The sequence below is a fragment of the Phyllobates terribilis genome, unplaced genomic scaffold (assembly GCF_046119375.1).
Source record: "Phyllobates terribilis strain yellow unplaced genomic scaffold, ASM4611937v1 Scaffold_217__1_contigs__length_3308461, whole genome shotgun sequence".
NCBI lineage: Eukaryota > Metazoa > Chordata > Amphibia > Anura > Dendrobatidae > Phyllobates > Phyllobates terribilis.
Genome location: NW_027362977.1, coordinates 447,436 through 591,614, shown reverse-complemented (window position 1 = coordinate 591,614; position 144,179 = coordinate 447,436). Strand labels below are relative to the sequence as shown.

General features: G+C 46.0%; 1 protein-coding gene and 1 pseudogene across 1 annotated transcript; one reads left to right on the top strand and one right to left on the bottom strand.

Annotated features, from left to right (window-relative positions):
- Positions 1-23,800: 23,800 nt before the first annotated feature.
- On the bottom strand, positions 23,801-54,070 carry LOC141214187 (uncharacterized). The gene is made up of 7 exons (XM_073665413.1): positions 53,986-54,070; positions 37,129-37,212; positions 36,820-36,999; positions 36,622-36,745; positions 36,442-36,539; positions 36,153-36,243; positions 23,801-25,622 (listed from the first exon to the last, which is right to left on the bottom strand). Exons 2-7 carry the CDS (start codon positions 37,204-37,206, stop codon positions 24,439-24,441), a joined length of 1,755 nt encoding a protein of 584 aa, XP_073521514.1. The 5' UTR covers positions 37,207-37,212; positions 53,986-54,070; the 3' UTR covers positions 23,801-24,438.
- Positions 54,071-69,399: 15,329 nt separating this feature from the next.
- Positions 69,400-132,591, top strand: LOC141214188 (uncharacterized; annotated as a pseudogene).
- Positions 132,592-144,179: the final 11,588 nt, after the last annotated feature.

Below are 144,179 nucleotides of genomic sequence, written 5' to 3'. Positions count from 1 at the left end.
GCTCGTGCTGTCACGCGCTCCTTGTGATGTCGCGGCTGTGCTCGCGATGGGTGAGCGGGCATCGCGGCAGGATGCAATCATGCACCCAATAGGAAGCATCTGTAGCAAAGGATCATATGATCCTTACAAGGTATATAAGGGACTACACATGTCAGTGCTTAATATCACTCCCTGAAGAAGCGTAAGAGTGAAACGCGCGTTGGAGTGTGGGTTACCATTGCACTTGGTGTTTGCAGCATGAATCCAGGTATATCATATGATGTTTGAGATATAATCTCTCTGATTATGGGCTATCGTTCTATCTTGTCACTTTATGTGCACTGCACTTTATATTTATAGGTGAATTTATGTTGGGATCCTATAGCTCTCCATTGAGATTTTTTAACCTGGTAAGCGGACAATAGCATTATACCACTTTGGATATGGCTATTTGCTTATTTTTTTGTCTGGCCAGAGACTCATTACCTGTCTAAACACTGAGTCACTTTGATCTGAATAGACCTTGTATTTGCATTTTTCCCACTCTGTTTGGCCAGAGACCTAATATTTATTTAACCACTGAGTCACTTAATTAGATCTTGAATTTGCGTTTTGCACTTTATGGTGACATCTAAATTTCATTATTGTGCTCATTGGAATCCCTTAAAGAGGTCCAGTGCTTTGTACCTATAATTAAAATGATTTACTTGAAATGTTCTACCTGTGTCCTGCATACTGTCTACATCCTATGCTGCATACACCTTGTTGCAACTTTTAAATTGTCTTATCTTTGTGTGCGTACGTACATGCCTTTTTTATTTGTGTTTTTTGGTATCTTGATTGCTCAATAAAATGTAATGATTTCACTGTATGATTTGAATTCATCTTGTCTGAGCATTTTTTAGATTTAGAATCTGTTGTTCTTATGCTTGGATTTTGCCCTATATGGCAGTATAAAATATGAGATGATGGTTTGGGCTTGCAATCCTTCTATATGTTTGGTAATAAGTATGGTACCCAGGTATGGATGAGAGTCTCCTCTTCTCCAAACCCGGGTACCATCCGCACATTGAATCGCTTAACCCCTTAAGGACCGAGCCACTTTGTACGTTAATGACCAGGCCAATTTTTACAATTCTGACCACTGTCACTTTATGCGGTATTTACTCTGCGGTATTTAAGTAAATCTGGGGATGTGCATCTCTGTAATGAGGAGGGGTGTTGACTAATGACATCAACACCCTATATAAGGTGTGCTTAATTATTAGGCAACTTCCTTTCCTTTGGCAAAATGGGTCAGAAGAGAGATTTGACGGGCTCTGAAAAGTCCAAAATTGTGAGCTGTCTTGCAGAGGGAGGCAGCAGTCTTGAAATTTCCAAACTTTTGAAGCGTTAGTTATCACCGAACAATCAAGCGTTTCATGGCAAATAGCCAACAGGGTCGCAAGAAGCATGTTGGCCAAAAAAGGCGCAAAATAACTGCCCATGAATTGAGGAAAATCAAGCGTGAAGCTGCCAAGATGCCATTCGTCACCAGTTTTGCCATATTTCATATCTGCAACGTTACTGGAGTATCAAAAAGCACAAGGTGTGCGATACTCAGGGACATGGCCAAGGTAAGGAAGGCTGAAAAACCACCACCTGTGAACAAGAAACATAAGATAAAACGTCAAGAATGGGCCAAGAAATATCTTAAGACTGATTTTTCAAAGGTTTTATGGACTGATGAAATGAGAGTGACTCTTGATGGGCCAGATGGATGGGCCAGAGGCTGGATCAGTAAAGGTCAGAGAGCGCCACTCCGACTCAGACGCCAGCAAGGTGGAGGTGGGGTACTGGTATGGGCTGGTATCATCAAAGATGAACTTCAGTGGGACAGACCCTTAAATGTTAAGGAGAGGTGGGAGCGTGACATTGGTACTATATCCTCGGAAGATATGGTGGGGAGCGTTCCGATACTATCTACATGTGAGGCACATAGCCTCTCACAGTTGTACTTATTGCATAGGGTATATAGAACTCCCAAATTTCTACAGCGCATTGGAGCAAGGAATGACAGTGAGTGTCCAAAATGTGGAGAGGAAGGAGCAGATCTTATGCATATGATGTGGACATGTAGGAGGGTTGCGGTATTCTGGAATGAGTGTGTGCAGTACATTAATAATGTGTTTGAGTGTAATCTACCTTTATATCCTAAAGTGTGTGTGTTGGGTCATGTAGAAATAATAGGATGTGAAGAGGATGAAATAATAGCCGTTAAGAGGACTCTATACCAGGTCAGAAAGCTTATAGCTGCACATTGGTTGGATCCCTCCCCTCTCAGGTTCCAGGAATTCTTGGATAGAATGCGTCTTTTATTAAGATTAGAAGAGGGAGTGTACAAAAAGCGGAAGGCTATACGTAAATTTGATAAAATCTGGGGTACATGGAGCACGTTTCATGGTTATCATATTATGTCCATTTTAAATATCAATTGAGTCCGAAATGTTGTGGTCTCTCAGGTTCTACTTAACTAATCACTGACTGTTAGATATTATGCTCTGTATCCATGGATCAAATTATCAATGCTTTAACAGTTAGATAAGCTATATGATAATATGCTGTCCGTAATTAAATTTGTGTTTGCCATATGGTTTTTGGGGGTGTAATGGGCGGGGGAGGGGGAACGGGTGGGTTTTGAAGGGCATTGCCAGTTGGGTGATGCCTCAATGTTGTTTATGTTGTTCAAATCCCAAACTGTTCTTTACGTATATAAATAGTAAAAGGATTAAATCGGATAATATTGGACCGATAAAAAGTGAGGAAGGCAAAATCATAGAGAAAGATGAGGATAAAGCTAATCTATTAAATAATTTTTTTTCGTCAACTTTCACAAAGGAAAAAGAACTAACAGGCGAAATGAGAAGTGACAAGCTTAATCCTCCACTAAGTATGACAAATCTAACCCAAGCTGGGGTACAGAAACGCCTCAGTAACATTAAAATAAACAAATCACCAGGACCTGATGGCATACACCCACGGGGACTAAGGGAACTAAGTAATGTGATAGACAGACCGTTATATCTTATATTTAAGGACTCTGTTGAGACTGGGTCTGTGCCACTTGATTGGCGACAGGCGAATGTAGTGCCAATATTCAAAAAGGGAGCAAAAAGTGACGCCGGAAACTATCGGCCGGTGAGTCTGACGTCCATTGTGGGCAAAATTTTTGAAGGCTTTATTAATGAGGCAATTATGGAGCATCTTGATGCTAATAATCTATTAACCCCAAACCAACATGGATTCATGAGGAATCGCTCCTGCCAAACAAACCTGATTGACTTCTACGAGGAGGTTAGCTCTCGAGTAGATCAGGGGGAACCAGTGGATGTCGTGTATCTCGACTTCTCAAAAGCGTTCGATAGCGTGCCACATAATAGGTTGGTATACAAAATGAGAATGATGGGGCTGGGGGAAAATGTCTGCAAGTGGGTAGCTAACTGGCTAAAGGATAGAAGGCAGAGGGTGGTTATAAATGGAATATACTCAGATTGGGTAAGCGTCACTAGTGGGGTACCACAGAGGTCTGTACTAGGCCCAATGTTATTTAATATCTTTATTAACGACATAGTCAACGGGATAAATAGTAAAATATCAATATTTGCAGATGACACAAAGTTATGTAAAACAATTAATACAAAAGAGGACAGTGCAGACCTACAGAGGGATTTGGATAAGCTGGGTAGGTGGAGCATTAAATGGCAAATGAGGTTTAACGAGGAGAAATGTAAGGTCATACATATGGGAAGGAAAAATGGAAGTCACCAGTACTCACTGAATGGGAAATCATTGGGGAATTCAGAGATGGAGAAGGACTTGGGCATCTTGATTGATAGCAAACTAAATTGGAGTGCCCAAAGTCAGGCGGCTGCTGTAAGGGCAAACAGGGTAATGGGATGTATCAGAAGAGGTATAGCTGCAAAGGATGAGAACATTGTTCTTCCACTGTACAGCGCACTGGTCAGACCACACTTGGAATACTGTGCTCAGTTATGGGCCCCAATATATAGAAAGGATATAAATGAGCTTGAAAAGGTACAAAGGAGGGCAACAAAATTAATAAGGGGAATGGAGGGACTGCAATACCCAGAGAGGTTGGCAAAACTAGGACTATTCACCCTGGAAAAGAGAAGGTTGAGGGGGGACATAATAAATGTGTACAAATATGTTAGGGGACAGTATAGAGACCTTGCCCGGGATTTGTTCAAAAGGAGGGATATTACGGTAACAAGAGGGCATTCACTAAGACTGGAAGAGAAAAGGTTTCAGCACCAGCATAGGAAGGGGTTCTTTACGGTAAGAGCAGTGAGAATATGGAATTCACTGAGTGAGGAGACGGTAATGTCAGATTCACTACACCAGTTCAAGCGGGGACTGGATGCATTTCTAGATACCAGGCAGATTTCTGCATATACTTAAAAATAGAATAAAATAGTAGGTTGATACAGGGATTTATTCTGACTGCTGGTTTCAGAGTCGGGAGGGAATTTTTCCTCAGGTGAAGATTGGCCAAATCATTTGGGGTTTTTGCCCTCCTCTGGATCAACTTTAGCAATTATAGAACTAACAGGTCGAACTTGACGGACGCAAGTCTTTATTCGGCTTTACTAACTATATACTATATGTGTAATGTTAAAAAAGTCTTTTAATAAAAAGTATCTGATTTAAAAAAAAAAAAAATGAACCTGTGGGACCTTTTCGGGTTGAGGATGAAGTGAAGCTCAACTCCCAGACCTACTGCCAGTTTCTGGAAGACAACTTCTTCAAGCAGTGGTACAAGAAGAAGTCGGTATCGTTCAAGAAAAACATGATTTTCATGCAGGACAATGCTCCATCACATGCATCCAACTACTTCACAGCATGGCTGGCCAGTAAAGGTCTAAAAGAAGAAAAAATAATGACATGGCCCCCTTGTTCACCTGATCTGAATCCCATAGAGAACCTGTGGTCCATCATAAAATGTGAGATCTACAGGGAGGGAAAACAGTACACCTCTCAGAGCAGTGTCTGGGAGGCTGTGGTGGCTGCTGCATGCAATGGTGATCGAAAGCAGATCAAGCAACTGACAGAATCTATGGATGGAGGCTGCTGAGTGTCATCATAAAGAAAGGTGGCTATATTGATCAGTAATTTTTTGGGTTTTTGTTTTTGCATGTCAGAATTGTTTATTTCTAAATTTTGCGCACTGATATTGGTTTATCTGGTGAAAATAAACAAGTGAGATGGGATTAGATTTGTTTTTTATTAAGTTGCCTTATAATTCTGCACAGTAATAGTTACCTGCACAAACAGATATCCTCCTAAGATAGCCAAATCTAAAAAAAACCCGCTCCAACTTCCAAAAATATTAAGCTTGGATATTTATGAGTCTTTTGGGTTGATTGAGAACATAGTTGTTGATCAATAATAAAAATAATCCTCTACAATACAACTTGCCTAATAATTCTGCACACAGTGTAGTGCAGATTTTACTGTTGTGGTTTGCAGGTGACATGACCCACTGGGAGAGCCCTTGAGGTGCCAGAACAGCAGATTTTCCCATAAATTATCCAACTTTACAAACTACACCTCTCAATGAACTCGTCTAGGGGTGCAGTGATCATATTGACACCACAGGTGTGTCGCAGAATTTTATACCATTGGGCAGTGAGGAAAAAATAATTACATTTTTACCGAAAAAAATTGTTTTAGCCCCAGATTTTACATTTTCACACTGGGATAATGGGTAAAAATGGCACAAAAATTTGTCCTATAATTTCTGCTGAACGTGGCAATACCTCACATGTGGCTGTACAGTACTGCTTGGCCACACGGTGACACTCGGGAGGGACCGAGCGCAATTTGCCTCTTGGAGCGAAGATTTTCCTAGAATATTTTGCAGACTACATATACCAAGCCCCTAAGTGCTAGAAGAGCAGATCTCCCCAAGTGACCACATTTAGGAAATTATACCCCTGCCAAACATGTGGACTCTAAATGTGGTTTAGACACACTGCAGTGCTCAAAAGGGAGGGGGATTTGGATTTGAGAGCGCAGAATTTGCTAAATTTCTTTTGTGGGCGAGGAGCCATTTTGCTTTTCCAGAGCCTTTGTACTACCAGTAGCGTGGAAGCCCCCTATATTTCCATTAACACATGACGGACCTGAGTGTGAAGTTTTTATTGGGAACATTTTACATAACATTTTAGATCACATTTATCCGGCGCTCTACCCTGAGCACTTACTTTGGGGTTTCCATCTAAATCTCCGAATGACGTGATTCAGATGAAACCCCTGAGGGATCCATTCACTATAATGAGATGGGGCAGCAGAGTTACTCTGAGCTCCGTCTGGCATCTGTTCAGTGTTGTCCTTCTTTTCAGAGGTGCACAAAACTGTGGCTGACCGCGCTTTTATCTACGCCTAAAAAGATGGACACCGCCGGATCATAGATCAGACGGCGTCCACGGTGCCTCCATCTGCCTCATTATAGGGAATCTTACGTCAGGGGTTCCGTCTGAATCACGAACTCCAGAGATTTACACGGAAACCTCGATGTAAGCGCTCAGTGCAGAGCGCAGGATAAATGTGCGCCGAGCCTTATTGCGATCTTTGGGAGGCAGAATAAACAAATCAGCAGCAGGTGAATAATTGGTTTTATTTATTTTTTACGCCGTTCCTCGTGCAGTATAAAAGTGATTAGACGACTTTATTCTTCGGATCAGTGCGATAACAGCGATACCAGATTCATATCTGTTTTTTTATGATTGACAGCTGTCACTCACTAAAAAACGTTTTTTTTTTTGCAAAGACAAATTTTTGCATCGCCATATTTATAGAGCTAGAATTTTTCCATATTTCGGCTGACAGAAACACGTAAGGGCTTGTTTTTTGCGGGACAAGTTGACGTTTTTATTAGTACCATTTTCGGGCAAATTACGTTTTTTGATCGCTTTTTATTCGGATTTTTGGGAGGCAGAATGAACAAAAACCAACAATTCAGGAATTTTTTTTTGTTACGTGTGTGGTAAAATTGATAAGGTAGCTTTATTCTTCGGGTCAGTACGTTTACAGCGGTACCACATTTGTGCAATTTTTTTATGTTTTTGCGCTTTTACACAATAAAAACTTTTATAGAAAAAATAATTATCTTTGAATTGCTGTATGCTGAGAGCTGTAACCTTTTAATTTTTTTGGCGTTGGAGCCATATGGCGGCTTGATTTTTGTGGGACAAGATGACGTTTTCAGCGGTTGCATTTTTATTTACATCCATCTTTTTGATCGCGTTTTATCCCACTTTTTTCCAGCGGTATGATGAAAAGGCATAGTTTCCCATGTGTTTTTGTTTTTTTTTACGCTGTTCACTGAAGGGGTTAACTAGTGTGACATGTTTATAGATCGGGTCGTTAAGGACGCGGCGATACCATATATGTGTACTTTTTTTGTTTATTTTTATTTTTTTACATAGAAATCTGTCTTTATTAGTGAAATATTTTATTATTTTTCTTAGATTTTTACAATTTTTTTTACTTTTTTTTAAAAAATTTTTTTTACTTAGTCCCAACTATGGGACTTTTACTTTTTTCACTTTTTCCATATGTATAATGTACTGCAATGCACTAGTATTGCAATATATTATACCTGTAATGAAAGCTCCTGAGACCATGCTGTGCATTAGTCTCAGGAGCTTTCCGTAGCTCTGTGGCATGGGGGTCGTCATGACGACCCCATGTCACCATGGCAACGGTCGGGCCCACACGATGACATCATGAGCTCTGGCACTGATTGGGCAGGAGACGCTGAAATTTCAGCGTCTCCTGCTCCATCATGCTGTGATCAGTCAGTCAGATTGACTGACCGATCACAGCGATCTGGGTGCCGGGACCGACGGCATGGCTCCCTGCACCCCTTCTCGTGATGCTCAGCTGTATCCACGCAGTGACGGGGATAAAATATCATGGTGTATCCAGCCTTGACGGGTTATCCCTGTCATTGGTCGTTAAGGGGTTAAGATCATTAAATCTACATATATATCTTTGATAATGTAATATTAGCTTTAGAAGTGTTATTCCTAAAAGCAATAACGGGTGTAGGTGTGTCTGTTACGCTTTCCTCTGTTTTTTTAAAGTATAGTTAATTATACAGAGCTAGCTTTCAAGGACGACTCTGCTATTTCCAATTAAAATACTTCCTCTGTTAGGTAATGTTAGCCACCCCCTTTATAAAATACTTATTGCTTGTGTGTTATTTTCTTTTCTCCAATACATCGTATTTATTTTTTAAATTTAATTTAACCAAAAATGGCAGATTTGGAGATAATTGGTATCTTAATCCAAATTAGCTCTTCTTGGAAGGGCAACCACGACTCTAATAACAAAGTCCCCAGTTCTGAGCTTTCCAGAGCTTTAAGAATATTTTGGCCACATTCTGCTGCCTAAGTTCAGGAGGATTCAATAGAAAGAGACTCCAAATATCACTATTCTACATCCAAATTGGTTCAGAGACGAAAACAGTTGAACTCGACTAATTTTGTGAGGCCGAAAACAAATATGATGCTTAAATTTGCTGATTAGCTCTAATATTCAAGATGCTGAGGAGGTTATAATTACTTATCACACCTTTCCTGCAGCTTATAGAAAAATAATGTCTTTATTATTTCATCATCATCATCACTATTGCATTGCAAGGCTGAGTTCACACGATGCGTTTTTCAACTGCAAAAACGCCGCGGAAACGCATTAAAAACGCATGGTAGAAGGGCAGCAATGTTCCCCAATTGAAATCCGCATGTGCTGTGCCCATGATGCGGATTTTTCCGCAGCGTTTACGCTGTGGTCAAAAATCCACAGCATGTCAATTAATTTTGCGGAAACGCTGCTCTTTTGCCGCCATTGACTTGCATTAGACCGCATGGAATCCGCATCACTGTATATGTTGATGCGCTTTTCATGCGGTCTAATGTGCGGATGGTACCCGGGTGTGGAGGAGAGGACTCTCATCCAGACCCAGGTACCATTAAAAAAAAAGAATAAAATAAAAAATATATATATATTCTCACCTTCTGACGGCCCGCGCAGCATCCTCCTGGCTTCCCGGGCAATTCGCGGTTGAATGAAGGACCTTCGCTGACGTCAGAGTCATGTGACGGGTCACGTGGCGCTGACGTCGGAAGGTCCTAAAGTCTTCACTGCCGGCAGCCGGGACCGATGAAGCAGGACACCGGGGGCCATCAGAGGGTAAAGTATAGATTTATTTTTTATTTTTTGACATTCACACACTATATAAATCCATGCCGGTTGCTGGTTGCCGGTTGCATGGATTTATATAGTGTGAAGTTGACAAGCACTTTCCAAGTGATGCTAAAATCGCTTGGGAAGCACTTGTCAACCCGCATGCGGAAATAAAAGTGAAGACCGCTTCATTTCCGCATGTCCCTGGCAGGAAACCGCATGTACAATCCGCATGCGTTTTTTCCTGCCAGAGAGATGCAGAAACGCTCAGGAAAAAATCCTGAGCATTTCTGCATCGTGTGCACATACCCTTAGTAGCTAGTCTATTACATAATTAATTTAGTCTATTGAGCCTTTAGTATTCTATCATCTTATTATTTTTATTATTTATTATTATAGTGCCATTAATTCCATGGCGTTTTTCATGTTTAACCCCTTACTGGCCCAGGGCGTATTAGTACGCCTCAGGATCACCCCTGGTTCAGTGAGGGCTCCAGCGCTGAGCCCGCACTGAACCAAGCACACGTCAGCTGATTCTTACAGCTGGCATGTGCCCGCAACAGCTACGGGTGGAATCACGATCCACCCGCGGCTGTTAACATGTTAAATGCCGCAGTCAATCTCTGACAGCGGCATTTAACATCGAAGCACCGGAAGTGCGGCATTAGCCCCGCCCATCGGTGACCCCATCACGTGATCACAGGTCACCGATGGGTGGTCATGACAACCCTGGGTCTGCAGCAGACACCAGTAGTCGTCATGTAAAGATTAGTATTAGCGCCACCTAGTGGTCGGCGCTCATAGTACAGGAGCATTTCTGCTACATACAGGTGATCTGCTGATCACCTATATGTAGCAGAGGCGATCGGACAGTTGCTGCTCTTAGTATCCATAGGAGACTATAGAAGCATGCAAAAAGTTTAAAAAAAATGTTTTTAAAAACATTTAAAAAATGTTAAAAATATAAAAGTTTAAATCACCCGCCTTTTGCCCCATTCAAAATAAAATAATAAAAAATAAACCCCACATACACATATTTGGTATCGCCACGTTCAGAATCGCCTGATCTATCAATATAAAAATGAATTAATCCGATCGGTAAATGTCGTAATGAGAAAAAAATTCTAAACGCCAGAATTACATTTTTTTGGTTGCAGCAACATTGCAATAAAATGCAATAACGGGTGACCAAAACATTGGATCTACCCCAAAATAGTATTAATTAAAACGTCAGCTCGGCACGCAAAAAATAAGCCCTCACTCGGCTTCAGATCCTGAAAAATGGAGACGCTACGGGTCTCGGAAAATGGCGCCATTTTAAAATTTTTTTTTTTTAGCAAACTTTGGATTTTTTTTTCATCACTTAAATAAAAAAGAACCTATACATGTTTGGTGTCTACAAACTCGTAATGACCTGGAGAATAATAATGGCAGGTCAGTTTTAGCATTCAGTGAATGTGGTTAAAAAAAATAAAAAATCTGTGGTATTGCACTTTTTTTGCAATTTCACCGCACTTGGAATTTTTTTACCGTTTTGCAGTACATGATATGGTAAAACTAGTAATGGCATTTAAAAGTACAACTCGTCCCACAAAAAATAAGCCCTTACATGGCCATGTTGACCAAAAAATAAAAACGCTATGACTCTGGGAACAAGGGGAGCAAAATACGAAAATGCAAAAATGGAAAATCCCAAGGTCGCGAAGGGGTTAAAAGGGGTATACACAGCAAGCAGCAAGAACAATTGACGCGCCCCCTGGGCCAGTGTTGTTGGGGATACCCGGAGCCGGATCAGATGGGGGTTGTAGTCTCCGAGTGGCTGTGACCCGGTCCGTGCCCAGGGTGTCAAGCTCAGTGTGTGGCAGTCCTTACTGATGTTACTAAAGTTCTTTATGTCGACTACGCCACCCGTTGAATTGCGGTCACTACGGCCGCCGCTGCAGCAGGGTCCGCTGAGGCTGATGGTGTTTGTGCAGCCCAGGTAGAATAACCCCCAACGGGAGGGGTATAGCCTCAGGGGGTCAGGTGCAGAGGATGGTGGTTGTGGAGGTGCAGTGAGGATGGTAATGAGAGTCAGAGTCGGGCTGTGCAGTTCAGGGTTTGTTTACTTACTGCTGTTCTTGTACCGGTCACTCCGGCCTTAAGTGACCACCCGAGCCGTGCTGCGTCCACCAGGTCCTGGACTCGGCCAACCCCCAAGTAGTTCTGGAGCGTGGTTCTGAGCTCCCTTTCTGTCCTGTCCTCGTCTCTGGCCTTCCCCACCAGGGATCCACCTAAGTCCGGCTCCCTCGGGCCTCTTGTTGGTGAACCTTTGTCTCTGGGTTCCCTGACCCTATGCGTGGTCTGCCTTCCGGGTGGATATAGTGGGTGGCCGTGGCAGATTCTGCCCACGGCCTCCGGTTCCTGGCTAAGGTGTGCTGTAGCCTCTGCCAGCTTGGGATCCGGTACCCTGTTGCCAACTCTTCACCCTCTGGTCTAATTTGGGCTCTTGGAGTTCCTTCTTTCTCCCCCTCTGGGTCCTTCTTTCTCCTCTCTCACTCTTGGCCTTGGGGCTGCTCTGCTCCTCTGCTTTCCTCCACTGCTCTGCAAAAGACTGACAGACTGACCAGCCTTCTACAAAAGACTCCTCTGCAAAGACTGATGTCTCACTGACTGACCCTGATCTAAGATGGTTCCCACCTTATATACTCCCTCTATGTGTGAGCTCAGGTGACCAGCACCCAATGAGCTCCTAGCTTTACCCAGGCTGCTCCCCCTATCTGCCCCTACACTACTGGGATGTTCCACCCCCCTCCCACTCCAGCCAGGAACAGACTCTGTCGTACCTGCACATTTCTCTAGTGGGAGTACCATCGGTCTGCTCCTCGGAAATGGGATGTGTGTAGTGCATGCAGCTAACTGAGCTCAGTTCCACACTCCATCCTTACCCGGGAGTGGAATATCACACCTCTGGCTGAGGTGCAATACCCCTGTAGCAGCCGAATCCTCAGGGTGCTACATTCCCCCCTGGTAAATCACAGCACGTCCTCGGGCTGTAAGATATAAACATCCAAAAACATACAATTTTTTTTCATAAACATAAACATATAAAACATATAAAACATCATCATATATATATCGGCAATAAAACTTTTTCATAAATAACATTCTCGTAGACTTTTCTTGCTTCTGGCTCCTCCGGTCACGGTGCAACTTGTGACCGGGTAAAGTGCGACAGTCTCTCTTGTAGTAAAAACAACAGTTTCCTATAAAACCGGTAGGGGGCGCTTTAGGAAGCGCAACTATATACAAGGGGATATGGCCGCTCTCAGTCCTCGGCCAGGTATTAGGGAGGATTGACCGCTCTCAGTCCTCGGTCAGTGGGAATAGGGACACACGGGGTTAACAGTTCACTCTTGGCTGGTCCCAAAGGGGACTATATTTTAACTAAGTAACAGTTCTTATACCCTGACGGGTAACTCTATACAGTCTCCTCACTACCGTACTCAACGACGGCGTCCTCCTGCTCCTTCCCTGTGGACAGTTTCAGTTTCAGACCCGTACGGGTCCTCCCGCTCCTCCTCACACCGCAGCTCCTCCTCCGTCAGGCGATGCACATGGAGGGCGTAGGGTCCTTTGGCACACTTGTGCCGGGTGAAGGTGACCTCGTCCCCTACATACAGGTCACGACCTCTGTGTCCCTCTGGTAGGTGGGACTCAACGTCTCTCCTGGTCACGAAGACGTCGCCTGGGGTGCGGTGATCCCTGATGAAACCCCACCCATGCTGCAGATTGAACTTTATCACAGTCCCGATGGTACGGGGACCATGCGCTGCACGGGGGTCTCTCCTGGTCCGGCTCTTCTGCTCCGCGCTCCTTATTTGGGCTTGTTGTTCCCGGACCCGCCTCTCTCTCCGCTCCCTCTCAAAGACCTCGAGCTGCTGGCGGCAGCACTCTGCACGCTCCGCTGCGGCTGCCCGAGTCTCCTGAGTGAACCCCATGAGGTCTTCTCCGGTGGGATCCCACTCAAACTGGGTCTCTTCTAGCGGGGGCGAGATGCTCTTTATGGGCTTTGGAGCCGGGATCAGGGGTTCGCACATGGCCCTTGCTTTTTGCAGCTCCAGCTGGATGTATTTCTGGGGCCATACGAAGGGCTGCCCATCCGGGCACGTATGTTGGGCGAACAGGTCCTCACCCAGGTGCAGTACTTTAGGTGTTATGGGCGCCGTGGTGGTAGCGGCGCCCGGGTTAACCAGGCCTTGCGACCAGGCCTGGGGCACCTTGAAAGTAAAGGGCACCGTAAGAACGGCGGCGCCCTGTGTTACTTGGCCCTGCGACCAGGCCGGGGGCTCCGCGGAGGTAGGGGGCGCTGTCGGTATTGCGGCGCCTGGGGGTACTAGGCCTTGCGACCAGGCCGATGGTACTTCCTGCTTGGCCACGCTCGGGGTCGAGGCGTGTGACGTCACAGGGGTCGCGGCTTCCGTTTGAGGCCTAGTCTGCGGCGGTGACGTTGCAGCGACGGGCACGGCAGGGGGAATTTCGGGCTCTGCGACGGGGAGCTGGGGCAGGCACGCGGTTTCCCGGCTTGGGGTAGAGACGTCCCCTTTACCTGCCTCCGTCCGTTCAGCTCCCTTCTCGGCGCCGTCTCCTGCCTTCATTCCTCCTGCGCCATCCTCAGAGGCGGTCTGTCTCCTCGTCTCGGGTGGCGTGCTCCGCTGACGGATTTCGGTCTGCTGGGCCATCTCTCGGCTCCACTCCGCCAACGTCTCTCGCTGTACCCGGGCCATCCTCCGTGCGAGGCCCTCCAACGCGGTCTGTGCACACTCCCGGTCTCGGGGGAGCTGTGTTAGGATCTCCAGCAGGCCTTCTGGAGTGGCGACCTGCAACAGGCTCCTGACCACTGGGTCGGTGCTGCCTGGAGTGGCGGCCCGCATCAGGCTCCTGACCTCTGGGTCGGTGCTGCCTGGCTCTCCCTCCATCTCCGGGTGTGCTTTCTCTGGACTCTCTTCCAGACGTCTTGTCTCCGGGTGCGCTCTCTCCAGACTGCTCCAGGCGACACCCATCTTTGTTCTCTTCTTCTGTCTCCGCCCACATTGAGGGTGGTCCCGGGGCAACTTTGTGATTGTCAGTTCCAGGGGCAGTTCTCTTACGCTGATGGACACTTCCAGCATCACAGTCTCTGTTGGTGGGCGCGGTTTCCGCTTTTGGCGCCATTCTTCGACCTGGCCCACGATGGGAGGTGGCCTCTTGCCACCCTCTGGCACGCCCATAATGGCGTCCGCTCCCCCAAGGCGGGAAATCTTCGGAAATGGCGGGAATCGTCTCCCAGTGGCGGGAAACTCCATGGATGGCGGGAAAAAGCTGCAAATGGCGGACAACCGGCGGGAAACGACCTGTGATGGGGCCCGATGGCGGGGACCCTCCGGAACCGGCAGGAGACTTCTTTTTAAGGTAACGATGAACTTTTCTTCAGGCACGCAGTACCCGGTTGTTGCGGGCACGTTATCCTGCCGACTACGCCAAAGTTGACGCGCCCCCTGGGCCAGTGTTGTTGGGGATACCCGGAGCCGGATCAGATGGGGGTTGTAGTCTCCGAGTGGCTGTGACCCGGTCCGTGCCCAGGGTGTCAAGCTCAGTGTGTGGCAGTCCTTACTGATGTTACTAAAGTTCTTTATGTCGACTACGCCACCCGTTGAATTGCGGTCACTACGGCCGCCGCTGCAGCAGGGTCCGCTGAGGCTGATGGTGTTTGTGCAGCCCAGGTAGAATAACCCCCAACGGGAGGGGTATAGCCTCAGGGGGTCAGGTGCAGAGGATGGTGGTTGTGGAGGTGCAGTGAGGATGGTAATGAGAGTCAGAGTCGGGCTGTGCAGTTCAGGGTTTGTTTACTTACTGCTGTTCTTGTACCGGTCACTCCGGCCTTAAGTGACCACCCGAGCCGTGCTGCGTCCACCAGGTCCTGGACTCGGCCAACCCCCAAGTAGTTCTGGAGCGTGGTTCTGAGCTCCCTTTCTGTCCTGTCCTCGTCTCTGGCCTTCCCCACCAGGGATCCACCTAAGTCCGGCTCCCTCGGGCCTCTTGTTGGTGAACCCTTGTCTCTGGGTTCCCTGACCCTATGCGTGGTCTGCCTTCCGGGTGGATATAGTGGGTGGCCGTGGCAGATTCTGCCCACGGCCTCCGGTTCCTGGCTAAGGTGTGCTGTAGCCTCTGCCAGCTTGGGATCCGGTACCCTGTTGCCAACTTTTCACCCTCTGGTCTAATTTGGGCTCTTGGAGTTCCTTCTTTCTCCCCCTCTGGGTCCTTCTTTCTCCTCTCTCACTCTTGGCCTTGGGGCTGCTCTGCTCCTCTGCTTTCCTCCACTGCTCTGCAAAAGACTGACAGACTGACCAGCCTTCTACAAAAGACTCCTCTGCAAAGACTGATGTCTCACTGACTGACCCTGATCTAAGATGGTTCCCACCTTATATACTCCCTCTATGTGTGAGCTCAGGTGACCAGCACCCAATGAGCTCCTAGCTTTACCCAGGCTGCTCCCCCTATCTGCCCCTACACTACTGGGATGTTCCACCCCCCTCCCACTCCAGCCAGGAACAGACTCTGTCGTACCTGCACATTTCTCTAGTGGGAGTACCATCGGTCTGCTCCTCGGAAATGGGATGTGTGTAGTGCATGCAGCTAACTGAGCTCAGTTCCACACTCCATCCTTACCCGGGAGTGGAATATCACACCTCTGGCTGAGGTGCAATACCCCTGTAGCAGCCGAATCCTCAGGGTGCTACACAATAACTTGAACAAAAACGAGTCAGTGACTGGTACAGGAGGAGCGAGGACCCTGCCCGGGAGTGCTCACAGTCTACAAGGGATGGGTGAGGATACAGTAGGTGAGGGTAGAGCTGGTCGTGCAGCGGTATGGTGGAGCGAGGACCCTGCCCGCGAGGGCTCACAGTCTACAAGGGATGGGTGAGGATACAGTAGGTGAGGGTAGAGCTGGTCGTGTAGCAGCATGGTGGAGCGAGGGGTACTGCAGGTTGTAGGCTTGTCAGAAGAAATGGGTCTTCAGGTTCCTTTAGAAGGTTTCAACGGTAGGCGACAGTCAGCAACCTCAACTGAACCACACTTTATAACAAAGTAAAATGAATGATCTTGTTAGAGATTTGAATCTGTCCAAGAGTAAAGGCCCCGTCACACATAACGAGATCGCTAGCGAGATCGTTATTACGTCACGGTTTTGGGATCGCTGGAGAGTCGTTTCGTGATCGCTGGGGAGCTGTCAAACATGCAGAACTTCCCAACGATTTCGGCCGCCCCAGCGATCTAACTAACGATCTCGGCGGTTGTTGGGACGCTTTCACACAGCAGCTATTTCAACGATCCACACCTTGATAGGGACCGTATTGGGTCACAAAGGCGTGCATAAAATTACGCAAAATCAGGACTCAGTCGAATGAACGGATATCAACAGCCTGGAGAATTCTGCTAGGATCTGCAATCCAGCACGAGGTCAGAAACAAAGGATGGAATCGCTATTCTGTTGCCTTCTTTATGCACGGCGGAAAATGAGAACGCTGGAGCGACCACCAATCGGGGACGAGGGGCGCGGAAAAGTCCAATTTATGCACGCCTACATGTCTCAGTTCTGAATCACTAACGAGGTCGTTGATAAGGTGTGAAATACAGCGATGCACACTGCCCAGCGGGAGCGCAACGACCCAGGAATGGTCCAGGAAGCTTTGTAACGATCAGCAATCTCACAGCAGGGGCCTGATCGTTGCTACCTGTCAGACATAACGAGATCACAGCGAGATCGCTATTGCGTCACAAAAACCGTGATGTATCAATGATCTCGCTAGCGATCTCGTTATGTGTGACGGGGCTTTAAGGCTGAGCTCTTAGGTTCCAGGCTACTGCAGTGTAATCTCCTAGCCGGCGATGTTTGGATTTCTTTGTTTTGCAACCGTGATAAAGATCTTGTCCAATACCTCTTCATGTAGGGAGATCTTGTGGCATGCAACAACATCAATAGTTTAACGGAATCTCTGAAGATAAGTCATAATTCAAAGGAGTGGAGGATCTTCATCAATCGTCCAAAACAAGCCTAAAAGGCATCTTGCTGCATAATGGCAGCAAACTACCTTCAATTCCAAAATATATATTAAAGAAAATGGAATCCATCAATGCTTGAACATTACTGTGGGACAATTGTATGAGATGATTTGATGCAGGAGTACAAAAGACAAGCAAAAAAGAGATGTCACTGATTGAGGACTAAATTTTGTAGTGCAATTTCTGTAACTGTTTATAATTCACAATAGTATTTAGACAGGATTTAAATAAATATCATAAAATATTCTGCATCTTTATATTTGCAAAACTAATAATGTTGCAAAGTACTGTAACTTTAATGCATTCACTATATGTAGCAGTAAAAAGAAAAGTCTTCGATATCCTGGAAACAAAAGCCAACTAAAGATTTTCATTATGAGATTTGAATTCAGGAGGTCAAAATAATTAAGAAATGGCTCATTTCATAACTGAACCTGACAACTTTTGAAAATATGTAGAACAATGTATTCTGTTGTATCTCCCATTAGGAGTAATCTGAATAAATAAAATGCTACATACCATGACGCATGTATAATCGATTGCATTACCTGCCATGCTGGATGTGATACCCGTTTTCCACTGGACACATTTCGAAGCCGCATTCCATGTTCCTGGGGTATAGCAGTTAGTTCACATTGGATATTTTCCTTCAAATCTTCCAAAGTGCAAGGCTAGTTCTGATAAACTTTTTCTTTGAGCATACCCCAAAAGGAAGAAGTCTGGTGGTGTTAAATCCAGAAATTGTGATTTCCAATTACCCTGTCGCCAAAAAAAGACTCAATTTCTGCAGTGTTTCTTGCCAATGGATGGAAGTCACAAACAGAGGTTAAATGTTGCAACAGCTGTCTACCTCAATGCATCCTGGCTTCTTCGAAGCTCCATATACTGAGGTGCATATTGCTTTGTCATAGTAAGAGTTGTTACAGAATATTCAGGGCCTCTTTTGAGTTAATTTTCTTGCTCCACAAACTTTCCAGGAAGCTGCTGATGCCAAGGTTTTATGAAGCTCAATGCATAAAGCCAGTATTGTAGTATTATTGAAGCAGAGAAAGGATCCACTTGTACCTGATTGTTATAGGCCAATATTTTTACTACCCACAGACGTAAAAATACTGGCCAAGGTGTTGGCTCTGAGGTTGAGTAAAGTTATTTTTACAATAAGCCATACTGGTCAATCTGGGTTCATGCTGACGAGGTCTACTGCTGTTAACATTTGTAGGATCACTTGAATCTTTAGATGCCACCTGAAAATTCCGGAGACAGTGTCATCAGTTCCATGTATGCCACTAAGGCATTTAATAGCATAGAGGGGGAGTTCCTCTGGTAGTGTTGGAAATGTTCAGATCGGGACCTAAATGTATCTCTTGGATTAAATTACTATACCGGCAACTAAGGGCAAAGTTGAGAATCAATGGTTTTCTCACAAAGTCTTACACTGTGGGCACGCAGAAGAGGTGTCCCTTGTCTCCCCTGCTCATTGTGATGGCCATAGAGCCTCTGGCAGCAGCTAATGAAGAGCATCCAGACAATGTTGATTTTCATTGTTAAGATGTGGAGTTAATAGTTGCCCTTTAAGTCGATGACCCATTGTTATTTTTAGCACATGCTTCCTCTACGTTACTAGTGGCAATATCCGTATTTGAAGGATTTGGATATTTGTCTGATTTGACCATCGCCTGGTCTAAATCTGTTCTACTTCCCAGAGAGAAAATGTGTTGCTCCTTGATAGCTCCACCTTGTGCCACAGGTGGTTTCAGAGGTCCAATATTTCAGACTAAAAATAACGACCACAGTCATGGATTACGAGACATCAATTATTACAAATTATAAAACAGAAGATGGAGGTTTGGTCCAGGCACCCTCTGTCAGTAGTGGGACGCATAAATCTTATTAAACTAGTATAGGTGCCCCAGTTGTTATATATACTACACAATTCTCCAGTGTAGATTCCACTATGCTATTTACCCAAAAATAACTCTAAGACAATTTATATGGAATAAGCATCAACTTAGAATCTCTGATGTGGGGAGGTTTGGCAGTGCTGAATCTTTGGATATATTTTTTGGCAACACAGTTGCAGCATATCCGTGGTTGAGAGGAGTAGCTCAGCACTAAATACTCAAACAACATGTAAGCCTATCTAGTCTTAACCGGTTCCCGACCGCCCACTGTACATAAATGTCCGCACTGCCTGGGCTCTGTGCAGCGCGGACGTTTAAAAACGGTGGGTGGTCTCGCAGCGCTCAGGACCCCCAGGGTCCTGCAAGCGCTGCGATTCCGGTGCAGAGCGTTAGCTCTGACAGGGAACATCATCGGGACCTGATTGGATCAGGTCCCAGTGATGTTAACCCTTTGCTGTCTTCTATATGCTGCGATCTATAGTGATCGCGGCATATAGGAGACAGCAGGAGGAGAGGGGGTCGTCTTACTTACCTCTCCGAAGACCTCCGATTCCTTCCAGGACCTGGGGTTGCTATGGCAGCTGGAGGTCACATGACCGCCTTCAGCTCTGCCATATATGGTGTCCTGTCTGGCTCAGCCTGCAAGCTGAGCCAGACAGGAGACTCTGACTGAAACAGGGAAGATCTCATGTAATGTAATGTAATATATGTCTATTACATTACATGAGATCAGTGATCAGAAAAATAAAAATGAATGTCCCACACAGGGACTAAGTAAAAATGTAAAAAAAAGTAAAACAAAAAGTTTTTAAACTGTTAAAAAAAAATCACAAAATAAATAAAAATAAATAAATAAAATATTAAACCAATAAATCCGTATATTTTTACAAAACCAAAAAAAGAACACATATTTGGTATCACTGCGTCCAAAACAACCCGAGCTATAAAACTGTCACACTAATTAACTCCTTCTGTGCACACCGTAATAAAAATAAATAAAAAAACGGAGCAAAAAAACTATGCTTTTTCATCATATCGCCAAACAAAAAGTGGAAAAAAATGCGATCAAAAAGCAAAATAGAAATAAAAATGGTACCGCTGAAAACGTCATCTTGTTCCGCAAAAAACAAGCCGCCAAACAGCTCCATCAGTCGAAAAATAAAAAAGTTATAGTGCTCAGAATAAAGCAATGCAAAAAAAATATTTTTTTCTATAAATTTGTTTTATTGTATAAAAGCGCCAAAACATAAAAAAATATACAGTAAGTGTAGTCTCGCTGTAAATGTACTGACCCGAAGAATAACGCTGCCTGATCACTTTTACCACACGCAGAACGGCATAAAAAAAAAACTCAAAGAACAATTCCTGAATTGGTTTTTGTTAATTTTACCTCCCAAAAAACGGAATAGAAAGCGATCAAAAAATGTCACGTACCCAAAAATGGTACCAATAAAAATGTCAACTCGTCCCGCAAAAAACAAGCCGTCACATGACTGTCGGCCGAAATATGGAAAAATTATAGCTCTCAAAATATGGTGATGCAAAAACTAGATTTTGCAAAAAAAAGCGTCTTTTAGTGTGTGACAGCTGTCAATCATAAAAACCCGATATAAATCTGGTATCTCTGTAATCGCACCGACCCGAAGAATAAAGTAATCTAATCAGTTATATCACACTAGGAACGGCGTAAAAAATAAATAAAACCAATTCTTCACCTGCTACTGATTTGTTTATTATGTCTCCGAAAGATCGCAGTAAGGCTCTGCTCACATTTATCCTGCGCTCTGCGCTGAGCACTTACACCTTTCTCTTCCGAACCCTGCCGTACACCAAAGCAGTGGTTTTCCCCCACATATGGGGTATCGGAGTACTCAGGAGAAATTGCACAACAAATTTCATGGTGCAATTTATCCTATTACCCTTATGATAATGCAAAATTAAGGGATGAAAAACGGTTTTGTGGGAAAAATGTGAAAATTTTATTTTTACAGCTCAATATTATAAACTTCTGTGAAGCAGCTGGGGGTTCAAGGAGCTCACCACACATCTAGATAAGTTCCCTAAGGGGTCTAGTTTCCAAAATGGTGTCACTTGTGGGGGGTTTCCACTGTTTAGGCACTTCAGAAGCTCTCCAAACGCAACATGGCGTCCGCTAATTATTCAGACAAATTTTACATTCAAAAAGTCAAATGGCGCTCCTTCCCTTTCAAACCCTGCCGTGCGCCCAAACAGTGGTTTGCCTCCACATATGGGGTATCAGCGTGTTCAGGAGAAATTGCACAACAAATTTCTTGGTGCAATTTTTCCTATTACCCTTATGATAATGCAAAATTAAGGGATGAAAAAAGTTTTTGTGGGAAAAATGTGAAAATTTTATTTTTACAGCTCAATATTATAAACTTCTGTGAAGCACCTTGGGGTTCAAGGTGCTCACCACACATCTAAATAAGTTCCCTAAGGGGTCTAGTTTCCAAAATGGTGTCACTTGTGGGGGGTTTCCACTGTTTAGGCACATCAGGAGCTCTCCAAACGCAACATGGCGTCTGCTAATTATTCAGACAAATTTTATATTCAAAAAGTCTAATGGCGCTCCTTCCCTTCCGAACCCTGCAGTGCGCCCAAACAGTGGTTTTCCCTCACATATGGGGTATCAGCACGCTCAAGAGAAATTGCGCAAAAAAATTTGGGGTCAATTTTTTCCTGTTACCCCTGTGAAAATAGAAAAAATTGGGTCTAAAGTAACATTTTTGTGAAAAAAGTTAAATGTTAATTTTTTTTCTTCCACATTCCAAAAATTCCTGTGAAGCACCTGAAGGGTTAATAAAGTTCTTGAATGTGGTTTTGAGCACCTTGAGGTGTGCAGTTTTTAGAATGGTGTCACTTTTTGGTATTTTCTGTCATAAAGACCCCTCAAAGTGACTTCAAATATGATGTGGTCCCTAAAAAAAGTTTTTGTAAATTTTGTTGGAAAAATGAGAAATCGCTGGTCAACTTTTAACCCTTATAGCTCCCTAATAAAAAAAAATTTTGGTTCCAAAATTGTGCTGATGTAAAGTAGACATGTGGGAAATGTTATTTATTAACTATTTTGTGTGACACATCTCTCTGATTTAAGGGCATGAAAATTCAAAGTTAGAAAATTGCAAAATTTTCAAAATTTTTGCCAAATTTCCGATTTTTTTCACAAATAAACGCAAGTTATATCGAAGAAATTTTACCAGTATCATTAAGTACAATATGTCACGAAAAAACAGTCTCAGAATCAGGGGAATACGTTGAAGCGTTCCAGAGTAATTTCTTCATAAAGTGACAGTGGTCAGAATTGAAAAAATTGGCCCGGTCACGAAGGCAAAAACAGGCTCTGGTGCGAAATGCTTAATGAAGCTTTGGAGGCCTATAAATGTAAAATAACGCCATATCAAATGATCACCCTTACCTTGATCCATAGGGTTTAGTGGAAAGTTGAGGAACTTTTCGGGTATGTGGAGGATCTCGAAACTGAGGAGCGGGGAAAGACTGCAGTGGAAGAATGCTTTACATGGTAATGAAGTTGTTAGCACAACATTGGATAGAGGAGAAGGGTCCCGACTATACAATTATTTCTAAGATAAACTGGTTTATAATTCTGGAGAAGGCAGTGTATACTAAATGAGGTGGGGTGTCATTGCAAAATTCAAGTGTGATATTGATATATTGAGAATGGCTTCCATAGAGATAATCGGGTTCCGTCTAGGTTTCTTGTAGCTTACTATCAGGGAGAGGTAAAACGTTAATAGAACAAGTTAATCCCCCAATTTTGGGGTTTGGCAGATGGAAGGCAGTGCTTAATATCTAAAAAATTATATAATGTCAAAATAGTAGAGATGAGCAGATCGCTTTGCATAACCCTTGTCCACGGTCCAAGTCCATGATCTCTAGCCATGGACAGGAGCAGTGTGAATTTCCTGAGCTTCCAGGTTCCCCAGCACAGGGTTTGACTAACTGGTCTAGCACCATTTGTGCGGCACTTTGGAAAGGTGATGATGCGCCAGCCCCGCAAAGAATAAGCTGAGCCTAAGATTCCAGAGGGTAAAGAAATTCTGGCTGATTCTGTCATCGGCCGGAGATCACTGACCCGATCCATGGACCAGGGTTGAGCGAAGCGATCTGCTCATTTCTGCTAAACAGATACATTTTCCAAATAACAAAATATATCCCAAGGACAATAAATTACATTTTAGGGTTAGGGCTAATGATTCGCAGTTGTTACTGTAGAGGATGGCATGACCAATTGATTGGTTTAGGAAAACAATTATTCTTTTTTTTTACGAGGTGGATTATAGGGTTTGTATAAATCTTTGAACTTCAGTAAATGGAATGATCAATTAGAAGCTGCATTTTGCATTTTGCTTGTTTAAACTTTATTTTATGGTAAAAATAGTTGGATGATCACAAACATTTACATGTGACAAAAAAGTAAAACTAAAAGCTACTGTACAAAAAGGCAAATATTTTTCATAGGGGTTATCCCCTTTTGGAGAATCTTCATCTCCAACTGCAGTTTGTTTTAAAATAACCAACCGCTCATTACTCATCGTCCTAGGATCCAGCGCTAAATCTTTGCCCTGCTCCTGGCGTCTGGTATTGGCTGAGGCACTGACTCCACGTCGACAGTGCGGCAGCCAATCAGAGAACTCAGCAACGCTGAATGGGGTGGTTCAGTTTACATGGGCAGAGTTGCTGAGCTCACTGATTGGTTGCCACACTTTTGCCATGAAGTCAACGCCACATCCAATACTGGACACCGGGAACAGCGCCAGAAGCTCAGCGTTGGACCCGGAGAAAGTGAGTGAACAGTGGTTGATTATTTTCTAACAAATGGCAGCACGGGATGAGGATTTTCTATAAGGAGACAAGCCCTTAAGTTCTTGACCAATGTTTAGTGTTATAACTAGCTTTTCCTATCTCATCAGTGATTTAATTTGAATGTCTATTATAATATTAGTACATACAACAAATGCTATATCATTGAGTGAATCCATTTGTTTTTAAGCAGATCTTATTTGTGTGTAAAACATTTCAAACATTCAGGAATTGGAAATGTTTTTATTGTGAAAGATTTCGCATGTGGAATTAGAACTGGCTTCGATGAAAACACTCTTCGAATACGGTACGTGAAATTTTTTTCTGATATATATTTGAGTTTTTAATCGTTAAGACTTGATTTCTTGGTAAGATATTTCTGACATTATGGGCATGAAAATGGCTTCTCCCCTATGTGAGTTCTTTGATGTCTAACTACTTCTAACTTCTTACTAAAACATTTCCCACATTCGGAACATGAATATGGCATTGATCTTGTATGAACATTTTGATGGTTAACAAGAGATGATTTATCGGTAAAAAATGCTCCACACTCTGAACATGAAAATGGCTTCACCCCTGTGTGAACCCACTGATGTGTAACAAGATACGATTTCCGGTTAAAACATTTCCCACATTCTGAACATGAATATGGCATTGATCCTGTATGAATATTTTGATGGTTAACAAGAGATGATTTATCGGTAAAAAATGCCCCACACTCTGAACATGAAAATGGCTTCACCCCTGTGTGAACCCACTGATGTCTAACAAGATGTGTTTTATTATTATAAAGTTTCCCACATTCTGAACATGAGAATGGCTTCTCCCCTGTGTGAGTTCTCTGGTGTGTAACAAGAGCTGATTTCCTGTTAAAACATTTCCCACATTCTGCACAAGAAAAAGGCTTCTCCCCTGTGTGAGTTCTCTGGTGTCTAACAAAATCTGATTTCTGGTTGAAACATTGTCCACACTCTGAACATGAAAATGGCTTCTCCCCTGTGTGAACCCACTGATGTCTCGCAAGACTTGACTTATCAATATAGCATTTATCACATTCTGAACATGAATGTGGCTTCTCCCCTGTGTGAATTCTCTCGTGGGTAACAAGACCCCATTTCTGTTTAAAGCATTTTCCACATTGTGAGCAAGAAAATGGCTTTGCATCTGTGTGGCTTCTCTGATGTCTAAAAAGAAAAGATCTTTCGCTAAAACATTTCCCACAATCTTTACAAGAAAATGGCTTCTCCCCTGTGTGACTTCTCTTATGTTGAATAAATTTTGATTTCCAGTCAAAACATTTTCCACATTCCAAACATGTATATGGCTTCTCTCCACTATTAGAAATTTGGTTCACGGTATCTTTTCTGTTTCCTTTATTTTCCTTAACATTCGGTAATGAATCAGAAGACAGGACCTGTTCGAAAGGATCTGATGATAGACTGTTGCCGGGAAGGGCGATATATGGAATTATGACATGTTCTTCATATGTATCATATGGGATACCACGATTATCTGCTTTACAATCTAAAGATATCTGATGTCCCTCAGAGATCCCGGGACATTCTTCTGCAAAGAATAAAACTGATTATCTTATTTTTTAATAATAAAATGTCTACTGATAATTTATAACATTAATGTCAAAATTTTCAGCCAAAGTGCAAGGCATGCAGCAAAATTGGCTTTTTAACTAAAACAGTGATGCAAAGCCAATCACAATCTAACATTGGGCTTTAAAACAAAAAACAGAAGATAGCAAACATTAGGCCTCATGCTACTTTCTTGCAGTTTATTTTTAATGAACCAAAACCATTTTCATAGGTTCATATATCAGTGTTGGCCGTCGTCAGTCTTTTCTAGTTAAATGCTCAGTGGAGAATTGTAAAAGGAATGTAAAAAGTTAGGAGTGGATAAAAACCGGAATTAGTTTTACTGGTTATGATGTTTCCAGGAGTCCACATGACAGCACCATAGGAGGAGTTATCCGATATCCTCTGTAGGGGCAGGATGCACAAGAGGTTAAAAGCCCTCCCACCCCCAACCTCCTCATTGATTTTCCAAGAACCACATTGGCTGGGTACAACACAATTTTATTCTAGACTACTTAGACATATGTTAGAGTCACATACAGTAGCAATATAGGGAGGGAAATAAGGGTGCTGTCATGTGGACTCCTGGAAACATCATTACTGGCAAAACTAATTCTGGTTTTCCAGTACATCCTCATGACAGCTCCATAGGAGTATACCCAAGAACTCATAGATTAAGGTGGGATAAATGCACCTTCCTACCAAACACAGATCTCTGCTGTGAGAGAATATCTAGTTTGCAGTGTTTGCAAAATGTAGTATGTCCTGACCATGTGGATGCGGTACAAATCTGTTCAATGGTAGCCCCTGCTCTAGTTGCCCAAGAGGTGGAAACTGCTCTGGTAGAATGGGCTTTGATAATTTCAGGGGGAGACTGTCCTTCTGAAAGGTACGCTAGATTAATCATGGATCTAACCCATCTAGCTAAGGATGGTTTTGAAGCCTTTCTGCCTATATTTTTCCCCCCAAACTGTAAGAAAAGATTAGAGTCTAATCTCCAGTTCCGAATGGCTTCCAAATAGGCCAACACTGCTCTGCGGACATCAAGATGGTGAAACTCTTCCTCTCTCGGATTTCTAGGGTATTCGCAGAACGATGGAAGAACCACTTCTTAGTTTAACCCTCCGTCACATACAATAGGCCTGACAGGCACATCTCTTTTACTTTCATTTCTCCTTCCTCACCAGATTGTGAGGAAATCCCCTCCCTCCAGGTAGTCTCCTGTCTCTAGCAGCTCTGTGAAACCTCATACCACAGTTGGATTGCAGAGCTTCAGGAGGACAGATATAACTGCGCTAATCTCTCAGGCTCATTGTATGTGAACACGTCACACTCAATAAGGTTGGTATTTTATGTTTTTATTCATCACAATTGTTTATTTAGTTTGTTTTATGAATGTATAGCACAAAGTGTGAGGATATTTCATAGAAATAAGGCAGATTAAAAAAGAAAGTGTGCTGCTCAGGAAAATACAGTAGTTCCCTAACACATATTCCTTCTCTTGCTTCAGATTATCTGCTGAAATGGAGAGGAAAATGTACAATTTATCAAAAAACCTTGATGTTGAGGAAGTAACAAACATGCTGTTAGATGATGCAGACCCCACACTGAATGAGGATTTAGGAGAGGAAAGTGAGATTGATTCTCATGATGAGGTGGAAGTATGTGAAGTGGATTCTGAAACAGAGCAAGATGGTGACAGTGTTGAGGATGAAGATGTAGATTCTTATTATATGGGAAAAGATAAAAAAAAACAATGGAACAAGAAGCCATTCCAGAAAAAACGTAGGGAACCTCAAAACATTATTACTCACCTTCCTGCAGTTATAGGAACTGCAAGTAATGCAAAAACTGCAGTTGAATGCTGGAATAGTTTATTCACAGATGATATTCTGGACTCTATTGTCACATATACCAACCAATATATAGACATTATAAAGGACAAGTTCATCTGCAACAGAACCATCAAGGCCACAGATGAAATAGAACTGCGTGCTTTTTTTGGATTATTATACCTTGCAGGAGCTTATAGGGCAAATAGACAAAGTTTGGAGGAACTTTGGAGTAAAGATGGGGATGGAGTTGAAAAATTTGGCCTTGTTATGTCCATAAACAGATTCAAGCTTCTAATTCGTTGCCTTCGGTTTGACTACAGAACTACCCGAACCGAACGTAAAACACATGACCGACTTGCTCCAATTCGTGATATATTCTAAAAATTTGTTGAAAACTGTAAAAAAGCCTATTGCCCTGGGGAGAATCTCACTATTGACAAAATGCTCCCTGGTTTTCGTGGTAGATGTGCCTTTCGTCAATATATTCCATCAAAGCCTAACAAATATGGAATAAAAATGTATGCCCTTGTTGATGCAAGTAAGACCTACACTTACAACCTGGAAGTTTATGCAGGAAAACAACCAGAAGGTCCTTACTGTGTCAGCAACAAACCCAGTGATGTTGTAAAAAGACTGGCTGAGCCCTTATTTGGATCGGGCCGCAATATAACAGCTAACAATTGGTTTTCAAATTGTGATCTGATTGATTATCTGAAAATGCAGAAGCTTTCATATGTCGGAACTGTAAGAAAAAATAAAAAAGAATTGCTTACACAGTTTGTAAGTGTGAAAGGGAGACAACAGTACAGCAGTATGTTTGCATTCCATAATGGAAAAGTTTTGGTTTCCTATGTACCACAAGCAAAAAAAATTGTACTTCTTCTATCAACACTTCATGATGATGCCATCGATCCTGGGACTGAGGCACAAAAAAACCCGGAGATAATTACATTTTATAATGCAACCAAAGGGGGTGTTGATACAGCTGATCAGATGTGCTCAACTTTCAACGTCAGCAGAAACACCAAACGCTGGCCAATGGTCATATTTTTTGCTATGTTGAATTTGGGTGGTATAAATTCACAAGTCATTTACCTTGAAAACAAGATTGAACCACTCCGTAGACGATTCTATCTGAAAAAATTGGCCCATGAACTAGTGCTTGGAGAGCTACGCAGGAGAAGTATGAAAACAATCGGTATCCCCTCTCGCCTTCAAGTTCAGCTCAAAAGATTCCGCCCAGATGATGATAGTGAAAATTCACCACCTGCACCACCTCCCAAAAGAAGGAGATGCACCACCTGCACCACGGAAAGCGGAATCAGAAGGCTTTCTAATTATGAATGTCACAAATGTCATAATGCAATCTGCCTGACACATGCAAAAATGATGTGTAATTCTTGCTCTTTGCTCTGCAAGTGTAATTTTTCTGGGGAAACTTCAGGATCTAATTCTGATTGAATATGTGTTTAATAGTACTTAAGGTACCTTAAAATTAAGTTTGTTTCCATAAATTTTCTTTGTAGAGTTTTTTGACAGAGTCGAACTGGGGACTATTTGGCGGGAGTTTTGAAATGTTTGTATTTCAGAGTTATTAGTTTTATGTTAAGTAAATGGTTTTTTTTTTGCACCTGATTATGTGTAGTCTCTTTTATTACATCCCCATGAAGGTCACTGATCACTTTTAGAGCACTGAAATTGCAAACATTAGATATTATAGGTATTTTTCTAGCCTGCGGCGCCTGACAGTCACATTGTATGTGAACTCGTTAGAACCGATATTGTATGTGACGGAGGGTTAAAGACACCACCTTCGGGTAGAAACTTGGATCCAGTTTGAGACTGATTCAATCATCCCAAATCTGCATACATGGCTCGACAACAGAGAGAGCCTGGATCTCACCCAACCGTTTAGACGTGGTAATTGCCACCAAGAAGACTGTTTAGAGAGTCAAGTTCTTTATTTCTAATTCATGAACTGGGCCGAAGGAAGGTTTGCAAAGAACTCTCAGGACAAGATTCAGATCCCACGGACGGGAAGAAATTCTCTGGGCAGGCCTAAGTCTCTGGATTGCCTTGGCAAATCTGATTATCAAGGGATGCAAGGACAATGATATGTCGAAGAAAGCACTTAGTGCTGCAATCTGCACCTTCAAGGTACTTAGTCTAAAACCTGTATCAAATCCCGCCTGCAAGAAATCAAGGATCGCAGGGATGTCTGGTTGAGAGGTGTCTACCGTCCTGTAGAACAGACAAAAGGTCCTCCAGACTTTTTTATATATGGTTTGGGTTACAGGTTTTCTACTAGCCTGTGTAGTCTTGATCACTCTGGCGGATAAGCCTTTGGTTTTCAGTATCTCCCCTTCAGAAGCCAGGCTGAAAGCTGGAGTTGTTGAAGATTCCGATAAAACAGTGGACTTTTTATGATGTTTGTCTGTCACTTCCAGGATGGATTTCTGTAGAGGCCTGGAATGGAATTGGCTCCATCTGACGCAGGTGATGCACGACGTCATGATTCCCAAAATACTCATTGCCTTTCGAATCAATGTTTTTTTCTCCCTTGCAAAAAAACGAATCCTTTGTGGGACTGAGAGCATCTTGTCTTCCGGGAGATAAGACGTTCGCGTTCGGGAGTCGAGATAGGCTCCCAAGAAGATGTGTGAAGTACCTGGGACAAGATTGGATTTTTCTTTGTTTACAATTAAACCCAGGCTGGTTAATGTCTGTAGGACAAATTCCAGATGTTGAGTCATATCTAGAGGGGATCCTGCCACCATCAGGAAGTCGTCCAAGTATGGAATGATGGTAATATCCCTGAGTCGGATATAGGCTACCACCTCTGCCATGATCTTCGTAAAGATTCTGGGAGCAGATGACAGGCCAAAGGGAAGACATCGGAACTGGTAGTGTAGAATCTGACTGCCTGATGGTAGCGCAAACCTCAGATATTGCTGACTTGAGGAATGTATCGGCAGGTGGTAATATGCATCCCTGAGGTCCAGGGTGCAAATTACCGCATCTGTGTCTATCAGGGGAATGGCTGATCTCACAGATTCTATGCGGAATTTTTTGTAGTGGACCCATCGGTTTAGGGGTTTCAGATTGATAATTGTATGGAACTCCCCTGATGTTTTTTTTTTTACTGAAAACAGAGGAGTATTGGCCCCAATGTTGGTCGTGTTCTGGAACTGGAACAATAACCTTCTGTTGTAGAAGTTTCTCTACGTCTGCACGTAGACGGGAAAGTGAGGTAGGGGAACCCCTTGTTAGGTGGAATCTTTGAGGGGGATTTTGAGAAAACTCTATCCTGTAACCCTGCGCTATAGTTGATAATATCCAGGGATTTTGAGTTACCTGATGCCAACTGTTTTTGAAAAACCTTACCCGCTCCCCTATTCTGACATAGTCATTGTCGTTTTGAACGGGAGATAGTACTGGGCTGGTATTTTTTATGTTTGTTCCCCTTATTAAAACTCCAGCTCATGGATCCCCCTTTTTTCTGAGTGTTATGTTTACGGAAGGGGAAAGGTTTGCGAAAGGGCTGCTCCATCTCTTTCTCCTCAGGAAAGCCCTTCTTTTTATCGGACGCTTTTTCTAGTATGTCATCTAACACTGGTCCGAATACTTTGAGCCCTGAAAACGGAATGGAGCACAGCTTGTTCTTAGAAGCTGTATCCCCAGACCATGTCTTTAACCAAATAGCTCTTCTGGCTGATTTGGAAAGCTCATTATTCCTGGCAGCAAATCTGACCGATTCTGCCAAAGCGTCGGCCACAAAATTCGTTGCCATTTTGAATAGGGGCAATGATTGACTGAGAGATTCCCTCAGGGTGCCATCCCGTAGGTGACCCTTTAGCTCATCTAGCCAGACTTTCATGGATCTGGCAATAGATGTAGCAGCAACGTTAGACTTAATAACTGCCACCGAGGCTTCCCAGGCTTTTTTCAAAAGTCTATCCACCTTTCGATCCATAAGATCTTTAAGTCCTGATGAATCCTCAAAGGGGATAGAGGTTTTCTTGACCACCTTGGCTAGTGGGACGTTGATCTTAGGAATAGTGTCCCAAACATTGGTGTTTTCTGGATCAAAGGAGAGTCGGATGCAGAAGTCTCGTGGAATAGAGTCTCTTCTCCGCATCCTCCCATTCCTCCAGGATCATGTCTTTCACATGAGTATTAACAGGGAAAACCATGGATCTATGGGTTCTAAGTACACCAAACATTTCATCTTGAATGTTTCTGCTCTTCTCCGTCTCTTCTACCTGGATTGTGTTTCGGACGGCTCGTAGAAGAATCAACATACCATCTGAGTGGAACATATACTTTTTACGTTCCCCTCCCTGAGGTGGACTAATGGTCTCACCGTTGTCAGAGTCCCAAGATGGGTTGATTTCACCTTCAGAAGATGGTGCTGTATCTTCTCTGGGTCTTTTGGGTCCCCGGACATCCTGGACCCCTGAACCTGGGGACACCAGAGACGTAATAGAAGCCTGAACTTCTTCTTTGATCATACTACGCATCTCATTTAATAAAGCTCTATTCTCCTCCTTTAGCATGGAGGCTCTACATTCAGCACATAGACACTTTTGTATATGAGTCGGGAAGTCTGATGTTACAATCCAGGCACCTCCTGGTTTTCACTGTGGCCTTTTTCCCTGTATCCTTCTTCTTTTCAGAAGGAGGTGGTAACTGCACAGAGACATCATAACTGTGGGGCGATCCAGGGAGGGTATCAGGGTGTGACACATCAGCCATTGTAGCGTACTGCTAGGAGTGCCAAAGCTGTAAGCCAGCCTTTGATGCTCCCCAGCTCCCCTTTTTGTACCTTACCTGGTCGTCCTGTCATGTTCTCCTGCTCCACTGGCGTCCACAGTCGATCTACGCTTGAATATTCCGCGCGACCGCCGACAGGAAGTCGTCATCCATGAACTTCCGGTTTCGACCCCGGGCGGTCCCCGAAGGCGGGAGAAGCTGGGCCCGCCCTGAGCAGGACGACGAGAACCCCAGCGATGGGGAAGCGGCACCCAGAGGCTCCAGCATACCGGAGGGCTGAGGAATTCCCGACAGGGAGTGTCGGCCCAGGACCCACTTGACGGCGGGAAGGAGAGAGCCGCGGCCCTCCCAATCCCCCAGGGCCCTGTAAGTATCAGTGTTCTTCTGCACTAGTTCTCCCTGCACCAGCGCTCCTCCACTACTCCCTGTCCTGTGTAGGGACAGGAAAAACACTGAGGAGGTTGGGGGTGGGAGGGCTTTTAACCTCTTGTGCTTCCTGTCCCTACAGAGGATATGAGATTACTCCTCCTATGGTGCCGTCATGGGGACGTACTGGAAAAGGGGATTTTTTTATAGGTTTCCTACCTTTATAATAGACTCCTGGCAATTTAATTTAAAAAATAATGGATAATTTGCAACATTCGGTGAGAACTGAATATTTCCTTTCATAATGGAGCTATTGAATAAACTGAACTACTGTGCTAAGCACCTTCTGTGCGCAGAGAGGTCACAATTGTCCTGCATTTGTTTGCTGGATAACACAAAGAGATCAGGCAAACGCTAATTATAATCAGTCTAAATGAGCTTGGTGGACTCATTCTAAAAGTAGTGGTCCATACTCTGAGGTTTCCAGTAATTTCTCCTCATACAGCAAAAGGGATAAGGGCTATGAAGGCCCTGACCCAAGGCTCTTGTCCAATGCCTGAAATTAATGCACACAAAGGGTTTGAAGACTATTGTGTGATCACGGATACAATCAATACCTACAGGAGACTACACAACATTGTAATCAATAAAATAATAGTTCATTCATTATATTATTAAAATCCGAACAAGAAAATATAGGCAACAGGTGGAAAAATCAAGGCAGGGGACAAATATTCAATATACCATAGTGCTGCTAGCAGTCAAAATATATCAGGTAAGGTAAAATCCATGTTGAAGAGCAATAACGAAACAGACCCAAGAATATAAATTGCCTCCAAAAAAAAAAGTATGACTGCTAGTCAAGAAATGTAATGTGTACCTAGGAATCCTAGTATAAGCAAAATATATAAAATGGCAGTGGCTGGCTATAAGTATAGTGAATAATAAATAATGGATAGTTGGTACAGCTCTCAAATAGAAAGCAATATGCTATACTGCAAATGTGATTAATGGAAAGGTAAATAAAGTGCCAATATGCTGTAAAAGAGGCAGTGCAATCTGCATATAAAACATTTACAGGTAGCAGGAAAAGAAGAAACTTTATCCAGCGATGATATTGTTAATAAAATTTATTTCTCTTTATTGAGTAAAATTTAAAAGATAATCCAGTGGATACAATCAAGAGCAACTACCATGCACCCTCCACGGCGATCCAGATCGACGGGTTTTGACTCGTTAGGTGTTAGTCATGATTATGACTAACGAGTTGAAACCCGTCGATCTGGATCACCATGGAGGGTGCATGGTAGTTGCTTTTGATTGTATCCACTGGATTATCTTTTAAATTTTACTCAATAAAGAGAAATTAATTTTTATTAACAATATCATAAATTTTATATAACATATTTACATAGTTAATATGGTTGAAAACAGACAAATGTCCAAAGATTTTAATTGGATGGGAGAAAATAAAAGTACAACCATAATGCAAGTTCCGTTCTGACCCCAAAAAACCTAATTATTTGCTTCTGATCTCAATTGTCAATCCACTGGACATTCAAGAAAGCACCTTACATATTTACATAATTATTTATGTTATTTGTTTTTAATAAAAGCATCTAAGTCTGAAAAAACATCTATATTGTATAAAAAGGTATAAAAACCCTCCAGACCGATGGTTTTGTTCTGTTCAAGAGCTGAAAAGCCCTCACCCTCCAAGTAATTTTGTCTTTGTTATTTTACAAAGAGCTGTCGCCCAGCTTATATTATCTTGGTTAAGAATTACTTTTGATGTGGCGCATATATATATATATATATATATATATATATACATATACACACAGTGCTGGACAAAAGTATTGGCACCCCTGCAATTCTGTCAGATAATACTCAGTTTTTTCCTGAAAATGATTGCAATCACAAATTCTTTGGTATTATTCTCTTCATTTAATTTGTCTTTAATGAAAAAAACACAAAAAGAATTGTCCTAAAGCCAAATTGGAAATAATTCCACACCAAACCTAAAAAAGGGGGTGGACAAAAGTATTGGCACTGTTTGAAAAATCATGTGATGCTTCTCTAATTGGTGTAATTAACAGCACCTGTAACTTACCTGTGGCACCTAACAGGTGTTGGCAATAACTAAATCACACTTGCAGCCAGTTAACATGGATTAAAGTTGACTCAACCTCTGTCCTGCATCCTTGTGTGTACCACATTGAGCATGGAGAAAAGAAAGAAGACCAAAGAACTGTCTGAGGACTTGAGAAACCAAATTGTGAGGAAGCATGAGCAATCTCAAGGCTACAAGTCCATCTCCAAAGACCTGAATGTTCCTGTGTCTTCCGTGCGCAGTGTCATCAAGAAGTGTAAAGCCCATGGCACTGTGGCTAACCTCCCTAGATGTGGACGGAAAAGAAAAATTGACGAGAGATTTCAACGCAAGATTGTGCAGATGGTGGATAAAGAACCTCGACTAACATCCAAACAAGTTCAAGCTGCCCTGCAGTCCGAGGGTACAACAGTGTCAACCCGTACTATCCGTCGACGTCTGAATGAAAAGGGACTGTATGGTAGGATACCCAGGAAGACCCCATTTCTTACTCCGAGACATAAAAAAGCCAGGCTGGAGTTTGCCAAAACTTACCTGACAAAGCCTAAAATGTTTTGGAAGAATGTTCTCTGGTCAGATGAGACAAAACTAGAGCTTTTTGGGAAAAAGCATCAACATAGAGTGTACAGGAAAAAAAAAGCATACAAAGAAAAGAACACAGTCCCTACAGTCAAACATGGCGGAGGTTCCCTGATGTTTTGGGGTTGCTTTGCTGCCTCTGGCACTGGACTGCTTGACCGTGTGCATGGCATTATGAAGTCTGAAGACTACCAACAAATTTTGCAGCATAATGTAGGGCCCAGTGTGAGAAAGCTGGGTCGCCCTTAGAGGTCATGGGTCTTCCAGCAGGACAATGACCCAAAACACACTTCCAAAAGCACTATAAAATGGTTTGAGAGAAAGCACCGGAGACTTCTAAGGTGGCCAGCAATGAGTCCAGACCCGAATTCCATAGAACACCTGTGGAGAGATCTCAAAATGGCAGTTTGGAGAAGGCACCCTTCAAATATCAGGGACCTGGAGCAGTTTGCCAAAGAAGAATGGTCTACAATTCCAGCAGAGCATTGTAAGAAACTCATTCATGGTTACCGGAAGCGGTTGTTCGCAGTTATTTTGGCTAAAGGTTGTGCAACCAAGTATTAGGCTGAGGGTGCCAATACTTTTGTCCGGCCCTTTTTTGGAGTTTTGTGTGAAATGATCAATGATTAGATTTTTGCTTCATTCTCTTTTGTGTTTTTTCCTTGCAAGCAAATTAAATGAAGATAATAAGACCAAATAATTTGTGATTGTAATCATTTTCAGGAAGAAACTGAGTATTATCTGACAGAATTGCAGGGGTGCCGATACTTTTGGCCAGCACTGTATATATATATTACCATGAGAACAATCTGTGACTTCTCTGCATTTAGTGATCACTACTCACCTGGGTGGTCATATGTAGGAATCTCCTCTTTACACCGCTCATCACCCCTCACATATGTCTCTGTAGTATTAATATGGATCAGATCTTCACCCTGAAACAAATATTATAAAAGTCACAGACAGATGGAGAAGTCCCATCTATGATCAGCTCTAATCCTGCCATCTCCACCGTTCTCATTACACAAGTATAAACCATATAATACTGGTGGATAAAACAAGACTGAGCACAAGACCTTCACAGCCGTCTACACATCATAGGGGAGATCTCATGACACCTTCTCTCCATCTACCTGATGATCCTGAGGAACATTGGGATCTTCTTGTTTACAGTCCTGTGGAAGAAGAGGACGGGGACATCTCTCTGGTGTTGTCCTCTTACTGGATAGAGCTGGAGGAAACACATACAGGACTGAATTCATTCTTTACATACAGATAATTATAGACCGTGTGTAGTTAGTTCTGTCTATTACCTGGTGATGTGAGTGGCTGGGGAACCTCCACCATGACGTCCTTGTACAGATCTTTGCGTCCTTCTAAATACTCCCACTCCTCCATGGAGAAATAGACAGCGACATCCTGACACCTTATAGGAACCTGACACATACAATGATACCGTCATCCCCCCGATCCCTCCATAGCGTTACTGTATAATGTCCCAGCATTCCCACCTCTCCAGTCAGCAGCTCAATCATCTTGTAGGTGAGTTCTAGGATCTTCTGGTCATTGATGTCCTCATGTATCAGGAAGTGAGACTGAGGTCCTGTGATTGGGCTCAGGGGTCTTCCCCATCCCTCAGACACAGGGTCCTGACAGCGCTCACTAGAGGTCTTCTTCACTACTGTGTAATCCTGGTTATGGAGAGACACATTAATAAATCTCACTACAGCCATTTCCAGAGTCCTCACCTCTCCAGTTCTGTCCATCTGTTATTCCCATAGATAAGAATGATGTAATGTGACGTCATCAGAATCTCTCACCTCTCCTGTAAGCCGGAAGAGGATCTCTAGGGTGAGGTGTAATATCCTCTCCACCATCTTCTTTCTGTCTCTATCCATTCTTCTCTAGGAAAATGATATAGATAAATTATTAGTATACCATATTGTGGGAATGTGAGTAGATAGAAGATGACTCATTGCAAGATATATAAAATACTGAATAATAAATAAAATGAATAGCATGATGCCGGTATAAAGCAATAATGTGGTAGAGCACTTCATACATCTTGAGGTCAGACAGGGATATTTATGTGCTATCAATTAGCATTGCAGATGTTATAAAATAAATTATCTGAATTAACAATATAAAGAAGACAACAGTCTTTGTACAGCCAATAAAATATGTTAATCGTTTATTTGTATACATCTCACCACTCCACGATAAGTTCTGGAAAGAAGTGGTCTTCTAACCCCACCGCCTATTCTACACCGTGCGCACGATTATTGGGCAATTTGTATTTTTGATGATTACTTTTATTATTTAACATCACCAGTGCTGTCGGTCAATCTAAAAGAGTAATAAACCTGAATATATAAGAAAGTAAAAGTGCGGTGTTGTCTTAGGAGAATATCTCTATGTGCAGAATTATTATGAAAATATATGAAAAATTTAAATTTTCCATCTCAATTGTCTATTTTCATCTGTTCTAGTGAGAATAAGAACCAAACGAGTCAATGTCCAAAAATACATTTCTGACATTTTAAAAAAATATATCAGTGACCAACATAGCCACACATTCTTCTTAATACCAGTGATAAGCCATCCACCCATGGAGTCCATTAGTTTCTTAATCTGTCGATGATCATCTTTTTGGGCAGCACCAGCCACAGCCCCCGACAATGATCAGAGAGGGGCTGTTTTCCTTCACCATAAATGTTGAGTTTAAGAAAAGCCCAATAATTTACACTAAGGTCTACACTGTGTGCAGAATTATTAGGCAAATGAGTATTTTGATCATGATACTTTTTCTACATGTTGTCCTACTCCAAGCTGCATAGGCTTGAGAGCAAACTACCAATTAAGTAAATCTGGTGATGTGCATCTCTGTAATGAGGAGGGGTGTTGACTAATGACATCAACACCCTATATAAGGTGGGCTTAATTATTAGGCAACTTCCTTTCCTTTGGCAAAATGGGTCAGAAGAGAGATTTGACGGGCTCTGAAAAGTCCAAAATTGTGAGATGTCTTGCAGAGGGATGCAGCAGTCTTGAAATTTCCAAACTTTTGAAGCATGATCACCGAACAATCAAGCGTTTCATGGCAAATCGCTAACAGGGTTGCAAGAAGAGTGTTGGCCAAAAAAGGCGCAAAATAACTGCCCATGAATTGAGGAAAATCAAGCGTGAAGCTGCCAAGATGCCATTCGCCACCAGTTTTGCCATATTTCAGAGCTGCAACGTTACTGGAGTATCAAAAAGCACAAGGTGTGCGATACTCAGGGACATGGCCAAGGTAAGGAAGGCTGAAAAACGACCACCTCTGAACAAGAAACATAAGATAAAACGTCAAGAATGGGCCAAGAAATATCTTAAGACTGATTTTTCAAAGGTTTTATGGACTGATGAAATGAGAGTGACTCTTAATGGGCCAGATGGATGGGCCAGAGGCTGGATCAGTAAAGGGCAGAGAGCTCCACTCCGACTCAGACGCCAGCAAGGTGGAGGTGGGGTACTGGTATGGGCTGGTATCAACAAAGATGAACTTGTAGGACCTTTTCGGGTTGAGGATGGCGTGAAGCTCAACTTCCTGACCTACTGCCAGTTTCCGGAAGACAACTTCTTCAAGCAGTGGTACAGGAAGAAGTCGGTATCATTCAAAAAAAACATGATTTTCATGCAGGACAATGCTTCATCACATGCATCCAACTACTTCACAGCATGGCTAGCCAGTAAAGGTCTAAAAGAAGAAAAAATAATGACATGGCCCCCTTGTTCACCTGATCTGTGTAACGGGTCTGGGAGGCGGAACCTCTGAGCTACTATACAAGGGGGCAGTCCTTGTAAGGGAGCGGGTGGCGACCAGGGAAGACGGGCAGGAGGTCACAGCAGGTGACCGGGACAGTCTCTGAGTGAACGGGCTGGAGGTCACGGCAAGTGACCGGGGCAGTCTCTGGCTGAACGGGCTGATGGTCACGGCAAGTGACCGGGGCAGTCTCTGAATGAACGGGCAGATGGTCACGGCAAGTGACCGGGGCAGTCTCTGAATGAACGGGCAGATGGTCACGGCAAGTGACCGGGGCAGTCTCTAGGTAAAGGGTTGGTACGACCTGTGGCGGCTGATGATAGACGTGAGCTCCCAGGTGAGCAGGCGAGAGTCTCTGGATGAACGGGTGGTCACAGCATGTGACGGTGGAGCCTCCAGGAAGACCAACAGACAGGCGGCAGATGAGCGCTCCCAGGTGAGCGGGCAGAAGTCTCTGGACAGGCGGGTGGTCACAACACGTGACGGCAGAGCCTCCAGGTAGGCTAGCAGACAGGCAGCAGATGAGCGCTCCCAGGTGAGCGAGCAGGAGTCACTGGACAGGCAGGTGGTCACAGCACGAGACGGCGGAGCCTCCAGGTAGACTAGCAGGCAGGTAGCAGGTGTGTGCTCCCAGGTGAGCGGGCAAGCTGGTCCATAGACAGACTGACAGGAGTTGGAAGGCAGACCGTCAGACCTCAGGCAAGCAGGCAGGTGGCTGATGTGCTCTCCCAGGTGAGCGGGCAGGCTGGTCCTTAGACAGACTGACAGGAGTAGTAAGGCAGACTGTCGGACCTCAGACTAGCAGGCAGGTAGCAGATAATCAGGCAGGAATCTGGCAGGTAACTGGCAGGTAACTGGCAACGGGACCTGAGGGCTGAAGCAGAGTAGTGAACAGTGCAACAACATTGCTCAGGCACCTCCATTTTGGAGGAGGTGCCTTATATATGGTAAAGTCCTCCGGCCATTGGCCGGGGACTCCTTAGGATGGCGCGCGCGGCCCCTTTAAGAGGGAGGGAGGGCGCGCGCCCTAAGCACAGTGGCCGGGAAGGAGCGCGCCCTGCCAGCAGAGCGGGAGAGGGACGCCGGGCACGGAGCAGAGCGGTGAGGGGAACAGCGTCCCTGCCTAGCAGAGGGCAGGGACGCCGGCACTACAGTACCCCCCCTTTAGGCCCCCCCTTTTTTAGGCCAGATAGAAATTTAGCTAGGATGAGAGGGGCATGGATGTTCTCCCGGGGCTCCCACGTTCTCTCCTCAGGACCAAACCCCTTCCAATCTACCAGAAAAAAGGTCTTTCCTCTTACCCTTTTGGTGGCAAGAATGTTCTCTACCTCAAACTCGTCCTCAGCAGAAACCGGAGCAGGAGGCGTACCTGTAGACTTGGAAAAAGAGTTAAGCACCACGGGTTTGAGGAGAGATACATGGAAGGAGTTAGGGATCCGTAAGTTGGCCGGGAGTTTCAATTTATAGGCCACCGGGTTGATCTGACTGATGACCTCCAGAGGACCGATGAACCGAGGCCCTAACTTGTAAGAAGGTATCTTGAGTCGAACATATTTAGATGAGAGCCAGACTTTATCTCCTGGACGAAATTGTGGAGGATCCAGGCGTTTTTTGTCAGCGTGTCTTTTCATACGCTCGGATGACAGAAGGAGTGCGGACCGGGTACTCTCCCATATGGAGGAAAATTTGCTAACGAGAGATTCCGCAGCCGGGTTGTCCACAGAGGTGGAGACAGGAAAAGGAATCCGAGGATGCTGACCAAAGACTACAAAAAACGGGGATTTGGAGGAGGATTCGCTGTCGTGATTATTATAAGAGAACTCGGCCCATGGTAGGAGATCCACCCAGTCAGAATGGTGGGCATTAACGAAGTGCCGGAGGTAACTGGTCAGGTTCTGATTGATCCGCTCCACTTGACCATTGGACTGTGGGTGGTAAGCGGAAGAGAAGTCCAGGGTGACGTCTAGTAGTTTACAAGTGGCTCTCCAGAAACGTGAGGTGAACTGTACCCCACGATCCGACACGATGTGGAGGGGCAGGCCATGAAGACGGAAGATGTGGCGGATAAAGTCTTTAGCCAGCTCGGGTGCAGACGGAAGGCCTGGCAGGGGAATAAAGTGAGCCATCTTGGAAAAGCGGTCAGCGACCACCCAAATGACCGTACAACCGGCAGAGACGGGGAGATCAGTTATAAAGTCCATTGCTATATGCTGCCAGGGGGCAGCAGGTACAGGAAGCGGAAGGAGGCGTCCGGCTGGCAGATGTCTCGGGACTTTGTTGCGGGCGCAGGACACACAGGCAGAAACAAAGTCTATTATGTCCTTGTGCAGGGTAGGCCACCAATAGTGCCGGGCAATAAGCTGGAGGGTCTTTTTCTGACCGGCGTGGCCAGCTAGTTTAGACGAATGGCCCCAGTGTAGGATCTTCTCCCGATCAGGTACTGAAACAAACGTCTTACCGGGAGGGAGACGATTTAGACTCACGGGAGCCACCTGCATTACTCTGGCGGGATCGATGATATGTTTAGGTTCTTCCTCGAGATCGGACACCAGAAAGGATCGGGACAAGGCGTCTGCTTTGACGTTTTTGTCAGCCGGGCGAAAATGAAGAACAAAATCAAAGCGAGCAAAAAACAAGGACCACCGGGCTTGGCGCGGGTTAAGTCTCTGGGCATGCTGGAGGTAAGCCAAGTTCTTGTGGTCAGTGTAAATTATTACCGGATGAAGAACCCCCTCGAGTAGGTAACGCCACTCCTCCAACGCCAGCTTGATGGCCAATAACTCTCGGTCTCCTATGGAATAGTTGCGCTCAGAAGAGGAGAAGAGTTTGGAGAAGAAGCCACAAGTTACTATTCTCCCGGAAGATGATTTTTGAGTAAGTACCGCTCCGGCTCCAGAGGAGGAGGCGTCAACTTCCAGGAAGAACTGCTTGTTGCCGTCCGGGCGATGCAGCACCGGGGCGGAAGAGAAGGCCTGTTTTAGGGAAAGAAAGGCCTCCTCTGCTTCGGGCGGCCACTCTTTGGGATTAGTACCCTTACGGGTGAGCGCGGAAATTGGGGCAGTCCGGGAAGAGAAGTGTGGGATGAAGAGGCGGTAATAGTTGGCGAAGCCCAGGAACCGTTGAATAGCCTTCAACCCCTCTGGTCGGGGCCATTTCTCGATGGCAGACAGTTTCTCAGGATCCATTTGTAGGCCGGTCTGAGAGATAATGTAGCCCAGAAACGGAAGCGAGGTCTGCTCAAAGAGGCACTTCTCATATTTAGCGTAGAGATGGTTCTGCCTGAGCCTGAGCAGGACCTGACGAACATCCCTCCGGTGAGTCTGGAGATCCGGAGAGAAGACCAAGATGTCGTCCAGGTACACCACTACGCAGGAGTAGAGAAGGTCCCGGAAGATGTCATTGACCAACTCTTGAAAGACGGCAGGAGCGTTACAGAGGCCAAAGGGCATTACCAGATATTCATAGTGGCCGTCCCGGGTGTTGAATGCCGTCTTCCATTCATCCCCCTGACGGATACGAACCAGGTTGTACGCCCCACGGAGGTCCAGTTTGGTGAAGATTCTAGCCCCCCTCAGACGATCAAATAACTCCGGAATGAGCGGAAGGGGGTACTTATTCTTCACCGTGATCTGGTTAAGGCCTCTATAGTCTATACAGGGACGGAGAGAGCCGTCCTTCTTTTTGACGAAAAAGAAGCCTGCTTCCGCCGGGGAGGTAGATTTCCGGATGAATCCCCTGGCCAGATTCTCCTCAATATATTCGGACATCGACCGGGTCTCAGCAGCGGATAATGGATAAATACGCCCACGGGGAGGAGAAGTACCAGGTAACAGGTCGATAGGGCAGTCGTATGGTCTATGAGGGGGTAGTGTCTCTGCCTCCTTTTTATTAAAGACATCAGCATAAGACCAATAAGGAATCGGAAGTCCAGGTAGATTAGCTGGGGTAGGAGAAGGACGGACGGGATGAACGGGAACCAGACAGGTCTTATGGCAGCCCTGTCCCCAGCGAAGGACTTCTCCGGTCTGCCAGTCAAGAACGGGTGCATGTTTCTGGAGCCAAGGTAGGCCTAGCAAGAGGGCGTGAGAGAGTCCAGGCAGAACATGGAAGGAGATACTTTCAGAATGCAGCATTCCCACCTGCAGAGTAATGGATTCGGTGATGAGTTGGATGGGGCGTGGTAAGAGCCCCCCATCCACGGCAGCAACAGACAAGGGTACAGCCAGAGGTTTGGTGGGGATGCGGTATTTCTCTACCAGGGACTGTGAAATAAGATTCCCGGCTGCTCCAGAGTCCAGTTGGGCTAGTTCGATATAACGGTTCTCCCCGTAGACGATTGAAACTGACAACAGCAGGGATGGAGAGGATTTATTCTTGTCTAGGTGGACCTCTCTGAGCGAACCTAGACACAGGCGTTTCCCGACCTCTCCGGGCAGGCACGGATCCGGTGCTCCTTACTGCCACAGTAGAAGCAGGTCCCCTCGGCACGGCGTAAGTCCTGACGGGTCTTGACCATCTTGGTCTGGTCGACCTGCATAGGCTCAGGAGGGTGTACCTGGTTAGAGACAGAAGGAGTGACGGGTTTCTGAAAAGTAGGAGCTAGACGTGGTAACCTCCTCTCACAGGTGACCTCTCTGGCACGCTCCTGGAACCGTAGGTCAATCCGGGTGGCAAGAGTTATTAAGTCATCGAGAGTGGTAGGAATATCCCGACCGGCAAGTTCATCTTTAATACGGCCGGACAGACCCTCCCAGAAGACGGAAACCAGAGCGTCGTTATCCCAGGCCAGCTCCGAGGCAAGGGTACGGAACCGTATGGCATATTGGCCCACGGTGAGACTCTCCTGACGGAGGCGTAGCAACGATGATGCGGATGAGGTCTTCCGTCCGGGTTCGTTGAAGACTTTCCGGAAAGCCGTGAGAAAAGCAGGCAAGTTGGACACCAGGGGGTCTCCTCTCTCCCATAGAGGATTTAGCCAGGCCAGGGCCTCCCCGGTGAGATGGGACATGATGAATGCAATTTTGGCTCGGTCGGAGTTAAACTGGTGGGACAATAGTTCAAAGTGCAGGGTGCACTGATTTATGAAGCCCCGAGCCTGGGCTGAGTCGCCTCCGAAGCGAGGAGGTGCAGAAAGCCGAGGTCCGGGGTAGGATATCATGGTGTTAGTGGACAGCGGAGCTGCCGGATTGCGAGACATGGCACTGGCGGAGGTTGTTGGTGGAGCAGTCAGAGTGTCCAGGCGAGTATTGACATTCCGCAGGTGACCCAGGATGGACTCCTGTTGGGACCTTTGACGGGACAGTTCATGACACAGGTCCGAGAGCGAGGGAGCTTGGGTGCCACCGGGTTCCATGGCCCGAGCAAACTGTAACGGGTCTGGGAGGCGGAACCTCTGAGCTACTATACAAGGGGGCAGTCCTTGTAAGGGAGCGGGTGGCGACCAGGGAAGACGGGCAGGAGGTCACAGCAGGTGACCGGGACAGTCTCTGAGTGAACGGGCTGGAGGTCACGGCAAGTGACCGGGGCAGTCTCTGGCTGAACGGGCTGATGGTCACGGCAAGTGACCGGGGCAGTCTCTGAATGAACGGGCAGATGGTCACGGCAAGTGACCGGGGCAGTCTCTGAATGAACGGGCAGATGGTCACGGCAAGTGACCGGGGCAGTCTCTAGGTAAAGGGTTGGTACGACCTGTGGCGGCTGATGATAGACGTGAGCTCCCAGGTGAGCAGGCGAGAGTCTCTGGATGAACGGGTGGTCACAGCATGTGACGGTGGAGCCTCCAGGAAGACCAACAGACAGGCGGCAGATGAGCGCTCCCAGGTGAGCGGGCAGAAGTCTCTGGACAGGCGGGTGGTCACAGCACGTGACGGCAGAGCCTCCAGGTAGGCTAGCAGACAGGCAGCAGATGAGCGCTCCCAGGTGAGCGAGCAGGAGTCACTGGACAGGCAGGTGGTCACAGCACGTGACGGCGGAGCCTCCAGGTAGACTAGCAGGCAGGTAGCAGGTGTGTGCTCCCAGGTGAGCGGGCAAGCTGGTCCATAGACAGACTGACAGGAGTAGTAAGGCAGACCGTCGGACCTCAGACTAGCAGGCAGGTAGCAGATAATCAGGCAGGAATCTGGCAGGTAACTGGCAGGTAACTGGCAACGGGACCTGAGGGCTGAAGCAGAGTAGTGAACAGTGCAACAACATTGCTCGGGCACCTCCATTTTGGAGGAGGTGCCTTATATATGGTAAAGTCCTCCGGCCATTGGCCGGGGACTCCTTAGGACGGCGCGCGCGGCCCCTTTAAGAGGGAGGGAGGGTGCGCGCGCGCGCCCTAAGCACAGTGGCCGGGAAGGAGCGCGCGCTGCCAGCAGAGCGGGAGAGGGACGCCGGGCACGGAGCAGAGCGGTGAGGGGAACAGCGTCCCTGCCTAGCAGAGGGCAGGGACGCCGGCACTACAATCTGAATCCCATAGAGAACCTGTGGTCCATCATAAAATGTGAGATCTACAGGCAGGGAAAACAGTACACCTCTCGGAACAGTGTCTGGGAGGCTGTGGTGGCTGCTGCATGCAATGTTGATCGAAAACTGATCAGGCAACTGACAGAATCTATGGATGGAAGGCTGTTGAGTGTCATCATAAAGAAAGGTGGCTATATTGATCACTAATTTTTTGGGTTTTTGTTTTTGCATGTCAGAAATGTTTATTTCTAAATTTTGTGCACTGATATTGGTTTACCTGGTGAAAATAAACAAGTGAGATGGGATTATATTTGGTTTTTATTAAGTTGCCTAATAATTCTGCACAGTAATAGTAACCTGCACAAACAGATATCCTCCTAAGATAGCCAAATCTAAAAAAAAAAACACTCCAACTTCCAAAAATATTACGCTTGGATATTTATGAGTCTTTTGGGCTGATTGAGAACATAGTTGCTGATCAATAAAAAAAATAGTCCTCTAAAATACAACTTGCCTAATAATTCTGCACACAGTGTAGGTCCAGTGAGGAAGAGGCCATGTCATTATGTAATTTTTTCATCTTTAAGACCTTTCCTGGCACTGATGCTGCGATTTAGTATTGTACTGCAGAACAATCCTGATTTTTTTAAAGATGCAGATATTTTCCTGTACCTCTGCTTAAAGAAAGCATCTTCTAAAAACTGGCAGAAGTTTAGGGAGTTGATTTTGAGTCCATCTTCAACTCGAAAAGGTCCAACTAGCTCACCTGTAATAATACCAGCCCATAACAGTGCCCATCCCGCTGGTGTCTGAGTCAAAGTCAAGGTCTCTGCCCATTAATGATCCAGCCACAGGCCCATCCATCTGGTCCATCAAGAGTCACTCTCATCAGTTCATAAAACCTTTGAAAAATCTGTTTTCAGATATTTCTTGGACAAGTCTTTTCTTGTGTCTTGTTCAGTGATGGTCAGGGTTCAGCCTCAGTCTTGTCGCTGAGCACTGAACACCTAGTTCTTCTGGGTCTCCAGGGAGGCTGCAGTTCTGAAATACAACAGCACTGGAGGATAATATCTTCCTGGTCGCTTCACATTTGAGTCTTCTGAAATCTTTTGCAGTTAATGCTATTCTTTTTTTCTTTTGTGACCCTGTAGAATTTTGAAGTTTCTGTGGTCACTCCCCAATATCTGAACAATTTAAGGAGTGCTGCATCACTCTGTAAGACTTTTAACCATTTTTGACTTTTTAGAGTCAGTTGAAACCCTTTTTGGCCCATTTTGCCTGAGGAAAAGAAGCTGCCTAACAATCCCCCCCCCCCCCCGATAAAGGGTGTCAATATCCATAGGCCACACACCCCTCATCACACAAGTACACATCACCTGATCTACTTCATCCGATAAACATAAAAGTTTATATAGCTTGCATTTGGAAAATCTGCATAAGAATGATGATATGGTCAACATAGTCACTTGCCTAATAATTGCGCACACAGTGTTTGTTTCAAAGTGGTCAAGAAAACTAAATTTTTTATTCTCCACTGCTATCAGCTTCAGGTGCAATGTTCAAGAAACATCCCACAATTCATAGAATGTGGATTCCACATCTGACCCCTGACAAAGCAAGAAAAGTGAAAATATTATGCAAAAAGTGCTTAGGAGTGATAAGGTAAGAATTTTTTTGCTTGTCAGTAAAACTCATTGATGGTGATGTGTGTCAGGGCTCTTTATATCACTGTAGCAATTGCAGACACCTGTGCTAATTAGTTTGGCAGGTTGTGTCCAATGAAAGGCAAGACTACTTAAGAAGGCTGTCCCACATTATTAAGCAGCCTACATTTTCTGCCAAAATGGGAAAGAAAAAGGATGTGTCGGCTGCTGAGAAGCAACAAATTGTGAAGTGTTTACGTCAAGGCATGACTACAATCAACATTGCCAAGACACTTCATCGTGATCATCGCACAATCAAGAAGTATGTAGCTGATTCACAGTACACACGTGTGCGTGCTGATAAGGGAACATTGAGGACTCTTTCCTACAGGCAATTACTTCAGGTTAAAAGAGCAGCGGCAAAAAAGCCTTGTCATAGCAGCAGACAAGTTTTTGAAGCGGCTGGTGCCTCCAACGTCCCCCGAACAACAAGATGCAGGGTGCTTCATAGGTTTGCAGCTGTGCGTAAGCCATCCTGTTGACCTCCTCTATCCACTGCACACAAGCAGAAACGGCTCCAGTGGGCCAAACAATACATGAAGACTGACTTCAAAACTGTTTTGTTCACCGATGAGTGCCGTGCAACGCTCGATGGTCCAGATGGATGGAGTGGAGGATGGCTGGTTGATGGACACCCCATGCAAACACGACTACGGCGCCAACAAGGAGGAGGTGGAGTAATGTTTTGGGCTGGAATCATGGGGAGAGAGATTGTCGGCCCCTTTAGGATCCCTGAAGGGGTAAAGATGAACTCCATAATGTATGTTCAGTTTCTCAAACAGCACTTCCTTCCATGGTTCAAGAAGAAGAACCGTGTATTCCACAGCAAGATCATTTTCATGCATGATAATGCCCCGTCTCATGCTGCACATAACACACCTGCATCTCTGGCTGATATGGGCATAAAAGGGGACAAACTTATGGTGTGGCCCCCATGCTCCCCTGACCTCAACCCCATTGAGAACCTCTGGAGCATCATCAAAAGGAGTGTCTATGATGGTGGGAGGCAGTTCACATCTAAGCAACAGCTCTGGGAGGGTATTCTGTCCTCATGCAAAACAATTGAAGCAGGAACCATCCAAAACCTGACAAATTCAAGAGACGAGAGAGTTCAGAAGCTCCTTTCGAACAAGGGGTCCTATGTGCAAATGTAACATCACCTAGAATAAAGTTTTGAGTTGAAAACTGTTTGATTTCAGTTTGTAATAACCTGTTAATGGTTATAATTTCAAAAATGACCATTTTTTTGTTCTTTATTAAAATGAAAAGGTTGAAAACTCTGCTATGCATAATAATTTGGAACATGCATTTTGAGTGCAGTTTGAGTGTTTTATTTTTTTTTAAATATACTGTTATCATAGGCAGTTTGTACAAAAACCTTTCAATTGTACTCTAATAGTTATTTGACTGGAAAATTACAATGACTGCAATTCATATACAGTGGTGGCCAAAAGTATTGGCACCCCTGCAACTCTGTCAGATAATACTCAATTTCTTCCTGAAAATGATTGCAATCACAAATTCTTTGGTCTTATTATCTTCATTTAATTTGCTTGCAAGGAAAAAACACAAAAGAATGAAGCAAAAATCAAATCATTGATCATTTCACACAAAACTCCAAAAAAGGGCCGGACAAAAGTATTGTCACCCTCAGCTTAATACTTGGTTGCACAACCTTTAGCCAAAATAACTGCGAACAACCGCTTCTGGTAACCATCAATGAGTTTCTTACAATGCTCAGCTGGAATTGTAGACCATTCTTCTTTGGCAAACTGCTCCAGGTCCCTGATATTTGAAGGGTGCCTTCTCCAAACTGCCATTTTGAGATCTCTCCACAGGTGTTCTATGGGATTCAGGTCTGGACTCATTGCTGGCCACCTTAGAAGTCTCCAGTGCTTTCTCTCAAACCATTTTATAGTGCTTTTGGAAGTGTGTTTTGGGTCATTGTCCTGCTGGAAGACCCATGACCTCTGAGGGAGACCCAGCTTTCTCACACTGGGCCCTACATTATGCTGCAAAATTTGTTGGTAGTCTTCAGACTTCATAATGCCATGCACACGGTCAAGCAGTCCAGTGCCAGAGGCAGCAAAGCAACCCCAAAACATCAGGGAACCTCCGCCATGTTTGACTGTAGGGACCGTGTTATTTTCTTTGAATGCCTCTTTTTTTCCCTGTACACTCTATGTTGATGTTTTTTCCCAAAAAGCTCTACTTTTGTCTCATCTGACCAGCGAACATTCTTCCAAAACATTTTAGGTTTTCTCAGGTAAGTTTTGGCAAACTCCAGCCTGGCTTTTTTATGTCTCGGGGTAAAAAGTGGGGTCTTCCTGGGTATCCTACCATACAGTCCCTTTTCATTCAGACGCCGACGGATAGTACGGGTCGACACTGTTGTACCCTGGGACTGCAGGGCAGCTTGAACTTGTTTGGATGTTAGTCTAGGTCCTTTATCCACCATCCGCACAATTTTGCATTGAAATCTCTCGTCAATTTTTCTTTTCCGTCCACATCTAGGGAGGTTAGCCACAGTGCCATGGGCTTTAAACTTCTTGATGACACTGCGCACGGAAGACACAGGAACATTCAGGTCTTTGGAGATGGACTTGTAGCCTTGAGATTGCTCTTGCTTCCTCACAGTTTGGTTTCTCAAGTCCTCAGACAGTTCTTTGGTCTTCTTTCTTTTCTCCATGCTCAATGTGGTATACACAAGGACACAGGACAGAGGTTGAGTCAACTTTAATCCATGTTAACTGGCTGCAAGTGTGATTTAGTTATTGCCAACACCTGTTAGGTGCCACAGGTAAGTTACAGGTGCTGTTAATTACACGAATTAGAGAAGCATCACATGATTTTTCAAAGGGTGCCAATACTTTTGTCCACCCCCTTTTTGGTTTGGTGTGGAATTATATCCAATTTGGCTTTAGGACAATTATTTTTGTGTTTTTTTCATTGAAGACAAATTAAATGAAGAGAATAATACCAAAGAATTTGTGATTGCAATCATTTTCAGGAAGAAACTGCGTATTATCTGACAGAATTGCAGGGGTGCCAATATTTTTGGCCAGCACTGTAGGTAATTTGGGAAAATCTGAGAAAATATTATTTGCATAATAATTTGGAACACAGTGTAGTTGGGCAATATTCTGAAGCTTGTTTCCATTGTGATTATGATATGTTATAAGCAAGTTTAAATCTCTCAGCTAATTCAAGATGTGTATTTGGTGGGGGCACTGCTTTTTATGATAACACAAAAGAAACACTGGTATGGTTGCATGCAGCAGGGTGCAGTGCATGTTCAGGGGTTAATTTCTGGTCCAACAAAAAAAATAATTATAACCACGTCCTGTTGATTACAGCAACAAAGAAGAGCTACCCTGAAAGCCTAGATGGTCTGAGAGCAGAGAGAAGTGATGAGGAGACAACCTGAGGGTAGGAAGTAGCGCTGAGGAAACGGCCTGAGGGCAGAAAGGAGTTCTGAGGGGACGGCCTGAGGACAGAAAGGAGCGCTGAGGGGATGGCCTGAGAGCAGAAAGGAGCGCAGAGGAGACGGCCTGAGAGCAGAAAGGAGCGCTGAGGGGACGGCCTGAGAGCAGAGAGGAGCACTGAGGAGACGGCCTGAAGGCAAAGAGGAGCGCTGAGGAGACGGCCTGAGGACAGAAAGGAGCGCTGAGGGGACGGCCTGCGAGCAGAGAGGAGCGCTGAGGGGACGGCCTGCGAACAGAGAGGAGCGCTGAGGAGACGGCCTGAGAGCAGAAAGGAGCGCTGAGGAGAACGGCCTAAGGGCAGAGAGGAGCGCTGAGGAGACGGCCTGAGGGCAGAAAGGAGCCCTGAGGAGACGGCCTGAGGGCATAAAGGAGCGCTGAGGAGACGGCCTGAGGGCAGAGAGGAGCGCAGAGGAGACGGCCTGAGGGCAGAGAGGAGCGCTGAGGGGACGGCCTGAGGACAGAAAGGAGCGCTGAGGGGACGGCCTGCGAGCAGAGAGGAGCGCTGAGGGGACGGCCTGCGAGCAGAGAGGAGCACTGAGGAGACGGCCTGAGAGCAGCAAGGAGCGCTGAGGAGACGGCCTAAGGGCAGAGAGAAGCGCTGAGGAGACGGCCTGAGGGCAGAAATGAGCCCTGAGGAGACGGCCTGAGGGCATAAAGGAGCGCTGAGGAGACGGCCTGAGGGCAGAGAGGAGCGCAGAGGAGACGGCCTGAGGGCAGAGAGGAGCGCAGAGGAGACGGCCTGAGAGCAGAAAGGAGCGCAGAGGAGACGGCCTGAGAGCAGAAAGGAGCGCTGAGGGGACGGCCTGAGAGCAGAGAGGAGCGCTGAGGAGACGGCCTGAAGGCAAAGAGGAGCGCTGAGGAGACGGCCTGAGGACAGAAAGGAGCGCTGAGGGGACGGCCTGTGAGCAGAGAGGAGCGCTGAGGGGACGGCCTGCGAGCAGAGAGGAGCGCTGAGGAGACAGCCTGAGAGCAGAAAGGAGCGCTGAGGAGACGGCCTAAGGGCAGAGAGGAGCGCTGAGGAGACGGCCTGAGGGCAGAAAGGAGCCCTGAGGAGATGGCCTGAGGGCATAAAGGAGCGCTGAGGAGACGGCCTGAGGGCAGAGAGGAGCGCTGAGGCGACGGCCTGAGGGCAGAGAGGAGCGCTGAGGGGTCGGCCTGAGGGCAGAAAAAAGCGCTGAGGAGACGGCCTGAGGGCAGAGAGAAGCTCTGAGGAGACAACCTGAGGGTCTAAAGAAGCTCTGAGGAAACGGCCTGAGGGCAGAAAGGAGCACTGAGGAGATGGCCTGAGGCCAGAGAGGAGCGCTAAGGGGATAGCCTAAATGCAGAAAGGAGAGCTGAGGGGATGGCCTGAGGGTAGAAAGGAGCGCTGAGGGGACGGCCTGAGGGCAGAAAGGAATGCTGAGAAGATGGCCTGAGGGCAGAAAGGAGCACTGAGCAGATTACCTGAGGGCAGAAAGGAGCGCTGAGTAGACAACCTGAGGGCAGAAATAGGCGCGAAGAGATGGCCTGATGTCACGGGTGTGTTGGAGGTGACGGACAGTCGCCCTGCAGGGGGTTGCAGGAGATCTCTACATTTGGCATTCCAGACAGCTTTTTAGATAAGAGGCTGTCTTTAGGACCAAGCGGCTACCTCTTTCTTGCTAATTAGCTCTCTGGTCTGGGTGTATATATACCTGGGGTGACTGAGATGGAGTCACCGGTTATATTCATTTCTACTTGTGAAGCTTAGCAAGAACAGTACTTCATCCTCTCTGGAGCTTGAGGCCGTGTGCTTATTTGGAGTTCATCTAAAGCAAAGCTGTTTTCCCACTTTTATGTCTACCCATGTTGTCTATAGAGTTTAGCGGAGGTTGACTACTGCTCATCTCCTCCCATCCCCACCCGTAGCAATACTCCAGGGAGAGCAGGGCGAGGCCCGCGTGCGGCGATTGCTGAAAAGGCAATATAGAGACGGTAGTTGAGACAGGGTGATGCCAGAACAGACTAGGAGGTCTCCACTTCCCCCTTTCCCTAGTGTCTGGGCTCCCTTTCCCTTTTCCCTCTGTGTTGCACTAGTATTCCCACACCTGGCATGACACCTGAGGGCAGAAAGGTGCGCTGAGGGGACGGCCTGAGGGTAGAAAGGAATGCTGAGGAGATGGCCTAAGGGTATAAAAGAACACTGAGGAGACAGCCTGAAGGTAGAAAGGAGCGCTGAGGAGATGGCCTGAGGGCAGAGAGGAGCGCTGAGGAGATGGCCTGAGGGCAGAAAGGAGCGCTGAGGAGATGGCCTGAGGGCAGAAAGGAGCGCTGAGGGGACAGCCTGAGGGTAGAAAAGAGCGCTAAGGAGACCGCCTGAGGGTAGAAAAGAGCACTGAGGAGACAGCCTGAGGGTAGAAAGGAGTGCCGAGGAGATCGCCTGAGGGTAGAAAGGAGCGCTGAGGAGATGGCCTGAGGGCAGAGAGGAGCACTGAGGGGACGGCCTGAGGGTAGAAAGGAGTGCTGAGGAGATGGCCTGAGGGCAGAAAGGAGCACTGAGGAGATGGCCTAAGGGTAGAAAGGAGCGCTGAGGAGATGGCCTGAGGGCAGAAAGGAGCACTGAGGAGATGGCCTGAGGGCAGAAAGGAGCGCTGAGGAGATCGCCTGAGGGTAGAAAGGAGCGCTGTGATGGCCTGAGGGCAGAGAGGAGCACTGAGGGGACGGCCTGAGGGCAGAAAGGAGCGCTGAGGAGACGGCCTGATGGCAGAAAGGAGCGCAGAGGGGGCAGCCTGAGAGCAGAGAGAAGCACTGAGGGGACGGCCTGAGAGCAGAGAGAAGCACTGAGGGGACGGCCTGAGAGCAGAGAGGAGCGCTGAGGACATTGCCAAGAAATGCTGAGGAGACGGCCTGAGAGTAAAGAGGAACGCTGAGGAGACGGCCTAAGTGTGGAATTTATAAGAAAAAGAACTTAGGTGTGAAATATAACGGGAATCCTGAGAGAAAGTGGATGGAGCTCAATATAAAGGAGCAGAACTGACGAATTTAGCAGTAAACACAGCCTTAAAGGGGTTGTCCATTTACTTTGTGTTCGGGGTAGACTTATATGGTACAAGAGTGTGGTTAGATGTATGCTTAAGGACGTGGCAGATGTAAAAAAGTGAGTGTGAGCCCCAATATGGACAATGTTAATAATGTGTGTACAGCGCTGCAGAATATGGTGGCGATATGGAAGAAAGTGCAATGAATAATCCTAATAGAGAATAAGGGGGAATCTCCACATACCTCCACCTGCAGAGCCGCCACCACATATATGGCTGTTGTGTGCGCACAGGACCTGTGGTGAGGTCACAGGAGGGGAGGAGTCAGTGGTCACATGATCAGGGGCCTCAGTGGATGCAGGACACTGCTGTACCCTGCAGGATGGAGCGCATACAAGTGTTTATAGTGTGTGGTGAGCGTCTCTATTAGGTCATAGGTCAGACACTATGTTCCTCACTTATCTGTGTGACTAGCGCCTCATACCGGCCTTATCCATGTGCACTTATAATACTAGGCAGCCGCCCCTCCATGAACCGTCGGTGTGTGAGTGGTTGTTCCATCCATTTTGCACCTGTGCTGCCTCCGCCTTTATCATGGGGACTGTTGTGTCCTGCGGTATATTTGATATTATGTCTGTCATGGCACTGTGTGTCTTGGACGCAGTGACTGACAGCTCAGTCGTCTAATCTACTGCAGTGGTGTGCTGAGTGGTTGGTATTTTGATTGACAGCTCAGCCATCCAATCTGAGACTGGGAGGTGCTGAGTTTCCTTCAGGTGTTCCCTGTTCAAAGTGATGACCAAGTCAGTTGTAGCTGCAGCTCTCTGTGGTTTGTTCCCTCTGCGCTTTGTGCGCAGAATTCAGATATTCTGATCTTCTGTTGCCGGACCCTGGATTTGCCTATTGACTACCCGTTTTTATTACCCCTTTTGCCTTGACACACCCTGAGCTTGGAATTCTGACTCTAGACTGTGACCTGACTAGGCCTTTGTCTTTTCCCTCTGTTTATAACGTACCCTCCTGGCTCTTGACCTAGGACTAGTGATGAGCAAGCACTAAAATGCTCTGGTACTTGTTGCTCGGGTCGAGCAAATTGGAATACTCGGGTGTTCAACCCGAGCAACGAACCCAATGTAAGTCTATGGGAAACTTGAGTATTTTTCAGGCGGCTCCCCCCAGTTGAATTTTTTTTAATAGTTCCGCAACAAGGGCCTTCTGGTACTGTCCCATTTTTCTAGACCTGTCCGCCTCAGGAATAAGAGATAGAAAGTTCTCCTTGTAGAATGGGTCTAGAAGTGTCACCAACCAGTGACTGTCACCCAAAATTTGAGAATGCGAGGGTCACAGGAAAGGCAGTGTAACATAAATTCAGCCATGCGTGCCGGACTGCTAACAGGCAAGACTTCCGTGTCCTCACCAAGAGGATGACTGACCATGCTCTCCTCCTCCGTCCTAACGCCATCCACACTGAACTGTTTAGGTAGTACCGTCTATAGCGCATGGAACTAGTTCCTGTCCTTCCCCCTCCTCCTCTTCCTCATTGTCACTCAATCCACATTGGGATGAGATGAGGCTGGCCTGTGTGTAATCACCCTATATGGTTCCTTGCTCCATTTCATCGTGCTCCGCCTGCAATGCATCCTCTTTAATTGTGAGCAGAGAGCGTTTCAGAAGACAGAGAAGCGGGATGGTGGCGTTAATTATGGCGTCATCGCCGCTCACCATCTTGGTGGAGTCCTCAAAGGTTTGGAGGATGGTACATATGTCTGACATCCATGTCCACTCCTGAGGTCTTATGTGTGGAGTCTGAACTGAATACCGACGGCTTTGTTGATGCTGGTACTCAACAACTGCCCTCTTCTGCTCACAAATCCTTCCCAACATTTGCAGTGTAGAGTTCCAACGCGTGGGGACATCACATACCAGTCAGTGAGCCGGAAACTGCAAATGCTGCTGAAGCACGGCAAGGGCGGCGGAAGCTGTAGGTGACTTTCTAAAATGGACGCACAGGAGGCGTACTTTAACAAGCAGATCCGGAAGCTCCAAGTATGTTTTGAGAAACCGCTGAACCACGAGGTTAAGCACATGGGACAGGCATGATACCTGTGTGAGCTCGCCTCACCTCAGAGCCGCCACCAGGTTCCGGCCATTGTCACACATGGCCATGCCTGGCTGTAGGTTCAGCGGTGTGAGCCAAAGATCTGCCTGCTCTTTCAGAGCTGCCCACAACTCTTCAGCATTGTGCGGTTTGTCACCTAAGCATATTAGCTTCAGCACAGCCTGTTGCCGCTTGGCTAAGGCAGTTCTGCAGTGCTTCCAGCTTGTGACTGATGAGGTCTTTTCAAAGATGGTGGCTGAAGAGGAGGAGGTGCAGGAGCTTTAGACTGTGGGGGCAACCCTGGTTGACCTAGGGCCCACAATCTTCGGCGTTGGGAGGATGTGTTCCGTCCCAAGGTGCGACTGGGTCCCGGCTTCCACCATGTTAACCCAGTATGCCGTCAGCGAGATGTACCGTCCCTGCCCACAAGCACTTGGGGTACAATAGGGCACTTTTAGAATTGAGCAGCAGTGCATATGCTTCGTCTGAGCTCTGTTCTTGCCTTATGGGGCGGCCAAGCACTCTGCTTTTTCCAGCAGCCCCATTGAGAATGAACGGAGTAATGGTTGGGCATCCAACCAGCCGCTCCATTTTGTAACGGGGATAGAAAGTCCCTGTTTTGCCAATCAGAGCTGGTCCCAGTGGTCTCACACTCACTGATCAGCAAATTATCACCTATCCCATAGTTAAATGATAACTTGTTTTCACTGAAAAATCGCTTTAAAGTGACTCGTGGCCAAATATTTAAGTGCTCCTTCCCATCTAATTGTTTTTTTTCTCTATCTCTGCCCTCCCTCTATTTTGATTGACAGATGTGGATTTATAGAACCAGAGAAGGGCGGAAATAGATGGAAACAAAGCATGTGGGAAGATGCACTTAAATGTTTGGCAGCACCAAGGGTGCATTGAGCAATTGTGTGTGCTTTGTTTGGACAGTCATTCTCTGCTGACAGAGTCTCATTAAGGCCCTCAGACATATTGGATAGCTGTCAGTCCTACAGCCATTTAGCTGACAGCTATCTCTCCTTACTATCACATACACAGGAGCAGTTCACCAAACGTTCTTGTGCTCTCTATTAGCAGATGTCTGGCTCCTCTAACGGCAGCTTATCTTTAGAGAGAACAAGAGGATCAACCATTGGAATTCCATCACGCTGGATCCTTCCCTTTCCTCACAAACTATCGAACGAAAGTCAAGAGGCCCCAATATACATCAGACTGTGGCTGAACCTGCAGACTTTAGCCTTATGTGCATGGAAGCCTTAGAGTAACCAGTAGAATAGATAGTATGGTGTGCACAGAGATGATGAGCCTCAGTGCAGCAACTCTGATCTGTTTATCTCTGTAGTGAGACAGCTACAATGGAGTTGCTGTACAGAGAACATCCTTATACCCAGTATGGTGTGTACAGAAATCATGAACCTCAGTGCAGCAACTCCGATCGCATCATCTCTGTAGTGAGACAGCTAGAATGGAGTTGCTGTACAGAGAAAATCCTTATAGACAGTATGGTGTGCACAAAAATCATGAACCTCATTGCAGCAACTCCGATCGCTTCATCTCTGTAGTGAGACAGTTAGAATGGAGTTGCTGTACAGAGAACATCCTTATAGACAGTACAGTGTGCACAGAAATCATGAACCTCAGTGCAGCAACTCTGATTGCATCATCTCTGTAGTGAGACAGTTAGAATGGAGTTGCTGTACAGAGAACATCCTTATAGACAGTACAGTGTGTCCAGAAATCATGAACCTCAGTGCAGCAACTCAGATCACATCATCTCTGTAGTGAGACAGCTAGAATGGAGTTGCGGCAGGGAACTATTTCTTGGCACACAATTAAACAAGATTACAGCCCCAATTCATAAAGAACAGAATTTTGTATGCCAGTCTTCTGGGGGATATATCCGGAACTAAATTGCCCAAAAAAATGTGCCTAAGTATTAACAGGCAGGTTGTTGCTTCTTACAAGCCTGTTGTGCACGCCGCCAATCTTCCCCGCCACAGAGCGGTCACAGACCGATGCTGCCAGGGATTCCGATGTCTCTGCTGACGTGGCGGAGTATGGCTTTCAAAGTCATTCTGATTGACCTCCGGCTCCATGGGTTAGGTAGTGGCAATCCAGTTGTCAATCTGTCGGTAGTCCCGCACTGTCAACAGAGCAGAAAAGAAGCCTCCGTTCTGTCGACATGACGTCAGCAGAGGCAGCTGAATCCTCGATAGGAGCGGTCTGTGATTGCTCTGTGATGGGAAAAATGTTGCCGGGCACAACAGGCAGGTAAGTAGCAATTACCTGCCTGTTAATGCTTAGGCACATTTTTTGTTTTTCATAAAGTTCTGCATATCCCCTTTAAAGGGAACCTGTCATGTCCTGTGTACTATGTAAACTGCCCCCATTGCGTTGTTAGTGATGCAATGTGCATCACTAACACTTTTTTTCATTAAAATCAGTGCTAATATCATTAGTATAAAGAACTTTATACACTTGTATCATACAGTTATATGAAAAAGTTTGGGCACCCCAATTAATCTTAAGCTTAATGTTTTATAAAAAATTGGTGTTTTTGCAACAGCTATTTCAGTTTGATATATGTAATAACTGTTGGACACAGTAATGTTTCTGCCCTGAAATGAGGTTTATTGTACTAACAGAAAAGGTGCAATCTGCATTCAAACAAAATTTGACAGGTGCGTAAGTATGGGCACCCTTATCATTTTCTTGTTTTAAATACTCCTACCTACTTTTTACTGACTTACTAAAGCCCTTTTTTTTGTAACCTCATTGAGTTTGAACTTCATAGCCAGGTGTATGCAATCATGAGAAAAGCTACTTAAAGTGGCCACTTGCAAGTTGTTCTCCTGTTTGAATCTCCTCTGAAGAGTGGCATCATGGGCTCCTCAAAACAACTGTCAAATGATCTGAAAACAAAGATTATTCAACATAGTTGTTCAGGGGAAGGATACAAAAAGCTGTCTCAGAGATTTAACCTGTCAGTTTCCACTGTGAGGAACATAGTAAGGAAATGGAAGAACACAGGGACAGTTCTTGTTAAGGCCAGAAGTGGCAGGCCAAGAAAAACATCAGAAAGGCAGAGAAGAAGAATGGTGAGATCAGTCAAGGACAATCCTCATACCACTTCCAGAGAGCTGCAGCATCAACTTGCTGCAGATGGTGTCACTGTGCATCGGTCAACTATACAACGCACTTTGCACAAGGAGAAGCTGAATGGGAGAGTGATGCGAAAGAAGCCATTTCTGCAAGCACGCCACAAACAGAGTCGGCTGAGATATGCAAAAGCACATTTGGAGAAGCCAATTTCTTTTTGGAAGAAGGTCCTGTGGACTGATGAAACCAAGATTGAGTTGTTTGGTCATACAAAAAGACGTTATGCATGGCGGCAAAAAAACACAGCATTCCAAGAAACACACTTGCTACCCACAGTAAAATTTGGTGGAGGTTCCATCATGCTTTGGGGCTGTGTGGCCAATGCCGGCACTGGGAATCTTGTTAAAGTTGAGGGACGCATGGATTCCACTCAGTATCAGCAGATTCTTGACAATAATGTTCAAGAATCAGTGACAAAGTTGAAGTTACGCAGGGGATGGATCTTTCAGCAAGACAATGATCCAAAACACCGCTCCAAATCTACTCAGGCATTCATGCAGAGGAACAATTACAATGTCTGGAATGGCCATCCCAGTCCCCAGACCTGAATATCATTGAACATCTGTGGGATCATTTAAAGAAGGCTGTCCATGCTCGGCGACCATCAAACTTAACTGAACTGGAATTGTTTTGTAAAGAGGAATGGTCAAAAATACCTTCATCCAGGATCCAGGAAATCATTAAAAGCTACAGGAAGCGACTAGAGGCAAAAGGAGGATCTACTAAATATTAATGTCACTTTTCTGGTGAGGTGCCCATACTTATGCAACTGTCAAATTTTGTTTGAATGCAGATTGCACATTTTCTGTTAGTACAATAAACCTCATTTCAAGGCAGAAACATTACTGTGTCCAACAGTTATTACATATATCAAACTGAAATAGCTGTTGCAAAAACACCAATTTTTATAAAACATTAAGCTTAAGATTAATAGGGGTGCCCAAACTTTTTCATATAACTGTACCTGCTCGTTTAGTCATAGGGGTGTGATTCCTCGCATTCAGTCAGGGCTGGCACAGCCAACGCATTTCTCAGTGCACAAATTTGCGCTGACATGACATGACATACTGCGCAAGCGCCCCATACTCACGTCAGCACAAATTGGGAGCACTGAGAACTCAAATGAACGGGCGGTGCCAGCCCTGACTGAATGCGAGGAATCAAACCCCTATGATTCGCAGCACAGTGCGCTGTGTCTGCTAGTAATGATGGCACTGGCGACACAAGCACAATTATAGGCGCAGTGTCGCCTCTACCGTCATTACTACAAGACACAGCCGCACAGCGCACTGCACGCGGCCATGCCTGAAGACAGTGCCGGCGGGCAGCAGCAATCAAGCTGCGGAGCAGGGGGTGCAGGAGGGGGGGGTGACTCCTATGGGGCCCCCCCAGCTCACGGGATCCATAGCAGTCACATGGTCTGCCGCCATATAGATCATTTGTGACATATTTACCTTTTTGATATTTCATCTGATCAGACACATTCCCCCTTGGTACTTACCACCATTGTTCTACCCTGTTTTAGCTAATGGTCTCCATGATCCCTGGAACATATGCTGGGGATATCCTCATGTAGTACACCTCTCCCCAGAGCTCCGTCCACTCTGCACAATGTCCGTGCTGTACGTTATGGTGACTGTCGGGGGCGCTCTTTTACGCCTCTCCCCGGAGCTCTGTCCACTCTGGACAATGTCGGTGCTGTACATTATAATGACTGTCGGGGGTGCTCTTTTACGCCTTTCCCCGGAGCTCCGTCCACTCTGCACAATGTCGGTGCTGTACATTATGGTGACTGTCAGGGGCGCTCTTCTTTTACGTCTCTCCCCGGAGCTCTGTCCACTCTGGACAATGTCGGTGCTGTACATTATAATGACTGTCGGGGGTGCTCTTTTACGCCTTTCCCCGGAGCTCCGTCCACTCTGCACAATGTCGGTGCTGTACATTATGGTGACTGTCGGGGGCGCTCTTTTACGCCTCTCCCCGGAGCTCTATCCACTCTGTACAATGTCTGTGCTGTACGTTATGGTGACTGTCGGGGGCGCTCTTTTACGCCTCTCCCCGGAGCTCCGTCCACTCTGCACAATGTCTGTGCTGTACATTATGTTGACTGTCGGGGGCGCTCTTTTACGCCTCTCCCCGGAGCTCCGTCCACTCGGCACAATGTCGGTGCTGTACGTTATGGTGACTGTCGGGGGCACTCTTTTACGCCTCTCCCCGTAGCTCCGCCCACTCTGCACAATGTCTGTGCTGTACATTATGGTGACTGTCGGGGGCGCTCTTCTTTTACACCTCTCCCCAGAGCTCCGTCCACTCTGCACAATGTCGGTGCTGTACATTATGGTGAATGTCGGAGGCGCTCTTCTTTTACGCCTCTCCCCAGAGCTCCGTCCACTCTGCACAATGTCGGTGCTGTACATTATGGAGACTGTCGGGGGCGCTCTTTTACGCCTCTCCCCGGAGCTCCGTCCACTCTGCACATTGTCAGTGCTGTACGTTATGGTGACTGTCGGGGGCGCTCTTTTACGCCTCTCCCCGGAGCTCAGTCCACTCTGCACAATGTCTGTGCTGTACATTATGGTGACTGTCGGGGGCGCTCTTCTTTTACGCCTCTCCCCAGAGCTAAGTCCACTCTGCACAATGTTGGTGCTGTACATTAGGTGACTGTCGGGGGCACTCTTTTACGCCTCTCCCCGGAGCTCCGTCCACTCTGCACAATGTCGGTGCTGTACATTAGGTGACTGTCGGGGGCGCTCTTTTACGCCTCTCCCCGGAGCTCCGTCCACTCTGCACAATGTCTGTGCTGTACATTATGTTGACTGTCGGGGGCGCTCTTTTACGCCTCTTCCCGGAGCTCCGTCCACTCTGCACCATGTCGGCGATGTACATTATGGTGACTGTCGGGGGCGCTATTTTACGACTCTCCCCAGAGCTCCGTCCACTCGGCACAATGTCGGTGCTGTACGTTATGGTGACTGTCGGGGGCGCTCTTCTTTTACGCCTCTCCCCAGAGCTCCGTCCACTCTGCACAATGTCGGTGCTGTACATTATGGAGACTGTCGGGGGCGCTCTTTTACGCCTCTCCCCGGAGCTCCGTCCACTCTGCACATTGTCAGTGCTGTACATTATGGTGACTGTCGGGGGCGCTCTTTTATGCCTCTCCCCGGAGCTCCGTCCACTCTGCACATTGTCAGTGCTGTACGTTATGGTGACTGTCGGGGGCGCTCTTTTACGCCTCTCCCCGAAGCTCATTCCACTCTGCACAATGTCTGTGCTGTACATTATGGTGACTGTCGGGGGCGCTCTTCTTTTACGCCTCTCCCCAGAGCTAAGTCCACTCTGCACAATGTCGGTGCTGTACATTAGGTGACTGTCGGGGGCGCTCTTTTACGCCTCTCCCCGGAGCTCCGTCCACTCTGCACAATGTCTGTGCTGTACATTATGGTGACTGTCGGGGGCGCTCTTTTACGCTTTTCCCCGGAGCTCTGTCCACTCTGCACAATGTCCATGCTGTACGTTATGGTGACTGTCGGGGGCGCTCTTTTACGCCTCTCCCCGGAGCTCCGTCCACTCTGCACAATGTCCGTGCTGTACGTTATGGTGACTGTCGGGGGCGCTCTTTTGCGCCTCACCCCGGAGCTCCGTCCGCCCTGCACAATGTCGGTGATGTACATTATGGTGAATGTCGGGGGCGCTCTTCTTTTACGCCTCTCCCCAGAGCTCCGTCCACTCTGCACAGTGTCCGTGCTGTACATTATGATGACTGTCGTGGGCGCTCTTTTACACCTTTTCCTGGAGCTCCGTCCACTCTACACAATGTCTGTGCTGTACATTATGGTGACTGTCGGGGGCACTCTTTTACGCCTCTCCCCGGAGCTCCGTCCACTCTACACAATGTCCGTGCTGTACATTATGGTGACTGTCGGGGGCGCTCTTTTACGCCTCTCCCCAGAGCTCCGTCCACTCTGCACAATGTCAGTACTGTACGTTATGGTGACTGTTGGGGGCACTCTTTTACGCCTCTCAACGGAGCTCTGCCCACTCTGCACAATGTCTGTGCTGTACATGATGGTGACAGTCGGGGGCACTCTTTTACGCCTCTCTCCGGAGCTCAGCCCACTCTGCACAATGTCAATGCTGTACATTTTGGTGACTGTTTGGGGGCGCTCTTCTTTTACGCCTCTCCCCAGAGCTCCGTCCACTCTGCACAATGTCAGCGCTGTACGTTATGGTGACTGTCGGGGGCGCTCTTCTTTTACGCCTCTCCCCAGAGCTAAGTCCACTCTGCACAATGTCGGTGCTGTACATTAGGTGACTGTCGGGGGTGCTCTTTTACGCCCTTTCTTGGAGCTCCGTCCACTCTACACAATGTCGGTGCTGTACGTTATGGTGACTGTCGGGGGTGCTCTTTTACGCCCTTTCTTGGAGCTCCGTCCACTCTGCACAATGTCTGTGCTGTACATTACAGTGACTGTCGGGGGCGCTCTTCTTTTACGCCTCTCCCCAGGGTTCCGCCCACTCTGCACAATGTCTGTGCTGTACATTATGGTAACTGTCAAGGTCGCTCTTTCACGCCTCTCCCTGGAGCTCCGCCCACTCTGCACAATGTTGATGCTGTACATTATGGTGACTGTCGGGGGCGCTCTTCTACGCCTCTCCCCGGAGCTCCGCCCACTCTGCTCAATGTCGGTGCTGTACATTATGATGACTGTCGGGGGCGCTCTTCTTTTACACCTCTCCCCAGAGCTCCATCCACTCTGCACAATGTTGATGCTGTACGTTATGGTGACTGTCGGGGGCGCTCTTTTACGCCTTTTCCTGGAGGTCTGCCCACTCTGCACAATGTCGGTGCTGTACATTATGGTGACTGTCGGGGGCGCTCTTCTTTTACGCCTTTTCCTGGAGCTCCGCCCACTCTGCACAATGTTGGTGATGTACATTATGGTGACTGTCGGGGGTGCTCTTTTACGCCTCTCCCTGGAGCTCCGTCCACTCTGCACAATGTCGGTGCTGTACATTACAGTGACTGTCGGGGGTGCTCTTTTACGCCTCTCCCCTGAGCTCCCTCCACTCTGCACAATGTCGGTGCTGTACATTATGGTGACTGTCGGGGGTGCTCTTCTTTTACGCCTTTTCCTGGAGCTCCGCCCACTCTGCACAATGTTGGTGATGTAAATTATGGTGACTGTCGAGGGCGCTCTTTTACGCCTCTCCCCGGAGCTCCGTCCACTCTGCACAATGTCTGTGCTGTACATTATGGTGACTGTCGGGGGCGCTCTTTTACGCCTCTCCCCAGAGCTCCCCCCACTCTGCACAATGTCGGTGCTGTACATTATGGTGACTGTCGGGGGCGCTCTTTTTTGCCTTTTCTTGGAGCTCCGCCCACTCTGCACAATTTCGGTGCTGTACATTATAATGACTGTCGGCGGCGCTCTTCTTTTACGCTCTCCACAGAGCTCCGCCCACTCGGCACAATGTCCGTGCTGTACATTATGGTGACTGTCGCGGGTGCTCTTTTACGCCTCTCCCCGGAGCTCCGCCCACTCGGCACAATGTCGGTGCTGTACATTATGGTGACTGTCGGGGGAGCTCTTTTACGCCTCTCCCCAGAGCTCCGCCCACTCTGCACAATGTCGGTGCTGTACATTATGGTGACTGTCGGGGGCGCTCTTTTACGCCTCTCCCCGGAGCTCCCCCCAGTCTTTTATATATTACAAAAAGCCACAATAATAATATGATTTATTAATCAGGAAAAAAGGAATTTTGACCAAATCCATAAACTATAAGGCTGTGTGCCCACTATGTGTTTTTTAAGTGTTTCCACTGCGAAAACTTTTAAAAAACGCTTGGTAGAAGGTCTGCCATGTTCCCCAATGATGATCCGCCGGTGCTGTGCACATGCTGCGGAAATTTCCGCTGCGGATTGTCATTGCGGAAAAAAAAACGCAGCATTACCAATTATTTTGCGGAATCGCAGCGTTTTCACAGCCATTGACTTGCATTGGGACGCATGCGGATATCATGCAATTCAATGTGCGGATGGTACCCGGGTCTGGAGAAGAGGAGACTCTCTGGGGACCATAGAACCTGTAGTTAAAAAAGAATTAAAATAAAAAAAACCCTTATGCTCACTTTTCCGGCGTCCCCCGGTCTCCTGTGAGCGGTGCTGCGGTCTCCTTGGCTTCCGGCAGTGGTCTGGAAGGACCTTCCGTGGAGGTCATCTAGTCATGTGACAGTCACGCGACCCATCACATGACTGAATGACGTCATGGCAGGTTCTTTTACACCACCGCGAGCCACCGGGGAGCCAGGACACACCGGAGAGCAGACCGCGGGCCATCAGGTGGGGAGTATAATGTATATTTTTTATGTTATTCTTTTTTTTACAGGTACTACAGTACCCGGGTCCAGATGAGAGTCTCCTGTCCTCCAGACCCGGGTACCATCCGCACATTGAATCTCTCTATATCCGCATGTACAGATGCAGTGATGCTGATAATATGCGATTCAATGCAAGTCAATGGCAGCGAAAACGCAGCAATTCCGCAAAATAACTAGTAATGCTGTGGAATTTTCCACAATGATAATCCGCAGCGGAAATTTCCGCAGCATGTACACAGCACATGGGGATTATCATTGGGGAACATGGCAGACCTTCTACCAAGCGCTTCTTAAGCGGAATTGCCGCTGCTTAAACGCATAGTGGGCACACAGCCCAACAGTGTAATAAACCCTGTCTGACCTGTGATGCGGCTGCAGGAAACGCCTCAGACTGTCCAGAAAAAGCTGAAGAGGCGACTACACAGCAGAGTGTATGAGGAGGCGGGAGCAGCGCCATCTAGAGGTGGCAGTGCGGAACTGTGTACAGCGCAGGAGACAATGAGGAGCCGGGAGCAGCGCCATCTAGTGGTGGCAGTGCGGAACTGTGTACAGCGCAGGAGACAATGAGGAGCCGGGAGCAGCGCCATCTAGTGATGGCAGTGCGGGACTGTGTACAGCGCAGGAGACAATGAGGAGCCGGGAGCAGCGCCATCTAGTGGTGGCAGTGCGGGACTGTGTACAGCGCAGGAGACAATGAGGAGCCGGGAGCAGCGCCATCTAGTGGTGGCAGTGCGGGACTGTGTACAGCGCAGGAGACAATGAGGAGCCGGGAGCAGCGCCATCTAGTGGTGGCAGTGCGGGACTGTGTACAGCGCAGGAGACAATGAGGAGGCGGGAGCAGCGCCATCTAGAGGTGGCAGTGCGGAACTGTGTACAGCGCAGGAGACAATGAGGAGCCGGGAGCAGCGCCATCTAGTGATGGCAGTGCGGGACTGTGTACAGCGCAGGAGACAATGAGGAGCCGGGAGCAGCGCCATCTAGTGGTGGCAGTGCGGAACTGTGTACAGCGCAGGAGACAATGAGGAGCCGGGAGCAGCGCCATCTAGTGGTGGCAGTGCGGGACTGTGTACAGCGCAGGAGACAATGAGGAGCCGGGAGCAGCGCCATCTAGTGGTGGCAGTGCGGAACTGTGTACAGCGCAGGAGACAATGAGGAGCCGGGAGCAGCGCCATCTAGTGGTGGCAGTGCGGAACTGTGTACAGCGCAGGAGACAATGAGGAGCCGGGAGCAGCGCCATCTAGTGGTGGCAGTGCGGGACTGTGTACAGCGCAGGAGACAATGAGGAGCCGGGAGCAGCGCCATCTAGTGGTGGCAGTGCGGAACTGTGTACAGCGCAGGAGACAATGAGGAGCCGGGAGCAGCGCCATCTAGTGGTGGCAGTGCGGAACTGTGTACAGCGCAGGAGACAATGAGGAGCCGGGAGCAGCGCCATCTAGTGGTGGCAGTGCGGGACTGTGTACAGCGCAGGAGACAATGAGGAGCCGGGAGCAGCGCCATCTAGTGGTGGCAGTGCGGGACTGTGTACAGCGCAGGAGACAATGAGGAGGCGGGAGCAGCGCCATCTAGAGGTGGCAGTGCGGAACTGTGTACAGCGCAGGAGACAATGAGGAGCCGGGAGCAGCGCCATCTAGTGATGGCAGTGCGGGACTGTGTACAGCGCAGGAGACAATGAGGAGCCGGGAGCAGCGCCATCTAGTGGTGGCAGTGCGGAACTGTGTACAGCGCAGGAGACAATGAGGAGCCGGGAGCAGCGCCATCTAGTGGTGGCAGTGCGGGACTGTGTACAGCGCAGGAGACAATGAGGAGCCGGGAGCAGCGCCATCTAGTGGTGGCAGTGCGGAACTGTGTACAGCGCAGGAGACAATGAGGAGCCGGGAGCAGCGCCATCTAGTGGTGGCAGTGCGGAACTGTGTACAGCGCAGGAGACAATGAGGAGCCGGGAGCAGCGCCATCTAGTGGTGGCAGTGCGGGACTGTGTACAGCGCAGGAGACAATGAGGAGCCGGGAGCAGCGCCATCTAGTGGTGGCAGTGCGGAACTGTGTACAGCGCAGGAGACAATGAGGAGCCGGGAGCAGCGCCATCTAGTGGTGGCAGTGCGGAACTGTGTACAGCGCAGGAGACAATGAGGAGCCGGGAGCAGCGCCATCTAGTGGTGGCAGTGCGGGACTGTGTACAGCGCAGGAGACAATGAGGAGCCGGGAGCAGCGCCATCTAGTGGTGGCAGTGCGGGACTGTGTACAGCGCAGGAGACAATGAGGAGCCGGGAGCAGCGCCATCTAGTGGTGGCAGTGCGGAACTGTGTACAGCGCAGGAGACAATGAGGAGCCGGGAGCAGCGCCATCTAGAGGTGGCAGTGCGGAACTGTGTACAGCGCAGGAGACAATGAGGAGCCGGGAGCAGCGCCATCTAGTGGTGGCAGTGCGGAACTGTGTACAGCGCAGGAGACAATGAGGAGCCGGGAGCAGCGCCATCTAGTGGTGGCAGTGCGGGACTGTGTACAGCGCAGGAGACAATGAGGAGCCGGGAGCAGCGCCATCTAGTGGTGGCAGTGCGGAACTGTGTACAGCGCAGGAGACAATGAGGAGCCGGGAGCAGCGCCATCTAGTGGTGGCAGTGCGGAACTGTGTACAGCGCAGGAGACAATGAGGAGCCGGGAGCAGCGCCATCTAGTGGTGGCAGTGCGGGACTGTGTACAGCGCAGGAGACAATGAGGAGCCGGGAGCAGCGCCATCTAGTGGTGGCAGTGCGGGACTGTGTACAGCGCAGGAGACAATGAGGAGCCGGGAGCAGCGCCATCTAGTGGTGGCAGTGCGGAACTGTGTACAGCGCAGGAGACAATGAGGAGCCGGGAGCAGCGCCATCTAGAGGTGGCAGTGCGGAACTGTGTACAGCGCAGGAGACAATGAGGAGCCGGGAGCAGCGCCATCTAGTGGTGGCAGTGCGGAACTGTGTACAGCGCAGGAGACAATGAGGAGGCGGGAGCAGCGCCATCTAGTGGTGGCAGTGCGGAACTGTGTACAGCACAGGAGACAATGAGGAGCCGGGAGCAGCGCCATCTAGTGGTGGCAGTGCGGAACTGTGTACAGCGCAGGAGACAATGAGGAGCCGGGAGCAGCGCCATCTAGTGGTGGCAGTGCGGAACTGTGTACATCGCAGGAGACAATGAGGAGCCGGGAGCAGCGCCATCTAGTGGTGGCAGTGCGGAACTGTGTACAGCGCAGGAGACAATGAGGAGCCGGGAGCAGCGCCATCTAGTGGTGGCAGTGCGGGACTGTGTACAGCGCAGGAGACAATGAGGAGCCGGGAGCAGCGCCATCTAGTGGTGGCAGTGCGGGACTGTGTACAGCGCAGGAGACAATGAGGAGCCGGGAGCAGCGCCATCTAGTGGTGGCAGTGCGGAACTGTGTACAGCGCAGGAGACAATGAGGAGCCGGGAGCAGCGCCATCTAGTGGTGGCAGTGCGGGACTGTGTACAGCGCAGGAGACAATGAGGAGCCGGGAGCAGCGCCATCTAGAGGTGGCAGTGCGGGACTGTGTACAGCGCAGGAGACAATGAGGAGCCGGGAGCAGCGCCATCTAGTGGTGGCAGTGCGGAACTGTGTACAGCGCAGGAGACAATGAGGAGCCGGGAGCAGCGCCATCTAGTGGTGGCAGTGCGGAACTGTGTACAGCGCAGGAGACAATGAGGAGCCGGGAGCAGCGCCATCTAGTGGTGGCAGTGCGGGACTGTGTACAGCGCAGGAGACAATGAGGAGCCGGGAGCAGCGCCATCTAGTGGTGGCAGTGCGGGACTGTGTACAGCGCAGGAGACAATGAGGAGCACAGAACAGCTCCGATGTAGACACCTCAGCACAGCAGCACTGAGCGCTGCTTCCTGCCATCGGCTCAGCGGTGTGTGAAGGCGCCGCCCCTTCCAGTGACATCATCTCTCCGCATGGTCACATGGGTGTGACGTCAACAGAGGTCCTAGGATTCAGCTTCTACCGCACTGGACTGGAAGAGGCCCCGCCCTTTTTGGTGACGTCATCCAATCAGCAGCTTCCAAGCTTCACGCTGCCTTTCCCCACGTGGCTCCTCCTGTTCCGGTGTGCGGCTCTGCAGGTGCGGCTCTGTGCAGACTCCGCGTTATTCTCTATGCGGATTATTTCTTCCTTCTATATCGCCGCCATACTCTGCAGCGCTGTACACAATTATCACACTCACTATAGTCCTTATTCACACCTGCGATTCCTATTTGTGTCCCTGCAGTGATTGCGGTTTCCTTTTCTCCTCCAGACAGTAATGGCCTCCCCTCTGTACCGGCCGCTGTAATAACTCTCCCTTCTCCCCTGTGACCCCACAAGATAATATTCCCCTCAGAACTCCTCCTATGTGCCCGAAATAGTATTACTGCCCCCTGTGTGCCCCCATATATCACTAATATCCCCTGTGTGCCCCCATATATCAGTAATGTCCCCTGTGTGCCCCCATATATCAGTAATGCCCCCTGTGTGCCCCCATATATCAGTAATATCCCCTGTGTGCCCCCATATATCAGTAATGTCCCCTGTGTGCCCCCATATATCAGTAATGTCCCCTGTGTGCCCCATATATCAGTAATGTCCCCTGTGTGCCCCCATATATCAGTAATGCCCCTGTGTACCCCCATATATCAGTAATATCCCCTGTGTGCCCCCATATATCAGTAATGTCCCCTGTGTGCCCCATATATCAGTAATATCCCCTGTGTGCCCCATATATCAGTAATGTCCCCTGTGTGCCCCATATATCAGTAATGTCCCCTGTGTGCCCCCATATATCAGTAATGTCCCCTGTGTGCCCCCATATATCAGTAATGTCCCCTGTGTGCCCCCATATATCAGTAATGTCCCCTGTGTACCCCCATATATCAGTAATGTCCCCTGTGTGCCCCCATATATCAGTAATGTCCCCTGTGTGCCCCCATATATCAGTAATGTCCCCTGTGTGCCCCCATATATCAGTAATATCCCCTGTGTGCCCCCATATATCAGTAATGTCCCCTGTGTGCCCCCATATATCAGTAATGTCCCCTGTGTGCCCCATATATCAGTAATGTCCCCTGTGTACCCCCATATATCAGTAATATCCCCTGTGTACCCCCATATATCAGTAATATCCCCTGTGTGCCCCCATATATCAGTAATATCCCCTGTGTGCCCCCATATATCAGTAATGTCCCCTGTGTGCCCCATATATCAGTAATGTCCCCTGTGTACCCCCATATATCAGTAATATCCCCTGTGTACCCCCATATATCAGTAATATCCCCTGTGTACCCCCATATATCAGTAATATCCCCTGTGTGCCCCCATATATCAGTAATGTCCCCTGTGTGCCCCATATATCAGTAATGTCCCCTGTGTACCCCCATATATCAGTAATATCCCCTGTGTACCCCCATATATCAGTAATATCCCCTGTGTGCCCCATATATCAGTAATGTCCCCTGTGTGCCCCATATATCAGTAATGTCCCCTGTGTACCCCCATATATCAGTAATATCCCCTGTGTGCCCCCATATATCAGTAATGTCCCCTGTGTGCCCCATATATCAGTAATATCCCCTGTGTGCCCCATATATCAGTAATGTCCCCTGTGTGCCCCCATATATCAGTAATGTCCCCTGTGTGCCCCATATATCAGTAATGTCCCCTGTGTACCCCCATATATCAGTAATATCCCGTGTGCCCCCATATATCAGTAATGTCCCCTGTGTGCCCCCATATATCAGTAATGTCCCCTGTGTGCCCCCATATATCAGTAATATCCCCTGTGTGCCCCCATATATTAGTAATGTCCCCTGTGTGCCCCATATATCAGTAATGTCCCCTGTGTGCCCCCATATATCAGTAATGTCCCCTGTGTGCCCCCATATATCAGTAATGTCCCCTGTGTGCCCCCATATATCAGTAATGTCCCCTGTGTGCCCCCATATATAAGTAATGTCCCCTGTGTGCCCCATATATCAGTAATATCCCCTGTGTGCCCCCATATATCAGTAATGCCCCCTGTGTGCCCCCATATATCAGTAATGTTCCCTGTATGCCCCCATATATCAGTAATGTCCCCTGTGTGCCCCCATATATCAGTAATGCCCCCTGTGTGCCCCCATATATCAGTAATGCCCCCTGTGTGCCCCCATATATCAGTAATGCCCCCTGTGTGCCCCCATATATCAGTAATGCCCCCTGTGTGCCCCAATATATCAGTAATGTTCCCTGTGTGCCCCCATATATCAGTAATGTCCCCTGTGTGCCCCCATATATCAGTAATGTACCCTGTGTGCCCCCATATATCAGTAATGCCCCCTGTGTGCCCCCATATATCAGTAATGTACCCTGTGTGCCCCCATATATCAGTAATGCCCCCTGTGTGCCCCCATATATCAGTAATGTCCCCTGTGTGCCCCCATATATCAGTAATGTCCCCTGTGTGCCCCATGTATTAGTAATGCCCCGTGTGCCCCCATGTATTAGTAATGTCGCCTATGTGCCCCCATGTATTAGTAATGTCGCCTATGTGCCCCCATGTATTAGTAATGCCCCCATGTATTAGTAATGCCCCCTGTGTACCCCCATATATCAGTAATGTCCCCTGTGTGCCCCCATGTATTAGTAATGCCCCCATATATCAGTAATGCCCCCTGTGTGCCCCATGTATTAGTAATGCCCCGTGTGCCCCCATGTATTAGTAATGTCGCCTATGTGCCCCCATGTATTAGTAATGCCCCCTGTGTGCCCCCATGTATCAGTAATGCCCCCTGTGTGCCCCATGTATAAGTAATATCCCCTGTGTGCCCCATGTATCAGTAATGCCCCCTGTGTGCCCCCATATATCAGTAATGCCCCCTCTGTGCCCCCATGTATTAGTAATGCCCCCGTGTGCCCCCATGTATTAGTAATGTCGCCTATGTGCCCCCATATATTAGTAATGTCGCCTATGTGCTCCCATATATTAGTAATGCCCCCTGTGTGCCCCAGTATATCAGTAATGTCCCCTGTGTGCCCCCATATATTAGTAATGTCGCCTATGTGCCCCCATATATCAGTAATGCCCCCTGTGTGCCCCCATATATTAGTAATGTCGCCTATGTGCCCCCATAAATTAGTAATGTCGCCTATGTGCTCCCATATATTAGTATATTAGTAATGTCGCCTATGTGCCCCCATTTGTATTATTATTATTTATATAGCGCCATTGATTCCATGGTGCTGTACATAAGAAGGGGTTACATACCAAATACAGATATCGCTTACAGTAAACTAACAATGATAGACGGGTACAGGGGGAGGAGGACCCTGCCCCTGCGGGCTTACGTTCTACAGGAACGGGGGAGGAGACTGTCGGTTGGGGGGTTGTAGTCAGGGCTGTGGAGTCGGTAAGCCAAACCTGCGACTCCGACTCCTCAATTTCCCTTACGCCGACTCCCACATATATTGTTTATATTTAAGTGAAAAATTTATTGTAGTATAATGTGAACATCAGACATTTAATCATTTTTTTATACAATAATCAAGATATTTAGATCGAACATAATATATACACACTACTCAAAAAAATAAAGGGAACCCTGAAATAACACATCCTAGATCTGAATGAATGAAATATTCTCATTGAATACTTTGTTCTGTACAAAGTTGACAACAAAATCACACAAAAATCATCAATAGAAATCAAATTTATTAACCAATGGAGGCCTGGATTTGGAGTCACCCCCAAAATTAAAGTGGAAAAACGCACTACAGGCTGATCCAACTTTGATGTAATGTCCTTAAAACAAGTCACAATGAGGCTCAGTATTGTGTGTGGCCTCCATGTGCCTGTATTACCTCCCTACAATGCCTGGGCATGCTCCTGATGAGGTTGCGGATGGTCTCCTGTGGGATCTCCTCCCAGACCTGGACTAAAGCATCCGCCAACTCCTGGACAGTCTGTGGTGCAACGTGATGTTGGTGGATGGAGCGAGACATGATGTCCCAGATGTGCTCAATCGGATTCAGGTCTGGGGAACGGGCGGCCAGTCCATAGCTTCAATGCCTTCATCTTGCAGGAACTGCTGACACACTCCAGCCACATGAGGTCTGGCATTGTCCTGCATTAGGAGAAACCCAGGGCCAACCGCTCCAGCATATGGTCTCACAAGGGGTCTGAGGATCTCATCTCGGTACCTAATGGCAGTCAGGCTACCTCTGGCGAGCACGTGGAGAGCTGTGCGGCCCTCCAAAGAAATGCCACCCCACACCATTACAGACCCACTGCCAAACCGGTCATGCTGAAGGATGTTGCAAGCAGCAGATCGCTCTCCACGGCGTCTCCAGACTCTGTCACGTCTGTCACATGTGCTCAGTGTGAACCTGCTTTCATTTGTGAAGAGCCCAGGGCGCCAATGGCGACTTTGCCAATCCTGGTGTTCTGTGGCAAATGCTAAGTGTCCTGCACGGTGTTGGGCTGTGATCACAACCCCCCATCCGTGGACGTCGGGCCCTCATACCACCCTCATGGATTCGGTTTCTAACCGTTTGTGCAGACACATGCACATTTGTGGCCTGCTGGAGGCAGTCCTGCTGCTGGGTTGTTGCCCTCCTACGGCCCTCTCCACGTCTCCTGGTGTACTGGCCTGTCTTCTGGTAGCGCCTCCAGCCTCTGGACACTACGCTGACAGACACAGCAAACCTTCTTGCCACAGCTCCCATTGATGTGCCATCCTGGATGAGTTGCATTACCTGAGCAACTTCTGTGGGTTGTAGAGTCCGTCTCATGCTATCACGAGTGTGAAAGCACAACCAACATTCAAAAGTGACCCAAACATCAGCCAGAAAGCATTGGTACTGAGATGTGGTCTGTGGTCCCCACCTGCACAACCACTCCTTTATTGAGGGCGACTTGATAATTGCCAATAATTTCCATCTATTGTCTATTTCATTTGTACAACAGCATGTGAAATTGATTGTCAATCAGTGTTGCTTCCTAAGTGAACAGTTTGATTTCACAGAAGTTTGATTTACTTGGAGTTATATTCTGTTGTTTAAGTGTTCCCTTTATTTTTTTGAGCAGTGTACTTACCTATATTTCTTCTTTTTTCCCATACTTATCCTCTCGTACCTACAGTTATCCTAACCTAGCTATACTTATCCTTAATTACACTTACCCTTTTTTCTTATTTTTATTGAATTGAAATATATTTAGCCTTTATTATGTATTCTTATCTTTTTTTACCTATACTTTTTTTTTTTTTTTAAATATACTTATTGTTTCTTACCTATATTTATCTATAGTTATGCTTTTTTATCAATACTTATCCTTCCCTACCTATACTTATCTTCTTTTTTGTTATTTTCGTTTTTTTTTTACATATACTTATTGTTTCTTACCTATCCTTATACAATATATATTGTGAGGCAGTGACCCGGCTCGTGTACGAGGGACGGTATATCTCCCCCAGAATGTGTACAGAGACCTATTAAAACCATTGGAGTGCATTGCAGTCACAGACACACCTGTGGCTACAATGCAGGAATGAAGGTGAGCATTGACCTAGTCAGGCTATCTGGCTAAGGCAGATTAGTAAAAACCTGACAGGGCCTTCATTTCTGGGAGGAGGTCACAGGAGGCAGTGGGGCGGCCTCCTCCGTCCAACCCGGGTTTTCCAGTGGCTCTTGCCACAGATCCTTTAAAACCCATGCTCTAAGGATTATTGTTGTTCTATGTTGGAACCTGCTAGGAGCACAGCAGGAAACCTCAGCAGGATTGAGGGTGGCTGAACCCATGCCTGGGAACCCTCTGCACCTGTCAGGCTCTGAGCGGCCGGCACAGCCTTTGCCCACGGCAACCATTGTGTATGGACTTTCTGTTAACCCGGCTGCGAACCGGAGGACTTTCTGTTAACCCGTGAGTTGCTGAAATAAAAGCTGTTTATGTTGGACTTGCTTGGGTCACTGCCTCAGTTACTGCACGGTGTGAACACCGCCGCCTTACAATATATATATATATATATATATATATATATATATATATATATATATATTCTGAATGATGGGGCCCATCAGACTCTAGATACTTCACTGCCAGGCACCATTATTAGGCATTTAAGTACCGTAGTATCTAGGCAGTCCCATACTATCGAGTACTTGGGGGAGGAGGTCCGTTGAGTCAAACCTTCTTAGATGCCATGTTTGCTTTGGACAGCAGCAAGTGGTTCAGCTGTCAGGGTTTTTGTTGCGGCTGCACCTGTTCACCCCTGCGGTGTACATCTGTTATGGTGCCTAAAAGAGTTAATTTTTTTTAAATCAACTGTTTAACTTGTTAATAATAAAAAGTAATAATCCAGCAAAAAAGAAAAATTAAGACGGCATTTACCAGTCTCGAAGAAACGTCATGTCCTTTATTTCATTTCTAGTTTAAAAGTGGCAAGCATGGAGAGCGGGGAGGAAATAGACGGACAACCGCCGTTTCGCGCTTGTAGCAGCGCTTCTGCGGGTCCTGGTAATCAGGTGACGTAGAGACACTTCCTTTTAAACAGGTGTAAACACATAATACGTCAACAACATTGTTATTATTATTTATTATTATAGCGCCATTCAATCCATTTGAAGGGGATATACAGTACAGACACACCTTCTCATTTAAAGATTTTTCTGTATTTTCATGACTATGAAAATTGTACATTCACACTGAAGGCATCAAAACTATGAATTAACACATGTGGAATTATATACTTAACAAAAAAGTGTGAAACAACTGAAAATATGTCTTATATTCTAGGTTCTTCAAAGTAGCCACCTTTTGCTTTGATGACAGCCTTGCACATTCTAGGCATTCTCTTGATGAGCTACAAGAGGTAGTCACCGGAAATGGTCTTCCAACAATCTTGAAGGCGTTCCCAGCGATGCTTAGCACTTGTTGGCCCTTTTGCCTTCACTCTGCGGTCCAGCTCACCCCAAACCATCTCGATTGGGTTCAGGTCTGGTGACTGTGGAGGCCAGGTCATCTGGCGTAGCACCCCATCACTCTCCTTCTTGGTCAAATAGCCCTTACACAGCCTGGAGGTGTGTTTGGGGTCATTGTCCTGTTAAAAAATAAATGATGGTCCAACTAAACGCAAACCGGATGGAATAGCATGCCGCTGCAAGATGCTGTGGTAGCCATGCTGGCTCAGTATGCCTTCAATTTTGAATAAATCCCCAACAGTGTCACCAGCAAAGCACCCTCACACCATCACACCTCCTCCTCCATGCTTCACGGTGGGAACCAGGCATGTAGAGTCCATCCGTTCACCTTTTCTGCGTCGCACAAAGACATGGTGGTTGGAACCAAAGATCTCAAATTTGAACTCATCAGACCAAAGCACAGATTTCCACTGGTCTAATGTCTATTCCTTGTATTATTTAGCCCAAGCATGTCTCTTCTGCTTGTTGCCTATCCTTTGCAGTGGTTTCCTAGCCGCTATTTTACCATGAAGGCCTGCTGCACAAAGTCTCATCTTAACAGTTTTTGTAGAGATGTGTCTGCTGCTAGAACTCTGTGTGGCATTGACCTGGTCTCTAATCTGAGCTGCTGTTAACCTGCGATTTCTGAGGCTGGTGACTCGGATAAACTTATCCTCAGGAGCAGAGGTGACTCTTGGTCTTCCTTTCCTGGGGTGGTCCTCATGTGAGCCAGTTTCTTTGTAGCGCTTGATGGTTTTTGCAACTGCACTTGGGGACACTTTCAAAGTTTGCCTAATTTTTCGGACTGACTGACCTTCATTTCTTGAAGTAATGATGGCCACTCGTTTTTCTTTACTTAGCTGCTTTTTTCTTGCCATAATACAAATTCTAACAGTCTATTCAGTAGGACTAGCAGCTGTGTATTCACCAGACTTCTGCACAACACAACTGCTGGTCTCAACCCCATTCATAAGGCAAGAAATCCCACTTATTAAACCTGACAGGGCACACCTGTGAAGTGAAAACCATTTCCGGTGACTACCTCTTGAAGCTCATCAAGAGAATGCCAAGAGTGTGCGAAGCAGTCATCAAAGCAAAAGGTGGCTACTATGAAGAACCTAGAATATAAGACATATTTTCAGTTGTTTCACACTTTTTTGTTAAGTATATAATTCCACATGTGTTAATTCATAGTTTTGATGCCTTCAGTGTGAATGTACAATTTTCATAGTCATGAAAATATAGAAAAATCTTTAAATGAGAAGGTGTGTCCAAACTTTTGGTCTGTACAGTACATAGCACAAACAATTACAATAAATTTTGAACAATACAAGTCGGCGAGTGGTACAGGAGGAGCGAGGACCCTGCCCGCGAGGGCTCACAGTCTACAGGGGATGGGTGAGGATACAGTATGCGGGGGTAGAGCTGGTCGTGCAGCGGTATAGTGGAGCGAGAGTTACTGCAGGCTGCAACATGTTAAAAAAACAAATATAAAATGTTATAAAAACAAAGAAAAATAGGATCAATTGTTTAATCCTAAAGGGCCATTAGCGTTGGATCACAGAATCGACTAAGCTTCTCTTTGCAGAAGTATTTTTTTGTGATTCCCCCCCCCCCCTCTATCAGGGGATTTAACTATTTCTAACCCGGCAAATTTCAAGACTTTTGAGTCGGCACCATGACAGTCAGTTACATGTTTGATAAACCTCTGTGATCTTTTTTTGTCTCTATAGAATGAAGGCACTCTCTAATCCTAATAAAAAGGGGACAAATAGTTTTATGTGTTTACACCTGTGTCTTTACGTCACCTTATTACCTGGTCCCGCAGAAGCGCTGTTACAAACGCGAAACGGCTGTTGTCCGTCTTTTTCCTCCCCGCTCTCCATGCTTGCCACTTTTAAACTAGAAATGAAATAAGGGACATGATGTTTTTTTACGACATTGATGAGTGCCGCCTTCATTTTCTTTTTTGCTGGATTATTACTTTTTGCATTTTGAGCAGAACACCACGTACCCTTGAATTTTGGTATATGTTCATGATAACAGGTGGATCTGTTCAAGTATCAACGAGGTGGTGCAGGAGCCTTTATACTTGAAATAATAAAATGTGTCTTCTGCTTTTTGCATGTTTTTTTCTTTTTACAAGAATTGTTGGCACCAATTTTCTTTTGAAACATTGCTTTTTCCTGGTATTTTTCTTGTAATATAGGAAAGCCTAACACCAGAAATAAGCCCCATAAAACACTGTACATGGAGACTTTGGTATCAAATAATTTCTATCCCCAGTGTTTGTGGAACAAAAAAGCATTTCTAAATGCCTCAAACTTCTGTGTGTGAATCAGACATGAGATCTAACGTGATAGAAGATTACTGTCTGGGGAAGACGGGAAACATTCATATAGACGGCCAGTGGTGATGTAGTCAGTGACTGACTGTGGCCAAATAGGTTTCTAAACCCGTAGTAGAAGATGAAAATGTCTTCCTCATAATGAAGTAGTTAGTAGGGCTGTGGAGTCGGGAGTCCGTGTCCATTTTGGTGGAGTCGGAATCAGTATAACATGGACCGACTCCAACTCCTAAAATAAATAATAAATTGAGTATAGTAGTTCAATGCAGTTTGTAGGGAATATTTTTTCATAAGAATTTGGGAAAGTTATGAAATGTCCTATAAATGTCTGTCCTATTCCTGATCTAAGAGTTTAGACTTCTAGCTGAGAGGAATCTGTGCTACAGTAGTTATCACTTAAACATGAGCCGTGTATGAGGGAGTCGTGGAGTTGGTATCATGGAAATTGAGGAGTTGGAGGTTTGGCTTTCCAACTCCACAGCCCTGGTAGTTAGTTCTCATGTAACGTGTAATGAATATCTTTCACGGGTGTGTCAGATGTGACAGACAGCCGCCCTGCAGTTGGTTGCCGGAGATCTTTGTTTGGCATTACAGGCACCTTCTTATATCTTTTTGACTCTAAGACCCAGCGGCTACCTTCCTGTTGCTAGTTAACACCCTGGCCTGGGTGTATAAATACTTTCACTTTGCAGTAGGGAGGTGCCGGTGATATTCACATGACCTTTTGTGAAGGCTTGGAGCAAGTGCAGTTCTTACTTCCTCTCTGGTGGGAAGAGGACATGTGTGCAATCTCTCTTAAGTCGACTCAAGCTAAGCTACTTCCCCCGTGTCTGTCTCCCCTTGCTGTCTTTGGTGTTAATGGGGAGCGACTAGCGCTCATCCCTTTTTCGTTTCCTAGCCAGACCCTAGCTCTAGAGAGAGACAGTGTTTTAGGTTCCTGTTCGGCGATTGGTGAGCAACCAATATAGGGATGGTAGGGAAGGACAGGGTGAGATCAGATCAGCCTAGGAGGTCTCCATCCTCTCTGTCCTTAGTGTCTGGGCTCCCTTCCCCTGATCTCTTTGTGTTGCACTTTGTCTTTCCTACACTGTGCGTGGCAATATCTCCTGCAGTATTGCTAATGCCGATTCCAGTGGCAGTAAATGAGATGAGAATTAGCGTTATGGACGATGAGTCTATGAGAAACGTATTCAGCTGCAGACTCCGAGGAAGAAACTGCTTGTTGTCTGTGGCCTAAAATATATTGGTTTTATTACTAGATGTAAAGAAGAAAACTAGATACCGTAAAATAATAAATCTCATATGTTTCCCTTATTACACTGGATTTTTATGATATTACATCGGCTCATCATCTTCTCATTCAGGTCTTTACAGTATTGGATACTCTACTGAAGATCCTCTATATGTGATTGAACCATCCAGGATGGACATGGACAGAGACAAGATGGCGGAGAGGATATTACACCTCACCCTAGAGATCCTCTTCCAGGTTACTGGAGAGGTGAGAGATTCTGATGACGTCACATTACATCATTCTTATCTATGGGAATAACAGATGGACAGAACTGGAGAGGTGAGGACTCTGGAAATGTCTGTAGTGAGATTTATTAATGTGTCTCTCCATAACCAGGATTACACAGTAGTGAAGAAGACCTCTAGTGAGCGCTGTCAGGACCCTGTGTCTGAGGAATGGGGAAGATCCCTGAGCCCAATCACAGGACCTCCACCTCACCCCCTGATACATGAGGACATCAATGACCAGAAGATCCTAGAACTCACCTACAAGATGATTGAGCTGCTGACTGGAGAGGTGACACTGCTGGGAATGCTGGGACATTATACAGTAACACTATGGAGGGATCGGGGGGATGACTGTATCATTGTATGTGTCAGGTTCCTATAAGGTGTCAGGATGTCGCTGTCTATTTCTCCATGGAGGAGTGGGAGTATTTAGAAGGTCACAAAGATCTGTACAAGGACGTCATGATGGAGGTTCCCCAGCCCCTCACATCACCAGGTCATAGACCGGACTAAATACACATGGCCTATAATTATCTGTATGAAAGGAATGAATTCAGTCCCTGTATGTGTTTCCTCCAGATCCATCCAGTAAGAGGACAACACCAGAGAGATGTCCCCGTCCTCTTCTTCCACAGGACTGTAAGCAAGAAGATCCCAATGTTCCTCAGGATCATCAGGTAGATGGAGAGAAGGTGTCATGAGATCTCCCCTATGATGTGTAGACGGCTGTGAAGGTCTTGTGCTCAGTCGTGTTTTGTCCCCCAGTATTATATGTTTTATACTTGTGTAATGAGAACGGTGGAGATGGCAGGATTAGAGCTGATCATAGATGTGACTTCTCCATCTGTCTGTGACTTATATATTTGTTTCAGGGTGAAGATCTGACCCATATTAATATTACAGAGACATATGTGAGGGGTGATGAGCGGTGTAAGGAGGAGATTCCTACATATGACTACCCAGGTGAGTAGTGACCACTAAATGCAGAGAAGTCACAGATTCTTCTCAGTCACCGGCTGTGGCTGCTTTATCGGTGGTGTAGTCCGGCCGTATCACAATCGTGTGATCACCATTTTGCTGCTGGAGCATAACATTCTCCTCCACCCAAAAATGTACAGATTATTTTGTGAAATTGTGAAAGCCCTTTTCTATAGAACTTACAACCTGGAGGATCCACTTACCCTCTGGTAGTAGAAGATACTTCTGGTAGTAGAAGATACTAATTCTCACCTGCCCATGTCTGTAAACTACAAAACCAAAAGGCAGCGTACGTTGAATGTGCTGACGACTTTTACGATCAGCAACATTAAATGTGCAGTGAGGGCCAAGACTTAATTTCTGTACAACGGAGTTTCCCTTTATCTCAACTTTTCAAACTATCTTCAAACAGGATCTTGATAAACTACATAAATAACATTACACCTGTGCCATGATATGTCTCTAAGCTGTGCGTGGCTGATGGCTGTAATATACATCTATTCACGCCTGCAGGAGATGTGGTGGCATGGCTCCAGCCCTGGTTTCATGGATTCACTCCACGTCATGAATTCCATTATTTTTTTGATCCTAAGGAATTCAGATTACTGTACAATCTCTCCTGAAATGGGGGCACTAATACTTTCTCTACTCTTCTGGTCAGGACTCATCATACCTCCAATGGTCCGCCATAAATGAGTGCAACTCCGGTTTAGTGTTGGAGCTCTCCCTCATACATATGTTGTTGTTGGGGATGTAACAGAGAAAAAATTTTTTTTTTTTGCACATTCTGTATGATAGTTTGATTGTGGTGGGATTGGTCTGACACCCTAGCTCTACATTATTATAAAAAGTTTTCTTTCAATGTCTTATATTTCTTCTGGAAACTCATCTGACAAAATATTGGCCCTTACAATAGTTTTGATTGCCAAGAGCCACCGAGCCCCATACTCCGTTATACCAGGGAGGTGTCACCATTAGTTACTCATTTTTCTCTGATGAAGACTATTGAGTTTGATCATTTCAGTAGATGTGTTATTGACTATACTCACAGTTTTGACTACAGTAGCTGGGGCCCAAAATATTCTGATTTAATTACTTCTTGCAGTGGATTGACTGATATAGATTTTGAGGTTATATTAATGCTGAAATGTCTAACATTAGATGTGCCCTTGTTTATGGACATATAGAAATAATGGCTTCTCCAAATGTCTCCATGGGTTCCAGGCGACCGGAGTGTCCCACCTGGAAACCCCAAACAACATATCCATGGGGCCAGGCAACTTGATCATCCCAACCTGGTCTCCCCAAATGTATCCATGTCTCTCAGATGGTCAATGGAGCAGATCTGTATCTTTCCAATTAGGGCCTAATACCCTTAGGCCGGAATCATGTAGAATCCAAATGTGTGTCTCTTTTGATGGAGCAGCCATGCTATCCATTTTCTGTCCTGAAGGATGTCTCTCATTCTCCTTGTAAAGTATTTCTGATTCTCCTTGATCTAGCTTGCCGCACTAAAGACATCCCTGTTTATATTTACATCTGTGTAAGGTCATAAGGTCATCAGTCAGAAGTAAAGGTGCAGGTCTCACTCAGGTCTCATTGTTTGAGCTAATCAATTTACATAGCTGGTATCATAGGGGGGTATTGTAAATAAACATCTACCTGGCTTTTAGTACAGTATGTCATTAGCATATTAACAGACATCATTGTTTCCAAAGGAAGAGAAGTCAATATTCAGTTTTATACAAATAATCGTATGTCCTTCTTGACCACTCACAGAAATACACATACATTCACAAGTCAACACAAAGATAATAGTGTATTTCTCTTGGCTTAACAAATCTAATCGTCTGGCTGATTAAGATTGTAAGCTGTATCGTCACATAGGGTGAGATGCTTTCCAGTTGACTGAGGCAGGGATCAGATTACTCCAACTGGACAACACCCACCCACACTGCCAGACTGGGTGGGCAGAACCTGCGCCTCCCAGAACTTCTGGTTCCGACGTTTCCTCCATCGCCAGCACCGCCTGCAGAAAGAATAACTGTAGGTAGTGATTCACTGCACACTCCTTTTGGCATGCAAACAGTTTTTTTCACGTAGAGTAATTCAGACATAAAAAGGTGAAGGGATATGTAACAGAAATAATTTTTAACGTTTTGATCCTGCCAGAGTCTTATTCATAATGTTGCTTTGAAAAATAGAAACCATTCATAAATGTCAAGACTAAAGGTGCATCTCACAAAATTAGAATATCTTCGAAAAGTTAATTTATTTTAGTTCTTTAATACAAAAAGTGAAACTCCTATATTATATAGAGTCATTACAGACAGAGTGATCTATTTCACGTGTTTATTTCTGTTAATGTTGATGATTATGGCTTACAGCCAAGGAAAACACAAAAGTCATTATCTCAGTAAATTAGCATAATTAACAAAAAACAACTGCAAAGGCTTCTTAATCATTTAAAAAGGTCCCTTAGTCTGTTTCAGTAGGCTCCACAATTATTGGGAAGACTGCTGAGTTGACAGATGTCCAGAAGTCAGTCACTGACACACTCCACAAGGTCCCAGAGTCTGGAGGAAGAGTGGAGAGGCCACAATCCAAGCTGCTGGAGGTCTAGTGTGAAGTCTCCACAATCAGTGATGGTTTGGGGAGCCATGTCATCTGCTGGTGTAGGTCCACTGTGTTTTATCAAGACCAAAGTCAGCGCAGCCGTCTACCAGGACATTTTACAGCACTTCATGCTTCCCTCTGCCGACAAGCTTTATGGAGATGGAAATGTCATTCTCCAGCAGGACTTGGCCCCTGTCCACACTGCCAAAAGTACCAATACCTGGTTTACACACAACAGGATCACTGAGCTTGATTGGCAACAAACTCGCCTGACCTTAACCCCATAGAGAATCTATTATAGAGAATCTATGGGGTATTATCAAGAGGAAGATGAGAGACCCCAGACCCAACAATGCAGACGAGCTGAAGGCTGCTATCAAAGCCACCTGGGCTTCCATAACACCTCAGCAGTGCCACAAGCTGATCGCCTCCATGCCACATTGCCGCATTGATGCAGTAATTGATGCAAAAGGAGCCACGACCAAGTATTGAGTGCATTTACTGAACATGCATTTCAGTAGGACATTTCAGATTTTAAAAACATTTTTCAAGCTGTTGTTATAAAGTATTCTAATTTACTGAGATAATGACTTTTGTGTTTTCATTGGCTGTAAACCATAATCATCAACATTAACAGAAATAAACACTTGAAATAGATCACTCTGTGTGTAATGACTCTATATAATGGATCCCTTTGTGTGTAATCACTCTATATAATAGATCCCTCTGTGTGTAATGACTATATAATAGATCCCTCTGTGTGTAATGACTCTATATAATAGATCCCTCTGCATGTAATGACTCTATATAATAGATCCCTCTGTGTGTAATGACTCTATATAATAGATCACTCTGTGTGTAATGACTCTATATAATAGATCACTCTGTGTGTAATGACTCTATATAATAGATCACTCTGTGTGTAATGACTCTATATAATGGATCCCTCTGTGTGTAATGACTCTATATAATAGATCCCTCTGTGTGTAATGACTCTATATAATAGATCCCTCTGTGTGTAATGACTCTATATAATAGATCCCTCTGCGTGTAATGACTCTATATAATAGATCCCTCTGTGTGTAATGACTCTATATAATAGATCACTCTGTGTGTAATGACTCTATATAATAGATCCCTCTGTGTGTAATGACTCTATATAATAGATCCCTCTGTGTGTAATGACTCTATATAATGGATCCCTCTGTGTGTAATGACTCTATATAATAGATCCCTCTGTGTGTAATGACTCTATATAATAGATCCCTCTGTGTGTAATGACTATATAATAGATCCCTCTGTGTGTAATGACTCTATATAATAGATCCCTCTGTGTGTAATGACTCTATATAATAGATCACTCTGTGTGTAATGACTCTATATAATAGATCCCTCTGTGTGTAATGACTCTATATAATAGATCCCTCTGTGTAATGACTCTATATAATAGATCCCTCTGTGTGTAATGACTCTATATAATATAGGAGTTTCACTTTTTGTATTGAAAACTGAAATAAATTAACTTTTTGATGATATTCTAATTTTGTGAGATGCACCTGTATATACATATTTATATACACAAAAATTATATACCTAAGCCTTTCATATGCTCGTCCTGAATGTACTTGTAACTGTCACACAATCTTCAGCGGCTTATAGGACATCGGTCCTGCAGGTAAGTATTGCTGATATTCTGGCTTCATAGTAAATCATTGGTAAAAAGATAGGTTAATGGAAGCAAAACGATTAATGATTAAGTGGAGGAGCAAAGGAGCCGGGGCCAAGGAGTAGAATGACAGAGCTTAGATGGTTAAAAAGTTAGGTATCAGGGCAGAGACATAAGGAATATAGGTCCCCAAATAGTTGAGTATAAAGGCATGTTAGGTATAGGACAGAGACATATGAGCAATATAGATAAGTAGTAAAGCTTATTAAGTAACAGATCAGTATAGAAGCATGTTATATGATCATGCCAGGTGGCTTGTCTGTCTGCACAACGTGTGCTGGGTGGCTACCTTTAATGGAGCTGTGAACAGGCGCTCCCGCGCCTACGTCTCGTGCATCTGTCTTTAGTTGCGGCTGGAGGGTTTATGTATGTTTCCCCGATTACCGGCAGACCGGAAGTGTGTGTGCTTGGACCTGCCCCCCGGAGCTTGAGTCACAGGCAGGTGACACCACCTTTGTGAGTAGGTTTGAGATGTGCGGGACGCCTACTCGCCATATCTCCACCTGAAGGGTGTGGCTGCAGAAGTGAAATGCTCAGCCACTGTTTTTTTTTTCTGTCTGGTGAAGGAAGTCTCCAGACCATGTGTGTGGAAGCCAGAGAGCTCCACAGAAGGACTTTGTGGTGAAACTTTGTGTTACCTGGAGCGGGCGAAACCCCGCTCACCTATGAACTGTACTATACTTTATCTTTTTGTTTCCCGTTATCCCGGAGAGGCCGTGTTTATTTTGCGGAACCCTGCCATGGTTTATGCCATTAATTAATAAACCAGCTGTAAGTTAACCCAATAAGTGTTTCTGCCTCTGTGAGAGCCGAGCAAATCGCTTTACCACACCAGGGTTTGCAACAACGGATAGTGGATTTGTGGCTGGCAATGCAGTCCCTAATGGGTTGAATAGTTTTCCATATGTATTGTAGACCACATGGGCGTTTGATTACATATATCACAAAGTTAGATTCTCTGCAGAATGAATAAGGCCACGTATGGTGACAGGAGCAGATGTCGCAGGAGCAGATTACACAGGAGATGGGGCCCACCATTTGCAGAAGCCCTAACATGACAAAATGGCAGAAAACCAGAGCAATAGAAATCCCCAGAAAGTGACTGCATTTTGGAAGTTATAACCCTCAGTGAATTAATCTATAGAAGTAGTGACTACTTTGACTCCACAGACACTTCCTGGAAATTATCACATTAGATATTGGACAGTGAAAATTGCAAATATATTATTTTATTGCCCAACACATAGTGTCCAGATTGTGCTCCAGGAGACCCAAACTGTAAATTCAGTGGTTTCTTCTAACTATAGTAATGCCAAATACATGGATGATAAATGTGGTTTGGGCGCACTGCAAGGCTCAGAAGCAAGGGGAGATCTGACTTTGGGAGAGCGGATGTTGCTGGATTAGTATATGGAGGCCATGTTGCTTTTCAAGAGCCTTTTGAGACCTTAATAATGTGGAAACTTTTGTTTTCCCACTGACAGATAATGGACCTGAGTGGGGACTTGTTATTTGCCGGATGAGTAGAAGTTTTTATTGGTATTATTTTCATCTACATAACATTGTTTGGTGGCTTCTTATTCCATATTTGGGAGGCAGAATGAACAAATAGTTGAACACCACGCTCCACTGGTTCATCCTATGAGGTTTTCTATTAGACTGTGAACTGTCATTGTCTTGGTGAATAATTCAGTGTTTTTACATAACTTGCCATTTCTACTGACAGTTTAATTAAAAATGTTCAAAAATATAAAATTCAAGGATATTTTACTCAAAAAAAATAATTGTTTTTATTCTTAGCAGATAACTGCACCAGGAGATCAGAGGGACAGCTGACATCTTCAATTTTTAAATCCAATGATCTTGAGATCCCACAGGATACAATTGAAGTGAATGCCATTACTCCAGATATACCATCATCCCTTCACAGCAAAGATCTGTCATCTGATCCTATGAAACACTTCCTGTCTTCTGATTCATTACCGACTACTAAGGGAAATCTAAGTCACAAAATAAGCATTAAAAAACAAACTGCTCCTAAAGCAAAGAAGCCATTTTCCCCTTCAGAATATAGAAATAGTCTTTCCCTCAAAAAGTCTTTTCTTAAACATCAAAAAATGTACACAGCAGAGAATCAAATTTCCTGCTCCAAGTGTGATAGATGTTTTAACCAGAAATCTGATTTTGTTAGTCACCAGAGAACTTATACAGGGGAGATGCCATTTTCATGTTCACAATGTGGAAAATGTTTCGCAAAGAAATCAAGTCTTACCAAACATCAAAGAACTCACACAGGGAAGAAGCCTTTTTCATGTTCAGAATGTGGGAAATGTTTTGTGAAGAATGTATCTCTTCTTAGTCATCAGAGAATTCACACAGGGGAGAAGCCATTTTCATGTTCAGAATGTGGGAAATGTTTTGTGAAGAATGTGTCTCTTCTTAGTCATCAGAGAATTCACACAGGGGAGAAGCCATTTTCATGTTCAGAATGTGGGAAATGTTTTGGAAAGAAATCAAATCTTATGAAACATCAGAAAACTCACACAGGGGAGAAGCCATTTTCATGTTCAGAATGTGGGAAATGGTTTACAAAGAAAGCAAATGTCATCAGGCATCAGATAACTCACATAGGGGAAACGCCTTTTTCATGTTCAGAATGCGGAAAATGTTTTAACCAGAAATCAAGCTTTGTTAAGCATCAGAAAATACACACAGGGGAGAAGCCTTTTTCATGTTCAAAATGTGGGAAATCTTTTATACAGAAATCACATCTTCATACACATCAGAGAACTCACACAGGGGAGAAGCCTTTTTCCTGTTCAAAATGTGGGAAATGTTTTGCAAAGAAATCAAATCTTATCGCACATGAGAGAACTCACACAGGTGAGAAGCCATTTTCATGTTCAGAATGCGGGAAATATTTTGCAGAGAAATCAAATCTTATCAAACATCTGATAACTCACACAGGGGAGAAGCCTTTTCCATGTTCAGAATGTGGGAAATGTTTTGCAAAGAAATCAAATCTTATCAAACATCAGAGAGCTCACACAGGGTAGAAGCTTTTTTCATGTTCAGAATGTGGGAAATGTTTTAACCATGAATCAGATGTTGTTAGGCATCAGAGAACCCACACAGGGGAGAAGCCTTTTTCATTTTCAGAATGTAGGAAATGTTTTAATCAGAAAGCGCATCTTGATAGCAGCTGGAGAGACCACACAGGGGAAAATGCCGCAAAGTATACCCAACTAGTCTCTGTACAGACTAGCTGCACAACTTAAAGCACCAACTCGGATCTAAATCCGTAATAGACCATTGAGGAGTTTCTCGTACCTCCTGAGGAACCTTAGGGGAGGCCGCAACACACTGTCAACTAGGGGAAAGGAAAGTGTGAAGTAAGATACAAAACCCTTGGGGAGAAACTAAAATACATTCGTATAGGGCAATGAAGGCAAGCTAAGGAGAACCAAAAAGAACAAGTATAACCTCCCACAAACCTAAGCGTGATAGAAGGAAAAGGTGCTGGGGGGGGGGGGGAGCAAACAGACCGGGAGGATAGTTTCACCTTTGTGGTAAAACTTAAAAAAATCATCCTGACCCACAATTACTTTGAATTTGATAACCACATATATCTACAGGATATGGCTTCACAGTTTGCAAATTTTCATGGCCAAGATTGAAAGTGACTTCTTGTCCTCATTGACAATATTTTAATCATCTGGACGAAGTCTGAGCAACAGCTAAAGACGTTCCATGAGCACTTTAATCAATTTCATCCCACCATAAACTTAACACTCAAGTACTTCTGTACTAAAATTAGTTTTTTTGGACACCATCATTAAATTACAGAACAATGAAATATAGCCATTCCTGTGCCAGAAGCCAACTCACTGTCCAACATCCCTTAAATGGGTCAGTTTCCATCCACAACACATAATCTCTATTGTCTACAGCTAAGCCATCATATACAATCGGATATGTTCCAACCCTATGGACAGAGACAACACCTTGGTGGCCTCAGAAAAACCTTTTTGAACCAGGGCTACCATCCAACAACAATTGAAAACCAGATTGCAAGAGCCACCAGAATATCAAGGAATCCTCTCCTACATTTGAAAACTAAACAAGAAAGCAACCGGGTGCCTCTCGTAGTCACCTACAATCCAAATCTGGAGGTGCTAAGGGAAGCTGCACCGAAATTACAACCATTATTACAAAAAGATGCCAAATTACAATCTATATTTCCAGATCCCCAACTTCGGTGATTTACGCAGCTCCAAATCTACGAAGCATCCTTGTCAGAAGCTCCCTGTCCTCTCCAACAGCTACAGGAACCTTTCCCTGCAGCCAGAAAAATGTAAAACCTGTCCATTTATAATGACCACGAACAAGATAAAGATTCCCAACTCACATCAGGACCACAAGATCCCATATACATTCAGCTGCATTACATCTAATGTAGTGTACTTAATTATATGTACCAAATGTTCAACTGGGGGTCTGTATGTAGGGCAGACAGGGCAAAAAACTTAGAAGGGTGAATTTTAATCGCCACACAATAATAGAAAAAATACATATACCTGCTGCAAACATTTTTGTATCCCTGATCACAGCATCATGGACATGAAATTACTTGTATTAAAACGTAATTTCAAATCTCAGAGAGACAAAATAAATTTGGGAGTCCAAGCTTATGACAATCGTTGGCACACTCAGCAGCACTCAGCTGTATCGCATGGATTTGTGTCTTCCTACATCCACTAAGCATTGTGTTCCTCAGACCGTTTGGGAGCATCACAATCATTGACCAGACCTCAATCACAGGACAATAAAACTTTCACACTCCTTATATTTGAACTGTTTCAATATTTACGGCCACAACTGCTTCTCTCTCTCCAATACTGATAGTTCTGCTTCACATCACTTGTCTTACCTATTGCATTATTCTTGTGCCCTGTTGTGTATAAATATGTGACTCTTCAGATTGTGTTATACTGTGCCTGATGAAGAGACGTGAGTAGTCCCAAAAGCTTGCAATTTATTACCTTTTGATGGCTAACTGAAAAGATGGTATCAACCACTGAGGACTTCAAATTGTAATATTTTTCTCCCAACAGCAATTTTAAGATCTCTCCACAGGTGTTCAATGGGATTTAGATCCATACTCATTGCTGGCCAATTCAGAACTCTCCAGCACTTTGTTTCCATCCACTTATTGGTGCTTCTTGAAGTATGTTTGAGGTCCATTGCCATGCTGGAAGACTTATGATCTAGGATGCAAACCCAGCTTTCTGACAATAGGCACTACATTGTGACCCAAAATCCTTTGGTAATCTTCAGATTTCATGATGCCTTGCACACAGTCAAGGCACACAGTGGCAGAGGCAACAACACAACCCCAAACCATCTTTGAACGTTCGTCATATTTCACTGTGGGTTCTGTGTTCTTTTCTTTGTAGGCTTCATTCTGTTTAAGGTAAACAGAATAGAGAATTTTGGTAAAGCCCATCATGTTGGTCTCATCTGTCCAAAAGATGCTTCCCCAGAAGTATTTTGGCTTACTCATGTACATTTTGGGGAACTGCAGTCCAGCTTTTTTATGCCTCTGTGTCAGCAGTGGGATCTTCCTGGGTCTCCCGCCACAGGATTTCAAATGTTGACGGATAGTTCACGCTGACATTGATGCACCCTGAGCATGCAAAACCACTTGAATTTCTTTGGAACTTGACTGGGACTGCTTATCAGACATCTGGACTGTGAAGACACAAGGTTTTCCATGGGCAGAACACTAGTCAGACAACACAGGGTGAAGGTATACAGTGTGGCAATCATTTATTGAACCACCAGCAATTAATAACATATAGAACAGTCCCAGCAAATACATGAGATGGTGTAAAATTACATAGTCTCACCCTTCCACTGGCCTGCCCGGATTAGAGCCGTGAGATATGTGTTCAGGGGACCTGATTATCCCAACCAGGCTTCTTCACATAATCTCTGAGAGTTCAGCAATGGTCAGTGGAGCAGTTCTGTATCTTTCCAGCCAGGGCTGTGGTCCCTTAGACTCTCATTCTGTAGTGTCTCTTTGAACAGATGCAGAGGCCCCCTTTTTATAGTTCAAATTTGTCCTTTCAAGCCATCATTCACAAGTGAAGGGTTAGGGATCATGATATTAATTTACAATGCTCGAATATCCACAGCTCATCCCCCCCCAATGTTGGCTGGCAAACACCCTACAATGGTATTTAACATACAGGTGCATCTCACTAAATTAGAATATCAGCAAAAAGTTAATTTATTTTAGTTCTTCAATACAAAAAGTGAAACTCATATATTATATTATATTATATTCTAATTTAGTTAGATGCACCTGTATCTTAGGAAACATTCATTGTTCAGAGTCCCTGTATGGCAGATGATACATTGTAAGAGAGGATATAAGATGTAGATAACAGCCATTCGTCAATTACCAATATCTCCTCAAGTGATCAGCATTCAGATTTATACGAACAATAGTCTGTGTTGAGCAACCAAAGAAGAACACAGGTTAAAAGAGTCAACATAAAAATAAAGGTATATTGCTCTTGGCCATCAGAAAGTATGTTTGGCATAATTAAGAAGGAAATCTGTGTCGTTACATGGACTATCCTGCGGTGCAACCTTTCATCAATTTTTGTCTGTCGTCCACATCCAGGGAGATTAGCTACAGTGCCATGGGTTGCAAATTTATTGATTAGGTTGCGCACCAGACATCTGGAGATGGACTTGCAACCTTGAAATTGTTGATATTTTTCAACAATTTTGGCTCTCAAGTCCTCAGACTGTTCTCTTCACCTCTTTCTGTTCTTCATGCTTAGTGTGGCACACACATGCACACAATGCAAAGATTGAATCAACTTCTCCCTTTTTATCTGGTTTCAGGTGTGATTTTCATATTGCCCACACCTGTTACTTGCCACAATTAAGTTTGAACAAGCTTCACATGCTTGAAACAATGTTGTTTACCCACAACTTTATCAAGGTGCCAACAACTTTGTCTTGCCCATTTTTGGTGGTTTTGTGTGAAATTATGTTCAATTACTTCATTTTTTGGAACAATTTTAAGGGAACCAACACTTTCAGCATTTCATCCTCTACCTGTTCAACTATATTAGGAGGCTTGTAGCAAACTCCAATTAGCAGCTTTCCATTATTACCATTTCCATGTACAGTTACCCATACTAACTCTACATTGTCGAAGCTTCTCCCAATGTCGTCATTGATCACAAGTCTTAAGTTGGATTTAACGAAAATACACACCCTCTACCTTTTTTTTTCTTTCCTATCCTTTCTGAATGTAGTGTAACCCTCTATAGTTTCACCCAGTCATGGCTTTCATCCAGCCAGGTTTCCGTAATGCCCACCACATTGTAATCTGTGGCTGACATACGAGTCTCTAATTCATTCATTTTGTATGCAAGACTTCTTGAATTTGCCAGCAGACATTTAATACTATTAGAACATTTATTACTCTTACTCGCCGCCTTACTTTTGTTGAATGTCCCAGCCCCCTTAAATCCTCATTGACCTTTACTGTCTCACTGTGTGTACTCTCTCCCCTTATTTGCAAAACTACCCTCTCTCCCCCAAAATCCTAGTTTAAAAGCGCCTCCCTCCATCTGACCATTTTTTTCCCTCACTCCCTCATCAAAGCTGCACCCTCCCCATTGAGGTGCAGCCTGTCCCTATTGTAGAGCCTGTAGCTGACAGAGAAGTCGGCCCAGTTCTCCATGAACCCAGACCCTTTCTTCCTGAAACATATTTATCTCCTTAAGCTCCTGCTGACTTTCTAGTGATGCTAGTGGAATCGGCAGTATTTCTGAAAGCACCACCTTGGAGGTCCAGTACTTCAGCTTCTCTCCTAATTCCCTGTAATTACTTTTAAAGACCTTTCACCTCCCTCTAACTTTGTTATTGGTAGCAATGTGTACCATGACCGCTGTTTTCCCCAGCCCCACCCAATAATCTGTCTATTTGATCGCATGAATATCCGCCAAATTAACTTTGGAGTTATCTTAAGGACAATAATGTTTAAACTTAACGAGATATTGGAGACGGCGCCTGACCCACCTGGAACCAAGAACTCCCTCTACCCCAGACTCCTGATACCCTTTCAAATCCACCTTAACTATGGACCAGGTGTCCCCTCAAATTTTTTTTAAAAGAGAAGAATGGAAAGAATTATTGATTTTCCAGGCAATAGGAAGTTGCAAGTTAACTGTCCCATGATTTAAAATAATAATTTTATTAGGACCTTCATATTTAGGTGCAAACTTTGTAGACCTTTTAAGTGCAGATTTTTTGAGGACAACCACATAAAATTCCCCACCTTAAAGATAGGAGCCTTCCTACAGCTGCGGTTAGCACCTCTTTTTTCCCGGTCACTAAATACCAAAAGATCCCTTTTGACCTCCCACCAGACCTTAATTAATTGGGGGCAAAATCTCCTCCTCTGGCATGTAAGACTATCATCCTGAAAAATTCCCAAACACTGGATGAAAACTACCACAGTTAATAAAAAAAAAAAAAGGCAAGGTCCCGGTAGCCTTAGAGGATCGGTTATTTAAAGGAAACTTGATAAGGCACGGAAACTCCACCCAGTCTTTCTGTTTAGAGGAGACAATCCATAATACTGCTCTATTTCCTGTTTCATCCTTTCAGTTTGACTATCAGTCTCAGGATGATAACCTGTGAGAAAAGACAGCTTGATACCCAATCTGGAGCAAAATCTATACCACAAACTAGCCAGAAATTGAACCCCCTCAACCAGAAATTATGTTTTTGGGAACACAATGAACTTTAACGATATGAGAAATGAACAAGTTTGCTAAGCTGCTAGCAGTTGGCAACTTTTGAAGTGGCACCAAAAGAACCATTTTGCTAAAACGGTCCACCACCACGACAGTGTTACCACCAGAGTTAAGGAAATCTGTGGCAAAGTCTATGGATAAGTGGGTCAAGGGCTGCAACAACATCGTTACGAAAGAGATAACCCGCTGAGTTTGAAGAAAGGCTTTTTGCCCTGGCAAAGACTTTGCATTTAGGGCTTATACCCATATGTTAGAAATAAAATGTTCCGTATTCTTGTCATGCAATTGCTATGCGATTTTCTCGATATATCTAGATAGATATTTTTATATATCTATCTCACGCAAATGACTTCAAGTTGTCATTGATGTTATAGGGGGCAATACACAGTGTTAAGAACTGGGGCATGTGAACCTTTGATCAGGGTCATTCGGATGTTTTTGGTTGTCATTATGATTTAAAAAGAGAAAACACAGTAGTTTGACAACAAATGGCTTCACCCAACCAATAACCATGAGTGGAGAGAATATATATATATATATATAATGTGTGTATATATGTGTGTATATATATATATATAATGTGTGTGTGTGTATATATGAATATATATAATATGAATGAGAACAACAAAAAATCTCATCTCATCAAGAGAATGCCAAGAGTGTGCAAACCAGTCATCAAAGCAAAAGGTGGCTACTTTGAAGAACCTAGAATATAAGACATATTTTCAGTTGTTTCACACTTTTTTGTTAAGTATATAATTCCACATGTGTTAATTCATAGTTTTGATGCCTTCAGTGTGAATGTACAATTTTCATAGTCATGAAAATACAGAAAAATCGTTAAATGAGGTGTGTCCAAACTTTTGGTCTGTACTGTATATATACACACTGCTCAAAAAATAAAGGGAACACTGAAACAGCAGAATATAACTCCAAGTAAATCAAACTTCTGTGAAATCACACTGTCCACTTAGGAAGCAACACTGATTGACAATCAATTTCACATGCTGTTGTGCAAATGGAATAGACAATAGATGGAAATTATTGGCAATCATCAAGACACCCTCAATAAAGGAGTGGTTCTGCAGGTGGGGACCACAGACCACATCTCAGTACCAATGCTTTCTGGCTGATGTTTTAGGCACTTTTGAATGTTGGTTGTGCTTTCACACTCATGGTAGCATGAGACGGACTCTACAACCCACAGAAGTTGCTCAGGCAGTGCAGCTCATTCAGGATGGCACATCAATGCGAGCTGTGGCAAGAAGGTTTGCTATGTCTTGTCAGCGTAGTGTCCAGAGGCTTGACGCTCTACCAAGAGACAGGCCAGTACACCAGGAGACGTGGAGGGGGCCGTAGGAGGGCAACAACCCAGCAGCAGGACCGCTACCTCCGCCTTTGTGCAAGGAGGAACAGGAGGAGCACTGCCAGAGCCCTGCCAAGTGACCTCCAGCAGGCCACAATTGTGCATGTGTCTGCACAAACGGTTAGAAAGCGACTCACTCCATGAGGGTGATATGAGGGCCCGACGTCCACAGATGGGGGTTGTGCTCACAGCCCAACACCGTGCAGGACACTTGGCATTTGCCACAGAACACCAGGATTGACAAAGTCGCCACTGGTGCCCTGCGCTCTTCACAGATGAAAGCTGGTTCACACTGAGCACATGTGACAGAGTCTGACATTGGCTTCAGGTGGAATGGGCGTGATGGTAAGTAGAGTTTAATTTAGATTATTAAAGGAGTCTGTCTTTATTTCAAATTAATTATTTTCTTCATGGTGTGGTTGTCTTTTTTTCACATATCATTATCACTGTGGGGTTAGTAATGGGGGTGTCTTATAGACGCCTCTCCATTACTAACCTGGGCTTTATGCCAGGTGGCATCATTAGCTGACATCAACCCCAACCGTATAACCCCACTGTCACCGCTAAAGAGCAGTGGGTAGATCGAGGCTAAGTGCCAGATTTGGCGCATTCTATGGATGTGCCATTTCTGGGGCAGCTGAGGGCTCCTGTTTCTAGGCTCGGAGGGGGCCAATATTCATGGCCCCTTCCTAGGGTATTAATATCAGTCCCCAGCTGTCTGCATAGTCTTTGCTAGCTGTTAAAATAGGGGTCCCCCATTTTAATAGCCAGTAAAGGCAAAGTATTCAGCTGGGGGCTGATATTAGTAGCCTGGGAAGCTCCGTGGATATTACCCCCTTCCCAAGCTTCAAACATCTGCCCCAGCCGTCTGCTTAACTTCTGCTAAAGTATAAAATTACGGGGAACCCCACGCCAATTTTTTTTTTTTATAAATTCTTTATTTTAACAAATGACAAGTACAGTAACCAGCAGGGTCACTGTACTACTTATGTATGTGACTGACATTTTTCTATCTACACACGTGGTCAAAATTGTTGGTACCCCTCGTTTAATGAAAGAAAAACCCACAATGGTCACAGAAATAACTTGAATCTGACAAAAGTAATAATAAATTAAAAATCTATGAAAATTAACAAATGAAAATCAGACATTGCTTTTCAGCTTCCACAGAATTTAAAAGAAAAATAAACTCATGAAATCGGCCTGGACAGAAATGATGGTGCCCCTGAAAATAATGTGACAAAAGGGACATGTTAAATCACGTTGTGTCCACTAATTAGCATTACAGGTGTCTACAATCTTGTAATCAGTCAGTGGGCCTGTATATAGGGCTACAGATACTCACTGTGCTGTTTGGTGACATGGTGTGTACCACACTCAACATGGGCCAGAGGAAGCAAAGGAAAGAGTTGTCTCAGGAGATAAGAAAGAAAATTATAGACAAGCATGTTAAAGGTAAAGGTTATAAGACCATCTCCAAGCTGTTTGATGTTCCTGTGACTACAGTTGCACATATTATTCAGAAATTTAAGATCCATGGGACAGTAGCCAACCTCCCTGGACGTGGCCGCAGGAGGAAAATTGATGACAAATCAAAGAGACGGATAATACAAATGGTAACAAAAGAGCCCAGGAAAACTTTTAAAGAAATTAAAGGTGAGCTTCAAGCTCAAGGAACATCAATGTCAGATCGAACCATCCATCGTTGTTTGATTCAAAGTGGACTTCATGGGAGACGACCAAGGAGAACACCATTGTTGAAAAAAAATCATAAAAAAAGCCAGACTGGAATCTGCCAAACTACATGTTGACAAGCCATAAAGCTTCTGGGAGAAAGTCCTATGAACAGATGAGTCAAAAATGGAAGATTTTGGCAAGGCACATCAGCTCTATGTTCACAGACGGAAAAATTAAGCATATCAAGAAAAAAACACTGTCCCTACTGTGAAACATGGAGGAGACTCTGTTATGTTCTGGGGCTGCTTTGCTGCATCAGGCACAGGGTGTCTTGAATCTGTGCAGGGTACAATGAAATCTCAAGACTATCAAGGGATTCTAGAGAGAAATGTGCTGCCCAGTGTCAGAAAGCTTGGTCTCAGTCGTAGGTCATGGGTCTTGCAACAGGATAATGACCCAAAACACACAGCTAAAAACACCCAAGAATGGCTAAGAGGAAAACATTGGACTATTCTGAAGTGGCTTCTATGAGCCCTGACCTAAATCCTATTGAGCATCTTTGGAAAGAGCTGAAACATGCCATCTGGAAAAGGCAACCTTCAAACATGAGACAACTGGAGCAGTTTGCTCATGAGGAGTGGGCCAAAATAACTGTCGAGAGGCGCAGAAGTCTCATTGACAGTTACAGCAATCGTTTGATTGCAGTGATTGCCTCAAAAGGTTCAACACAATATTAAGTTAAGAAGAGAACCATCATTTCTGTCCGGGCCGATTTCATGAGTTTATTTTTTTTTAATTCTGTTGAAGCAGAAAAGCAATGTCTGACTTTCATTTATTCATTTTCATAGATTTTTAATTTATTATTACTTTTGTCAGATTCAAGTTATTTCTGTGACTATTGTGGTTTTTTCTTTCATTAAACGAGGGGTACCAACAATTTTGACCACGTGTGTATCTATTCTATGTGTGTTGTTGTATTCTTTCTATTCTAAATTGTCGAGTATCGATGTATTGCAACTGTACGGGGCGGATGAATTAACGGCTTTTTTAAAGAGAAGGGTGCGTGAAAATCGGATGGCACTCGCATGGTCGGTATGCCGTCCGTTTTTTTTCTAGGACCCATTGACTTGCATTGGCGAGTCTCTTCTGATATACGCAGCAAATCGCAGCATGCTGCCGTTTTTTTTTCTCAGTCCTATTTTAGCTGAGAAAAAAATTGCATATGAGATGTACCTCATAGATTAACATTGGTACGAGTGCTATCCGATTTTTTTATCGGATTGCTCCCGTCCATTTTTATCCCAAGTGAGTATGAGCCCTTACAGACATACTCTTTAATATCCTTAAGAGCATTCTGCCAACAAAAGGACCTAGATGGAGATCTCTGAATGGCAAATGAACCCGCATGTCCAGCTAAAACGGAATCATGTACTTTATTAATAAAATGTACGCATAAAGAGAGCGATACCTAAAGTTTGTTCATAGGTAACCCTTCCGTCGGCGACAAAACCAAACTGGCAAAAAATACAGGGTCCACCAAGCCTATCTGGTGTTTAAGCACTTAGTAGCATCAATATACAACAGGTTCTTATGATCGGTAAGGACCTTATATCTTGCCCCCTCCAACCAATGTCTCCATTCCTCAAAGACTCTACATCAAGGATGTAGATACCCACTTTTTTTTCTATGAAAGAACAGCTCTCATCCCAAAAGCAGAGGCGTCTACCTCTACTAAAAAAAGCAGATTGAAAAATGTAATTTATGAAATTTTTTTAAAGACTGCTGGAGCATTGGTTAACCCAAATGGCATCATCAAAATTTCAAAATGACCCTCAGGCGAATTGAACGCTGTCTTCCCTTCATCACCCTGACGTACGTGTATAAGGTTATATGCCCCTTTCAAGTCAAGTTTGGAAAATCATTTATCTCCAGATAATTGTTTAAACATCTCAGGTTAAAGGACAGGTATTGTGAACCGTGATTTTATTAATCTCTCTAAAATCCAAGTACGGACATAACTCTTCATATATATATATTTTTTAACAACCCCCCCCCACTGTGACTGGAGAGGTAGATGGAGGTGGATGGCCGAATAATACCCTTAGCCCTAAAATTGTAAAGTGCTGCGGAATATGTTCCCACAAGCTGGGAAGGGTAATTAATTATAAGTAGAAGATATATATCTCTGCGCTGGATCGAGTGAGTACAGGAGTAAGATAAAATAGAAAATGGACTAAGATGCCAAGTGGATATTAAAAATATATGGTTTATTTAAACGAAGGTAGAGAATTAAAATCCGTTAAATAAAGAGATCATGTAGGTGCTTCTTGTTCACTTCTGCGAGGCTTTGTCTGCAACAATGTATAAGTAGGCAGGAGGCTCCGGTGGGGGAATCCAAAGAAGATGGATTAGAGATGAGGTAGAGAATTAGTATGGGTGTTGTTGACTGGGCCTCCACAGTCACCAGACCTGAACCCAATCGAGATGGTTTGGGGTGAGCTGGACCGCAGAGTGAAGGCAAAAGGGCCAACAAGTGCTAAGCATCTCTGGGAACTCCTTCAAGATTGTTGGAAGATCATTCCGGTGACTACCTCTTGAAGCTCATCAAGAGAATGCCAAGAGTGTGCAAAGCAGTCATCAAAGCCGAAGGTGGCTACTTTGAAGAACCTAGAATATGACATATTTTCAGCTGTTTCACACTTTTTTGTTAAGTATATAATTCCACATGTGTTAATTCATAGTTTTGATGCCTTCAGTGTGAATGTACAATTTTCATAGTCATGAAAATACAGAAAAATCTTTAAATGAGAAGGTGTGTCCAAACTTTTGGTCTGTACTGTATGTGATAGCTAGTAAAAGGCTTGCCAATGTGGTTGAACCATCTAGAAGAGGAAGTATGTGAAGACCAGGAGTTCTGCGATGGCAGCGCAGCTGGGTGCTTGTGTCCCGTAGATGCCAGCATTGGTGGACAGTTTGATGGTAGGACCTTTATTATACCGCTGATAGGTGGAGGGCGATGGATCTCTTCAGAGGTTAGGAGTAGGCACGGTGGGCGGCACACTGGATACACTTAATCCCGGCCGGTGACTAAGTGGGAGGGTCGCCTCTGGAGGTTGGCGCGCTCGACGCTTCAGAACCTGCGAGACACGTGGACACGTGGTTAGGATCCATACGGAGGCCACAGAGGACCAGTTTCTACCCGTTTCGTAAATCTAGTGGTTTCCTTCGTCAGGGATGGGCCTTCAGGGTTTGTGGACTTTTTATATCCGTGCTGGTAAGTTGGATACAAATGTTATGTATCAATCACTCGCATGATAATCCCCTTTCCTTGTTAGATTTAGTTGCAGGCAAATAGTTTGATTTCACTATTGAGGCCCTTTGGTCTCATTGTCCAGTGTAAATATCAAGTGGCTTTCTACTCTGGACATCTGTTTAATGAAGTCGCCCTTTCGCCAGTATTTCTGTACCACTTGAATACCCATAACTTGGATATTCTCGGTGGAGTCTCCATATTTTTCAATATAGCGGATGGCCATCAAATTTATTCTTAATATTCCTTAAATGTTCGCCTATCCTCGTGCTCATCTGGCGAATAGTTTGTCCTGTGTATAACTTGTTGCATGGACATTTGAGGCTATACACTACAGCTTTACTGGAACATGTTATGTGGTCTTTTATACTGTATTCGTTTACTCCACTCCATGGCCACCTCGTACACACGGCTCCGCTCCGTACACCTCGTACACGCACGGCTCTGCTCCGTACACCTCGTAAACACACAACTCCGCTCTATACACCTCGTACACGCACAGCTCCGCTCCGTACACCTCGTACACACGGCTCCGCTCCGTACACCTCGTACACGCACGGCTCCGCTCCGCACACCTCGTACACGCACGGCTCCGCTCCGCACACCTCGTAAACACACAACTCCGCTCTGTACACCTCGTACACGCACGGCTCCGCTCCGTACACTTCGTACACACGGCTCTGCTCCGTACACCTCGTACACGCGCGGCTCCGCTCCGTACACCTCGTACACGCGCGGCTCCGCTCCGTACACCTCGTAAACACACAACTCCGCTCTATACACCTCGTACACGCACAGCTCCGCTCCGTACACCTCGAACACACGGCTCCGCTCCGTACACCTCGTACACGCACGGCTCCGCTCCGCACACCTCGTAAACACACAACTCCGCTCTGTACACCTCGTACACGCACGGCTCCGCTCCGTACACTTCGTACACACGGCTCTGCTCCGTACACCTCGTACACGCGCGGCTCCGCTCCGTACGCCTCGTACACGCGCGGCTCCGCTCCGTACGCCTCGTACACGCGCGGCTCCGCTCCGTACGCCTCGTACACGCGCGGCTCCGCTCCGTACGCCTCGTACACGCGCGGCTCCGCTCCGTAAGCCTCGTACACGCGCGGCTCTGCTCCGTACACCTTGTACACGCGCGGCTCCGCTCCGTACACCTCGTACACGCGCGGCTCCGCTCCGTACACCTCGTACACGCGCGGCTCCGCTCCGTACACCTCGTACACGCGCGGCTCCGCTCCGTACACCTCGTACACGCGTGGCTCCGCTCCGTACACCTCGTACACACGCGGCTCTGCTCCGTACACCTCGTACACGCGCGGCTTCGCTCCGTACACCTCATACACAAGTGGCTCCGCTCCGAACACCTCGTACACACGCGGCTCCGCTCCGTACACGCGCGGCTCTGCTCCGTACGCCTCGTACACACGCGGCTCTGCTACATCCACACTGTAAACCCCTCCTGACCCCACACATAAACTTCAGCTCATCCAGCACCATGACAACCAGAACAGCAGAGTCCTGCATCCACTGAGGCCCCTGATCATGTGACCCCTGACTCCTCCCCTCCTGTGACCTCATCACAGCTCCTGTGCGCACACAACAGCCATATATGTGGTGGCGGCTCTGCAGGTGGAGGTATGTGGAGACCCCCATTACTGGGTGCAGGGGTCATTAACCCCTTCAGCACGGAGGCTCTCTGGGGGTCTTGTGTTGCCCCTTTATAAGAATCATAAGGTTTCTGTTCTGTTTCCTGTAATAGATACATACGACCCCACTATGGAGACAGGAAGGGAGGAGAGGTCTTGTTCTCATTAGTGATGAGGGCGCGTGGATTGTTAACCCTTCGGTGAGCGCGCTCTGGTGCTCGGCATCTATGTTGGTGCCGCCGCGGCTGCATGTGTCATGGCGGTTGGGCTGCTGTGACACATGCAGGGATTGCCTAACAAACAGGCTGTTCATCAGACATGGTGCCATTAACAGACGCCTTCACCGAGGGTCTTGAATAAAGGGCTCTAATGGAGTGAATAATAGGACCCCCAAACCCAAACCTATTTAACAGCGAGAAGACGAACGACCAATTGACTGGGTCAGACGCCTTCTCAGCGTCAATTAAGTGACATTTTATTGAATGAAATAAGTATTTGATCACTGACCAACCCGCGAGAATTCTGGCTCTCACAGTCCTGTTAGTCTTTCTTTATGAAGCCTCCTACTCTGCACTCATTACCTGTATTAATTGCACCTTGTTAGATGTATAAAATACACCTGTCCACACACTCAATCAATCACATTCTAACCTCTCCACCATGGGCAAGTCCAAAGAGCTGTGTAAGGACACCAGGGACAAAATTGTAAACCTGCACAAGGCTGGAATGGTGTCACGGGTGTGTCAGATGTGACAGACCTCTGCCGGGGGAGCGGTCTGGAGGTGAACCAGTACTGGGGGAGGTAGCAGAACCCATGCAGTTAGGGGGTGCCTTTACATCATACATTTTCCCGGAGATTCGCAAGAAAAAAGCCGTATTTTTTTCTGGGAAAAAGGGACATTTTATTAGGACCTGTCCTTCAATTCCTAAACAAAAGGACAACTCACAGCAGAGAGGATTCTCTTATAACATAACCTCCACTTATACTTATAAAACTTTATATCCTATATATCCATTACTGAATCAACATAACCCCTATTAACCTAAGGACACAAAAAGACTCATTACAGATATTTACAGGATACGGTCTCCGGATGAATATATCCAGTCCTGACTGTTAAATAACATTAATCATAATCTAAAGTGCTATTGTGCAATATAGAAAGAAAATGTGTGGTTCTCACCCATTTTGCATCTAGGCACCATCCGGGAATTTCTGATGCTACCCTGTCATGACCCTGGGTTTAGCTCCCGCCCCGACACGGGCAGTACCCAAGTGTACCTTCTAACATATTCCACAAAAACCCTCCCGACGCGTTTCTTTCTCCTTACGGAGAATTCATCTGGGGAGTATGTTTAGCATTTTGGGGAAGGCACAAATAATGCAAAGAGAGAAGGTGACTCTGTGCCAATAAAGTGTCAAAGTGAGTAAAACAAAAAAATTCAATGAGGCTCACAATAGTGAGTGTTCATTACAGTCGTGCAGAGTGCTACTGACGTTGTAGTCTCCGTGGCGGCGACCCGTTCCGTGCCCAGGGCGGTCAAACCAAATGGCCAGTCTATATACCGAATGTCCGACTACGCCACCCGTGAATTGCGGTCAGAGTGAACCGCCACTGCAGGGCAGACCGCTGAGGCTGGTGTTGTGGGTGCAGCTGAGCGTAGTATAACTCCCCACGGGAAGAGTATAGCCTCAGGGCAGTAAATGGGGATGTTGGTGGTGATGGTGTGCAGGAGCAGCAGTAACCACACGGAGACTGTCATGCAATTCAGGGTCTTTACTGTTGGTGGTATTAAGGGACCCGTCCGGAATACAGGTTAACAATGGAGGCCTGGTCAGTCTGAGAGCAACTGGGAAATCCCGCTGGTCAGGGGGAGTTTGTAGGCCTAGCGTGCTGATTTCACTCTTTCTTGGCTATCCTGCTGTAGTGTGGTGGCAGCCCACGTCTCTGAGTGTACCGTGTTGTTCTCACCCGTATGACTGGCGACTCGGGCCTTCCGTACTTCTCACCCCTCCGGCCCGCCATTACAACATGTGGCTGTGGACTCCACAACGCTTCCGGTCACGTGGCACCCAAAACGCCTCAGTCACACGGCCGACCACATATGGTCACATGTCCCCATATATACCGTATTATTTCTGAATGATTACCACTGCCATAGTGACCATCAATCCAAATCGCACATGATGCTCCTTCCTACTTGGGGTAGGCTGGCAGCTTTAAATACAAACTTCATCAGGCGGACATAATTTAAATATACATATTTCATTCTGAAGGCACTCTTTAAGCAACCTGATGCCCACAATGTCCTATATTATATATCTATCCATAAATTTCCCTTCTTCCTAAGGGTATATAATCCTTAAGGATATAAAGATCACCTTCTTTTGAAGGCACTCAAGATTTTAAAGGCTCAAAAATCTGATTTTGACAGGCTCATGTAATGGGACGCACCACGTAAGCATGATCAAACAGGGGGAAGGGAGGGGGAGGATTTTGTAAGGTGGGGATCAGGAGATACTCCTTTCAGATAAAACAACTATAGCCAAGTTGCTCATTGAGCCACTTAGGGGTCATGGTGTTCAACCGGAAAATCCATCTTGCTTCTTTTTGCTGTAGGATTCTGTCCATGCCCCCCCCTTCCACTATTCATTTTCATGCAACCAATTCCCGTCAATGATATTACTTTCGGATCACCCCCCGTGCACTAAATTTACATGTTTAGCAATGGGCGTGTCATTATTGTTTGCAATATCACTTAGATGCTCTCCTATTCTTCTTCTCATTTCTCGTATGGTCTTCCCTATTTACTCCTTTTTGCAAACACATGTTGCTTTATATATCACAAATTTTGTTCTGCAATTAATAAAACTTCTAATATCAAAGGACAGTCCTGTAACGTTACTCATAAAGGTTTTTGTGGTCTTAACATTCGGACAGGCCACACATCCGCTTCATTTGTAGCAGCCATTCGGTCTCCCTGATAACCAAGACTTGTCCTTTTTAGATTGCACAAAATGACTTTTGACAACCCTGTCTCCAATCGTTTTGTTTCTATGAAACGTGATTTGTGGTTTTGTACCAACAACTTTTTTCAAATCCTCGTCCATGGCTAGAATTCCCCAATATTTTTCTATAATGACCCTTGCTTGTTGGGCACCATTATCGTATGTCGCAATCAACCTAATAAGTTCTTTTCCTTTTTCATTATTGTCTTTTGTTCTTGGAGAGAGCAGATTTTCTCTATTTTGTTTTAAAGCAAACTGGTACGCCCTTCTCAAAACCCAATCAGGGTATCCCCTTCGTTTAAACCTCTCTCTCATTTCCTTAGCCTGCTGTATAAATTCACCATGAGTCGAACAATTCCTTCTCAGCCTGATGTATTGGCATTTTGGTATTCCCTTCGTCAGAGGGGGGGAGGATGGTGTTCTCCCACCGAAGAAGGGAATTTGTAGCTGTTGGTTTCCGAAAAATTGTGGTATGTATATCCCCCTCCTCTTGTTTTGCAATCTGGTACACTTCTTCCACTACCTATCCCTAGTAGGCCATGGGCACACTTGTCCATGGATTTTATTACTGACCTCCCGGTTTCTGCAGGTAAAACAGTGGTCTTGGTGGTTGTAAATAGGTCTAGTAAAATGGTTCACTTCGTCGCATTACCTGCACTTCCAAATGCTAAGACACTTGGTCGGGTGTTTATAAATGAGATTGTGAAGCTTCACTGGGTTCCCTCCGATGTGGTATGAGATCGGGGGACCCAGTTTCCAAATTCTGGAAAGCATTCTGTTCTCGACTTGGGGTGCAGCTCTTTTTTTCCTCTGCCTTCCACCCTAAGACCAAGCGCGTCAATCAGAGTTTGGAGACCTACCTCAGGTGTTTCGTCTCCAAAAATCAGGAGGATTGGGCATCCTACTTACCGCTGGCAGAATTTGCAATTAATAATCATCTTCAAGTATCCACTGGCAGGTCACTGTTCTATGGTGCATACGGTTACCATCCACAGTTTGGCACCTTTAGTGGGGGAGGAGCTTCGGGAGTTCCTGAGGAGGAACGTTTTGCTTTGTCGCTCTCCTTTGTGTGGCAGGGGGGTGCTGAGTAGTTTAAAGATCATGGGAGACCGGTATAAACTCATGGCTGACAGAAAACGCTTGCCAGGTCCGAACCTGAATGTGAATGACTTTGTGTGGTTGTCTACCAGGAATATTAAGTTGAAAGTCTCTTCCTGGAAGCTGGGACCTAGTTTTATTGGTTCCTATAAAGTAACTGCCGTCATTAACCCAGTCTTGAGCTTCCTCAGTAAGAATATTGAAGATTGGTCATGGTTGGGTCTTCCAGCATGACAATGACCCTAAACACACAGCCAGGGTAACTAAGGACTGGCTCCGTAAGAAGCATTTCAAGGTCCTGGAGTGACCTAGACAGTCTCCGGACCTGAACCCAATAGAAAATCTTTGGAGGAAGCTGAAACTCAATGTTACCCAGCGACAGCCCCGAAACCTGAAAGATCTGGAGAATATCTGTATGGAGGAGGGGGCCAAAATCCCTGCTGCAGTGTGTGCAAACCTGGTCAAGAACTACAGGAAACGTCTGACCTCTGTAATTGCAAACAAAGTTTTCTGTACCAAATATTAAGTTCTGTTTTTCTATTGTATCAAATACTTATTTCATGCAATAAAATGCAAATTAATTATGTACAAATCATACAATGTGATTGTCTGGATTTTTTTCCAGATACTGCCTCTCACAGTTGAAGTGAACATGCAATAAAAATTACAGACCTCACCATTCTTTGTAGGTGGGAAAATTTTCAAAATCGGCAGTGTATCAAATACATATTTTCCCTACTGTATGTGTGTGTCTGTGTGTATATACATATATGAGTACCATACCCTTTCCTTTATACCTTGATACATATCTGTTCCTATTTAATGTATCAGTGTATTTTTTTATATATATTTCTATATATAAGAGCAAACAAGGGCTTGTGAGAGACACTCACCGCGGAGCGGGGGCGCCATTGTCGTTCCTTAGGATGTAAACCTCCGTGGCTAGGCAGTATCCGCTTTGTTTAGGTGCGGGATAAGGTAAGGTAGTGACTATCAGTTATTCAGCAGCATCATTGTTTACATCTCTTTATATACATCCACAACAAACCATTCAGCTTGTAATTTTGCTAGTTATATAATATATTGTCAGTCCAGTTTTTAATGCATATATTTAATAAAGATTTAAGATTTTATTTTAGGGGGGGTTTCCCACAGTATTGGCCACTGCCCACACACAATATGGTACCATCCTCCCTACCGACTACCCCACGGCTAATGAATAAATACTCACTTAGCCCCATTCTTGGGGCAGATTCTAATGAACCCGGGACCAATGAGATATTTACCTCTCAATAGTTGGATAGGCAGGGGCGAATCATCCATAGTGGCAACCCACGTGACTGCTATGGTGCCCTTGAATTGATGGCGATGGCATTGAATAGAATAGTGAATCAGGGAGTCGAAAGCTCCCCGATCCACCATTCAGCCTTCGACTGTGAGTCTGAGACTCCATGCACTGCAGGCACAATGGCGTCACTACATCACACCTGTAGTACGGAGCCTCAGTACTATAAGCTCCCTACTACAGTTGGTTGAGTAGTTTGTGTTTTTTTTTTTAAATGTCAGGAATTGTGGGGGCATCATATTAAGTGAAGGGCTGTGGGGGCCATCATACAGTGTGGGTGTGTGGGAGCCCTCATACTGAGCTACATGGGCGCATAGGAGAACAATTTCCTAGTGATGAGTGAGATAGGGATAAGTAAGTCAGAAATACAGACCTTTGGTATATATGGTTGCAGACTTGAATTGATATAGTGTAGTGTGCCAGGAGGGAGTCATTAGGAGTCATAATACGTTCTGCCGTGCTTGGACGTCCATCTGTAGTGGCCTCCGCGGGGTATTAGACACCCGCTTCCCATTCAATTGAATTGGAGGCGGATGTGTAGTACACCGCGGCGGCCACTACAACTTGACGGCCAAGTACCGCAGGTAAGGAATTCCAGCCGGCGACCACCGCTGCTGGCACCGATAACAGCTGATCGGTGGAGGTGCCGCTTGCAGGACCCCAACCGATCATACATTGATGCCCTATCCTTTTTATAGGGCATCAATGTAAAAGTTGTGGACAACCCCTTTAAGGAAGGATTCCTTATCTTAGACAAACAGGATTTAAGAAAACAATTGTCTATACTAGAGAGAAAGCTACAGTGTCGCCTAATGGGGACACACGTTCTCCTATGAAGAAGTGAAGATGCAGTGCCACAGCAAGGAGTGTGTGGCCCTCATCTAATGGACTTTGAGAGCACTAGTGAGGAGTCGTACCGATGCACCTCAGTCAGTGAGGTCCTCACACATCAACTGGGAGCTGAGAGTAGCTCTGAATAGCTGTAGAGACACATCTTGACCCATATGGTCCCCACAGGGGATGATGGGCCTTTCCATAGTAGTTTGCTGGACTGTTTTAGCTTGTAACAAAAGTTATGTACTGCTACATGTAACCGAAAAGTTCTTGACTCTGCATAATGCAGAAGAAGCATTCATAAATTGTTGTGCCTGCTAGCTAATGTACAGTTAGGTCCATATATATTTGGACAGAGACAACATTTTTCTAATTTTGGTTCTAGACATTACCACAATGAATTTTCAACAAAACAATTCAGATGCAGTTGAAGTTCAGACTTTCAGCTTTCATTTGAGGGTATCCACATTAAAATTGGATGAAGGGTTTAGGAGTTTCAGCTCCTTAACATCCTGTTTTTAAAGGGACCAAAAGTAATTGGACAATTGACTCCAAGGCTATTTCATGGACAGGTGTGGGCTATCCCTTCGTTATGTCATTCTCAATTAAGCAGATAAAAGGCCTGGAGTTGATTTGAGGTGTGGTGCTTGCATTTGGAAGGTTTTGTTGTGAAGTAAACATGCGGTCAAAGGAGCTCTCCATGCAGGTGAAACAAGCCATCCTTAAGCTGCAAAAACAGAAAAAAACCATCCGAGAAATTGCTACAATATTAGGAGTGGCAAAATCTACAGTATGGTACATCCTGAGAAAGAAAGAAAGCACTGGTGAACTCATCAATGCAAAAAGACCTGGGCGCCCACGGAAGACAACAGTGGTGGATGATCGCAGAATAATCTCCATGGTGAAGAGAAACCCCTTCACAACAGCCAACCAAGTGAACAACACTCTCCAGGAGGTAGGCGTATCAATATCCAAATCTACCATAAAGAGAAGACTGCATGAAAGTAAATACAGAGGGTTCACTGCACAGTGCAAACCACTCATAAGCATCAATAATAAAAAGGCTAGACTGGACTTTGCTAAAAAACATCTAAAAAAGCCAGCACAGTTCTGGAAGAACATTCTTTGGACAGATGAAACCAAGATCAACCTCTACCAGAATGATGGAAAGAGAAAAGTATGGCGAAGGCGTGGTACAGCTCATGATCCAAAGCATACCACATCATCTGTAAAACACGGCGGAGGCAGTGTGATGGCTTGCCTGTGGCACTGGGTCACTAGTGTTTATTGATGACTAGATGGTGGCCCGATTCTAACGCATCGGGTATTCTAGAATATGTATGCGGCGGACCGGGCGCGACTAATCAGCGAAGCAGTGTTTAAATGGGTTGTGCACTACTTTAAATTAACCCCCCAATGTATCCCCCCGGGGCCCCTTATGAATTTTGGAGGACCGGGGAGCGAGGCCGTTGGTCGGGGAACTTCTGCTGCGAGCAGCCGGGAGATGACCGGCTAGCACAGGGTGAACGGGTGAGCATGGGAGCTTTTGAGCGTGTGAGGGTGAGAGTATGAGGGTGAGCGTGGGAGCGTGTGAGGGTGAGCGTGGGAGCGTGTGAGGGTGAGCATAGGAGCGTGTGAGCGTGAGCGTGTTAGGGTGAGCGTCCGAGGGTGAGCATCCGAGGGTGAGCGTCCGAGGGTGAGCGTCAGAGGGTGAGCGTCCGAGCGTGAACGTCCGAGCGTAAGCGTCAGAGCGTGAGCGTCAGAGCGTGAACGTGTGAGCGTCCGAGCGTGAGCGTCCAAGCGTGAGCGTCAGAGTGTGAGCATCCGAGCGTGAACGTCAGAGCGTGAGCGTCAGAGCGTGAGCGTCCGAGCTCGAGTGTGTGAGCGTCAGAGCCTGAGCATGAGCGTCAGAGTGTGAGCGTCCAAGCGTGAGCGTCCGAGCGGGAGCGTCCGAGCGGGAGCGTCCGAGCGGGAGCATCCGAGCGTGAGCGTCCGAGCGTGAGCGTCCGAGCGTGAGCATGAGCGTCCGAGCGTGAACGTCCGAGCGTGAGCGTCAGAGCGTGAGCATCCGAGCGTGAACGTCAGAGCGTGAGCGTCAGAGCGTGAGCGTCCGAGCGTGAACGTGTGAGCGTCAGAGCGTGAGCGTCCGAGCGCGAGTGTGTGAGCGTCCGAGCGTGAGCGTGAGTGTCCGAGCGTGAACGTCCGAGCGTGAGCTTCCGAGCGTCAGAGCGTGAGCGTCAGAGCGTGAGCGTCAGAGCGTGAGCATCCGAGCGTGAACGTCCGAGCGTGAGCGTCAGAGCGTGAGCGTCCGAGCGCGAGTGTGTGAGCGTCCGAGCGGGAGCGTCCGAGCGCGAGCGTGAGCATCAGAGCGTGAGCGTGAGCATCCGAGCGTGAGTGCGTCTTATAGTCCGAAAAATACGGTATATAATAAATATACAGTACAGACCAAAAGTTTGGACACACCTCATTTAAAAGTTTTTCTGTATTTTCATGACTATGAAAATTGTACATTCACACTGAAGGCATCAAAACTATGAATTAACACATGTGGAATTATATACTTAACAAAAAAGTGTGAAACAACTGAAAATATGTCTTATATTCTAGGTTCTTCAAAGTAGCCACCTTTTGCTTTGATGACTGCTTTGCACACTCTTGCCATTCTCTTGATGAGCTTCAAGAGGTAGTCACCGGAAATGGTCTTCTAACAATCTTGAAGGAGTTCCCAGAGATGCTTAGCATTTGTTGGCCCTTTTGCCTTCACTGCGGTCCAGCTCACCCCAAACCATCTCGATTGGGTTCAGGTCTGGTGACTGTGGAGGCCAGGTCATCTGGCGTAGCACCCCATCACTCTCCCTCTTGGTCAAATAGCCCTTACACAGCCTGGAGGTGTGTTTGGGGTCATTGTCCTGTTGAAAAATAAATGATGGTCCAACTAAACGCAAACCGGATGAAATAGCATGCCTCTGCAAGATGCTGTGGTAGCTATGCTGTTACGGATCCAGGTGGTGGAACCTCTGTGCTGCGTTGCAATGAGGGACCAGAGGGGCGTAACTAGGTATCAACTTGGACTGACCAAGGTCGCATGGCGGCTCAATCGACTCCGTGAACCAGGGAAGGACCGAGCAGAGGGACCAGGTGCTACTCTGGGCCTGTCCTTGAATGAGAGCAGGTGACTCCCACGGGTAACTGGCAGGAGCCTCCGGGTAGGCAAGGCAGGTAACTGACAGGAGCCTCCAGGTAGACAGACTGATAGGCACGGCAGGTGACTGGTAGGCGCCTCCAGGTAGGCAGACAGATAGGCACGGCAGGTAACTGGTACATTCTCCGGGTAGGCAGGCAAGCCAGGCCCATAGACAGACCGGCGGGTTTGGATCGTAGGCAGACCGTCGGGCTGGAGAGTACACTTGGCAGGCGGAGACTGGTAGTCAGGCTGGCAGGCGGAGACTGGTAGTCAGGCTGGCAGGCGGAGACTGGTAGTCAGGCTGGCAGGCGGAGACTGGTAGTCAGGCTGGCAGGCGGAGACTGGTAGTCAGGCTGGCGGACAGGACTGGTTGTCAGGCTGGCGGACTGGACTGATAATCAGGCTGGCAGACTGGACTGGTAGTCAAGCTGGCGGACTGGACTTGTAGACAAGCTGGCGGACTGGACTAGCAGCGGGACCTGAGGGCTGAAGCAGAGTTTAGGACACAAAGCTACAACATTGCACGGACACCTCCATTTTGGAGGAGGTGCCTTTTATATGAGAGGTCCTCCGGCCACTGGCCGGGGACTCCTTAGGACAGCGTGCGCGGCCCCTTTAAGAGGGAGGGTGCGCGCGCCCTAAGCACAGTGTCCGGGAAGCTGCGTGCGCCGACAGCAGCAGCAGGAGAGCCGGAAGACACCGAGCCGGGAGCGCAGCGGTAAGAGGGACGGTGTCTCTGCCTGTCAGGGGGCAGAGATGCCGATAATACAGTACCCCCCCCCCCTCACGCCCCCTCTTTTTTAGGCCAGAAAGAATTTTTTTAAGAAGAAGTGGGGCATGGATGTTCTCCCTGTGTTCCCAAGTTCTCTCTTCTGGGCCAAACCCCTTCCAATCCACCAGAAAAAAAAGGTTTTTCCTCTTACCCTCTTGGTGGCCAGAATGTTCTCTACCTCATAGACGTCCTCAGCAGAGACCGAAGCTGGGGAGGTACCTGGATTGTCGGAAAAAGAATTAAGCACAACTGGTTTGAGGAGAGATACGTGGAAGGAGTTGGGAATCCGTAAGGTGGCCGGGAGTTTTAACTTGTAGGCTACTGGGTTGATTTGCTTGAGGACTTTGAATGGACCGATGAACCGTGGACCTAACTTATAGGAGGGTATTTTGAGGTGAACATGTTTGGAGGAGAGCCAAACCTTGTCCCCCGGATGAAACTGAGGTGGATCCAGACGTCTCTTATCAGCATGTTTCTTCATCCGCTCGGAGGATTGAAGAAGTGCGGACCTAGTGTCTTCCCAAATGGTGGAAAATTCGCTGACCAGAGACTCCGCGGCAGGATTGTCCACTGAAGCGGAGACGGGAAACGGAATCCGGGGATGTTGACCGTAGACCACAAAGAACGGGGACTTAGAAGAAGATTCACTCTCATGGTTGTTATAGGAGAACTCAGCCCTTAGTAGGAGCTCCACCCAATTGATATGGTGAGCGTTGACGAAGTGCCGGAGGAAGCTGGTAAGGATCTGTTTGATACTTTCCACTTGGCCATTGGACTGCGGATGGTAAGCAGAGGAGAAATCCAGGGTGACATCCAGCAGTTTACACGTAGCTCTCCAGAAACGCGAAGTGAACTGGATCCCGCGATCAGACACAATGTGGAAGGGTAGGCCGTGGAGACGAAAGATGTGATGGATGAAATCCTTAGCCAGCACAAATGCAGACGGGAGACCAGGCAGAGGGATGAAGTGGGCCATTTTAGAAAAGCGGTCAGTGACCACCCAAATGACCGTACAACCGGCAGAAACAGGGAGATCAGTAATAAAGTCCATAGCAATGTGTTGCCATGGGGCAGCAGGTACGGGAAGAGGCAGGAGGCGGCCGGCTGGAAGATGTCTGGGAACCTTGTTGCGGGCACAGGACGAACAAGCCGTGACGAAGTCTACCACATCCTTGCGCAGGGTAGGCCACCAGTAATGCCGGGTAATGAGCAGGAAAGTCTTTTTCTGGCCAGCATGGCCGGCTAGTTTAGATGAATGACCCCAATGAAGAACCTTCTTATGATCCGAAACCGCTACAAACGTCTTACCGGGTGGGAGACGAGACAGGTCCAAGGGGGCCACATTCATCACTTTGGAAGGATCGATGATATGCATAGGCTCCTCTTGATCGGAAGACAGGAAGGATCGGGACAAGGCGTCGGCTTTAACGTTCTTGTCCGCTGGGCGGTAATGTAGGGTAAAGTTGAAGCGGGCGAAGAACAAAGACCACCGGGCCTGATGCGGATTGAGTCTTTGGGCATTCTGTAGATATGCCCTATTTTTGTAGTCAGTATAGATGACCACCGGGTGCAGAGCCCCTTCAAGCAGGTAACGCCACTCCTCCAGCGCCAATTTGATGGCCAGCAGTTCTCGGTCTCCTATGGAGTAGTTGCGCTCGGACGAGGAGAAGAGCTTGGAGAAGAAGCCACAGGTTACCATTCTCCCGGATGGTGATTTCTGGGTGAGCACCGCTCCGCCTCCGGAAGAGGAAGCATCAACCTCCAGAATGAACTGTTTGTTGCTATCCGGACGGTGCAGCACTGGGGCAGAAGAGAAGGCTTGTTTTAAGGAGAGGAAGGCCTCCTCCGCTTCGGACGGCCATTCCTTAGGATTTGCTCTCTTTCGGGTGAGCGCAGAGATGGGAGCAGTCCGGGAAGAGAAATGTGGGATGAAGAGACGGTAATAGCTGGCGAAGCCCAGGAATCGCTGAATCGCCTTCAACCCCTCCAGACGGGGCCACTTTAAGACGGCAGAAACCTTCTTGGGGTCCATCCGTAGACCAGTCTTAGAGATAATATAGCCCAGGAACGGAAGAGAGGTCTGCTCGAAGAGGCATTTCTCAAATTTTGCTTATAGGTGATTCTGCCTGAGCCTAAGCAGGACCTGACGAACGTCCCTCCGGTGTGTGGGAAGATCCGGAGAGAAGACCAAGATGTCGTCCAGGTACACCACCACGCAAGAATATAAGAGGTCACGGAAGATGTCGTTAACAAATTCTTGGAAGACGGCTGGTGCATAACAGAGACCGAAGGGCATCACACGGTATTCATAGTGGCCGTCCCGGGTATTGAATGCCGTCTTCCACTCGTCTCCTTGGCAGATCCGGACCAAGTTATACGCCCCACGAAGATTGAGCTTGGAGAAGATCTTCGCGCCTTTAAGGCGGTCGAACAGCTCAGAGATGAGCAGCAGGGGGTATTTGTTTTTGATAGTAATCTGGTTGAGTCCTCTATAATCGATACAGGGGCGTAGTGAACCGTCTTTCTTTTTTACGAAGAAGAATCCGGCTCCAGCCCTCTTCTTCTCCCCCTCCCCTATACTATTTGTCAGGAGAGAAGAGCTGATCTACTATCTGTCTGTATGCAAATTATCACCACAGCAGAAGTGGCTTGGACAGATGCTGGCACAAAGAAAGGTGCTACAACCCCAATTAGCATGCGAGTGTGTTTTCCTCTGACACAGACCTCCGACAATTTACATCTAGCTGAGGAGGACGCAGCTCGTTAACTAAGACAATTCCCCAGCTGCAAACTGCAGGATTTTCGGAGCCAAAATAAAAGATGGAATAACTAAAGTTACATACGTCCTATGATAATGGGGCCCATACTTTTAGTGACAGGGTAAGCCAAGGAACAATATACTTATTTTCCCGGAGCTGTGAGCCCCTCCAGGGAGAAAAATGGACTGCAGCAATAACGTGTGTGGTCTCTGGAGACTCAATTGGAGTTTCTCCCCTCCAGCTATATTGAATTGTCTCTGCGATCGTATAGTAAGTTTCTTCTTTAATCCTTATTATTTTGTGTAACTGCATATGTATTGTATTGTCCCCTTGTGTAAAATCTTTGTACATTTTTCCTAAACACTGCCTCCCTTTTGGATTAAATATAAAATTTAATAGTCCTGTTTCTTTTGCTCTGTAATCATTCCCTTTCTCGAAGCCATACACTACCAGAATGCAGGCGTCCGACCAGGCCTGTATTATATTTTAAATTTGGTCGGTGGTGGCAGCGAATAATAATAATTGGGCTAGCGTGAAACTGGTAATAACTGTACGAGATATGACATGGCAATGATGATGGAGGAGGTGGGGAAGATATGGCAATGATGGAGGATGTGGGGGGGGGGTGGCAATGATCGAGGAGGTGGGGGGATATATGGCAATGATGATGGCAATATGAAAATGATGGAGAAGGTGGGAGAGAGCAATGATGAAGGAGGTGGGGGGAGAGCAATGATGGAGATGGGAGTGAGCAATGATGGAGGAGGTGGGGGGAGAGCAATGATGGGGAATTACTTGGATGCTATATGCTGTTAATATCTGGTCTGGTCATGGTGTGGTGGTATTTCTCCCTTGTATGTGGTATTATTCAGTCACTATGTGGTGGTAATATGTGGTCTGGTCACGGGTGTCACTGTATTTCTCCCTTGTATGTAGTATTATTCGGTCACTATGTGGTGGTAATATGTGGTCTGGTCACGGGTGTCACTGTATTTCTCCCTTGTCTGTAGTATTATTCGGTCTCTATGGTGGTGGTAATATGTGGTCTGGTCATGGTGTGGCAGTATTTCTCCCTTGTATGTGGTACTATTGCTGTTGGTATACTGGGTTTTGTTGGGTATGGCAGTCAATTGTTCTTTCTGATATTAGTTAGAAGATTATTTATTTCCATTAGTGATTAAATATTTGGAACAAGATGCACTTACAGGGGTTCTCCGGGGAAAGCAAGTAATCACCTCTCTACAGGATAAGTGATAAAATATTGATTAGTTGGGGTCTGAATACTGGGACCTGCACCAATTGGTAGAATGTGGAGTTTTTATTCCCCTTAGACTGGAGCTCATGTGCGACTTGTCCACTGATCCATTCTTTCCCTCACTTGCTGTTCTTGTCTTTTTCTGTAAGCCCCAAAGAGAATGAATGAGGCTGCAGTCAGACGTCCCACCTGCTGCTGTATTTTAAAATGGGGATAAGTGTCCTGACAGGGATAAAAGTTCCCCATTCTTCCGATAGGTGCGTTTTCCAATGTTCGGACCCAAACGATCAATAAGTTATCACTTATCCTTTGGAGCCCATGGATCGGTAATATCTTCTTTTCACCAAACAACCCCTTTAATACAAACTACCTTAATTGTACATCCTAGTTATAGTGGTGCACAGTAGATACAGGAGCCGCCTGCTGTTTACAGTCCTCTATAACAGGGATAACGGCTAACAGGTATTTGCATATAGCTGTAGAGTGGGCCCCGAGGATCAATTCCCCCTGTGGGCCCCGGACACCCCAGTCCGACACTGGCTGTCTTACATAGTCACCTGTATAAAAGACTCCTTTCCACAGACTCAATTAATCAGTCAAACTCTAACCTCTACAACATGGGCAAGACCAAAGAGCTTTCTAAGGATTTCAGGGACAAGATCATAGACCTGCACAAAGCTGAAATGGGCTACAAAACCATAAGCAAGATGCTGGGTGAAAAGGAGACAACTGTTGGTGCAATAGTAAGAAAATGGAAGAAATACAAAATGACTGTCAATTGACATCAATCTGGGGCACCATTTAAAATCTCACCTTGTGGGTTATCCTTGATCATGAGGAAGGTGAGAGATCAGCCTAAAACTACACGGAGGAACTTGTTAATGATCTCAAACCACAGTCACCAAGAAAACCATTGGTAACACATTGCGCCTTAAAGGTTTAAAATCCTGCAGTGCCCGCAAAGTCCCCGGGCTCAATAAGGCACATGTGCAGGCCCGTCTGAAGTTTGCCAATGAACACCTGGATGATTCTGTGAGTTATTGGGAGAAGGTGCTGTGGTCAGATGAGACAAAAATTGAGCTCTTTGGCATTAACTCAACTCGCCGTGTTTGGAGGAAGAGAAATGCTGCCAATGGCTCAAAGAACACCGTCTCCACTGTCAAGCATGGAAGTGGAAACATTATGTTTTTGGAATGTTTCTCTGCTAAGGACACAGGACTACTTCACCGCATCAATGGAAGAATGGATGGAGCAATGTACCGTAAAATCCTGAGTGACAACCTCCTTCCCTCCGCCAGGACATTAAAAATGGATCGTGGTTGGGTCTTCCAGCAAGACAATGACCCAAAACATACAGCCATTTGAAACACGCAGGCCACCTTCGGGAGATCAGCGGCGACGCAGCCGGGAGATGACCGGTGCTAGCCGGTCATCTCCCGGCTACTCGCAGAAGAAGTACCCCGACCGGCCGCGGCCGGACCAATCAGCAACGCGGGATTTCCTGGACCGACAGACAGACGGGATAAGCCAGCCGATTATATAGTAAATATATATATATATATATATATATGTATATATATATATATATATATATATAAACAGTGAAGGAAAGTATATAATTCCACATGTGTTAATTCATAGTTTTGATGCCTTCAGTGTGAATGTACAATTTTCATAGTCATGAAAATACAGAAAAATCCTTAAATGAGAAGGTGTGTCCAAACTTTTGGTCTGTACTGTATATATATATATATATATATATATATATATATATATATATATATATTTTTTTCCCCTTCGGGGGGCTCAATTTCAGCTATTGCTACGTCACTGTGATTTCTATCTACGTCACTGTGTATAGAATGTGTATAGGATAACAGAGTATAAGAAAGTTGTTATGGACGTGACTTAACTAACATTGTGCAGTGAGTCTGGATTCCCTGTAGTGACAGATATTTCTTGTTGCTAAAACTGTGATTTTTTTTCATGTTAAATATTTTTTTAGACAGCTCTCATTAGTGCGATTGTGGCGCCCCTGCGGGTCCAGTTGCCACAGAAGTACTGCATCTCAGCCAGAGGTGTGGTACCCCACTCTCAGGTAAGGAGGGAGCACTACCCGGGACCCACACACTCACATCCAACACTACACCACTTCATAAGGGAAGGGCAAGATTGCTCCTAAGAGAGAGCACAGGCCTGGTCCCTTTCAGGAGGGTGGAACTAAGTGGAGGAGCTGGGTGGAGGAAACAGTTCAGGGGAGCACAGACAGGAAGAGTATAAAAGCAAGGGTAGAAACATCTAGAAGGGTCCATTTTCCTGGCTCCAGTGCTTGGAGCAGGAGTTCAGTGGATAGTGAGGAGTGTGGCCCAGTCAGAGGGGCCCAGCAGTAGGAGAGTGAGGGGAGAAGACCGGAGCAGTGGGAAAGACTCCAGAAATAGAAGGGATCCTAGGGGCACGGCGAGTGCGGGAAGCCATCCGTGCGCCCGAATTCACGCTGACCATCGAGGGATCAAGGCCGCAGGAGGGGACTGGCCCCAGACTAGTGGAGTACTTTAAAGCTCAGCTAGCAAACCGGAGGTTGCGGTATCCTTAGGTGCCGTAGCCACAGTCCACACATAATCGCTGAAAAGGTGGCCATATAGGATAAGGGGACAGTCCAGACGTCGCCTGACGAGGCCCACGGCCACTGGCTCGGGACACTGTGTCTGAGGCGCAGGGCAGGAGGGCGAGAGCCAGCGCAGTGAGACGGCCTGGAGAGGTACACCGAAAAGGGTCCCGTTCAAGTGCTCCTAAGATATCTGAGAGTTGGCTGGATCACTTCCCAGGAGGACACAGGACGATGTGGGTGGTTACAAACCGGTAACTGTAACCTGGAGAACTTAACAACTGTGAGTAAAACCTGAAGACTGCACCCTGCTGTGTCCTTGACTTAATTGCTGCGTCACCTGCCCTGCACTACACTGTCCCTGCTGACAACATCTACCTCATCAAGTCCTATATACTGCCCTGGGGCATAGCTCTACCCGTGGAGAGCCGAACCATCTCTGCTGCGTCACCAACAGCCCCAGTGGATCTGCACCACAGCGAGGGCCCCATATAGCCACATACCACGGGTGGCGTCACGAACATTATCCCCAAATCTTTATTTCCCCAAATTGACTTTCACTGTTCTTTATTTGACCGCCCTGGGCCACGGACTGGGTCACTGCCACCGTGACTACCCCAATACAGAACCGGCCCGGCTACCGTGTACCCCACGGCCCCAGGGGGCACGTCACGATCATACAACATACAATCCTCTGATTGCTCAGGTGATGCACTGTACTGCTGTAGTGCGGTGTATTATCCTTGCCTGTCAGTGTAATCCGAACGGCTCGATACACATGAGATAAGTGTTGGCTGAACAGTCATTTGGCAGACTGCTATCTCTTCCATCTCCCTATACACACAAATATTCCAGCTTTCCTGTGGTCTGTATGAGAGAGTCGCCTCCAGACTCCTCTAGCGGACGATTATCTACAGGAAGAACAAACGGATTAGCCTCTGAATTTCAGGATGAGAGATCCTTCTCTGCCCTGACATCATCTGTCGGGAGGCCCCCAAATACTTTATATAGTCGACCAAACCCCCCCCATGGGGTATGAGGAGCACTGAATATACATGCTTCTTAATAGCGGCACACAGTGTAGCCGCAGCGCGGCTCCTGCTGCTGCCGGAATCACCTGTGCCCGCTGTTTAAGGGCATAAATATTCAACCTCTCTCCATGGGCGTGGGGAGGGGTGAATATTCATGCCCTTTAATAGCGGGCACACGCGATCGCCCGGCAGCAGGAGCCGCACTGCTGCTACGCTGTGTGCCAGCTATTAAGGAGCATGAAGTCCCAGCGTGAGGAGCAGTGACTTCCGGCAGCTGATCTCCCCTTGTGAGCCTCGCATGGTAGTGACGCCATGCGCGGCTCACATGGCGAGATGAGTGCGGGCAGATAGGACGCAGCGCTGGAGGACAGAAGAAAGGTGAGTAGGAGTGTTTATTTTTTTATGTGAAGCATGATGGGGATTAGGGGGACCATGCATACCAAAATAAGGATGAGGGGGCGTACATAACAGGATAAAGGTGAGGGGGCCATACATACCAGGATAAGGCTGAGGGGGGCATACATAACAGGAAAAAGATGAGGGTGCCATACATACCAGGATAAGGATGAGGGGCCATACATACCAGGATAAGGATGAGGGGTGCCATGCATACCAGGATAGGGATGAGGTGTGCCATGCATACCAGGACAGGGATGAGAGGTGCCATGCATACCAGGACAGGGATGAGGGGTGCCATGCATACCAGGACAGGGATGAGGGGTGCCATGCATACCAGGATGGGGATTGCTGTGCCATTCATACCAGGATAGGGATTAGGGGTGCCATGCATACCAGGATAGGGATGAGGGGTGCCATGCATACCAGGATGGAGGGGTTCCATGCATACCAGTATAGGGATGAGGGGTGCCATGCATACCAGGACAGGGATGAAGGGTGCCATGCATACCAGGATAGGGATGAGGGGTGCCATGCATACCAGGATGGAGGGATGCCAGGCATACCAGGATGGGGATGGGGGCCACGTATAAAAGGAAGGGGGGGGCATATATACCAGGATGGGGGATATTGTCAGAATTGGGGGACATTACCCCTATACCAGTGTCATCAGAAGACCCCCTCCCCCTTAAAAGTGCATCGTGAACACATTTTTTGCTTAAATTTTTTTTTCTATTTTCCTACTCTAAAACCTAGGTGCGTCTTATGGTCTGGTGCGTCTTATAGTCCGAAAAATATGGTATTTATGGTAATTTATAAGCCTTCCCTGTCTTCAAGACTATCAGAGCAGTAGCACATCCCTCTGGCCTGCCCTTGTATCCTATTACAGGTACCTCCTTCTCTGCCTCCTGAGAGGCGGAGAAGGAGGTAATACAAGGGCGGGCCAGACTTGTGAAAGAGGCGTGTTTTTCTGGGCACAGCACCGCTCTTTCTCTTTTTTCCATACCCCGGGCGTCCCGGACGCCTGCAGCTTGCTTCACTTACTCTTTCCCGGTGAGGCGCCCCCTCACCTCGTCACTGCAGTCCTCAGGAGCGAGATCAGAGAGGCAGAGAAGGAGGTACCGGTAATAGGATACAAGGGCGGGCCAGAGGGATGTGCTACCGCTCTGATAGTCTTGGAGACTGGGAGAGCTGGGCTCGCAGGAAGAGCTGACCAATCCAAGCAGGCTTTGTATACAACAACCAGCCAATCACCGGTAAGGTTCATCACTTTAAAATTACCATACTGAAATCAAATCTGATTTTTTTTAAAATTTTTATTGCATGTGCGTTGGAAGAGGGGTAGTCTTATACAACGAGTATATCCCAAACTCTATATTTTAACTGGAAAAGTTGGGGGTCGCCTTATACACCCAGTCTTCTTATACTCCGGATAATACGGTAGTTATTTCTCATGTCACGTGTAATGAATATCTCCTGCAGTATTGCTAATGCCGATTCCAGTGTTGGTAAAGGAGACGAGAATTAGCGTCATGGAAGATGAGTCTATGAGAAACGTATTCCACTGCCGACTCCGAGGAAGAAAGAGGAAAACTAAACACTGTAAAATAATAAATCTCCTCATATGTTTCCCCTTATTATCTCCAGTAATTGTATTATTACACAGGATTTTTATGATGCTACATCTGCTCATCATCTTCTCATTCAGATCCCTACAATATCAGATCCTCTCAGTGAAGATCTTCTATATAAGAGAATTTTCCTTATTGATCCATAAAAGATGGACATGGACAGAGACAAGATGGTGGAGAGGATATTACACCTCACCCTAGAGATCCTCTTCCGGCTTACTGGAGAGGTGAGAGATTCTGATGACGTCATATTACATCATTATCTATGGGAATAACAGATGGACAGAACTGGAGAGGTGAGGACTCTGGAAATGTCTGTAGTGAGATTTATTAATGTGTCTCTCCATAACCAGGATTACACAGTAGTGAAGAAGACCTCTAGTGAGCGCTGTCAGGACCCTGTGTCTGAGGGATGGGGAAGACCCCTGAACCCAATCACGGGGCCTCCACCTCACCCCCTGATACATGAAGACATCAATGACCAGAAGATCCTAGAACTCGCCTACAAGATGATTGAGCTGCTGACTGGAGAGGTGACACTGCTGGGAATGCTGGGACATTATACAGTAACGCTATGGAGGGATCGAGGGGATGACGGTATCATTGTATGTGTCAGGTTCCTATAAGGTGTCAGGATGTCGCTGTCTATTTCTCCATGGAGGAGTGGGAGTATTTAGAAGGACACAAAGATCTGTACAAGGGCATCATGTTTGAGGTTCCCCAGCACCTCACATCACCAGGTAATAGGACTAAATACACACTGTCTATAATTATCTGTATGTAAAGAATGAATTCAGACCCTGTATGTGTTTCCTCCAGATCTATCCAGTAAGAGGACATCACCAGAGAGATGTCCCCGTCCTCTTCTTCCACAGGACTGTAAACAAGAAGATCCCAATGTTCCTCAGGATCATCAGGTAGATGGAGAGAAGGTGTCATGAGATCTCCCCTATGATGTGTAGACGGCTGTGAAGGTCTTGTGCTCAGTCTTGTTTTATCCACCAGTATTATATGTTTTATACTTGTGTAATGAGAACGGTGGAGATGGCAGGATTAGAGCTGATCATAGATGGGACTTCTCCATCTGTCTGTGACTTTTACAATATTTGTTTCAGGGTGAAGATCTGACCCATATTAATACTACAGAGACATATGTGAGGGGTGATGAGCGGTGTAAAGAGGAGATTCCTACATATGACTACCCAGGTGAGTAGTGACCACTAAATGCAGAGAAGTCACAGATTCTTCTCAGTCACCGGCTGTGGCTGCTTTATCGGTGGTGTAGTCCGGCCGTATCACAATCGTGTGATCACCATTTTGCCTCTAGATCACAAAATTCTTCTCCACCCAAAACTGTTCAAATGAATTTGGGCATTGAAAACCCCTTTTCTGTAAAACTTACAACCTGGAGGATCCACCTACCCCCCTGGGATTAGTAGACGCTGACCCTTACCTGCCCAGATCTGTAAACTACAAAGCCAAATGACAGCGTACGTAGAATGTGCTGAAAACTTATAAAATCACTTGAAGAAAAACATTCTGATGGGCCTTTAACAGAAAGCGGAGGTTAATGATGCTATTGGCTTCCTAGGACCCTGATATCTTATTGGATGAATCTACCTTCTCTCCCTTCTGTGTCGCTGAATGTGCTCATATGGTCCCTACAAGACCAGGTCCAGTCTTTCTGGCCAAACTACACTTTTATGATCAACAATATTAAATGTGCAGTGAGGGCCAAGTGTGAATTTCTGTACAATAACCACAGAGTTTCCCTTTATCCTGACTTTTTAATTTCTTTTAAAACTGACTAACTTCAAGCAGGATTGCAAAAAACATTACACCTGTGCCATGATATCTCTCTAAGCTGTGCGTGGCTGATGGCTGTAATATACATCTATTCACGCCTCCAGGAGATGTGGTGGCATGGCTCGAGCCCTGGTTTCATGGATTCACTCCACGTCATGAATTCCATTATTTTTTTGATCCTAAGGAATTCAGATTCCTGCACAATCTCTCCTGAAATGGGGGCACTAATACTTTCTCTACTCTTCTGGTCAGGACTCATCATACCTCCAATGGTCCACCATAAATGAGTGCAACTCCGGTTTAGTGTTGGATTTCTCCCTTCATACATACATTTGTGTTGGGGATGTAACACATATTTTTATTGTTATATTTTTTTTACATGTTCATTCTGTATGATAGTTTATTTGGGGTCGGATCGGCCTGCCTCACCTATGTGAGTCTTTAACTACCTAGTAGTTACAGTTGTAGACTGAAGTTTTTTTTTACTGAAGAAGACTGTTCAGCTTGATCGTTTCAGTCGGTGTTATTATCTGTAGTCACAGTTTTGCCCATTACCCTTTAATCCTTCCTTATGGATCTGGACTTACACAGAGACCCCTAGGCTTGGGCCATAGTGTTACTTGCTGTTCTGTGGAGTGAGATGGGAAGAAGAATAGTCAGGTAGCCAGAACCAGGAGGGAAGAGAAAGTACAAAATCAGACTACGCAAAAATAGTCAGTAAACGGGCCGGGGTCACAACAGGAAACAAATACACAAGCCGGGAGCTGATCACAGAGGACTGAACCAGAGGAGAACAAGGCTGGATCTGGCAGCTTCCGGCAATATGCTTCCAGCTTTAGTAGGGTGCGGTGCTTTCCAATTGCCAGAAGTAGGGAGCAGGTTACTTCAGCTGGACAGCACACACACCCATACCGCCAGACTGGATGGTACTACTGGTTCCATGCAAACTAATCTAAGTGCCTGGACAGAGCCTGTGCCGCCCAGAACTTTTGGTCCCGTCGTCTTCTCAATCACCAGCGCCGCCTGCAGAATAAATAGGACAGCACCTGGTGACAGAAGCAGACGTCGCCGGAGCAGATCCCAGGGGATATGGGACACACCACACCATACAAAATGTCAGAAAATCAGAGCAGTAGAAATTCTCATATATTGACTCCATTTTGAAAATTATGACCCTCAATGAATTAATCTTTAGAAGTTGTCACTACTTTGACTCCACAGTCACTTTCCGAAAATTAGCACACAGTACAAATAGGCCATTTTATTGCCCAACACATAGCGCCCAGATTGTGCTCCAGGAGACACACACTGTAAATTAAGTGGGTTCTTCTCACTGTAGTAATGCCAAATACATGGATGATAAATGTGGTTTGGGCGCACTGCAAGGCTCAGAAGAGAGGGGGAGATCTGACTGTGGGAGAGCAGATATTGCTGGATTGGTTTATGGAAGCCATGTTGCTTTTCAAGAGCCTTTGAGCCACTAATAATGTGAAAATCTCTGTTTTTCCACTGACAGATGATAGACCTGAGTGGGGACTTGTTTTTTGTGAGATGAGTAGAAGTTTTTATTGGTGTTATTTTTGCCTACATAACATTGTTTGGCTTTTTATTCCATATTTGAGAGACTGAATGAACAAATAGTTGAACACCACGCTCCACTGGTTCATCCTATGAGGTTTTCTATTACACTGTGAACTGTCATTGTCTTGGTGAATAATTCAATATTTTTTTTACATGAGTTGCTATTTTACAGTTTAAGTAGAAATGTTAAAAAATATATAATTCAAGGATATTTTATTCAAAAATAATAATTGGTTTTATTTTTGGCAGATGACTGTACCAGGAGATCAGACGGACAGCTGACATCTTCAATTTTTAAATCAGATGATCTTGAGATCCCAGAGGATACAATTGAAGTGAATGCAATTACTCCAGATCTACCATCATCCCTTCACAGGAAAGATCTTTCACCTGATCCTTTGAAACAGGTCCTGTCTTCTGATTCATTACCGACTACTAAGGAAAATCAAAGTCACAAAATAAGCATTAAAAAACAAACTACTCCTAATGAAAAGAAGCCATTTTCACGTTCAGAATGTGGAAATAGTTTTCTTAAGCATCAAAACATTCACACAGCGGAGAAAAGATTTTTTTGTTTCAAGTGTGGGAAATGTTTTAATCAGAAATCAAATCTTGTTAATCACCAGAGAAGTCACACAAAGAAGAAGCCATTTTCTTGTTCAGAATGTGGAAAATGTTTTATAGAGAAATCAAGGTTTATCAGACATCAGAGAACTCACACAGGGGAGAAGCCTTTTTCATGCTCAGAATGTGGGAAATGTTTTAACCAGAAAGCGCATCTTGATAACCACCGGATAACCCACACAGGAGAGAAGCCATTTTCTTGTTCAGAATGTGGAAAATGTTTTACATTGAAATCAAGTTTTATCAGACATCAGAGAACTCACACAGGGGAGAAGCCTTTTTCCTGTTTTGAATGTGAGAAATGTTTTAACCAGAAATCAAATTTGGTCAATCACCAGAGAACTCACACAGGGAAGAAGCCTTTTTCCTGTTCAGAATGTGGGAAATGTTTTAACCAGAAATTAGATTTGGTCTATCACCAGAGAACTCACACAGGGGAGAGGCCTTTTTCCTGTTCAGAATGTGGGAAATGTTTTAACCAGAACTCAGATTTGCTTAAGCACCAGAGAACTCACACAGGGGAAAAGCCTTTTTCCTGTTCAGAATGTGGGAAATGTTTTAACCGTAAAGCAATTCTTGATAGCCACCAGAGAACCCACACAGGGGAGAAGCCTTTTTCCTGTTTTGAATGTGAGAAATGTTTTAACCAGAAATCAAATTTGGTCAATCACCAGAGAACTCACACAGGGGAGAAGCCTTTTTCCTGTTCAGAATGTGGGAAATGTTTTAACCAGAAATTAGATTTGGTCTATCACCAAAGAACTCACACAGGGGAGAAGCCTTTTTCCTGTTCAGAATGTGGGAAATGTTTTAACCGTAAAGCAATTCTTGATAGCCACCAGAGAATGCACACAGGGGAGAAGCCATTTTCCTGTTTAGAATGTGGAAAATGTTTTAACCAGAAATCAGGTTTGGTTAAGCACCAGAGAACTCACACAGGGGAGAAACCTTTTTCCTGTTCAGAATGTGGAAAATGTTTTAACCGTAAAGCAATTCTTGATAGCCACCAGAGAACGCACACAGGGGAGAAGCCTTTTTCCTGTTTAGAATGTGGAAAATGTTTTAACCAGAAATCAAATCTGGTTAAGCACCAGAGAACTCACACAGGGGAGAAGCCTTTTTCCTGTTCAGAATGTGGAAAATGTTTTAATCAGAAATCAGATGTTGTTATACACCAGAGAACCCACACAGGGGAGAAGCCTTTTTCCTGTTCAGAATGTGGGAAATGTTTTAACCGTAAAACAATTCTTGATAGCCACCAGAGAATGCACACAGGGGAGAAGCCATTTTCCTGTTTAGAATGTGGAAAATGTTTTAACCAGAAATCAGGTTTGGTTAAGCACCAGAGAACTCACACAGGGGAGAAACCTTTTTCCTGTTCAGAATGTGGAAAATGTTTTAACCGTAAAGCAATTCTTGATAGCCACCAGAGAACGCACACAGGGGAGAAGCCTTTTTCCTGTTTAGAATGTGGAAAATGTTTTAACCAGAAATCAAATCTGGTTAAGCACCAGAGAACTCACACAGGGGAGAAGCCTTTTTCCTGTTCAGAATGTGGAAAATGTTTTAATCAGAAATCAGATGTTGTTATACACCAGAGAACCCACACAGGGGAGAAGCCTTTTTCCTGTTCAGAATGTGGAAAATGTTTTGTGAAGAAATCCTCACTTCTTAGTCACCAAAGTACTCACACAGACGAGAAGCCATTTTCATGTTCTTAATGTGGGAAATGTTTTACACAGAAATCAACTCTTAATAAACTTCAGAGAAGTCACGCAGGGGAGAAGTCTATTTCAATTCTAACCAAAAATTGTATCTTCTTAAAGGGGTTTTCCACTTCTATTGGTACAACGCCTTCTCATTCCTCATGTTTGGCCTTGTTAAAATAAAAACACTCATACGCACCTCCCGTTGTGGCGCCGTTCCATTGGTGTCACAACTCGCGTTTCTGGGGCTCACATAAGGTTATTACATCACACAATCCTGCTCCCAATCAACGCCGCCTTCGGACATATTGAAAATCAACAGGAAAGACATGGCCTGGACATAGCAATGAGAGCACTCTCTTCAGACCGTGTTCCTGGGGGAATTATAAGCAATTTTCGGCCTTAAACATGACGTCTGATATGGGAAAGAAAAACGAGATCGGAGGTTAATCTGAGGTCCTCCACCTCCGTCAGCATGTCTGGTATGCAGTGTTTCTTATCGAAAGTCTTATCATCCTGCTCCGGAGCCATTACTGCCTCATCTCAGCTTGGAAAAATAATCAGAATTAACCTTCATGATGCCAGACAGCTCAAGCCTGTAAGTCCTGCATCAACTTTTCTCTTAATGTAGGCCTCACAAGAAAACATCTCCACAAATCTCCCTGTATTCTCACCAAAGCCCACATACTGAGCAGTGCTTGCTGCACAGTGAAATATACTCCCCCAGCCACAGGGATTTTAATATGGGGAAAGCCATAATTGATTTGTATTTCATATTGTGTCTATCCCTACTAAACAAGAGATAGAGCAATATATACAAAGGCTGAAGACCACGTACAAAACTGACATACGTCCCCTCACTTCTAGCCTATCACAGCTTACTGACAAGGTACAGAGATAAGAGGATGATGTCGTACAAGTTGTGACCATCAAAATGCTCAGAAACAAACACTGGATCTTCACAGCCAGCAAATAAACAGTCTCTTTAATATCATTGATGACCAAGAAAATCACAATAATATCCTGAAATCATCAATGCACAAGCGATTATGCCAACACTGTGGACACTGTTCAATTATTACCTTGGTGACCCTATTGATAAGGAGCTGGAGATCGACAGGGCGCACCGCACATTAGGCAATCATGGCCCAGATCCTGAGCGTCCAAGGGACATTATTGGTCACATACATTATTTTCAGTGTAAAAGAGGCCGTTGTGAGGAAAGCAGGGAGATGGGTCCTGGTGATTTCAATGGAAAACGCATACAATTGCTCCCAGATCTAGCCTGAATGGCAACTTGCTCAAAGAAGGGCATTGAAACCACTACTTGATACTCTCTAGGAAAATGGTCTGATGTACTCCTGTGGTACCCTTTCCAACTGCAAGTCTGAAAAAAATGGAACATTGTATACTTTGAAAGATCAAAGCGACATGAGACCATTCTGTGATGTCCTGGACATTCCCAGAATTCATATATCTGACTGGCCACCTTCTCCACCATTGCCACAGAGTTTCGGCACCTCACAGAAGGGTTTCAATGGATCAGGAATTTGATGGTGATGCACCCAGATGGGAAAGGAACCTGACAATCATATGAGCTCCTGAAATAAATCTTCTTTTCCCTGATGAGAGAGACAGTTTGCAGATGCGTACTTATTTCTTTCAGAATATAATAAGATATATCTAAATAGAGTTTTAGGTGCCACTCTTCCACTATACCGAATGTCTCAGTTCATATCTTAGAACGGCATTTAATTTGAGTTCACATTATATTACTGTAATATCAGGCCGTATTACTTTGCTCCCTATATATTCTATGGTTCCCCCTAATAGGAACCCTAGGACTAAAGGTTTGACTTACGCCTGTAAAGACAACCCCCAGTTAGGGACTTGCATTGGGATCTGTTTGTTTCGTAATTTCCTGGTGTTTGATATATTCATAATCTATACCTCTTGGCCACTGAGAGGTAGACATTACTATCTACCATCTATACCTCCTCTTTGCTCTTAATCTTTCTTTTCTCCCCTCCTCCTTTTTTTCATATAATATGACACAACTCAAAACTCCTTCATTGAATGTCAGAGGACTTAATGTTCGAGAGAAAGGAGCTCAAGTGTTTTATCATATGAATAAACAACACGTTCATTTTCTCCTTCTTCAGGAGTCCCACTTTAGAGGCGATCATATACTGTACCTCAGATTACTAACAGATATTATTCATCTTGGCTTCACAGTACAAATGCTGTTTTGAAGTCTAAGGTGCGGAGTATAGGCCGACACAGATCACTGCCGCATACTATGGTAGAAACACTGTCTGACACTGAGAGGGTGTATGTGTTTAAGATCTCCATCTATTCCAACATTTTGACTTTGGCAAACTTATATCTCCCTACTTGTGACCAACTGGTCGATGTATGCAGGATACTACATCCAGATGTAAAGGATTATACGTATTATTCTCCTATACTCAATATCCATAGCCGTAGAGACTTTTCATTAAATTGCCATCACTTGCTTACATGGCAACCTACATCTCTGATAGGGACTGCTATATGGTCAGATCATGCTCCTGTATATTGTTATCTGACTATACCTGACTCCACCAAGGCTTCAACTGTGGGAACTTAATGATAATCTGCTGAAAGACTCACTCTGTGTCTCAGACCTTCTTGAGACTATAGACTCCTTCACAAATATGAGCATGATGAAACTGCCTTACCATTTCAATGGGAAGCTCTCAAATGCATCATCAGAGGGATACTAATAAAACATGGATCCAGGCTTAAAAGAGAAAGCAGCTAAAGTCTCCCTTTTGCTTGAGCGGATTGATCTCCTTGACAAACAACATAACTGATCTGCTTCCCTCCAGACATACGCAGACCTGCTTAACGCTAGAAAGCAGCTAAGATAGTTTCATGGATGGGTTACTCGCAAATATTGTGGAATTTCAGGGCACCTACTTATGGGAGGAACCAAGCGGAAGCTTCCATTCTCAGTACTAGATATGGGGCCTCCTGGAGAAAATGACCTAAAATGTCTTAAGCTAAAGTTAATATATAAGGTGTGGGATAGGGGTAAAAATTTTCTGGGGATTGAAAAGTACACAAACTATACTCCTTTATGGCACAACTATAACTTATCAGAGCTACAGAAACTAAATAATGTTAGTGAGTGGGTGGATAGGGGTATATGTTTGGTATCACAACTCTTAAGGAATGGATTATTCAAGAGCTTTGAACAAATAAAGGCAGATTTTAGCCTTTCACATAGGGTGCTTTATCAGTATCTGCAAATACGTCATGCATATAACACACAACTAGAATAAACGCCATACTGATTGATCGACATCACCCGATAGATACCATTGCTACAGCGGTGGATACAAAATGTCTACTATCCCCTATTTATAGGCAGTTACTTGCCCTACATTTGGGTAAATATTCTTTGATAATTAAGACAAAATGGGGGGAGGATGTGGGTCCTTTATCTGAGGAAACTTGGATTTGACACCGAATCTTTCATTGTCAGAGTCACAAAGATTGTCCCAAATTCTTCTCATTCATAGGGTATATAGATCCCCAAGTATTTTATTTAAAATTTTAATACAGATTGATGACACATGCCCTAGATGTGGTCAAAATGACGCCCACCTGATACATATGATGTGGGAATATTGGCGACTACTGTAATGTGGTGATCGCTCTTGTACTATCTGTATTTGGGATACAACTTCAGTTGCAACCTAAAATCTGTATCCTGAGACTCCTGGGAGAGGACGTAGACCAGACTCCCATATGGCAATAGCTAGCTCCAGAATATTATTCCAAGCCAGATAGTTGTTGGCACTACATTGGATAGACAATTCTCCCCCAACGATAACAGAACTAAAATCCAGGATAAATGACACTATGCTTGGAAAGGAAGCTTATATATGAAGAAACGCTGTCAAGAAATCCATACACATATGGGAACAATGGTTAATTACCCCCGGTATGGCTTCAGAAAACCTCAGAAATACTATACTGGACCGTTTGTCCATTTCCTTACAGTAAACCAGGAATTTATATCCTTATACCCAAGGTGTCAGCGAATAATAATTGTCTCAGTCCATATAATTGTCCCTTCTTAGATATATTCTTTTTCTTTTGATGTCCCAATAGGGAAAAAAATAATCAGTCAGGAATATTTCAGACATTTATGTACAAATGTAAAATTACTATTCCAAAACCTTGTACTATAGAGCGATATTGGGATTTGTATCATTGTAAACCGGTTGTCGTATTGTTACTGGTTTTTCTTTCTTTTTATTGCTTTTCTCACAATGTTTCTATAAGAAAAACAAAATGTTGGTAATTCTTTGTTTTGTTCAATAAAAACGGTCTGATTGTAAAAAGAAAGGAGCGAAGGTCATTAATAGATGAAACGTGTATAAAATACCAAGATCGCATGTGAAGATACTCGTATGAATTCACAGATAAATGTGGCCGCTCATTGACAAGGAGGTTACATCCACACATGCAAAGGACATACGTATCCAGAATAAAAGGGGCACCCGGCTATAAATTCATAACCCCACTGACATAGAGGAAGCATTTCATTGCTGTTATAGCTCGCTATATAATATTTATGCACAATACCACGACGTGTCGCCTAATAGTCTTGAAACAAAAGTTGACAAATATATTCTGGACACTGCCCTACTTTCCTTACAGACCCCCGAGCTGGAGGTACTAGACAAAGCTTTCATTGAGCAACAGATATGAGAGGCCATTAAATCATTCCCTACTGGGAAGAGCCCTGGGCCAGATAGATTCAATAATAGATTTTATTATAAGATGTCTGCACCTCTGTTATTACCATTTTTAGCAAAAGTGTTCAATAATATCTCAGAAGACCCCTTTGCCCCCCAATCACTTGAGGCTGATATAACGGTTCTATCAAAACCTGGAAGAGAACCAAATACCTGCCCTAATATTTATCCAATATCATTAATTAATGTACTCATAAAAATACTCTAAAATAATTGCAACACGGCTCTCCCACTATCTACCCTCAATTGCTAGCAACGATCAGGTTGGCTTCGTTAAGGCTAGAGAAGCTCATGATAATACAAATAAAACATTGTTAATTTCCCATGCAAAAAGCCAGGGGATCCCAATGTGCCATGTTTCTGTTGACGCCATAAAAGCATTCGACACAGTGCATTGGAACATTTAGTGGTAGCATTACATACAAATCCAGATATTAGTGGAGTTACTATAGGCTCACATCACTATAAACTAGCTCCATATTCAGATGACCTGTTGCTCTATGTTTCAAACCCAATGATTTCATTTTCCTCTATGATAAAGGATGGCTGGCTGTAGAGGACATCATTTTATATCAGGGACTGTGGGGGACATTATACTGGGAGCTGTGGGGGACATTATACTGGGAGCTGTGGGGGACATTATACTGGGAGCTGTGGGTGACATTATACTGGGAGCTGTGGGGGACATTATACCTGCGCTGTGGGATACAGTTTGGAGAGAGCAGTATGAGGGCATAGTGTGAAAAGAGACACAGAATGGATATTGAGAGAGGGCAGTGTGAAAATGGCACAATATGGAGAGAGGTTAGCATGGTGGGGGGCAGTGTGGAGATATAGAGAGTGTTAGGGAAAACTAGAGAGGAGACAGCCATGATATAGGCCATGGTTGATAAGGGCGGATGGTGTAGCGGTTATAGCTGATAATGGCAGACAATGTGGTGGGTATAGCTCATTAAGGCGGACAGTGTTGGGGCCTTATAGTATAGGAGGATTATTTAGGTCATAGGGAAAACTAGAGAGGAGACAGCCATGGTGTAGGCCATAGTTCATAAGGGCGGATGGTGTGGCGGTTATGGCCGATAATGGCAGACAATCGGATCAGACTCCTAATTCCATGTTTGACAACTTAAAGAAACTTAAAAAAATCATGAGTTATGAAATGAAAACATGGTGGGACAAAACAACATTACGGAAGTATATTGATAAAGATATGGTCCCTAGAGGACTACGGATCAAAAAACTTCCGACAACCATTTATTCTCAGCAATTTGTGGAGCAATGGAACCATTTACTTACTACATGTTCTCTAAATCTCATGTGTCTTATTGTTAAGATTGAGGAGCAAAAATGAATTGCTGTTCAATCATAAATGAATGATATTAAACTAACATTGGAGCCATATAAATCTAACACAGAACATGGAGCATTTATAAGTAAAACGCAACAAACGATCACCAAATTGGAAGACAGCATTATGTCTATGAAGAAAAATAAATTCCAACGTGATAATAATGACTATACACTTAACCAGGTGTATGAATGGGGTAGATGGAGTGGAACAGTACACACCAACAAATCAATATTAATACCCCATTCATACCACAAATCTGCCTCCAAATCCCATGTTCCAGCTCCTCTGAATTTGATTCCTCTGACAATACTTTCCAGGACTCTGACTCCAACGATTCCTATCATAACCCTTCTTAGGCCGCAGTCACACTCGCATCTTATTTTAATGCAGGAGAGTCGGATGAGCGTCACGCTATTTTTCTTTCAGTTGCTCTGAGAGTGTAGTGTGATTGTGCCGTCTTTTTCACATATGAGCGTATGTGATGCGAATGGCATCCGTCTGCCTTGTAATTTTCATCATGTATTTTCGCTAAGATGCCTAAGAAATCCTTGTGTAGAACCCTATAAAAAGCCTCGTTTCCATGTCCCACACTGTGAGCACATATATCATGTTGGGAAATTCCCCCATAATACCGCTGTAGCCTGGTTTTGAAGTATTTTTTGGCAACAACATCCCCCCGCTATTCCCCGGCCTCTCCCCTCTGTCAATACCTTCACTGGCTCCCCATTGCCCAGAGACTTCAGTTCAAAACCCTAACCATGACATACAAAGCCATCCACAACCTGTCTCCTCCATATATCTGTGACCTAGTCTCCCGGTACTTACCTGCACGCAACCTCCGATCCTCATAAGATCTCCTTCTCTACTCCTCTCTTATCTCCTCTTCCCACAATCGCATGCAAGATTTCTCCCGTGCATCCCCCCTACTCTGGAACTCACTACCCCAACACATCAGACTCTCGCCTACCATGGAAGCCTTCAAAAGAAACCTGAAGACCTACCTCTTCCGACAAGCCTACAACCTGCAGTAACCACCGCTCCACCACGTTACTGCATGACCTCCTCTACCCTCACCTACTGTATCCTCACCCATCCCTTGTAGACTGTGAGCCCTCGCGGGCAGGGTCCTCGCTCCTCCTGTACCAGTGAGCGTATCTACATTCGACCATCTTTTGGAGGTGTTGAGGTCAGGAATATCATACCAGAATACCTCCATGCGGTGAAGTATTTATTCTTATGACACTAAGGTATTTTTGCTGTAATTTTTTTAAAATAAGAATTTGATCTCCAGGCCTATTACATGTTCACTGCCAATTTTTTAAGGTTTAAAAACGAATTTGTCTGTTGGTTTCACTATTAATTAACATTATTACAGGTCTGAATATCTATGTGTCAACCAAGGTGTGGGAAAGACTACACTGTGTGCAGAATTATTAGGCAAGTTGTATTTTAGAGGATTATTTTTATTATTGATCAACAACTATGTTCTCAATCAACCCAAAAGACTTATAAATATCTGAGCTTAATATTTTTGGAAGTTGGAGTGTTTTTTTTTTTAGATTTGGCTATCTTAGGAGGATATCTGTTTGTGCAGGTAACTATTACTGTGCAGAATTATTAGGCAACTTAATAAAAACCAAATATAATCCCATCTCACTTGTTTATTTTCACCAGGTAAACCAATATCAGTGCACAAAATTTAGAAATAAACATTTCTGACATGCAAAAACAAAAACCAAAAAAATTAGTGATGAATATAGCCACCTTTCTTTATGATGACACTCAGCAGCCTCCATCCATAGATTCTGCCAGTTGCTTGATCTGTTTTCGATCAACATTGCGTGCAGCAGCCACCACAGCCTCCCAGACACTGTTCCGAGAGGTGTACTGTTTTCCCTCCCTGTAGATCTCACATTTTATGATGGACCACAGGTTAAGCACACCTTATATAGGGTGTTGATGTCATTAGTCAACAACACCCCTCCTCATTACAGAGATGCACATCACCAGATTTACTTAATTGGTAGTTGGCTCTCAAGCCTATGCAGCTTGGAGTAGGACAACATGTATAAAAAGTATCATGTGATCAAAATACACATTTGCCTAATAATTCTGCACACAGTGTAGTGTAACATGAAGGGATTGGGAAAGGGAGCCCTGACACTAGGGAAAGGGGGAGTGGAGACCTCCTTCTTCACCAATTGCCGCACGCGAACCTAAACCCTGTATTTCCCTAGCTCTTGACCCTGTATAGGGAAGGGGGGAGGTGAGCACTAGTCAATCCCCACTAGAGACTAAAGACAACAAGGTAGACAAACACGGGGGAAAGTAGCTTAGCGTTAGTCGACTTCAGAGAGATAACTCCAAGTGTCCTCCTAGCACCACAGAACACGATAGCAGTCTGAGAGCTCCAAGCATTCACAGGGAGTCATGTGAATATCACAGGCAACTTCCTGCTGAAAGTGAAACTATTTAAACACCCAGACCAGATTGTCAATGAGAAGGAAGGAGGTAGCCGCTGGGTCCTAGAGTGAAACAGCTAAGAAGGTGTCTGTAATGCTAAACGAAGGGATCTCCTGCAACCACCTGCAGGACGACTGTCTGTCACATCTGATACACCCATGACTCTATGTGGCCTTGCTTTTCAATAGTGGATGGAAAAGTCTGTGTGTGTGTTACCAAGTGTAGCGACTATAGCTTAATTGTATGCTTGTGTTATTTTGTAAAAATATAATGTTTGCCTTACTATGGTCAATGTTTAAGAATGTCTAATATAGTATTAATAAGAGTTTTTTTTTAATCTATTTATTAATTCTGGATATATTTTAACCCCTTAATAACATCTGACGTACTAATACGCATCTGTGCCCTGGGACTTAAGAGCCAGACCCGTATTAGTACGTCATATCTTTAATGCGGCACCGCGACTTAAGTCGCGGTGACAGCATTAAAGTTACGGTGCCATCCTACCTCCTGGTAGATGGCGTCATCATCCCGGGGGCTGTCGCCGCCCCCCCGCACCAGCGATCGCTGTGATTGGCTGTTCAAATCTGAACAGCCAATCACAGCATTTCTCACTGTTTCCGGCAATGTGATTGCCGGAAACAGTGATCTGCAGCCTAGGATCGGTGCTCCTATGAGCACCGATCCTAGACTGTTGCTAGGACACCCCAGCCCTGGCCCCGGACTGCTATGATCGGTGCGATCGCCGATCACATCGATCGCACCAATTGTAGCGCGACCGCGCGGTGACAGGGCGGTCATGGGGCGGTGACCGGCTTGTGACCTGCCTGTCACCGCCCCATGACCCCCTGTAATGTGACTCAAGCCCCCAGACTGCTGTGATTGGAGCGATCAATGATGACATCGATCGCTCCAATCAGAGTACCTGAATACAGGTGACCAGGCGGTCACAGGGAGGTGTCACCCCTCTGTGACCCCCTGTGGTGCGTGCTCTGCTCCAGCCATGTCTGATTGGTGCAATCAGTGTCACCAATCAGATGGCTGGGGCACAACATGCACCACAGGGGGTCACAGAGGGGTGACACCTCCCTGTGACCGCCTGGTCACCTGTATTCAGGTACTCTGATTGGAGCGATCGATGTCATCAATGATTGCTCCAATCAGATTACCTCCACCTGTCACCACCCCATCATCACCCTGTGACCGCCCTGCAGACCCTCACATTTGGTGAGGATTTCTACAGAGCGATCACATCTGATGTGTCTGTGCTGGGCCTTGTAGTGCCACAGAATATTCTCACTGTTCCAGTCGCTGCTGCTGCCGCTGCTCCTGGATCTTCTGTTCCAGCGTCCTGGATCTTCTGCTCCAGCTCCTGGATCTTCTGCTCCTGACCTGCTGTGGTTCCTGCTCCAGAGCCTGCTGCTGATCCTGCAGAGAACACTTTGGTAAGTCTGTTCTCCCCTCATCCACCCCAATCCCCCCTCCCCCCTCTTTTTACCCCCCCTTACCTTTTTTTTCTGCGTCCTGCAGCGGTCTCCAGCTCTGGTCCGAGTCTCCAGCTCCACTCCCGGTCACCAGCGCCGGGCTCCTGGTCACCAGCGCCAGGCTCCTGGTCACCAGCGCCAGGCTCCTGGTCTCCTGCACCGGGCTCCTGGTCTCCTGCACCGGGCTCCTGGTCTCCTGCACCGGGCTCCTGGTCTCCTGCTCCGGGCTCCTGGTCTCCTGCTCCGGGCTCCTGGTCTCCTGCACCGGGCTCCTGGTCTCCTGCACCGGGCTCCTGGTCTCCTGCACCGGGCTCCTGGTCTCCTGCTCCGGGCTCCTGGTCTCCTGCACCGGGCTCCTGGTCTCCTGCTCCGGGCTCCTGGTCTCCTGCTCCGGGCTCCTGGTCTCCTGCTCCGGGCTCCTGGTCTCCTGCTCCGGGTTCCTGGTCTCCTGCTCTGGGTCTTCTGTTCCAGTCCTGCTGACCCTTTGGTAAGTCCATCTCTGATCTCCCCTCATCCACCCCAATCCCCCTCTTCCCCCTCTTCCCACTCCCCTGTCTTTTTACCCCTCTTCCCACCCCAGTGTCCCTGTTAATTCTTTTGCTTCTGTTCTCCAGCTCCAGTACCGGTCTCCTGCACCGGGCTCCTGGTCTCCTGCACCGGGCTCCTGGTCTCCTGCACCGGGCTCCTGGTCTCCTGCACCGGGCTCCTGGTCTCCTGCACCGGGCCCCTGGTCTCCTGCACCGGGCTCCTGGTCTCCTGCACCGGGCTCCTGGTCTCCTGCTCCGGGCTCCTGGTCTCCTGCTCCGGGCTCCTGGTCTCCTGCTCCGGGCTCCTGGTTCTCCTGCTCCAGGTTCCTGGTCTCCTGCTCTGGGTCTTCTGTTCCAGTCCTGCTGACCCTTTGGTAAGTCCATCTCTGATCTCCCCTCATCCACCCCAATCCCCCTCTTCCCCCTTTTCCCACTCCCCTGTCTTTTTACTCCTCTTCCCACTCCCCTGTCTTTTAACCCCCCTTCCCACCCCAGTGTCCCTGTTAATTCTTTTGCTTATGATCTCCAGCTCCAGTACCGGTCTCCTGCACCGGGCTCCTGGTCTCCTGCACCGGGCTCCTGGTCTCCTGCACCGGGCTCCTGGTCTCCTGCTCCGGGTTCCTGGTCTCCTGCTCCGGGCTCCCGGGCTCCTGCTCTGGGTCTTCTGTTCCAGTCCTGCTGACCCTTTGGTAAGTCCATCTCTGATCTCCCCTCATCCACCCCAATCCCCCTCTTCCCACTCTCCTGTCTTTTTACCCCTCTTCCCACTCCCCTGTCTTTTTACCCCCCTTCCCATCCCAATCCGCCTCACCCCAGTGTCCCTGTTAATTCTTTTGCTTCTGATCTCCAGCTCCAGTACCAGTCTCCTGCTCCGTGCTCCTGGTCTCCTGCTCCGAGCTCCCGTCTTCCTGCTCCGGGCTCCCGTCTTCCTGCTCCGGGCTCCCGTCTTCCTGCTCCGGGCTCCCGGTCTCCTGCTCCGGGACCCCGGTCTCCTGCTCCGGGCCCCCGGTCTCCTGCTCCGGGCTCCCGGTCTCCTGCTCCGGGCCCCCGGTCACCAGCGCCGGTCTCCTGCTCCGGGCTCCCGGTCTCCTGCTCCGGGCCCCCGGTCTCCTGCTCCGGGCTCCCGGTCACCAGCGCTGGTCTCCTGCTCCGGGCCCCCGGTCTCCTGCTCCGGGCCCCCGGTCTCCTGCTCCGGGCCCCCGGTCTCCTGCTCCGGGCTCCCGGTCACCAGCGCCGGTCTCCTGCTCCGGGCTCCCGGTCTCCTGCTCCGGGCCCCCGGTCTCCTGCTCCGGGCTCCCGGTCTCCTGCTCCGGGCTCCCGGTCACCAGCGCCGGTCTCCTGCTCCGGGCTCCCGGTCTCCTGCTCCGGGCCCCCGGTCTCCTGCTCCGGGCTCCCGGTCACCAGCGCCGGTCTCCTGCTCCGGGCTCCCGGTCTCCTGCTCCGGGCTCCCGGTCTCCTGCTCCGGGCTCCCTGTCACCAGCGCCGGGCTCCTGGTCACCAGCGCCGGGCTCCCGGTCCTGAAAGAACAGAGAGGACTTTGGTAAGTAATCTGATCTCCCCTCATCCAACCCAATTCCCCTCTTCCCACTCCCCACACATTTGTGCGCACATCCAGCAGCCGCCGAGTATTGATCGGTGGCATAGTTCACCAATCCACACTCGTGCTCGCTGTTTGCACCACATACAGTATTTCCTTTTTCCACACACTCTAAATAAAGTACTGACACACACACACTCTCAAAGAATTGACACACACGCAGCACATACATAACAAACAATGTCCAGCTCATCCCAAACTCATTATTCAGCGGAGGAGGCATACGCTATTCTTGCCTCCGACACTGACAGTGAGGGTGAGGATCCCACATTTCTTTGTTTTTCCGACTCCTCGTCGTCTTCCTCCTTCTCTTCTTCCTCCTCTTCCTCAGGTTCTGCTGGCCCGCCCCGCCGTCGTCGCAGGAGAGATGTTCCAGCGCCCCCCACTACTGAGCCTATATGGACTTCGCCCCCCGAAAATTATGAGCCGCTGATTCCTGATTTCGTAGCGGAATCAGGAATCAAGTTTGACACCACCGGCCTCACAGAAATAGACTTTTTCAAAGTCTTTTTCTCTGAGGATTTTATAAACCTCATGGTGGGCCAAACTAATTTATATGCTCATCAATTTTTAGAACAAAACCCCTCTTCATCATTTTCTAACTGGTCTCCTGTAGACGCAGTAGAAATGATGAAGTTTTGGGGCCTGGTCCTTCTTATGGGGATCTTGAAGAAGCCCGAGCTTCGGCAATACTGGAGTGTTGACGTTTTGTATAACACTCCAGTGTTCCGAATGGTCATGCCCCGGACACGTTTTCAGGCCATCTACAAGTTCTTGCATTACCAAGATAATGCAAGGTGTCCTGCACGCGATGACCCGAACTTTGATCGTCTTTTCAAAGTTCGGCCGGTCATCGAACACTTCAACAACAAGTTTGGTGAAGTGTACGTGCCCCAAAGGGACATTTGTGTGGATGAGTCCTTAATTTCTTTTAAGGGGCGGCTTGGATTCCGGCAGTACCTGCCCAGTAAGAGGGCAAGGTACGGGATCAAGCTGTATAAACTTTGTGAGAGTACCTCAGGATACACTCACAAGTTTAGAGTTTATGAAGGGAAGGACTCCCGGATTGAACCCCCTGAATGCCCCCCTGTTCTGGGAGTGAGTGGGAAAATTGTGTGGGACTTGGTGCACCCACTGCTTGATAAAGGTTATCACCTCTACGTGGATAACTTTTATACAAGTATCCCGCTCTTCCAGTCCCTCTCTGCGCGACGTACCGCAGCCTGCGGTACTGTCCGCAAAATTCAGAAAGGCCTCCCAAAGACGCTAATTGGGCAGCTGCTCAAGAGGGGTGAGAGCAGAGCCCAATGTAGCGACCACCTGTTGATGGTCAAGTACAAGGACAAAAGGGATGTCCTTTTCTTGACCACCATACATGGTGATGGCAGCACACTCAGCACTGTACGAGGTTCCACTACACAGGTCGTCAAACCAGACTGTGTAGTGGGGTACAACAAGTACATGGGGGGAGTTGATCTCTCTGATCAAGTCCTCCAGCCATACAGTGCTTTGAGAAAGTCCAGAGTGTGGTACAAGAAGCTGGCCGTGCACATTGTACAGATGGCAATGCACAATGCTTTCCTTCTGTCACAATGTGCAGGCCAGACTTCTGCGTCGTACCTTCAGTTTCAGGAAACAGTTATCAAGGCCCTGATATTTGGCAGCGGTGACAGAGAGGGCCCCAGTACTTCTGGAATTGAAGGACCAAGAATTGTACCAGGCCAGCATTTCCCAGGGCAGATCCCTCACAGCGGAAAAAAAGGAAAGTCACAAAAGAGGTGCCGAGTGTGTTATAAAAGTGGAATACGCAAGGACACCATTTATCAATGTGACACCTGCCCTGACAAACCTGGCCTGTGTATGAAAGACTGCTTCAAAAGGTACCATACTTCGATGGACTATTGAATTAACTTCTGAAGTATAACAACCTGACGAACACTGCACAGCTGACGTAGTGTTCGTCAGGTTATCATACATCAGTTGTGTAGTGTTCGTCAGATTGTCCTACACAACTGATGTATAACACTACATTACAAAATTCAAAAATCAACTAACACTACCAAAAAGGGGGCACTTGTTAGGCATTTCACTGTTTAGGCACATCAAGGGCTCTGAGAACATGACATGACGCCTGCAGACCATTCCATCAAAGTCTGCGTTCAAAAGCGTCACTCCTTCCCTTCCGAGCCCTTACATGCGCCCAAACAGTAGTTTTTTTCCAACACATGGGGTATATGAGTACTCAGGAGAAATTGCACAACAACGTATGGGGTGCAATTTCTCCTAGTACCCTTGTGAAAATATTTTTTTTTGCATTTTTGTGGAAAAAATGTTTTTTTTTTATTTTCACAAGTCAACATTATGATTTTCTGAGAGGCACCTGGGGGTTCAATGGGCTCACCACACATCTATATAAGTTCCCTGGGGGGTCTAGTTTCCAAAATGGGGTCACTTGTGGGGGAGCTCCAATATTTGGGCACACAGCGGCTCTCTAAATGCAACATGGTGTCCGCTAACAAATTTAACGCAAAATTGGCTCAAATTGTTAGCGACACGATGTTGCGTTTGGAGAGCCGCTGTGTGCCCAAACATTGGAGCTCCCCCACAAGTGACCCCATTTTGGAAACTAGACCCCCCAAGGCACCTATCTAGATGCATAGTGAGCACTTGGAACCCCCAGGTGCTTCACAAATTGATTCGTAACAATGAAAAAGTGAAAAAAAAAAACACTTTTTCATTGTTATAAATCAATTTGTGAAGCACCTGAGGGTTCCAAGTGCTCACAATGCATCTAGATAGGTGCCTTGGGGGGTCTAGTTTCCAAAATGGGGTCACTTGTGGGGGAGCTCCAATGTTTGGGCACACAGCGGCTCTCCAAACGCAACATGGTGTCGCTAACAATTTGAGCCGATTTTCCGTTAAATTTGTTAGAGGACACCATGTTGCATTTAGAGAGTCCCTGTGTGCCCAAACATTGGAGCTCCCCCACAAGTGACCCCATTTTGGAAACTAGACCCCCCAAGGCACCTATCTAGATGCATAGTGAGCACTTGGAACCCCCAGGTGCTTCACAAATTGATTCGTAACAATGAAAAAGTGAAAAAAAAAACACTTTTTCATTTTTATGAATCAATTTGTGAAGCACCTGAGGGTTCCAAGTGCTCACTATGCATCTAGATAGGTGCCTTGGGTGGTCTAGTTTCCAAAATGGGGTCACTTGTGGGGGAGCTCCAATATTTGGGCACACAGCGGCTCTCTAAATGCAACACGGTGTCCGCTAACAAATTTAACGCAAAATTGGCTCAAATTGTTAGCGACACCATGTTGCGTTTGGAGAGCCGCTGTGTGCCCAAACATTGGAGCTCCCCCACAAGTGACCCCATTTTGGAAACTAGACCCCCCAAGGCACCTATCTAGGTGCATTGTGAGCACTTGGAACCCTCAGGTGCTTCACAAATTGATTTATAAAAATGAAAAAGTGTTTTTTTTTTCACTTTTTCATTGTTACGAATCAATTTGTGAAGCACCTGGGGGTTCCAAGTGCTCACTATGCATCTAGATAGGTGCCTTGGGGGGTCTAGTTTCCAAAATGGGGTCACTTGTGGGGGAGCTCCGATGTTTGGGCACACAGGGACTCTCTAAATGCAACATGGTGTCCTCTAACAAATTTAACGGAAAATCGGCTCAAATTGTTAGCGACACCATGTTGCGTTTGGAGAGCCGCTGTGTGCCCAAACATTGGAGCTCCCCCACAAGTGACCCCATTTTGGAAACTAGACCCCCCAAGGCACCTATCTAGATGCATAGTGAGCACTTGGAACCCTCAGGTGCTTCACAAATTGATTCGTAACAATGAAAAAGTGAAAAAAAAAACACTTTTTCATTTTTATGAATCAATTTGTGAAGCACCTGAGGGTTCCAAGTGCTCACTA

Excerpts from the sequence above, each read along its gene's own strand:
- LOC141214187 (XM_073665413.1), bottom strand. The coding sequence starts at position 37,206 with ATGGATAGAGACAGAAAGAAGATGGTGGAGAGGATATTACACCTCACC. Across the intron at positions 37,000-37,128 it reads TCTTCCGGCTTACAGGAGAG|GATTACACAGTAGTGAAGAA; the intron begins GTGAGAGATTCT and ends CTCCATAACCAG. Across the intron at positions 36,746-36,819 it reads TTGAGCTGCTGACTGGAGAG|GTTCCTATAAGGTGTCAGGA; the intron begins GTGGGAATGCTG and ends TGTATGTGTCAG.